This window comes from Malania oleifera, chromosome 10, assembly GCF_029873635.1.
Source record: "Malania oleifera isolate guangnan ecotype guangnan chromosome 10, ASM2987363v1, whole genome shotgun sequence".
NCBI classification, from domain to species: Eukaryota; Viridiplantae; Streptophyta; class Magnoliopsida; order Santalales; family Ximeniaceae; genus Malania; species Malania oleifera.
In genome coordinates, this window is record NC_080426.1 from 59,811,115 (window position 1) to 59,955,293 (window position 144,179).

Genomic DNA, 144,179 nt, shown 5'->3' on the forward strand with positions numbered 1-144,179 from the left:
GTCAACTGAGGGTCCTCGGGAGAAATCCCAATTTTCTAGTCGACTGAACCAATCAGTTCAAAATGTCCTACTCGACCAAACCTTGGTAAAGTGGAAATCGCCCACTTTCAGTCGATCGAGCCCTTAGTTAAAAAATGTCTTGGTCAACCGAACCATATGAACTCTGGTCGATCGAAACTGTTCTGGTCGATCGGACCTCTCGGGTTGCCCTGTTTTTTACCGCGGTTAAACATTTTATAACAGGGTTAAAATATTTGAAAGGTCATTAAACTTTCCTAATAATTCCTAATAGGTCCCCAACGGTCATAATTCATGGGGTGTCTATATATACCCCTTCACTTGGGAAAATTAGCAAATTGATTAGCAAAACAAAAATCCAAAATTCTCTCTTAAGCAAAATATATATCCTACTGCTCATACTCTTTCTAAATCCACTCAAACTTGCCTTCTTCACTTATCTGTATCATTTGTAAGTGTATTGAGTGTTATTATTTAGAGGTTTGCTCTGTCATTTCGTGAGTGTTTGAATCGATTTTTACGAGAGCATAACCTAAGTATTCTTAGGAGGCTTTTCTAATAAGCCTACCCTAAGAAGACTTATGTTAAACTTCCGAATGTTGCATTCTCATTGCAATATTTTAGGAAGTTTGTATTTGTTTTTGGCTTGCAAAAATATTTTCAAACTTACTTAAATATCTTGTGGTATTCATATTGACATTTTTGTAGAAAGATATTTGTGTTTGTTATACTAATCTTTGTGGCAATATTTATTGAAGTTTATATCATTTGTTGAATACAAAGATTGCATATCCTTTACAAACCAAGCATATACACTATTTGAAGTGATTGACATATTCTTCTATTTGGAATATTTAAATCTTGCATGATATCTTTGTTTAAACATCTTGATTGAGAACATATTGAAATACAAAGATTGCTTGCTAACACTCTCATGTACGCATTACACTGATAGAAAATACCTTTGAGAGTTGAATTATTTAGACCACACTAAGCTTACATATTAAATCATCTGTGGTGTTTGTGATTGCGCGCATTTGGGTACAAATCTGCTTTACATGAAAGCACTCTCATATTGTACCATTTGATTGTAAATCTGAGTGATTCCAAGTGTGGCCTGAGGGTGTGGTAATCCAGCCCGGTAAGGATTGTTGTAAAGGTTGAGGTCAGCCCTGTGCTAATTGACCTGGTTTGTATAGGTGCCGCTCCACCCGTTTAAGTGAGCAAGTTATTGTGGTAATCCTCGTGCTAGTTAGCCAAGGCGGGGACGTAGGCAGTTGGCCGAATCTCGATAACATATCTGTGTGTCACCCTCTTTTTATTACTTTCTGGTGCTTATGTGATTGATTAAACTGCTTTATTTAATTTTTGATATATTTATATTACTTGCACTAGATTGACCATAGGGTTGTGAACATACTGCTAGTAGAAGGAATACCTAGGGGTTAAATTTTAAAAATACCAATTCACCCCCCCCCTCTCTTGGGATCACGGTAAAGCTAACATAGCTGTTATTGTATGCAAACTCTACCAGTAGCATATACTGGGTCCAACTACCCCTAAAATCTAGCATGCACGCCCGCAGCATATCTTGTAATATCATAATCACCCTCTCAATCTGACCATCCGCCTAAGGATGAAACGATGTGCTGAAAGATAACTGAGACCCTAGAGCCTCCTACAAGCTTCTCTAAAATCGTGACATGAACATGGGTCTTGGTCTAATACTATAGAGACTGGCACACCATGTGATCATACTACCTCCTGAATATATAACTCCACCAATTTGTCCATGGAATAGTTGACTTTAATAGGAATGAAGTGAGCAACTTTCGTCAATCTATCAACGACCACCTAAATAGCATTCTGAGCATGCAATGCCAATGGTAAACTCGTCATGAAGTCCATACATACATGATCCCACTTCCACTCTGGGATTTAAAGTGGCTGCAACTAGCCCACTAGCCTCTGGTGCTCAGTCTTTACCTGCTGGCACGTCAAACACTACTGCATAAATCGGCAGTTTCCCTCTTTATGCTGCTCCACCAATAAGACTCTCGCAGATCCCTGTACATTTAAGTACTACCAAGATGAACTGTGTAAAAGGACCTGTGAGCCTCCTATAAGATCTTCCTCTTGATGTCCATATATGCAAGCACGCACAACCTGGAATGCAACCTCAAAGCCCTGTCATAAAAAATACTGAATTCCTCTCCTTATCCATCTTGCTTCTTAGCTATCAACTCTGCTAATCCTGTGTCATCTCTCTGAGTAGTCTTAATCATTTCTTGTAGGGTAGGCTACAACACTAAATTGGCAATAAATGCCTGAGGATCACTTTCTCCCAACTTTACATTGAGTCTCTCCAGATCCATCTGGATCGGATGCTGAACCTCCATAGATGCCAGTGTTGGATTAATTGATTTCCTGCTCAGAGCATCAGCTACCACATTTGCTTTCCCTCGATGGTAACTGATAGTGCAGTCATAATCTTTAATGAGTTCCAAGCACCCCCTCTGTCTCATGTTCAGCTCCTTTTGAGTGAAAAAGTACTTCAAAATTTTGTGATCGGAGAATATCTCACGTCTCTCTCCATACAAGTAATGCCTCCAATTCTTTAACGCGTGTACCACTACAGCTAATTCCAGATCATGGGTAAGATAGTTCTTTTTATACTCTTTCAACTGTCAGGAGGCATAAGCTATAACCCTACAATGCTGCATTAATACACAACCAAGCACTTTCAAAGCCGCGTCACTATAAATAACTTAACCATCACCCCCTATCGAAATGATCAATATTGATGCAGTGACAAGTCTCTACTTCACTTCTTGGAAGCTCTACTCACAATCTTCATCCCATTCAAACTTGATATTCTTCTTGGTTAGATGTGTCAAAGGCCCTAATAATGTTGAGAATCTCTCAACAAACCAATGGTAATAACCCACCAGTCCCAAGAAACTCCTAATTTCCTGAACATTCTTCGGCCTGGCCCAATTCATTACTGCATCAATCTTACTAGGATCCACTGAAATTCCATCCCGTGATATAACATGCCCTAGAAATGCCACTTTATCCAACCAAAATTCACATTTACTAAACTTGGCATACAATCTCTTTTCCCTGAGTGTCTGAAGTATCAGCCGTAAGTGTGTCTCATGCTTCTCAAAACTCCTCAAGTAGACTAGTATGTCATCAATGAAAACTACAATGAACTGGTCTAAATACTGATGAAATACTCTATTCATGAAGTCCATGAACACAACAAGAGCATTTGTCAGCCCAAAAGGCATAACGAGGAATTCATAATGTCCATACCTGGTCCTGAAGGCCATCCTCGAGACCTCTTTTGCTTTAACTTTCACTTGGTGGTAGTCTGATCTAAGGTCAATCTTAGAATATACCCGCGTACCCTGAAGCTGGTCAAATAAATCATCTATACGGGGTAGAGGATACCTATTCTTTATTGTCACCTTATTAATTTCCCTATAATCTATACACATCCTCATAGACTCACCCTTCTTCTTTACAAATAACCTTGGCGCTCCCCACGGCGATACACTAGGTCTGATAAACCCTTTATTCAATAAACCTTGCAGTTGGTCCTTTAGTTCCCCTAATTCTGCTAGAGCCAACCGGTAAGGAGATTTAGAGATTGGTGCCATCTTGGGAAATAAATTGATGGTAAAATCTATCTCACATTTGGGAGGCAACCCTGGAAATTCTTCTAGGAAAACATCTGGAAGCTCCTTAACCACTGGTGTGCTTCCAAGCTTCAATTCATTTTCTGACACCTCCTTTACAAAAGCCATAAACCCCTAACATCCATCTAGGAGTAGACTTCTCGCTTGCATAGCTGACACTAACTGAGGTGGGGAACACACCTATGACCCCACAAACTTGAATTCTTGCTTGCCTGGTGGTTTGAAAATCACCTCTTTCAGATGACAATCAATATTAGCGTAGTTAGTTTCCAGCCAATCAATACCCAATATTACATCAAACCCATGCATGTCAAGTACAATTAGATCAGAAGGTAGTACTCTCCCCTAAATTTCTATTAGATAACCCCTGAGCACCCTACGACACTTTACCACTGAACCAGTCGGTGAAGCTACTGACAATTCTACATCTAATGATTGGGTCTCGCCTCCAGAAAATTTAATGAAATTCATGGACACAAAAGAATAAGTAGTACCTGAATCAAATAAAACAATAGCATGGCATGATAAAATAGTAAGGTTACCTATCATGACGTCTAGAGTGGTCTCAGCATTTCTTGGTGTCAGAGCATAAACCCTCGCTGCGGCTACACTCCTCTGCTGACCTCCCCAGGGTTCCTAGTAACCTCCTTTGAACTGCCTGGGATCAGGAGCGGTACCAATTGATATAGTACAATCTCATGCCAGATGCCCGGATCCTCCATAATGATAACATACACCTCTTCTTGCTCGGCACTCCCCCAGATGCCTCTTCTCACATATCTGACATATAGGGTAGGTCTGAGCACCCTGAACCTCATGGCCCCCATCCTCCTACCTCCGACCTCTACCATAGTTTCCTCTCCTCCACTAACCCCTACCAAAGCCCTTCTGGAAGCCTAAAGGTGTGGACCTTTTCTTCTGTCCCTACTCCTCTGCACCCATCCCCTCACCAACCTCAGCCAAAGCTACTCTATCAACCAACTCAAAAAAATCCTATATTTTCAACACCATAACTTCCCTATAAATCTCACGTCTCAAACCCCTTTCAAACTGTCTTGCCTTCTTTGCTTTTTTGGGTATGATAAACAAAGTGAAGCGGGACAACTCGATAAACCTCGGCACGTACTGCTTGACTGACTGTTGTCCCTACTTCAGATTCAGGAAATCCTCCACTTTGGCATCCCTAACAGTGGCTGGGAAGTATCTGTCAGAGAATAGATCCTTAAAATAGCACCAAGTCATTTCTATAGGCACCGTCCTCTGATTCTCCAGTAATTTTATCGCGGTCCACCATCTTTCAGCCTCCTCTATCAGTTTATAAGTGGGGTATAAAACTCTCTGCTCTTCAGTGTACTGCAACACCGCCAAAACCTTCTCTATTTCCTGCATCCAGTTTTCAGTGACTGCAAGATCAATTCCTCCCGAAAATGCCAGAGGATTCATTTTGGTGAACTTCTTTATCGTGCACCCATGGACTGCAAATGAGCCTCCCTCTTCTCTGGAGCTCTGTGCAATCTCAGCCATGACCTACTGAGCTACACTGCCTAATACGACGCCTGGATCACCTCTGCCTACACCCAAAGTTCCAGTTCCATCACTGCCACTCGCATGAGCACTACTACCTCCAGGGCCCATCTTGAAAAAACAGGAACATGGCTTAAAAATCCTGTCCTTATAATTTACGTATCTAACCTGAAACTCATATTATCTCTTTATCTTGACATCCTTATCTTAATTCAAGATTTAGTCCTACACTTAGAAACACAACCCGACAATAGTTTACTATGACTTTCTTGAAATCGTCACCCCAGGAAAGGCACAGAATCCATCACAGAATTCCTAGCTCTAAACTATAGCACAAAACCTCAAATCCTTTTCCTATACTCTAGCATTATTTCCGCTGCACTCTAAAGTCTATAGAACCTAGCAACCTAGGCTCTAATACCAAAATGTAACGACTTGCCTAATTTTCCACATATTTTATTTATTTATTTTATAGTAAATACTCATAGTAGCTCTAGCACCTACTAAATTGATGTAATCATGATCAACCTAGACCCGTGCGTACCGAGGATAAACCTGTCATATAACTTTGTTACCCAAGCAGCACAAAACATAATTTACAAGCATGTCACCCAACCAACCACAATACCAAAGTCCTACTAACTCTATTATATATATATATATATATATATATATATATATATATATATATACAATCATCCACCAAAAGATCAAAAAGTAACCTAGGGTCACTTCCCAAAAATAAATCTAACCCTAGCTCAACAACCTACCTTTCTGACAGGGTAGCTCGGTCGGACTCTACTGTCACGGAGCTCTATCTACTCCTCTGCCTGAATTTCCTAAAATGTTTGAAATGCTGGGGTGAGGCACCTCTTAGTAAGGGAAATAAACTAACATCAGTGTGTAGCATCATGAGCATTTTCGTGTCACACATATAAACAATATAATAGGCATATTTGGTAAAAATATGTCTGTAGCAAAATTGAGCGAAACATGATTTGTCAAATCATGATAAGGCATACTAGATTTTTATACATGAAAATCATCTTATATAACTGTATAATACCAAAATAACACCTAGGATGGATAGCTAGTTGATGTCATGTCTTACCCTCACATGACTAGGTTGTGCAGCCCGAAGGTGGGACCTAACAATGGCTAACTAACCATGTTAGATTAAACATAAGTCTGTAAGTATGATTAGCCTGCCTCTCCTGGCCCCGGACTACCAGGGGAACAACTCCACTCTACACTAAAGCCACGTCAATTATCATCTCCCATACTACTGGTCGTGTGGTAGCACTATCATAATTCTAAACATATAGCTATAGTACCGTGCTTCTGTAACTAAACTAAACCATACCATTTGGGTTTTGATAACATATAATATGTTTCATATATTGAACATTATTGTTTCATATTTCATAGTAATATCTGACATGATAATATTTCATGAATTTTCTTTTATCAAACATGATTATGGCATCTGCGGCAAGATGAATCATGACATCTGTGTTGGCATAACATAACATTTAATCTTGGCATCTATGCCGGCCTATCAGAATATACTAAACATGATTTCTCTGTACTATTAAACATTATATTCACAAAATCATGGTTCTTGTATTGTTTTGTAATTGCCATGAAAACAATCATATCATGCTTAATCTAGAAAAACATATTATTCTTGTATACATAATTACATTGAAATTTAAACTCATGCCATACAGAAATGGGTAACATTTTGAATGTAAAATCTGTTCTAAAATCATAATTTCTGATAAAACACATTTAAATCATATCCCTGTTTATAGCAGTATTTCCCAAACATAATTCCATAATATACATACTTTGCTAAAATTTAATGCTATAGAATAATAAATAATTTTATGAAAAATTTTAACTTAGTTTATCCCCTTACCTGGCTTACTGAGAAAGCCACAAAACACCCAATCTTATACTTGCAGTGTTCCTAGCACAACACCCTGAAATTAACATTTTCCCCAAATCAACTTCAGTATTATCTTACCTAACACATTCTCCTCAGTCCAGAAACACCAAATACCCAATAAAACTTACATTAACTAGCTTACCCATATTTTGGGATGATTCTCAAATTGCCCAAATCAAATTTCTACTCTAGCTATGCTATAGAGAATCTCCCTAGGATCACCATGGTTGCTTCTGATTGTTGAACCGGGGAGAATCGGAGTCGAATTTCTAGATAGAAGGCATAGAATTTGGGTACTAGAGAGAGAGACACTATGGCATGCATGTATTGTGTGCAGGAATTGAGTTTGGGATTATATATAGAGTGTTGTCCACGTGGCACTCGTTGATGAGCCTCGACTCCTCGTCGACGAGTCCAAGCAATAGTCTCATCGACGAATGCCTACCCCTTGTCGATGATATTCAGGCTTTGAAAATAGCACTCTCGGTAACTTCTCGTCGATGATACAAACATCCCCGTCGACGAGACCCTATTGAAATCCCTTTTGGAAAAATCCTTTTCTCTCATTTCTTTTATTATTTAATTACTATAATTCTTCAAATTTCTACATTTAAAGCCTTGTTGCATATGGTAAATGGAACTATGTCCATGAAAGAAGAGGTAGATAGGAATTGGTAGTTTTCTTAGTTTTTGCTTTGCTTGAGCACTAGCAAAGTGTAAGTGGGGGGTTTGGACGAGTCCCTAAAATGCACAATTTTAGACCCTCATTTATATTTGGTTATCCTTGTTTTATTATGTATTTACCTAGTGTTATCATCGTTCGAAGCTATGCAAGGTTTGTTGGTCTTTTCAGGAAAAACATGTTAAAATCGAGGAGTTATGCATACAAGAAGCTAAAGGAGAAGTTGGGGACACGTGAAGCTCAAATTGGATGCTCGGCCAAACTCCTGAAGCTCTGGATCATCAAAAGAAAGGAAGGTTTTGCTCGACCAAGTTGTGCAACCAGCAACACAAGGGGTGACCAAGTCCTCACCCATAGATTCCAAGGTTCAAACTGAGCAAGAATTGTTGCAAGGTTCGACCAAGTCCTTGACCAAGTGACTTTCTAGGGCGATCACGTCTAGACACCGAGGTAGGGTTGAAACCAGAACTATCAAGAGCCTCGACAGAGTGCTCGACCAGAGAAACCATGAAGGGCGACTATGTCGAGTTCCTAAGATTCCCTGAAGTTCAAGATTCTGCAAGCCTTGACCATCAACTCGACTTGTAAGACCTGATGACGTGACTGAGTCAAAGATGCTGAAAATTCAAATCCTTGTTTTCTTGGGAGAATCGGCAAAGGTGTGATCAAAAGAAGCATAGGGGCGACTTGGGTGACAGTGATGATATTCTATGCGAGATTTGCTACAGACTTTCCTTAACTGAAAAACAAACTTTGTAAAACCTAGAACCTATAAGTATTCGCTATGAACATGAGTTCTATGTTCCTTTTTTGCCTCACTAGGGTTAGTGAGAGACCTAAGACGTCATTGACAGCCAAATTAGAGTAGGACTATATTAGATTTCAATTCCTACTTTCAGTCTATGCATAAAGTGTTTGACGGCCTATGACAACTGGTGGCGTTTATGTGCTCTCCGTGTATATTACATGATCATTCTCTTGTACCTTCTAGCGTTAATGACAGACACTATAAATACTAAAGCGATGATCTTTTCACTTACTTTATCCTTTACTGCTTTCCATTTACTTGCTTTGATTTATTGCTATGTGTGTGATGAAAGGCTACATATAAGGATAAGCACTACTACGGCGCAATCAGAGGGAAATAGTCGACTACAGATCTGTGGTGGTGTTTATGATCATTGAGACAGGGTATACTCCACTTCCCGACCATGCTCCAGACGATTGGTGCACCCTTGCTACCATGTGCCCTTGAAAAACCCTCTCCCGCTTTGGCTTGAGATTCTTGGGTTAGTACTTATATCAAAGTCTAAAGGAGCATCATTTGAGGCATGGCATCTAGTGTCTTATTCGGACCTCAACACTGCTTTGTAGGAGTAGGGTAACATAGATTTTACTTGATGTCCAGCAGTTTTAATTTACATGCTTTCATTTAATTTTTTTCCTATAGTTGGTTAGATTTCACCCATTGCAAAATAACACCTTTTACTTCTCTTTAATACAAGGCTATAGTAAACTAACTTAGAAGTAGCTTAATGACTGCACTTTAAGTCTTCGTGGATCGACACCCGACTTGCCCCACTTTCTACTAAACTTGGGATTAGTTAGGTTTTATAAATTTTATCTTTGGTAGTTAAGGACCAAAGCCTTTAATCAGTTCTGGTGATATACTTCGAGCTTCAACTTTCATATTGTTTATTTGGAGTATTATTTTGAATCTAGTGTGTACTAATCTACGCATTTGAGGAGCTTTTCTTTGGTACAAGCAATTGTTTCTATTGTTGTATTGTTTGACGATTCAAGATTGTTGGATTGTTGCCTGGCGATGGGGGATTCTCGTTAGAGAGGCAAAGTCCACCTTTGAGGGAGAGAGGTTGTAACTTCACCTGCTAACGAAGTTGGTAAAGGAAATCCTCTTAGTGGATTTCAGGAGGCAAGGACAAAGGCTACGAACGAACCTTGTAAAAACAACCGTGTTCAGTTTCTTCTTCCCTATACTTTGACTTTCTGCAAGATATAATCTGCATGCTTGACTATATTTTCGTCATTATCTTTTTGAATATTAAATAGTGTTGAATATCTAATCTTGGTAAATATTAAATCTTGCTAAGTATTGGAACTCGCTGAATATCTAATCTTGTGAAATATTGTATTATGTTGAGAATATGATCTTGGTAAATATTGGATATTGTTGAATATTGGTTGATTGTGATTGAGCTTATATCCGTTATATGATTAAGTTGTTGAATTAAAATTGCAGATAAATTTATATAACTTTGATTTTATAAGTAAAGGAGAAACTAGTTGTAAATTGGTTTTCATATTAAAGCATAAGTGCTGGAGTTAAACAAGTGATTTACAAAAATCTGTTTTGAAAGAAACTATCACTTGTGGCGGAAATTCAGATTTTATTATTGATTATGTCATTAAAGTACAAATCAAATCATTGAATTTATTCTTGAATATATTGTTGTAAACCTTACTCATTCAAGCTGAAACCATATTCTGAATAAGGACTAAATTGAATGTATTAATTCTTTATTTCATAATTTAGATCGTATATTGAGTTTTATATTTATCTATGATACTCCTTGTTTGTAGAACCCCCAATGCCACACACCCTTTCGAGGTGGCCATAATAACTACTTGATTTAGCGAGATAGTTTGGAACAACATGGGTGATAACTCTCGAACAAACGAGACAACCCAGACAAAACTACTCGAGTTAACAAGATAGTCCACACAACTTGGTGACAATTTGGATGAATGGTAATTTAGTCAATTTGGATAAATGGTAATCATGACAATTTGGATGTGACCACTCAAATTATTGAGCTAGTCAGTACAAATTGGATGTGACCATTCAAATGAACGAGATGGTTAGGGCAATTTGGATGTGACCACTCAAATGAATGAGCTAGTTAGTACAATTTGGATATGACCACTCAAATTAATGAGATGGTTAGGGAAATTTGAATGTGGCCACTCACATGAACGAGATGGTTAGGATAATTTTGAAAGTGATTATTGAAATTTGGAGGCTTGATGCCCGAGTAAAAACTTTTTGCATGATTTGCTTAGATCCGAGGGCCAATGCCCCAGTATGTGAAACACTTCTTAAGAACTATTTGTATCTTAAGGGTTGATGACTCCTCATCCCAAAGTAGAACTTCCACTCATGAGGACCGGAACAAAATCAAAACAATACTTATGCAAGAAAATATGAGTGAATTCATGATATGATGTTTTGTATGCATGTTGTTTCAAGTTATTTTTTATGCTATGCACAAGGATGCATGAATTTTTTTTTTTCATATGGACCAAGGCTCTACTTCTCCAACTACTCACATGCTGGAGCCCCACTACTCATTTAATGAAATGTCAACCATGCTTTTTGGTGTGACTGTCCCCGAGTTATGCCTTTAAGTGGTATCCTTCCCTACTTGTGACTTCCATTATGAGTTTTCCTTGAATTTCATAATCCTGGTGGGATCGTGTTTTTATTTAACAAAAATCATTTCAAATAATCATGAGTTCATATGACACCTCCTCATTTAATCATGGGACAAAATGCACAAACTAGTTATTTTACTAGGTTTCCATGTCGTCTTTTTGGAAAATAACTTTACGAGTACTTTGATGCCATGTAGCTTCAATGTCAGCTTAGTAAACCAGTCAATAAGTAACCACCTCTAGTTTTTCCATTTGATGACCCAAACTTGCAAGAAAGTGCTCCTTTTCTATACTCTTTTGTTATAAATTGAATGCCCTTCTTAGATGAAGTTCTTCTCAATCCAAATATTACAATTCCATTTCCTCCCTTTACTCCCAAAGTGTAGTAAGTGCCTTACTTGGGTTATGATCTCAAAGTGATCTTTTAGACACGGGACAAAATGTTGGCTAGGGATATATGTTGCCCGAATAAAAGGGAAACTAAGGCTAAAAAATCCCATGATAACATCTTCTACACTAGTGACTGCAAAGCGTTGCAAACTATTTACCAAACTTGTTATTTGAGCAAGCTTCCTACGTACCTTATTAGGATCAGGTCATAACGTAGTTCAAACTCAACATTCAGTTTGATAATCCATTTAGGACAACAATGTGTACCAATTTGGTCAGAACTTTTATTTGGACTGTAGTATAGGTCGAGGATATGGATTTAAGAAAAGGATTTAATAAGACCCAAAATTATCAATTTTTTCAAAGGTAATATTTGAAAAAGGATAGTCTGTGAAAACATACCATTTTATTATTATTATTTTTTGTTTTTGTGCTTCCCCTTCTTTTTCCACTACATTGTATGATTTTCCTTATGAGGGGGCCTAACTCAATTATCCATTTTTAGATTTCCTCAATATTTCAAGTTAATCTTTCTGTTACTGCCCCAATGTGGAGGATGATTCTTGGATGGTGTTTTTGAAAAAGAAACTTTTCAAGCTCAACAGGTTTATCAAGGGATTTTTCTTTTATCCTTGGGTTGCATAAAAATGGTCTTCCATCCTTTTGACTAGTAATTGTCGCCTCAAATTAGTTATCAAACCCTAAAGGACCCACACCCTAGGTAATATTTTTTGGGAAAACTAACTTTAAGGAAGAATTGGTTTAAAGTCAAGCCCAAATGGGTTAACAAGCGGTAACTTACTATTAGGTTCTTTTGATCTGAATATGAGTGTAAGACAATAGTCACATTTTGGGAGTAAAAGGTATGAAAATTTTATTAAGTTCATCGAGAAGTACAACAATGGTAACACAAATGAACCGGTGTCTGTTGCTTGCTTTCATGGTCATTAGCCGAATTACATCCATGCCGCAAGCTAAGAAAGGCCAAGGTGTGGATAATACATGTGATGGGGATTGGCACACGTCGCCCATGTCATTTTCAGATATTATGACATGTGGACGGCCTCTAGATGTCCACATTTCTATTATAAATGTTACGACGGGTGGACGACCTCCGAAAGTCCACATTTCCTTCGCCGACATGCTAACACATGGAAGACCTCCGGATGCTCCTTTTGTTTGTTGCTATGCAGCAACTCATGGAGTATCTAGAAGATGTTCTAGTGCGAGAAAACCTTGAGTTGAGATGCCAAAGCAAAATCGAGATCAAGATCCCTCATGGGCCCCATGTGGTCTTGTGCGCCCCACACGATTTCATATTGGGCCCCACACAGTGGGCCTCCCCTTTGACTTATATTTTATTTAATAACTTAGCTTGCAAGTGTGAGTCTTTAATGTGTCTTGCAAGTTGAAGTATTTAATGTGTGTTGTAAGTTGTGATCTATTTATTGTGAGTCTAGTGTGTTGTGTTCATTAAGCGTGTCTAGTGAGTTGTGTGTGTTGAGAGTTGTAATTTGTCTTTATTATTTGTGTCTCCCATGCTTGTGTGGGAATTGTTAGTTTTTTAATGTCTTTGCCCCCCCCCCCCCCCCAATGCTAGCTAAGCTTATTAATGATTTGTCCCCCCATGATAGCTATATATATACCCCTTCATTGTAAACTATGTGTAGATAGAAAAGCATTGATATTGAAAGGAAATTCTTTTGTTGAAGCTTGTTAAGCTTTGTCAAATCCTTGTGATTGTGTAGTGAGAGGCTACATCGTTCTTCTCAAAGATCAGGTGGTGAGAGACCACTATTCTATCTAGTGACTCCATCCCCATCCCGCTCTCACAACCTCCAACCAAATACACCCACATGGCCAGCACCTTCATATCCCCACACGGCCACCATCACTCCATTGCATTGCTGAGTTTGTTAGTATTTCAAAGCCTGTACAAAGAACTTAAAGCGTGAACTAACTTGTTTAGAATATCATCAAGTCATCCATTGTATTATTGGTATATTCAACACTTATTTGAACCCTCATTTTATATTGAAGCCCTTGCTAGAAATCTGAAATTTCATATTTGTTAAGCCTTTGCATCCACAAACTTTAATATTTCAACTTACTAGCTTGAAATCAATTGTGGTTGTTGTGCTAAACTTAGAATTTAATTCTTGAAACATTGAAATTGCATCTTTCCGCATTTACTTAATATCTTTTTGAAAGAATCAATTGGGGCTTATTTCTAGATAGCATCATACACCTTTTAAAAATCCTGGAACATGTGAAATGTCCTCTAATTTAATGTGTTTATGTTGATTAACAAAATTCTTAATATGAAGTGTCTTGAGTGTGTATGCTTGCTTGTGAGGGTAGAAATTGGTAGGACTAGGTCACCCCACCCCGTCCTACATCATCCTGGTATCAGATCCTAGGTTAGAGCCTAGGTTTAGTTAGGCTGAACGCTTAAAGTCTCATTCCCTTAGCTCACAAGATTTTAGTTTTAAACTAAAATAGCCACAAGATTTTGCCCTAAATAGCCCACCTATATTATGAATTTTGGATATTTGGAGCATAGTTTGGTTAGGTTTACACTTGAACCTACTTTGTGTTACCAAACACCATTCCAAGGGCTTCCCTAGTGTATCTGAATCCTTCCCCAACCCCTAGGATTTCCACTCAAGGCAGGAATCCTTATTGAGGTCGTAGGATTAATGATGAAAGAGAACCACCTATGCCTCCTAGAGAAAGACCTCCCCTCCTTCCACAAAGGCGACTAAATCATCAAGATGACTTTGCTAGGAGACCCCCATGTCATAAGCCCTATGCCCAACATTAGAATGATGAGGACTATGACATTGATGACCTTTATGTTAAGAGATCTTGCTGAAGGGACCATCATGATCCTTATAAGGATGTAATGAGGATAGAAGCTCCAACCTATGATGGGTAGATGGATCTTAAAGTCTTTCAAGATTGGTTAACTAGGATGGATTCCTATTTTGATTGGTGTAAGATGACTGACCCTCATCGGGTTATGTGTGCAAAAATGAAGTTAACGGGGCAAGCCAAACTCCATTGGACAAATGTCGAGAGGCGTGAAGCAAGGTTAGATTATAGATCCATTAAGTTTTGGGATCTAATGAAGGATAGATTAAGGGAGAAGTATGAACCCCTTAGTTATAGAGAACACCTTATAGATCAACTTTACAGTTTGCATCAAGGTAGCATGACTGTTTCAGAATACATGAGTCAATTCGATGAGTTGTCTATAAGATGTGATGTCTATGTGACTGTTAGTCAACAGATCTCCCGATTCTGCCTAGGATTAAAGTCTGAACTGACGAGTAAACTGTTTCCATATCACATTGAGTCCCTTGAACAGACCTATAATTTAGCAAATGACTTTGAGCAAATGACTAAAGGGCCCATGAGAAAATGGTTTGATACCTTTTCCAATATTTCATACTCTCGCAATATTCGGAGTTATGATAAGTCCTAACCATTGTAATCAAGTCTAGTCATCTCCCGAGAAAGCAATTCCCCATTCCAAGAGCCTAAGGACAAAGGAAAAGCACCTATGGACTTGGCACTTGATAGGGAACATGGTGAGAAAAATAAATGGAAAAGAAAGAAAAAGTGGTGAATCCTTGAATGCAATAAGTAAAAAGTTATGTGAGCAGGAAAGTCAAGATACCAAGATAGTGTCAGTGGATGTTTCTAAGGAGACTGAAATACCCCTTCCAGATAAAGAAACACCCCTAGAAGTATCATCCCTACCTTATGAGTTTAAGGATGTCATCTCTGAGACGTCTAGTGAGTCATTTCCCATGAGAGACAATCAACATGTCATGGATCTTATTCCTAGTTCATCTTTGCCTCATTTATCACATCATAGAGTGAACTCGATAGAAAATAAAGAGTTGAATAAACAAGTAAATGAACTGAAGGAACACGACTTTGTTTAGAAGAGTTTAGGTCCACTTGTCTGCGCTACTTTCCCTAATCCCAAGGAAGCTAACATTTTGAGCACATGCATCAATGATAAAGCAACCAGCAAGATTGTCATTCAGACTAGGTTTTTGAAAACCAATGTTTCCATTAGGGATATGAAGTTCATTGGCTACTTCTTGAAAGCCTTGTGGACTATGCTAGGCTTGTATTTTAGTGCCAATCTATCTTTTAGTGCTTATCACTTGCAAACCAATTGGCAAGTTGAAGTAGTGAATAGGAAGCCTATAAATCTTATTCCTCTACCATTTAAGTCTAGAGTGAGTGAGTTGACTGATGTTTTTGCAAAGCATACACACAATCTACACTCTGAAATAAAAATGAAGGTTAATTTGAATCATGAACATTGTAAATCTACTGCTGATATATATTGCATGTTGAAAGAATTTTCAAAAGGTGACATGGTGATAGTCTATATTCATCCTAAGCAAATTCTTGAAGGAACGGTGAGGAAGTTACATGCTAACAAGATGGATCATTTCAAAATTTTAAAGAATACTGATTTTGATGCTAACATGCTTAATATTCCTTTTGATTTTAGCATAAGTAATGTTTTCAATGTTGAAACCATCTCTTGTAGCTTCTTCTTTTATGGAGCCCTCAAATTCTAACCCTGCAGGTGACCCCACTCCATTTCCCACTCCTCTTGTTCCTGAAAACTTGAAATTGTTTTGCCTCTACCCTTACCCTTACCCTTACTCTTACCCTTACCCTTACCCAAGACCCTTTGATGTAATATTGGATGACAAGGCAAAGTTCACACAATCAGGATTAGGAATTAAAATTTAAATTGCATGTTCGTTTAATTTATCAAGTGGAGAGGTGAGCCACTTACCAATGGAAGCTGGAATTTTAATGAAGACCTCCTTCATCTTAGCCTGGAATGTTACTCCCAGCACTTTGCCTTTAATTCTTCGGAGAAGAATTCTTTTTGGCCCAGGAGAGACGATGGGGATCCACATACGTTACCCATGTCATTTTCACATATTATGACACGTGGACAACCTCTAGATGTCAACATTTCTTTTACAAATGTTACGACGCGTGGACAACCACTGGAAGTCCACATTTCCTTCACCGACATGCTAACACATGGAAGACCTCGGGATGCCCCTTTTGTTCATTGCAATGCAACAACTCATGGAGTATATAGAAGATGTTCCAGTGTGATAAAACCCCGAGTTGAGATGCCAAAGCAAAATTGAGATCAAGACCCCTTGTGGGCCCCACACCCCTTGTGGGCCCCACACGATTTCATATTGGGCCCCACAAAGTCAGGCTTCCCCTTTTATTTATATTTTATTTTTATAACTTAGCTTGCAAGTGTGAGTCTTTAATGTGTCTTGTAAGTTGAAGTATTTAATGTGTGTTGTAAGTTGTGATCTATTTATTGTGAGTCTAGTGAGTTGTGTTTATTACGTGTGTCCAGTGAGTTGTGTGTGTTGAGAGTTGTAATTTGTCTTTATTATTTGTGTCTCCCATGCTTGTGTGGGAATTGTTAGTTGTTTAATGTCTTTGTCACCCCCCCCCCCCCCATGCTAGCTAAGCTTATTAATGATTTGTCCCTCCCATGCTAGCTATATATATATACCCCTTCATTGTAAGAACTATGTAGAGAGAAAAGCATTGATATTGAAAGGAGATTCCTTTGATGAAGCTTGTTAAGCTTTGTCCAATCCTTGTGATTGTGTAGTGAGAGGCTACGTTGTTCTCCTCAGAGATCAGGTGGTGAGAGACCACTATTCTATCTGGTGACTCCATCCCTGTCCCACTCTCACAACCTCCACCCAAATACGCCCACACGGCCAGCACCTTCATATCCCCACACGGCCACCATCACTCCATTGCATTGCTGCGTTTGTTGGTATTTCAAAGCTTGTACGAAGAACTTAAGGCATAAACTAACATGTGTAGAATATCGTCAAGTCATCCATTGTATTATTGGTAAATTCAGCACTTATTTGAACCCTCATTTTATATTGAAGCCTTTTCTAGAAATATGAAATTTCATATTTGTTAAGCCTTTGCATCTATAGACTTTAATTTTCAGCTCGCTAACTTGAAATCAATTGTGGAATATTGATGTGCTAAGCTTAGAATTTAATTCTTGAAACATTGAAATTGCATCTTTCTGCACTTAACTTAATATCTTTTTGAAAGAATCAATTGGGACTTATTTTTGGACAGCATCATACACCTTTTAAAAATCCTAGAACATGTGAAATGTCCTCTAATTTAATGTGTTTATGTGGATTAACAGAATTCTTAATTTGAAGTGTCTTGAGTGTGTATGTTTGCTTGTGAGGGTTGAAATTGGTAGGACTAGGTCACCCCACCCCGTCCTACATCAACATGGAGTTGGAAAGGTGGAGACTGTATACGATCTCCGTAAATCTAGAATTTATGGCATTTCCTTGCATTGTTTATGTAGTACTTTTCAATGGTCATCTAGCAATATATGCACCTAAAAATTTTTCGAGCCAAGGAATAACCACCAGCATGTGTACCACAAACCCCTTCATGGACCTCCTGCATAATTTGTTCTACATCCTGAGACTCCACACACCATAGAAGTGTCATGTCGTGGTTCTATTTAAAAAGTACTTCTCCATCCAGAAAGAATCTCATAATTGACCTCCTGATGGTTCGTCGGTCATTATTGGAGGCTCCTATGGGATATTCCTGTTTTTAGATAAACTTCTTTATGTTAGAGTACCACAGTTTCTCATTAAATTCTTCAGTTACTACACAATATGCTAGCTCTCTCTATATCCTTAGGTAAATAGGTTTGATTTCAGCGTCTGGTTCTACTTTGAACAGTGCTACTAGTGTTGCCAAAGCGTCAGGAATTAGATTGTTTTCTCGGGGCCAATGGAGAAACTTGATACTAACAAATTCTTCTACCATATTTTGAATAAATTGTTGGTAATGGATTAATTTGGCATCTCGAGTTTCCCATTCACCTGTTAATTTATGTATTACTAGATCGGAATCTCCTTTAACGACTAACTCCTTAATTCCTCCATCAAGAGTGGCTTGTAGACCTAGCACACATGCCTCGTACTCTACTACATTGTTGGTACAAGGAAACATGAGTTTGGTTGTAATAGGAAAATATCCTCTAGTGATATCAATACTCCCCCTATTACATGTCCCCAAATGTTGGATGCTCCATCAAACAACATTACCCATCCTACCTGGCTTTCTTCCACCTGGTTCACCAAACTAATGTCTTTTTCGGGAAAATCAAACTCCATGGGTTGGTAATCATTAATGGCCCTTTTGCCAAGTACTTAGCAACTGCGCTTCCTTTAATAGTCTTCTTGGTTACGTAGGTGATGTCATATTCTGTTAACAGTATTTTCCATTTGGCCACCCTACCAGTCATAGCTGGTTTTTCGAAAACATATTTGCCCGGATCCATCTTGGAAATTAATCAAGTGGTATAATATAGAGTGTGTTACCTTAATCTATTGACTACCTAAACAGAGACACAATAGGTTTTTTCAAAGTCTGAGTATTTGGCCTCATATTCTATGAATTTCTTACTCATATAGTAAATAGCTTGCATTTTCTTCCTATCTAATCATGTTGTCCCAATATACATCCCATTGAATTTTCTAAAACTACTAAGTATAATGAGTGGTTTTCTAGGTACCGGGGGAACTAATACTGGGGGATTCAACAAGATATTCTTTTATCTTTTCAAAGGCATTTTGACATTCCTCATTCCATTTTTTAGGATTATTTTTCAGCAGCAATTTGAATATAGGTTCACATGTAGCGGTCAATTGAGAAATGAAATGAACAATGTAGTTCAATTTGCCTAGGAAACTTTGAACCTCCTTTTTAGTCTTTGGGCTCGATATTTCTTGGATGACTTTTATCTTATCCAGGTCTACTTCAATCCCTTTCTTACTCACCACAAATCCTAGTAATTTCCTTGAAGTGAAACCAAAGGTGCATTTTTTCGAGTTTGATTTGGGTTGACATTTTCTTAACCTTTTGAATAGCTTCTCCAAATTTGCTGTGTGATTTTCCCTATTTTGAGATTTGACAATCATATCATCCATATATACCTCCATTTCCTTATGCATCATATCATGGAAAAAGGTGACCATGGCTCGTTTATAGGTGGCCCCGGCGTTCTTTAAATCGAATGGCATAACCATATAGTAGAAGGTTCCCTATAAGGTAATGAACGTTGTTTTTTCTTTATCTTCTAGTACAATTTTGATCTGTTTATACCCCAAGAATTCGTCCATGAAGAAAAATGCAAAGTGCCCGTAGTGTTATCCACTAGAACGTCTATATGGGGGAGTGGAAAATAATCTTAACTCACTCGAAAAATGAGAAGCTCGGAAGCTATCCCAAGTATAGGAGTTCTGTCGTATAATATTTAGCCCACAAGCCAAATCATCTCCTCAGGGAATGTAGTTTAATCTCAAATTTTATGTAATTCCAATCAGAAAATAGAAAACAAAAAGGGCACTGAACACAGTCCAAATTTAGGTTTTCTGGATTTTTAAGATTTCTTTTAATAAATTAAATGAACATTCAATTTAAATTCTAATTCCTAACACGCATTGAATTTAACAACGAGAAATAGAAAATCTATGTTAACAACCGAACAAGAATTGAAATACGCGTTAAACTTCATAATAAAACTAAAGATGATAACTTTTCCTACGTAATTAAAACATGCAATAATTAAATTTAAAAAAAAATCAATCAAACCCAAACGCGAACAAGAAAATATCGAACTTTTAACAAAATCAAGAACTTGAATCAAGATCAAAAATTAAACGCAAACAAGAACTTGAACAAAAATTAAAGCTTTAACAACTTAAACAATAACTAAACACGATAAAAATGGGAATTTTAATAAGATTTACTTAAACTTCGAACTTCAACCAAAAAAAAAATAAAAATTTAAGGAAAACTACTAATTTAACTTATATATATATATATATATATATTCTTTTTGTATTTTATTCTTTTTTTTTCAAGAATCAAACTGGACTTTAATATATATATATATATATATATATATATATATTCTTTTTGTATTTTATTCTTTTTTTTTTCAAGAATCAAACTGGACTTTAATCAATTAACTAAATAACTCAAGCAATAATTAAATCTAATGGTAAATTTAATTGAGAGGAAAAAAAATAAATAAGCTTTAATAATAATAATAATACCCAAACAAAGATTCACAAATTTAAAACTTTAACTAAACTCAATTTAAAAATAACAATACTCAATTAAATACTTAAAGCAAGCATAAAACAAAAACTAAATAAAAGGAAAGGAAAAAAAAAAAGGGAAAAGAGGGAGAGAGAGAGAGAGAGAGAGAACAGAGGAAGGGCTCGGGTGCTATAGCAGCAGCAAAGGTGTTATTGGTCCGGGTATGGCAGCAGTCAAAACAACAGCTATGGGCTGGGGAAGCTCATGTACAGCATCAAGAAAGGGAGCCTCGGCTAGCAACAGGTAGCAGGAACTTCAACAATAGATGAGGGAGGAGGAAGCAGGAGCAGCAAGGGAGACTAGCCGCAGGGGATATTGGAGCACCAACAACTCGGGTGGCTAGCCATGAGCTGAAGCCGGTAGAGTAAGAATAGGGGAAAGCAGTAGCAGTCATAGATGATGACTCCTAGCAGCACCACAGCAGGTCTCCAGCAAGGGTCTCAGTGGCTTCAGCAACTGTAGCAGCAGCAGTAACAACTGGCTGCTACACGAAGTAAAGGAAGAGAGAAGAGGGGAAAGGGAAAAGAAAAGAGATTGAGAGGGATGAGCCAAGAGAGGGGAGTTAGGGTTGTGTGGCTGAGAGAATAAGAAAAAACAGAGAGAAGGGAAAAGAAAAGAGAGAGCCGAGAGGAGAGCAAGAGAAAGGAAACTGGAACTGCCTCCAAAGAATAGGAAAAAAAATAATATATAGAGGGAGAGGGGGGAATGCCCTATGCCAACCCAGCAAGGGATCCGAACCTGGCTGCATGGCCAGGTCACATCAAGGTAAATTTTATATTTTTTTTTCTTTTTTTTTCTCCTTTTCTTCTTTATTTTTTTTCCCAAAGAACGAGAGCAATTTGACCATCTTAGAGCCAGTATCGCTCAAAATTTAAAACATTGAAATTCTAGATAATCTTCCCATATTTCTCTAAAATTTTGAATCATCTCGATTGGAGCTTGGATGAAAAAATTATGCATGAATTACGAAGCGGTGCCGGTTTTAGCTCCTAATAATTACCCTGCATAAAAAATTACCAAAAATTTGTAAATTATGCAATAAGACCCAAATATTATAAATAAGACACCATGTAAAATATTGAGAGTAAATTAGGTTTTTAATTATAAATAAGACACCATGTAAAATATTGAGAGTAAATTAGGTTTCTAATTACACAGTTTAAGCGCGTGATCACACCCCTCCAACTAATGCTTTGCTAGTCTTTAGCAAATAACGTGAATAAATTCCAGGGCGGTATCCACAAATACTAACACCAACAAACATGAAATGAATGCACATGCGACACAACCATACCTTTTTACATGCAAGAATATAACCAAATTTTAGACCAACTCATTTATATTTAATGCACACAACTCTGAAACACATCACTAATGCAAGTTTTATTATTATATAGCAATTAAGAACAGTATACTCATATGAAGTTAACCAGTGGTACAATTTTAGTTAATGCGGTCATATAAGTTCGAGTATAAACATGTGAAATCTCAAGGAATATGCAATGTGTGTGACTCGTTACACCTAGGATACCAGTGGAAACCTACAGAAAGTCATTTTGACTCAGCCTAACTGATATACCCTCAAAAGCACTCAAAAGGGATAGGTTCACTCATCATATGTGAGGTAGAGTGTCGTGATCAAACATCCCACATATTTCAAGGAACAAATGCTAAATGTATAGAGTGGACTAGTCTGAAAAGGATCTGGTCTATTTGTGAGGTGTCGGATCCTACACCCTAGCATCTTCTCACCTACTCACCATGTCCAACCAAGACCACCCTAAATCAACTTATTTACAAACTTGGTGTGAATACATCTAAGGCATTAAGCGGTTGAAGAATCTTCATATGTGGAGAGCATGTGTCATGTCCTTAACTTTTGTAGTATTTGTGTGGAGCAGACATTAGCATTTCATTTCATGTGAATTTCCATTTTTCTTATTCTTTCTTCGGCTTATTCTTCCATTTCTGTCTTTTTTTGGTCAATTAGGACAATCATTACACTTCTTTTATTGTCTTCATACCACCAATAGGAATTAAGCTCAAACAACAGTCCATGAATTAAGTCTATTTCTAGGGGTGTCTCAGCTTTCACATCTTGAGTAGGCTACAAGACCTAGGTTTCTATCTCCCCACTAGATGTCACATCTAGGCTAGCAAGTCAAAAACAAAGACTAGTGTACAAATAATATAAAAAAAAAAAAAAAAAGGAAAGTTGCATTTCATAAACCTTGAACTGACGTCAAAAACTCAAAATAACGATAAATGGCTCAACAGTACCTCACAAGGTGTCATAGTTGCCACAGGCGCTCTCTCAGTGCTCACAAGGAACCCTAAGTGCTACAAGTTACTTGAACGTGTATTTTCAACCTCATGAGATACCATGTAAATACAAGAGTTTATATAGCCAAATTAACACGAGTGTACTACCAATCAATTCTTCATAGAGTTACAAAATCATATAAAGAGAAACTACACATAGATGACTCAAGTGTGTAATTTTTAGGTTATATGCAAATATGCGAAGGGTATAAGTCAGTGTTCATCATGGCATAAGTCATCTTTCTTTCTTTCTTTATTTCATTTTTTTTAATTAATATAAAACCCAACAAGTATACGTGCACAATGTCACATGCAAATTCTCACCCCCCCCCCCTCCAACTAAAGTGGAACATTGTCCTCAATGTGAAAGCATAGGGGAAATAGAAAAATTGTGCTCGGGTGAACAAACTAATAGAAAATCACTACCAACTAATGCAATAGAAAAAGAATATAAAGATGCAATTAAAAACAAATAAAACGAAAAGTGAAGACTCCCCTAGGGTCTTGCAGAAGCAAGACCTATTTATTTGGATCGAATGGAGTCATGAAGAGCTTTAAATGCTGTCCATTGACTGTGAAGCAGTTGCCACTCTTTAGATCTACATTCTCTACCGCACCATGAGAATTAACTTTTTCAACGATGTACAAGCCACCCCATTGGGACTTCAGTTTCACAGGAAACACATACAATCTGGAGTCATAGAGAAGCACTTGCTGAGAAGGGAAAAGTTGTTTGTCTTTGATTTTCTTGTCATGCAACAACTTCATCTGCTCCTTGGCTAAGTGGACATTGTCATAAGCTTCCCTCCTAGATTCTTCAAGCTCACATACCTGCAATTTCCTTAAACTTTTGGCATCATCAAGTGAAAAGTTAATCTATTTTATAGCCCATAAAGCACGATGCTGAATTTTAACAGGTAAATGACATTTCTTACCGTAAACTAACCTATAGGGAGACATCCCTAAGTTTGTCTTGAAAGCAGTTCGGTAGGCCCAGAGTGCATCAAGAAGTTTTTCGCACCAGTCTAGTAAAAGGAATTACCAGCTACTTTTTCAAGTATCTGATTTAGGAAGGGTAACGGGAAGTGATCTTTTTGGCTAACCAAATTCAATTTACGATAGTCAATGCACATTCTCCAACTAGTGACTTTCCTAGATGGGATCAACTCTCCATTAGCATTTTCACCGACAGTCAAACCAAATTTTTTTAGAACTACCTATGTTGGGCTTACCCATTTGCTGTCGGAGATCGGGTAAATGACATCAGCGGCTAATAATTTCAGCACTTCGTTCTTTACCACCTCCTTCATGGTTGGATTTAGCCTCCATTGTGCACATCAAAATGGTTTAGCATCTCCTTCAAGGAAGATGTTGTCAGTGCAAATCGAAGGGTTGATACCCTTGATGTCTGCAATGGTCCATCATATCACTCCGCGATGCTTCCTCAATATTTACAATAACTCAATTTATTGTTTAAAATTAAGGTGAGAAGAAATTACCACAGGGAGTGCGCCTTCTGCTAGACCTAGGAAAATGTATTTTAGCTCTTCAAGCAATGGTTTTAACCCAAGTGTTCGAATTTCTTTTTCTGATGACTTTATAATTTCGGGTAGGTCATTAGCCTCAAATTTTAGCTTACGCCAACTACTCGTGTAACTTGCATCCAACAAGTGAGGGGAACCATCTATCTCTAGAAACTGCCCCTCTGATCGTAGCAATTTTTCATCAAATACCTCAACCTATTCAGAAGAGTCATTTTCAAACGCGCCATCAACATCAAGTACTGACAATAGCTCTAAAATATCCAAATTATCTATTACATCAACTGCATGTGTTTCTGTGTCATCGCACCCACTTGACATCTTGTGAGCATTGAACACGTTCATTTCCAATGTCATGTTTCCAAACGTGAGCTTAAGCACTTCGCTTCGACAATTAATCAAGGAATTAGAAGTAGCAAGGAATGGCCGCCTAAGAATAACTGGGGCCTGATATATGGTGGAGGCAGGCTGCTGTATGTCCAGAATAATGAAGTCCATAAGGTAGTAAAATTTGTCATCTTAAACCAATACATCCTCAACAACACCTCGCGGAGCTTTTATAGATCTGTCTTCCAACTATAGCATCATAGTAGTTTGCTTCAACTCACCTAAACCCAACTACTCATATATAGAATATGGAAGCAAATTCAACTAGTCCCCAAATCAAGTAAAGCTCTCCCGATACGAGATTACCCAATTATAATAGAAATAGTGAGAGAACTAGAATCTCTGAGTTTTTGTGGAGTCTAACTCAATATCAACACGCTAACTTGCTTAGTCAAGAAAGCCTTTTCTTCACGTTCTGTTTCCTTTTAACTGTGCATAGGTCTTTCATAAATTTTACATATGCAAGGACTTGCGGTATGGCATCCAAAAGTGGAATGTTGATCTTCACCTGTTTGAATATATCTTGGATCTCAGTGTGATACTTATTTTTCTGACCAGATGTCAACCTCTGAGGAAAGGGTACCACAGGTTGATACTCCTTAACAGTCTTATCCTCCTTATTATCTGACTTCTTTGAACTTGAGCTTGCTTCATCTAATTTTTCTTTTCCTTTATATGTCTCAGATGTCACTTCAGGTGTTGGAGTAACTTTTTTCGATCAGTAGGCATTTCAGGACAGAAAACTTCATTTCTGCTTCTCATGGTAATAACTGCCTTAGCTGACTCAAAAGCATTCCCTGAAACATTGTGCACCGATTGCTGTTGTTGTCAATATGCCTGGGGATTAGGCTGAGGGTGTGCTAGAAATTTCCCTTTTTCTAAGGTATTCAGCTGTGTACTTATCTTATTCATGGTGTCTCTTAGTTCACTGAAGACTTCATTACTCTGATTGTTGGTCGTGACGTGAAGCTATATGAATTGCTGAAACATATTTGCCATTTATGCCATGCTATCATCAGGAGATTTCTTTGCTGGAATAGGAGCTAAATTTGGTTGGAATCCCAATGGTACGTAACTTTAAGAAATTTTTTGCGGCTGATATTGCGATTGACGAGCTACAACTATATGATATATCGGTTGTGGAGGCGATACATAAGATTGAGGAATTTTTTGATACTGTGATGATGATGGATTGGACTAATCATTCCTCCATGAGAGGTTCGGGTGATTCCTCCATCCAGGATAATAAGTGTTCGAGAATGGCTGATTCTGAGATCTGTTGACCCAATTCGCTGATTGTACCCGATCAGATCTACTCTCCTTCCAAACTGGTAGTAAACAACAATCCTAAATTTTGTGGTCTGAGGTCTCACAGATAGAGCAATCCTCAGCTTTCACTTTTTCTAATTCCATAACCTCTAGTTTCTTAGGCAACGCAGTAACAAGAGCCTGTAGACTAGTTTCCTCTTTGACCTCATATCTGCCTCCACCACTGATCGCTCTGAGAGGTTGTGCTGCTATTGGTGTTCTTTCATGTCGTGTGTTCCATTATTGAGCACTCTCAGCTTAATAATCAAAGAATAATAGATCCTCATCCAATTCCTTATTGAAGAACTCCCTGTTTCACATAGCCTGGACAAATTGTTTACATACAGGGGTCAAAGCAGTATAAAAATAATTCACTAACCTCCATGATTCGAATCTGTCATGTGGACATATATTCATCAGGTCCTTGATTCTCTCCCAGCAAGCTTGGAACGTCTCATCCCCTCTCTGCATGAGCTGACTGATCTACTTCTACAAATACTGAGTTCTCTTAAAAGGAAAGAACTTATGTAAGAACTCACACTACATTTCAGGCCAGTTAGTAATAGAGTTAGGTCATAGAGAATTAAACCAAATTTTTGCCTTATCTTTCAAAGAAAAGGGAAACGTGGAAAGTTTGATATACTCATCAGTTCCAACCCTATTAATAAAAGTGGTGTAGACCAACTCAAAATTTGACAAGTATTGGTATGGACTCTCAAAATCCATTCCGTGAAACCTTGTTATCACAGATAACATGTCATGCTTAATGTTGAAGTTTGGTGCATCTTGTGGTAACACAATACAGGAAGGTGTGGATGTGCGTGTAGGCTATATAAAATCCTAAAGTGTACGTGGTGCGGGTGCAGCCATAACTTCCTCAAAGAATTCTTCAAACAGATTACTAAAATCAATTTTAGAATCACTCGTAAAACTAACAGAAGGACAGTCAGATTCTATACTCTGTGTGTTACTACTGGTGTTAAGTGAAATTTTGGACAGTCTATTCGACTTATCTCAAACCCAGGGCATCAAACATCAATGATAATAGCAGAAATTCACCAACACAGCAACAAACAAGCATGATAAAATTTTGTTCAATTTTTTTAATTATTATTTTTAAATGAAAAATAAAAAATAATTGGAAAAACACAAATTTTGAAATTAAAACTAGCACTCCCCTGCAATGGCGTCAAAAACTTGACTCACTCCAAAAATAAGCAGCTCGAAAGCTATCCCAAGTATAGGAGTTTTGTTGTGTAATATTTAGCTCAAAGGCCAGATCGTCTCAGGGAATGTAGTTTAATCTAAAATTTTACATAATCTCAATCAAAAAATAAGAAACAAAAAGAACACTAAACATAGTTCAGATTCAGGTTTTTTGGATTTTTTAGATTTCTTTTGATAAATTAAACAAACAAGCAATTTAAATTTTAATTCCTAACACGTACTAAATTTAACAACGAGAAATGGAAAACCTATGTTAACAACCGAACAAGAATTGAAACACACGTTGAACTTCATAATAAAACTAAAGATAATAACTTTTCCTACGTAACTAAAACATGCAATAATAATAAATAAATAAATAAAACTCAATCAAACAAAAACGCAAACAAGAAAAAACCAAACTTTTAACAAAATCAAGAACTTGAATCAAGATAAAAAATTAAACGCAAACAAGAACTTGAACAAAAATTAAAGCTTTAACAACTTAAACAAAACTAAACATGATAAAAATGGAAACTTTAATAAGATTAACTTAAACTAAATTGAACTCCAGCAAACAAAATTTAAAATTTAAGGAAAACTACTAATTTAACTCATAAATATATATATATATATATATATATTTTTTTTTCTTTTTGTATTTTATTCCTTTTTTTTTTTCAAGAACCAAATCAAACTTTAATCAATTAACTAAATAACTCAATCAATAATTAAATCCAATGCTAAATTTAGTTGAGAGAAAAAAAATAAATAAGCTTTAGTAATAATAATAATACCCAAACAAAGATTCACAAATTTAAAACTTTAACTAAACTCAATTTAAAAACAACAATACTCAATTAAATATTTAAAGAAAGAATAAAATAAAAACTAAATAAAAGGAAAGGAAAAAAAGGGAAAGAAAGGGAAAAGAGAGAGAAAGAGATAGAGAACAAAGGAAGGGCTCGAGTGCTATGGCAGCAGCAAAGCTGCTACTAGTTCAAGTATGGCAGCAGCCGGAACAGCGGCTATGGGCTGGGGAAGCTCATGTACAGCATCAAGAAAGGGAGCCTTGGCCAGCAACACGTAGTAGGAACTTCAGCAGCAGATGAGGGAAGAGGAAGTAAGAGCAACAAGGGAGATTGGCTATAGGGGAGTCTGGAGCACCAACAACTCGGGTGGCTATCCGTGAACTGAAGCTAGTAGAGCAAGAACAGGGGAAGGAAGCAGTAGCCATAGATGGTGACTCCTAGCAGCACTGCAGCAGGTTTCCAACAAGGGTCTCGGTGGCTTCAACAACCGCAGCAGCAGCAGCAACTGGCTGCCACACGAAGCAGAGGGACAGAGAATAGGGGAAAAGGAAAAGAAAAGAGATTGAGAGGGATGAGCCGAGAGAGTAGAGTTGGGGCTATGTGGCTGAGAGAATGAGAAAAAACATAGAGAAGAGAAGAGAAAGGAGAGAGTCGAGAGGAGAGGAAGAGAAGGGAAGAGAGAAAGGAAATAGGGGCTACCTCTAAAGAAGAGAAAAATAATAATAAATAGAGGGAGAGGGGGGAATGCCCTTCGCCAACCCAGCAAAGGATCCAGACCCGGCTGCATGGCCGGGTCACATCAAGGTAAATTTTATATATTTTTTTATTTTTTTCTCCTTTTATTATTTATTTTTTTTCCCAACGAATGAGGGCGATTTTGACAATTTTAGAGCCTGTATCGCTTAAAATTTAAAACATGGAAGTTGTAGATAATCTTCTCATCTTTCTCCAGAATTTTGAATTGTCTTAATCTGAATTCAGACAAAAAGGTTATGTGAGAATTACGAAGCGGTGCCGATTTTAGCTCCCAATAATTGCCCTACGATAAAAAATACCAAAAAATCATAAATTACTCAATAAGACCCAAATATTATAAATAGGACACCGTCACACACTCTGACTTTTTCATTTTTCTTTATTATAGGCACTACATTGGCCATCGATTCAGGATATTTAGCTACTTCAAGAAACCCCGCCTCAAACTGCTTTTGGACCTCCTCTTTTATGTTTAGCAACATTTATGGCCTCGTTCTCCTTATATTTTTTTTTATAGGCCTACTATTTGGATAAGTACGTGCCTTATGTGTTACCAAGTTTGTGTTCGTTGCTAACATATCCTGATATGACCATGTGAAAACATCCAAGTACTCTTGCAAGAGGTTAATTATTTGATCCCTTTCCCTATTATTCAACAATGCCCCAATTTTTACTTGTTTTGGTTCTATTTTAGTTCCCAAGTTTATTGTAATAGTGGGGTCTTCACTAGATGTGACTTTTTTTTCATCAATTTCCATTATTCTTTGCATCTCAGGTGGTATGTTCAATTCCTCTTCTTTTATTTCTACCCTATTGATCAAGTTTTCGAAGCTAATTTCTATTTCCAATTCATTGATACTGGTAAAATTATTTCTCATATTCTTGCATGAAACACAAGCAAACAAGGTTCAGCAAAGGTACCCAAAGAATGCAAACGAGATGTGAAAATGCAAATTTTAGTTCATTTATTTATTCAAAAGGGATTCTTGCAAAATTGTTTGTTCATTCCATAAAGAAAAAGCAAAAGAAAAATAAAGGGAAAACTCATAATGGTCGCCACATTACATTAAGTCAGCTGTTATGGGATACTCGAGTTCCTACCAGTTATGGAGCTCTACCCCTGCGGCCATAGGATAAATCCAATCATTCAAATTGTCTTCAGCATCTATTGGAACTACCACTGATATGATGATTTGTTCCATCTTCACACTAGCAAGTTCTTTAGCCTTGGTGCCAATTGTCCCCCCACTTCAAAATACCTCCCTCAAGGCAGGAACCTCCATTTTTTGTGTGTTGCCTACCTGTTCAGCAAACCTTGCCGTCCTTTGCACTTTCTATTCCTCGAGTTTTTTTTCTTATAATCAGCAAAGGTGGGCACATACTCAAGTCTAAAATGATCCCTTATCCCTGGTAACTGTATCGGGGTCCGAACTCCCTGCAGATTTGCCTATACCCTACAACTACATAAGTTGCATTTACAATATCGAACGCCTGAAAGGAATCATTGGGTATTTCTTTTGCAGCTTCCATATACGGGGTGGCAAAGGGTTTAGTAACCATCAGATCCGTTTCCCCATACACACATATCATTTTCTCTTCAATCGCGAATTTTACCCTTTTTTGAAGCGAAGAAGAGACTGCCCCAACAGTGTGGATCCATGGTCGTCCCAAGAGGTAACTCTATGAAGGTACTATGACCATTACCTAAAATGTGATATCAAAAGTTACTGGCTCGATCAACATAGGTATTTCAATAGTTCCCACAGACTCTCTACAAGTTCCATCAAAGGCTCCCACAATCAAATTATTTTGCTGCATATAAGAGATGTTAACAGCCAACTTATGGAGGGTGGTCATGGGCAGGATGTTCAGAGAGGATCCGTTGTCAATTAGGACCCTGGCTACCATATGGTCCCAGCATTTTGTGGAAATGTGAAGTGCCTTGATGTGCCCATGACCTTCTGGTGGAATCTCTTCATTAGTAAATGTTATTGGTAGTTGTGAGGCTTCCAATTTTTTCGTTGAAGTTGTCCACATTGATGTTTTGTGGGATATAAGCTTGATTGAGAATTTTCAAGGGAGCTTCCTAATGTGTCTCTGAGTTTAAGAGTAGAGAAAATACTGATATATATGCCTAAAGTTTACTAAGCTAGTCCACTACATTGTATTCACTTTATTTGATTATTTTCAAAAACTCCTCCGCATCTTTGTAGGAAATTGGTTCTTTGACTACTTTATTGGCCTCTCCTGATTTTTTCCTTTTTTTTTTTTCCAAATACTCGAGTGTATATATTATTCCACTACAAGTGGAATAAAGAAAGTAAATTAAATTAAGATAAATTAAATAATTAAATAATTAGTTATTAAATTAAACATTATTACATTGGATTTAAAAAAAAAAACTAATTGAAATAAGATATGTATATATATATACACCCTGTGAAAGAAGAAGAAGCCTGAGACGTTAACCCCCACCCCCTATGAAATTTCCTGCGCCAGCCACCTCCACCTCTGCCTCTGTCTCTCCTTCTCTCAATTTCTTGACAAGTTTATGGCGGATTGGAAAACGGAAGCTGCTATTGGATTCCTAACTCCGCCACCGACATTTCTACTAGAGCATATTTGTCGTGGGAACGGCTTAAGCACTGCTCCTAGGGAAAGGTAATTTTTTCTCATTTTCTCAATTTTGCTTTAAATCTGTTGTGAAATTGACGATCAGGCACCACCACCAGGTCTTAGTCATCGATATCGTCATTATGGCGTAGGTAATTTTTCAATTGAGATTTTTTAAGCCCCACTCCAAAGCAAAAGTGGGATTTGGGAAATTTGGTAATTTGGTTATATTTAAGGATATATTTATTTATTGGGTATTTAAGGGCCTACGAAGTATTAAAATAATATTTTATTTAGGATTAATTTAATGGAATTAGGATTTTTGATTCAGGGTCCGGGTGAGCGCCGCAAGTATTTTTCGGAGTTCCTATTGGCGTAGTTCAAGAAACCAGGTAAGGGAAAAAATATATATTAAATCAGAATTTTTATGAATTAAATGAAAAATAAATTTTGTTATATGTACGTGTAATTTTTCAATACGGGTAAAATGCCAGTCATTTAAATTATATATATTTTTTTTTTAAGTTTAGGGTTGTTTATTAGATATGTATATGCGAAAATGAACGGATGAAAGTGAAAAAATATTTTCAGTGTAATTATGTAAGGAATGAAAGGTATTTTCAGTTTATAAATGTTAAATGTTGGTTGGCTTATTTTACAGTCAATGTATGAATTTTACTGCTAAATTGTATGGCATGAGATTATGTGCAAATATATGTTAAATGTACAAGATGCAGGTTAAGTAAATAATGCAATGAGAATAAAATGTAATATGGACAATATTGCCTGTGTATGTTGAATGCAACCATGTAAATGTAAGATAGCTGAAAGACAGTCATGTTAGCAGATCTAGTTCATTTCTATGTGGACTAACTGATGACAGTTAAAAGGAGCTGTGTTAGATTCTAGCGCATTTCTATGCGGACTAACTGATGATGGCTAAAGAGCAGCTGTAATACGAAGGAATGAAAAAAAAAATGTTATGCAATGAAATGATAATGGAATGACAATGCAATGAAATGAAATGTGAAATGTGAATGATACAAATGGGAAAGAGTCACTTAAAGTGAAACCCAAGGAAATGTTAAGTTATGAACATGAAAGAATGTGAATGATTGAATAACGATGGAAAGAGTGATATATTATGATATTAGAAGTATATATATATGTAAGACATGTTACGTTTGGGTGGGGCGCACTCTTCGCCTGAGGGCTTGCTGAGTAAGGCGAGTGCACTAGTAGCTACAGATGTGGCAGTAGCCGCATATTGTACTAAGGTAGAGGGAACCTACTTGTATGGGCGGATAGATTTCCCTATCCTTAGGGGCTTTGCCGATAAACTTTTGTATGAACTGTGTGAGTACGAGATCAATTTATCACTTGAGGGCTTTCTGAGTAAGGTGAGTGCCCTAGTATGCTTTAGCTGCGACCTTTGGGTTGCCTAAATATCAGAGTAGAGGGGTGCTACTTGTATGGGCGGGTAATCACCCCTATCCTCAAGTAATCTCGTCGGTTAAACATTTGCATGTGTTTGATTAGGTTCAGGGAATGATTTTAGAAATTATGCTAACAATTTTCAGAAGTTAAATAATATGTCATATATAAACTCATGTTGGTCACACACTATTTTAATATATTGTTTCTTCCTATACTGAGATGTGTCTCACCATAATATGAAATTATCTTTTTCGGGAGTTCCTTGAGATTGAGCTTAGAGAGCTCGAGATTTTATAGCATTTTTGGTAAATAAAAAGAGAAAATGGTATATTTTTATGTTAATTTTGATATGTATATTTTATGTTTTATGATTTATGTTTTAAATTTTATAAGATATGGATGATTGTGAAACATATTGGTATTAGTGGATAATGTTTTGGAGACATGTATATATTTGAATACTGGTGGATGATTAATTTATTATGGTTGGTAGTTAGAATTAGTAAACTCTGGTATTATATTATATGGAGATTATGATGTTTGTTTTCCGCTGCGTATGTTATAGATTATAATCTATCAAGATATTATCAGGTATAACGCGTCGGACCCGGGTTTAAGGGTTCGGGGCGTTACACATTACCAGTTCCATCATTTTGTTCATATGATCTCAGATCTCCCTAACATCATTGCCCATCTCCTCTTGGCCTTGTTCTCAAGGCCCATGACACAGATTTCCAAATGTTCACTCATGATTATAGTTTTTCTTCAAGTATGGTAAGGATACGCAATGGACTCAATGTTGAATTTTGTTAGCTAGGACTCTTCTTTATTTCTGAAAACAACCCATTTTTCATGAGTATGTATGCATGAATATGTGCACAATGCATGAATACTTATGTTTTTCAAATTAAATGGCCATTTTGCCAAACATTATTGAGACAACTCTTGTTACTTCAAAGGAAACAAACATGCATATGGCAAACTCATTACACAATTCATCATTTGTTGCTCCAAAGATAATATCCTTAACATATATTTGGACAAGGAGCATATGATCATTTTTAGATTTAATGAAAGGTGTAGTATCAATTTTTCCTCTAGTAAAACCATTTTCTAGAAGAAAGCCACTAAGCCTCTTATGCCAAGCTCTAGAAGCTTGTTTCAATCCATACAGGGCTTTAGAAAACCTATACACATGATTAGGATATTTATGATTTTCAAATCCTGGTGGTTGTTCTACATAGACTTCCTCATTTATATAACCATTTAAAAAGGCACTTTTGACATCCATTTGATACAATTTAAAGTTCTTAAAAGCGGCATATGCAAGTTGCATGCGAATGGCTTCCATCCTAGCCATGGGAGCATAGGTTTCCTCAAAGTCTATTCCTTCTTCCTGATTATACCCTTGGGCTACTAGCCTACCTTTGTTTCTAGTCACTACACCATTTTCATCCTTTTTGTTTTTATAAACCAATTTGGTTCCAATAGTAGTGTGATCGTTGGGCCAAGGAACTAGGGTCCAAACTTTGCTTCTTTCAAATTAATTTAGCTCTTCCTGCATAGACATTACCCATGATTCATCCTCTATGGCTTTCTTAATATTTTTGGGCTCTTCCTAAAATAAGAATGCAAAATGACTAACTAAGTTTCTTAAGGAAGACCGTGCGGCAACACCACGAGAGGGTTCACCTATGATTTGATCCAAGGGATGGTTCCTAATAAATTTCCAATCTCTAGGAAGTTCCTGAACCTCATTTTCAACTTTATTATCTTTAATGGATTTATCATTAATCTCTGAATCTTTATCTACATTATTTTCAATGGAGAGCTTATCTAATCCTTTTCTAATTTCAATATCATCTTCATCATCTCTTTTTGAAAAAGGATTAGATTCATCAAAGACAACATGAATGAATTCAATAACAGTTAATGTTCTTTTATTAAATACCCTATATGCTTTACTGTTAAGAGAATAACCAAGAAAAATTCCTTCATAAGATTTAGAGTCAAACTTTCTTAGGTGCTCATTATCCCCAAGTACAAAGCATTTACAGCCAAATACATGAAAATAAGATATGTTTGGTCTATGGCTATTACATAACTCATAGGGAGTCTTATTTAGAGAGGGTCTGATTAATACTCTATTCATTACATAACAAGCAGTGTTTACTGCTTCACCTTAGAAATATTTGGGTAATTTATCTTCATTAAGCATTGTTATACCCATTTCTTGCAATGACCTATTCTTTCTTTCTACAACACCATTTTGCTGTGGGATTCTAGGTGTAGAGAAATTATGAGATATACCCTCTAGGTCATAGTAGTTCTCTATGCCATCATTTTTTAATTCAGTTCCCCTATCACTTCTAATGTGTGTTATTTTGTAGCCCTTTTCATTTTGAATTCTTCTATAAAGTCTAGTAAATTGATCACATGATTCATCTTTATGTGTAAGAAATAGTACCCATGTGAACCTAGAAAAATCATTTACAATTACAAATGCATAGAATTTCCCTCCTAGACTCTGAACCTGATTAGGACCAAACAAGTCTAAGTGTTGCATTTCAAGTGGTATATGATTTTCTTTTTCTTAAAACTTGATCTTATTTTCTTACCCATTTGACATGCATCACAAATTTTATTTTTCACAAAAGGTTTTTTTGGTAAGCCTTTAACTAAGTCCTTTTTCACAAGTTTTGACAAGAGATCCATGCTAGCATGCCCTAGACATCTATGCCACAACCAACTTGCTTCATTTATAGCAGAAAAACATGTTACATGCTGTGAGGCTAAGTTATCAAAACTAGTGGTATACACATTTTAATGATGATCAGTAGTAAATAGAACTTTGTTATCAGATTTATTCTCAACAATGCATTTGTCATTTTCAAAGGGTACTTTATAACCTTTGTCACACATTTGACTAATACTCGGTAGATTATGGTTTAAGCCATCAACAAGTAAGACGCTATCAATAACGAGGGAAGGTTCTTTACAAACCTTACCTACGTCGATGATTCTGCCCATTGCATTGTCTCCGAATGTCACGAACCCTCCTTCCTTGGGAGTAATGGATGCGAACTTGGCCTTATCACCAGTCATGTGTCGTAAACAGCCGCTATCTATATACCACTTTCCCTTAGATGAGGACAATCTTAAGCACACCTGCAAAAGTATCTAAGTGACTGATGCTAGTCCCCAAATTATGTTGGCTTCAAAGGGGTTAGTGCTTGATTCACCTTTGACTCTCCACACTTTCTTAATTTTCACATGTTTATTTCTAAAAGAACAGTCAAATTGAATATGACCCATCTGTTTGCATTTATAACATGTTATTTGCCTGACTAATTCTTTAAATGGAATGTAGGATTTTGATTTATGAGTAACCCATGTAAAGATCATTTCGCCTAACATTCCCAATCCCATTAAATCCAAGACCTTCTTTACTAAGAGAATTTCTTTGGGCCCCGAGAAGTTTTTCAAAATTGTTTTAGCCCTCTGTAAATTTGTTGATAATTTTGTAGCTATCCTCCAATTTTCTTTCAAGTTTTGCAATTTTCAAATTCTTTTCTTCTTAAAGTGAACAGATTTTCCCATTTCAAAAAGCTTTGACCAATTTTCATATTTCTTTTTCAAAACATCATTTTCTTGGGTCATCTTATTTAGGAATTTTGACACATGAATGTATTCATACTGCAATTTTTTATATGTTGGCATGCTATCAGAATCACAATCATCATCATCAAAATAATAAGAGGATAAGGAGCAAGATGATAATACCTCATCATTGTGTGCCATCAAGCACAGGTTAGCAACCTCAGAGTCACTACCATTAGTGTCTGAATCAATGTTATTTTGTTTGTCCCACGATGTGCCGACTTTCATTGCTTTCTTTTTTTTCTTTGATTCTTTTTTCGACAACGGGCAGTCTGGTTTGATATGTCTGACTTTGTTGCAATTGTAGCATGTGGGAGCATTTGATTTTTCTTTTCTTTTGCTTGGTTCTCCCTTTTCAAATACTAAATCTCTGAACCTTCTATATGGCCTCCTATTCTTTCTGAAGAACCTATTGAATTTTCTGGTAAGCATAGCCATGTCATCTCCTGATTCTGGTTTGCTACAATCACTAGACATGTTAGTTGATGTTTTCAAAGCAATCACCTTTTTTATTCTATTTTACTCATTTACTCTCTCATTAATGGCCAACTCATATGTGATGAGTGACCCTATTAGTTCATCTAGGAACATTACTTTTAAGTCTCTACCCTCAGCTATAGCAGTAGCCTTTACTTCCAAAATAAGAGGCAACCCCCTAAAAATTTCCTAATCATCTCATATGTGGCATAAGTCTTACCTAATGCATGTAGTGCGTTAATGATATAAGTGAAACGAGTGTACATGCTCTGAATAGATTCACCAGTGTTCATCCTAAATGCTTCATATTTACTAGTCAACATATCAATTCTACTATCTTTAACATCTCCAGTACCTTCATAAGTAACCTCTAACTTATTCCAGATTTCCTTGGCAGTAGAACATGTCATAACCCTGTTAAATTCATTTACATCAAGTCCACAGTATAAAATATTCATTGCAATTGCATTTATACTTATAGCTTTCATATCATCATCAATGTACTCTTCCTCAGTCTTAGGTACTCTAACCTCATCTTCAGTTTTTATAGGAACAAAATTTTCTTTAGAGACAACTCTCCACACCTTCCAATCAACAGTTTGAAGGTAAATGCACATCCTTTGTTTCCATAAGGTGTAATTCACACCGCTAAAAATAGGAGGACGTGTGGACAAGGGTCCCTCAGGAAAAGGGGTTACAGTATGATGAGCCATTTTGATCTTTATGCAGAAAAACGGTTAATTCTAAACAACTAGGTTTTGATACTAATTGTTGACTTTACTGTAATCCCAAGAGGGGAGTGAATTGGTTTTTTAAAGTTTTTATCTCCTAGGTCAAATAGCCAGCAGCAGTATTTCACAACCCTAGGGTCAATCTAGAGCATATATAAAATAAACCGATAAATACAACTAAATTAAATTTGCCCAAGTAAATTAACCAAGCATGCACAAAATAGTAAAGCAAGTAAAGTAGAGATAACATCATATATGTTATTGAGGTTTGGCAAATGTGCCTACGTCCCTGTCTCGGCTCGCAAGCTCGAGAATTCCACTACGGCTCACTTAACGGGTGGAGCGGCACCGGTTACAACTAGGTCAAATTATCAGGGCTTAACTCAACCTTTACATACAATCCTTTTGAGTTTGATTATCACCCCTTCAGGCACGTTTGGAATACAACAAATAATCAATAAAAATGTTGTGTACAAAAATACGTGCTTCTCTAATAAGCAAATTTGTACAAGTATAACCAATGCACTTCACAATGATAAAATCTATAAGCTCAGTGAAGACAGTATTACAACTCTCAAGATAACATCAGTGTGGCAATCAAAGTATGAGAGTGTGATATGATAATATCTTTGAAACAATATGTATAAGTATATCAACCACAAATAGGGTTTCAAAGATTTCAATAGTATAATCAAATATCTCAAAAAGATTTCTAGAAAATCAAGCACAATAGATATTTAGAACACAAGTTTGTCAAAAATATTTTCTTCAAAGCAAACACAAGACAAGCTCAAGAGTCTTGCAATAAAAATGCAAAGACTCGCAAGCTAATAAAAGTTTCCCCACAAAATGGATTTATGAATTAAATCAATGGGGAAAATTTTTGGGCTTAACACTGTTTGAAAAATCAGTAAATAATCACAAACAAGAGAGTATAAGCTTGCAATAGAAATGTAGGTAATCTCAAGATACTCTCAATCAATATGATTTTGCAATGGAATGAGTAAAAGGTAAGGAATATAAACTTGTATAGGAATGTGTTCAAAGAAAAATTTTCTTAATCAAGGTGTTAATCAATCCTTAATCTTTGCAAATGAGGGTATATATATAGACTCTATAAAAAAAAAAAATGATCATTGGGACATAGAGGGAATTATTAAATTTGTTAATAAGTTTTTAATCCAATTTACCCTTGACTAACCTTAGTTACCGTGGCCAAAAATTATGGCAACCGGAGAGTTTCGATCGACTATATTTTAAGTTCAGTCGATCTAACTGCCAAGTTCGGTCGACTGAGGCACTTTTGAACTACAGATATAGTCGACTAAATTAAGGCGATTTTGAAAGCGTTCGAGGTTCGGTCGACTATATTTTAAGTTTGTTCTACTATTCATATGATTCGGTCAACCCAATCAAAAATGAATTAAAGGTTCGGTTGTTTGAATAGTTGGGTATCAGATACAAGCCAGTTTGGTTGACTGTGGAAGAAGTGTTCAAAATCGTTTGATCAGTTGAACCTTAGTCAAACTGCTGACCCCTGAGTGGTTCGGTCGACTGAGCTGAATATGTACAGCTGGGTTCGGTCAACCGAGACCCTTTCAAATTTTATTTTAATATGCACAGCTGGGTTCGGTCAACCGAGACCCTTTCAAATTTTATTTTAATATGCACAGCTGGGTTCGGTCGACCGAGACCCTTTCAAATTTTATTTTAAGTCCTGATTCATGCTAGAGTTTACCCCTGATACACATGGTATGATTTGTAAGATAGAGGGGATTTGTGCAAGTGATTGTGTAGGGACCTAGAGTCAATCTAAGCTCTTTGAGCTTATAGTTCCTACCATGCATGTAATGTATTAATTATTACAGACCTTTGATTATTATTACAGACTCGAATGATTAAAAATATAAAATACAAATGTAAACAATTTGTCTTCATTTTTCTTTGAGCCTTTCCATACACCACCAAGTGATATGATCCTTTTCCATTTCATACGTAGAGAGATCCTGCACACAAACTCAAGGCAAAGATAAGACATGCAGATATTTATCATTATCAAAATAAGATATGACCTATAAGGTCAACAAACCTATGCTTTGATACCAATTGTAAGTTAAGGTGTAATCCCAATAGGAGGTGAATTGGGTATTTTAAAATTTAAGTGCATAAGTTTGATCAATTTTAAAACTTATTTAACACGTGCTCTAAATATTTTAATCACCACAAAACTATTTCCAGCAACACTAAGGTTTATACTAGAGCTTGAGTGAGTAATGAATCAATACAATACAATATCAATAGATTTAATGAAACTTAAATATTTAAATCATTCACAGCATTCACAAATCTAAATGAACCATTCATAGCATCAACAACAAATATACTTAATATAAATATGCTTAAAAAGTAAAAAGATAAGGGAAAAAGTAACACTGAAATTTTTTACAAGGTTCGGCAACCGTGCCTACGTCCTTACCTCAAGTAATTCACTATGAGGATTTCACTAATCCCTCCTTTCAATACGTGAAGCACATCTCTCCTTCAATAGGTGAAGAAACCTCTCAAGTGAGAACAACCCTCTTGCTTTCTCAACGGTTCACACCCTATTGAACAGAGGGATTAGTGAAATCCTCATAGTGAATTGCTCTCGAGCGAGAACAACCCTCTTGCTTTCTCAACGGTACACACCCGAACCATCAATTCACAAATAAATCAATAGCAGCTTTTGCACAAGAAGAAAACTTTCTTAACAAAGCAGATTTGTACACGTTAAAATCACTATGATACTCTCAAAAATATTTGCTATGAAGCTCAAGAGTTTTGCTGGGTTTTTTAGATTGAAAGCTTTGAACATTGAAGTATAAAACCAGAAAAAATATTTTTAAAGAAAGGAAACGGCGCACAACAGTTTTTCAAATGTAAAGTTAATATGTTTGTGTGCTATATGGTTTCCCTAATACGATTAAGGTTAGCATGTTATAGCTAGTATTGAAATCTAATCGTTTGTGCAAGTTTTGGTAACAATATATTTCAAAATGGGAAAGATATCGCGTTGTGCGCTGAACATATCATGCGCTTCAATCGACTGAATTGGTAGTTCGGTTGCCCAAACCAATTAAAATTATGAATTTCGAAGCAGGAATTAGCCTGTCGGTGGACTAAACTCTACATTCAGTCGCCTAAACCCGTTCAACCGATTGAACCCTTGGGTCGGTCGCTCGAACCAACATTGTCTGGACTTTAACAATGACAATAGTCATTCAATCGACTAAACCATAGGTTCAGTCACCCAAATTCTCTTATGCCAAACCAGTTAGTTCATATTCTTGCATTCAGTCAACTGAGTATAAACCTCAGTCGCCCGAACACCCTAAATTCATCATTTTTTTATTTTTATTTTTTTCAATCCCAAAACTCAATTGTATCCTTTTGAAAAGATATTTAAACTTTGTAAATATATTTTCCAAGTTGTTAAACAGATCTCTAGGTCTAATAGTTAATCCTAAGAGCTTCACAACAAGTATAAGTTTAAGAAGTACTTACATAAGACTTATTTTACAATAACAAATGGAATACTATATAAGTTTTCATGTCTTTAAACTTGATCATCATCCAAGCTCTTCTTCAATAGCCAATCTTCATTTTACTTGTGTTCTTCATGGCTTTATATTTAAAAAATCATTCATTGTGCTTGTAAGTTATAACACCTATAAATACACTTGAAAGCACAATCAATGCCTTGGTTTCTCTTCATTTGTACTCATATTTTTTCAACACGAGGTGCATTTCATGTCATTGCGGCTCTTCGTTGTACTTCTATTTTTCTAGATGATCCAAGTGGGTTTAAGTGCCTGAAGAGCATATTTATCGAAATAAATACGATTACCTTGATAAGATATTCCCTTCATTCTTCCTCTATGTTGTTTACGGAATATGGTTCTTTTGGGGTTATAATGGATGGTTGTTTCTCACAATTCCAACTCCACTATAGAGTCGGGCATGAGAGTTTCTTCTCATTCAGTTCCTTGTGAATGAAAGAATTTGCAAATCAAAAATTAAATTTTTATTTATTTATTCTTTTATGATTCTTTAAAATGCTGAAATTATAGACCAAAATGAGAATCTCCAACCAAATTTAAAACAGATTTTTTTTTTTTTTTATTTGCAATCGTTAATCTATTACAAATGAAAATTTCTATTATGATGTGTGTGGTGTAAAGATGGAGGAGATGGCCCCCAGATTTTTATTTATTTATTTTCCATGTATTTATTATTGTTATTATTTTTTAAAAAAATTGAATTAATGAATATTTACAAAAAGGCTATAGATAAAATGGGTCAAATTAAATGACTAAACATATCTTTTAAAAAAATAAAACATAGCTTAAAATATCATTTTACTAAACATAAAATTCATTTTTTCATATATATTTAATGACTAACAATCAAATAATGGAAGATTTGTTTTATTAATAAAAAATAAATCTTAAGGTTTTTTTTTTTTTTTTAATAGTTTTTGAAAACTTAAAGAGTAGGAGCGCCATATTCAGAAAACTCAAGGATGTTGTTAGATTCTACTCAAAATAATTGAGGTTCCTATCCCTCATTTTTAATATGGATCCCGTATCAAAATTTTTAATTGAGAAAAGGAAAGATAAGAAAAATAAGAAGAAATTTTTTTTATTATATTCTCTCTATATCATATAGTACTAAAAATAAGAATTTATTTTAATATAATAAAATTTTAAAAATAAAATATTTTAATTGTGCATAAGGTAAAATTTTTGCTTATTAATTATATATATATATATATATATATTGTATTTTTTTCTTTTTTTCTTTTTTTTTTTTTGATAACGAAATGCAAAAGAGCGACAGATCCATCTATTTCAAGTTCACTCACTTTTCATTCCATTCCTTACCTGATGCGACTCCCTCGCCTAATTTCTCCTCCGGAAAGTAAAAGCCCCTCCTGGCCTCTGCATTTGCATCGCTGTAGTAATTGCCAAACGATATCCAGTAGATAATTTATGTATAATTCATGTGTAGCAAGAAAATATTTTGTGTCATGGGTTTGTCACTGGCCTACCTGACAGCAGATGAGTGGAAAAAGGGGACAGACAGAGTCCATAGATGCACCCGTCCCTTACTGTCACATAGACTGGGCCTTTTGACGGACAACATTACCCCGTGAAACAAGCTTCATATAATAAAATTGATCCCTCTATCTGTACATATTTACTATGCAACGCTTTATTCCAATCCATTTAATTTAATCCCTTTCATTCCAACGATTTATTATTATTATTATTATTTTTTTCCTGTTTTGACAATACACAATTTAGAGAAGTCAGCCTTCATTTCGTCATTATTCTCAATTATACAGGCACACAATTTGCAAAAATGAAATTAGACACCACAAATCAACAACCATCTTCTTCAGGTTTCAATCTTTGAGCAAAAAAAAATTATGTTTAGTAGCAATTATCAGATAATTTTTAAAATATGACAACTATTGTCCTTTTTGCTTCCAAACATCTATGCAGAAAGCTTAAAAAAAGAAATAATGGGGGATGTTTTCCAAGTTTTCTTACGCACAAATGCTGAAAAGTATAGGCAAGACTTGTAACTTTTTGGGATAAAAATGAATCAGAAGTAAAATCCACAACTTTCCCTTCGTTTAGGACCCTGTCTGCAACGAAAGAGATCACTAAGCACATCACAAAAACACATGATATTGTTACAAGATAGGAATTGAATATGCTATTGTTCTCTGGGTTGTAATTGATTTGAAAAACAAGTTTCAGAGAACCTTATAAATAGATATTCGTTTAGGCAAAATACTGTCGCATTTCAAAAGCACGCAACAGGCAGGGTACTAGCCAGCTACAACAAAGACAACAAGTCTTGACAGTAGTCAGAAGCCAGAAAGAAATTAAAAAAAAATACGAAAAAGAAAAACTAAAGTCATGTACAATTAAATTGAATTAATAATTAATTATCTATCTAGCTCATTTCGAATCCAAAATCGATATTCAGCATCCGAATGATGCGAAATGAAGCATCAAAATTTTCCAAGAATCAGTGTTGTCACCCGAGAAACACCTTTTCCTTTGAAGCCCCAAAATTAGGTTTCCAATTGTAAACCTGCACATCAAGCAAGACAATTGATAAGCCCATGGTAATGAACAAGCCTTCTAGAAAAGAAAAAGCAGAAAATTTCCCATTTTCATACATTTTATTTTTTATAATGTAAAATTAGGGAGACACTGTCAATGCTCCTACTTCGGCCATTGGCGCTCAACACCTCTCTTCTCCTAAAGTGAAATCACAATTTTATCATTAACCTCCACTTCTCATTTAGCAACGTAACCATCCTTTCAGCTTTCCTCTTCGGCTCTTCAAATTGAACATAATCCAGTTCACAGATTCATGGGACAGGGACAATCATCAACTCCAAGAATTAACTTGGTAGCCGGCTAAAGTTTGATATCAGGAAAACATAATAATAGCATATTTGAGTTGCAAAATGGAATGAGGTAAGAATGGAAATAAAATGAAATTTTGAATCAAGAACATAATAAAATCAAATTAAAATTTTAATTTCATCCCTCCTGATTCCATTTCATTCTTACATATCAAACGTGACATATATCTAAGTCGATGGTCACATAACTTGCACTGCAATATAATGAGATGATTGGCGAAGTTTCAGTACCTAGCTTTTGTCTCCTTTCATTCACGTGTAAGAACAAAGCTATTGGACATAAGATTGACATCTGACGATTATTTACAAATGAAAATAGAAAGCGTAGTAAAGCATTGGGGAAAGACACAACTGGATCACATTGGAAGGCTTGGATCACGTTAATAAAGCTAAACATAGAATATATAACAATTTATATAACACATTAAATACAAAAGAAGACAAAAAAAAAAAAAAAAGATAAAAATGCTTTAATAAGTTATTCAATGAACACCAAATAAAAGGCTTAAAACTTAAAATTGACAAATGAGGAAAAAGCTAAAACTTGATATTTATTTGCAAAATTAGAGTTTAAGAATTTAAGTTGGCATTAAAAAAAATATGGAAAATGGAAAAGTTATATAGCCGAATAACATCTAAATAAAAGTTTGGAAATGCATAGGTATATGGTTAACTAATTTATTTAACACAATGATGAAAAGTGAGAAAAAATGTCAAACGAATGGAAGAAAAGTGCTTTAAATATACAAAAATAAGATATATTTAAATTTAATAACTATCATGAAATTAAACTTTTGAGTCATACAATGAATATGTGGGAAAGGACAATTGAATAAAGAATACTAAGGTTAGGAACGAGAAACTCATAAAATCAATTTGATTTTATGCTTAGAAGATCAAACATAAAAAATGTCAGACGAATAGAGGAAACACACTTTAATACTTATATACAAAAATAAGAGATATTCAAAATTGTAATAACTATCACGCAATTAAACTTATAAGTCGTACAATGAATCCGTGGGGAAGGGTAATTGAACAAAAACTAAGGTTGGAAATGAGAATCTTGGAAAATCAATAGTTTTATGTTTGAGAGATCGATTACAACAAATACCAAGCGAATGGAGGAAAAATACGTTAATACCTATATATAAAAATAGGTGATATTCAAAATGATAATAACTATCATGGAATAAAACATATGAGTCTGTTTGATCAAAAATCAAGTACCTTATAAGGGATGACGATGATGAGATTGAGATAGGGTGAAATGGACTCATTATGCTAACCAACGTCAACAGTGCAAGGATAGAGATAGAATCATAAAATTCATAGAAATCGTATGAAGGAGAAGGATAAGTAGAGGAAAGGAATTAGATTAGAAGAGGGAGAAAAAGAGAAGATTAGAAAGGATAGATTAAAGTTTGGAAGAGGCCAAGAGATAAAAGGATAAGGAGATAAAAGGCACTAAGACCTGCTGTAGCACTGGGCTATTGCATGTGTTGAATTGATTGAGAGATCCCTTACAAGATACTATGCAACCTATTCATACCCCTTTGAGATCAAACCTACATTAATTCTAAGGTTACAAATATTATATTCAAGTCATAAATCCTAACCATTAATTTGGTCCGTTTCTAAACATTAAAAGCTTACTCATAAATTAGGACCATTTTTAAACATTAAACATCCAATTATTATAGTTGACATTCATGTTTGCCCAATATTAATCTTCGTTGTAACTTGATCACTAGGCGATCCTAGATGACTGGATGAAATTTGTCGCCCGATGACTAGGTGATCTCCAATACCAATGTGGCCACTTATGGTCTCCTCACCTCACCTTGTGACTAGGCAATCAACCTTGCTTGATGGTCACCTGACCTTTGCCGCTTGGATGACTACTTGATATTTGTGGGTCGCCTAAGCGACAAGTAACTCGCCTTGCCCAAGTAATTTTTTCCATTATGACTCTTCGAGCGATTTCCCTAGTTGCAAGACTGTCACTGTTCTATAAGTGCGAAAATACAATAAAACAGTGGCCCCCACGACTGCTCCATTTAGTTGCACTTAAATTTTTATAAATGAGTAGTTGTAATACTTTTAGCATAAAATATGTATTACATTTTCTATATTACTAAGTTGAATAGTTTCCTAATCAGCCAATTTACTTATAGGTAATGCCCTTTACGCCTATTGGAACGCATTTGACTAATCGATTATGAGGATTAAGAGAAGATCACTCGATACTAGATTTAGGCCAAACATAGGATGGTCGTCACTTAAATTCAATATTTTTTCTAATACGTTTACCAATAACCAATCTCCAAATCAAGCTTGAGATCATCACTCTTTTCCAAAATCTCCTGGACCTTTGGTGAGCTTTGAGTCCTTGGTCGAATAGGAATTCTTAAACTCTTAATGCTTGGTCAAGTTAAATTCGTCCTCAAGATATTCAATTATATGGAGTCTTCATGATGTTAACCAATGGTAGAATCGGTTTCTCAATCTTCTTATATATAATGAGTCAATAAATCATTCTCATTATCTTTATGGTTGATATTATTTCTAACCAAAGCTTATTGCCTCATTCTCATTATCTTTATGGTTGAAATTATTTCTAACCAAAGCCTATTGCCTCCCATGTTGTTAGGTCTGGTCAAAAACATCATCGGCGATGCTTCGGCGAAAAGGAGATTTTGAGGCAAATGTCGTTGTCCCCTAAGCATCCACCTACAAAAAGCAAGTTGGCCAAATCCATCACAGCAGTCTTTGGCAATATTTCAGCCACTTCCATGGGATAAATGTGGGTGATCTATGATAGAGGCTTTCATGGGTGTTCCTATTCTGAGCCCTAAACCACCAAACATGTTCTTTCGCAAGTTTTCCATCCAAGATCTCATCTCGCTTTTCAAATTGCCCACAATCGTCTTCATTGCGGTTGCTACCTGGTGAGATATGTGAATGACCGCATGAACTTTTTTCATTAAAATGTTTTCGAATCAAATCAGCATTGGTGAGTCTGATTGGTCTTGGCAACGTTGTGTTTTTATTTTACACCTCTTCTAATTGGTAGCATAAGGGGTTCTATATAGGTGTGCCAAAAAGATGTTTGATAAAAAAATATTAAAAAAAAAAAATCAAGCATCTTTCAAAGAATGCTTATAATGAGATTGAGTTGGGGTGAAATGGAAATGGACTTGTTATGCTAACTAAAGTCAAAGGTGCTAGGGTAGGGATAGAATCGTAAAAATCATAGAAAGATGGAGAAGGATAGGAAGGTGAAAGGATTTACATTAAAAGAGGGGAAAAAGGAGCTAAAGGATAGATTAAAGATAGGAGGAGATAAGAGATAAAAAGATAACGGAATAAAAGACATTGGGGCTTGCTTTAACACCAAGCTATTGCATTATGTGTTGAATTAATTGAGAGATCCCTTACAAGATAGTTTGTACTCCTATTTATACACCTTTGAGGTCAAACCTATATCAATTCTAAGGTTACAAATCATAAATTTAATTCATATATCCTAATTATAAATTCATTCCGTTTCTAAACACTAAAAATCTACTCATAAATTAGGACCATTTTTATACAATAAACATCCAATTATTATAGTGACCTTCATGGTTGCCCAATGCTTTTATGTCTTGTTGCTTGATAATTAGTCAACCCCAAATGATGAGCGAAATTTGTTGCCAAATGACTTGGCAATCTCTATCACCTGGGTAATCACTTATGATCTCCTCGCCTTATCTAGTGACTAAGCAATCAATGTCGCCTGATGGCTGCGTGACCTTTATCACTTGGGTGACTACTTGACATTCCTAGGTCATTTAAGTGGCAAGTGACTCGCCTTGCCCAAACAATTTTTCCATTGTGGCTCTTCAAATGATTTCCCTAACTAGGAAATTGTCACCATTCTACAAGTGCGAAAAGACAACACAAACAGAGTCGTACAATAAATCTATGAGAGAGGGCAACTAAACAAAAACTAAAGTTAGGAACAAAACTATTATAAAACAAATTTAGTTTTATGCTTGGAAGATCGATTACAGAAGCTATATATATTAAATAAGATCAATGAAAAAGTTAAGGAAAAGAAGAGATTTGCATATGATTTTTATTAACTTAGTGAAAACCTACAATAGTACATCAAGGATATGCTTTGAGAATTTTCTTTTTAAACTAGTGATGGATGAACTTACTAGGAGTATCCAAAATGAGATTCCATGGCGTATGTTATTTGAAGATGATATTATCTTATTTGATGAAACTAGGAATGCAGTAGAATCTAAATTAAAATTATGGGGCGAGGCTTTAGAATTTAGAGGTTTTAGGTTAAGCACAAATAAAATAGAAAATATGAAATGTAATTTTGGTGACAATAAGAGGAATATTGAAGAAAAGTTTAAACTTGATGGTTGCGAAATTAATAGCACTACTAAGTTTCGACACCTTGGATTTATTATGCAAGTTTAAGGAAAAATTGAAGAAGATGTGATACATAGAGTTAAAGCAGGATAGGTAAAATGGATAAATGCTCTACGCGTGTTGTGTGATCATACCCTTGAGATTAAAAGAAAAATTTTATAAAACAACTATAAGACTAGCTGTGCTATGGATCGAAATGTTGGGCAACCAAGGAAAATTATATCCAAGAAGTAAAAGATTGTTGAAATGAGAATGCTAAAGGAAATGAGTAGTATAATGTTCAAAGATAAATTAAAAAATGAATATATTTCCTCTAAGGTAGGCATGACACTTGAAGAAAAGATAAAGGAACACCAAGTCAATTGATTTGGGTGAGCTAGTTATTGTGAGTGGTAGTAAAAAGAGGTGTGGACCAAAATTAAATTGGAATGAAATTGGTAAATAAAGATTTAGTAGTCCTTAAATTGTCAAAGGAAATTGTTCATGATCATGTAAACTAGTCAACTCCACCTAGTGAGAATTGAGCCTTGGTTGTTGTTTTTGTTTGTCATCAAAGTTCTGAACCATCTATGTCAAGAATATAGGCTAATTATCCAATTTTGATTTTTTTCCAGCACATTATTCTGGTATTGGGGGACGATTGTTCAGGGAGTGCAGTATAGTTAAATTTGGTGAACGTGTGGGAGAGAAATATTGCTGATATCCTTAAATTACTACGTTAAGATGATCCCTAGAACTAAGAGGAAACTGATGGCCATATAATGTTTAATTCAAATAATATGTAAGAACTGCCAAATGTATGTTAGTGGTTTGGGTAGCTACAAAGGAGTAAAGACTTAAGAGCTTGGTGTTGTGAATGGATTCACCAAAATAATGGGGGGTGTGGGAGATGGGCAGGGCAGTTTGGACGGGTATTGTGAACGAAGATGAAGATAGTGGGCAGTACAGCGTGGTTGATTGTGGGCTTGAGAAGAAGGATAATAATAACTGCCAACAGACAAAGGTGCTAGTTGGTAGTTGACACTATGGATGCCTTCTGCTATAGTTTTAAAACCTTGACCGAACTGGAGATCCATGTCTCTACTTTAACAAAATTGAAGGATCAACTGAGAACCAGAACATGAGACCAGTAGCATAGTTAGTGAGAATCTTAACATACTAGCCGGCTATCCTCTTTTGATACAAAACCAAAGATAGAATATATATATATATATATATATATATATATACACACATATTTATACTATCTTTTCTTTTGCATATATATGTATATATTACTCCTATAAATTAATCATACACTTTAATTCTTTTTACTCTTAAAACAATGCTTAAATGAACCAACTCTCCCCACAATTTATTTGACCTCTACAAACATAATAACCATTGTAAGTCTCAAGAATATTCGAAAATAATAAAGGGTTACAAAAATTATCCTAATCGTTGTTATTAATTGTTTTCGACTATGATTAGTTAATAGGTGATTATGACCGTTAATATATATATATATATATATATATATATATCACCAATTAGACCATCAATTTCACCGACCAATTCAGTGACTTTAGTGCATTTGTCATCGCTTAGAGTTTAAAATATTTGGCTTTCACATTCATATTTTTCTTTGAATTTGATTTTTCTATCACCCAAACCAAGAATTATAGTAATACTTGTTAAAAATAACCATAAGAGTAGAAGGAATGGATGGAGTCATTTTGAGTGCTTCAAAAGTGCATTATGGTTTGAAGACGGGGGAAAAAAAAAAACTATTAACTCCACATTTGGTACGTAGGAATGGAATGAAATCGAAAAGAAAAGAAATCAAAATTTTTAATTAATATGATCACACTTTTCGTTTTAAATTTTAATCCATTCCTTTCTTACCTCCTTTCATTCCATAAATCAAAATATGCCCTAAGAGTTGCCAAGTAAAAGAAAGGATGCCTGAGCAGTGTCATTATGGAAATGCAAAATGAAACAAGGATGTCAGGGATAGAACTGTCATTATATCTAAAGAGAAAAAAGGGCAGACCACCAGCACCCAAAATTGGACACAAGCTGCACTACCGTTAAATTATAGGTTCGATCCAAAGATCAGTTTTTTTAAACTAGAACAATTGATCAGATCAAGAATAACAAGATTCTAAGCAGCAGGAGGGATAAAAAATAACAAAATATCTACAACTTAAATCTTATATAATAGCTAGGAAGTGCCCAAAAGTTTTTCCAGGAGATGACATATTCATGGTTTTAAATCGCAGTAGCGGGTAGCGTAACGTAACGGTAACGGGTGTAACGGGAAGCAAGAGTAGCGGATGTTACATAACAGGAAGCGGGTGTAACGGCCGTGAATTTTTTTGAAGCACGCACAACCTTGTGCATATTAGCGTACTTGCATGTTTTAAACTTTTAGCCATTCTTAGAAAGGGTTTTAGTGTATTTTGGACCCTTTAGTTCGAGTAACTAAGTTATTTGGTAAGGGCAACAAGTTTACATTTGTTTTAAACCATCATTGATAGAAAATTACATGTGTGCGCGTATTTATACTTCTCATTGTTCTTATCTATGATAAACTCTTATGTGTGCTAAATGAATTAATAAAATAAAATACATTATACACTCCATTAATCTATTAGACACATAAGACATTCGAATAATATAAATATAAAATAGCTAGAAAAGAAAGAAGGTTGAAGTTGAAAAATAAAGAACATAAATATCACATTACTAATACTATTAAAAAAAAATTTCCTAACAAGTTAGTATTTTGAAATTGTTAATTAATGCATCTATTGTGAGTATTTAAAGAAATAGTAAATTTTGCATCATTGTCATCCTCATTATAATCTTTTCCCCCTCTTGCAACTTGGTATATTGAGAATAATATATTAAAGAGAGAGAAAAAGTGAGAAGAAAAAGTAAAAAATAAAATATTTTTTTGGTGTAACAGTCCTGTAGCGGTTACGTAATGGCTATAGCGGCCTTTACGTAACGGTCGCGGTCTGTAACGGCCGCTACGGCCGTGATTTTTCTTCCCACCGATTTCGTGGTGTGTAATGGTATCGGTAACCCAAAAAACCTTTAAGTAACGGAGTTACGTAACGGTCGCAGCATTTATTTAAAACCATGGACATATTAATGAATACTTAAGCAGTATTTTTGGTCTGTCCTAGTTTTTCTCGGCAGATGTCTCATTCTTCCTCTTGCAAATTCTTTCACTATTAATGAAATCTTCTTTCGTAATTTTTTTTTTTTTAAAAAAAAAGGAAAAAATCTCAAGCAGTATGTTTACCTCGTCATTTTACTATACAGACTCCAAACATGTTCAAAAAATATTAAGTTGCATTTAAAAAGACTAAAAAATTTACCCTTTTAATCTGAAAATAACTTCACGAATAACTAAACTAAATGAAGTATTTGTCACTATCTGAACTGTTTTTTATTAAAGTATTGTTCTCCTCCTTCTGTGCATACACCTTTCTTCAAATAACATCTTTCCTTTTTTATCTGCAAAAATAATGAAAAACTATTTGTTGTTCATAGTTTTATTACCTTTATAGACTGTTCTTATTTCAGGATCATGTGATATACAATATATCATTTGTAATATGGATTTATTCATTAACTTTAATTTTGCAAATAAATCTAAAAATTTCAGCCCTTTCCTCATTTGTCAATTCTAAGTTTAAGCCTTCAACTAGGTTTTCATTGTATAGCTTTTTAAAGTATTTCACCATCTTTCGTTACATCTTTATCTTTAACCAAATACTATCATTCTCAATTTGTATACATTTGATATTACCTATGTCCTTTCTTTCTCTACCTCTACCAAGTTTAAATGTCTTTTTCTCCTTTCATATCTATTAAGGCTTAAAATACATTATTAGCCCACAACCTAACAGTTTAAACTTTTAGGTAAAGTGGTAATCTAACATGGCATCAGAGCCATGGTTGCTAGAAGGTCCAAGGTTCTATCTTATTGCCTGCATTTATTGTTTATTTGTTAAGAATTATCTTATTCCTTGTAACAAGTGTTGTTTATCAGTTGTTTATCTCTCAATATGTTGTTGGGCTACACGTGCAGGGGAGTGTTAAAGCTTGATATACATTGTTGACCCACAACCTAACAGCTTAACCTTTTAGTTAAAGTGGTAATCTAGCAGTATCTAGTCTAATATACAAATTATTAAATTTAACTTCACTATTGGATTGTTTTTTCATCTTTTCTTACCTCTTTATAATATATAAATTATAATGAACTCAATGTTTAATGGATTTTTGTATGTCTTGATCCTACACCAACTCACTCTAAAACCTCTTTTACATTCACCTAAAACCTCTTGTGCTTTCTATCCTACTCCACATTATCTCTTATTAGTCATCATCTTTTATCATTTTTATCTTTAAATTTGAATGCATTTTTTCCCTTTAGATTCCACCACTTAATTCGCTTACACTGATTTATCTTAACCTTTCTTTCCATTCTTTATGCATATATCTAACACTAATACTGTACGTTTTGTAATTAAACTTTTACTAAGATAATTTTACAATCCACACCTAATAAACAATCTGCCCTCTTAGTTCCAAAAAAAAAAAAAAATCTATTTGACTTAAATTATTGCAATATTTTAATTTTGTATCTTTAAAAAGGAAAAAAGAGAACATTTATAAGCAAGAGTAGAACATCTGTTAAGATATCTCACAGAAAAGCATTTGTAGAAAAGTAAGAAGAATAACTACAAAAACAGGGAAGTATATTTATTCTTATTTATAATAAAATTTGAAGACATATTATCACATAGGAAATATATTACATAATATTGGTAATAAATAATTACATCTAATTGTCCAATGCACAAGGTCCGCACTTTTATATATGAGTTTAAACCTTTTTACATTTTTTTATTTTTTTTTATGTTGCTAATATGCTAAGAATTATAAGACTGGAGCATAGCTGGGATATGGAGTAGCATATTATAAAATCCAAAAACTAGAACAAAAGAATAACAAAGAAAAGCTGAGAAAATGAAATTAGATAATCACACAAAAAATAGTTATTTTATTCATCCACTCAAACTTTTAGATCCAACTGAAAAGGTTAACCAAAATTTTGATATTCATTCACAGGTCGAGGACTGAAAAATTAAAGCTCAAATTCCCTAATGCTGCATTTTGGAGAAAGGTTACAGACCTAAGATTTGGATTTGAGTGAATTTGGGCTTCAATACAATTTTATGTTACATTTTATCCAAATCCAAGACCTCTCCAATCATAGGGTAACTTATATTTCAGAGCTTGAAGTTCAGAAAATTTTGGATTTTTGAGGATTTAGACAATTTGTTGAGTTTCAACCAAATCTACATAAGTCCAAATTCAAGTTTCAAAATTATGCACCCAAACACAGCCTTAGCTCCATTTGGACCAAAAAAAAAAACAACAGCAGCAGCAAGCTAACATATTAAGAACCAGTAACACGAGGGGCAAAAGCATGTTGTGTGTTTTTATACACTTCATGAACAACTCTAGCTACGAAGCAATGTTAAGCCAAAATATAGAATAAGAAAAAATACTAAGTGGATCATCTCCCAAGTCCCAACTAATCGAGTTAGATTTTTATTTTTTTAAAGAAACACGAGATATTTTCCACTACCAGGAGCCAGGCTTGTATGTTTATCATTTCATTGAAATATTGAAATAACTGCAGCAATAATTAGACCAAAAAATAAAGAGATGAGAAGAATGAGACAGTACCTAGACTGGAAAAGAATATTCTTCAATTCATCCATCAACACTTGTGTGCGGACTGAGGGACCAAATCGAATAAAAAGCATCTGCAATATTTTCAGTCTATCATTATAGTTGCTTAAGAGATTAAATTAATGAACTATGCACCAAGGTTACACAAGCACATTATAGCTACTAGCCTGGTATATAGTTACAATGCTTTACCAATTTACCAAATATATTATTTGTCCAACGATTAATGAGAGGACAATGATCAACCAATTTGACATAGTGGAACTAACCTGCACTCTTCAGGAAGTAATGAAAAAATTGAGAGAAAATCCAAGGCTCTGGTTTCCATGGTACATGACAGAACTAGATATTATCTTCTGCCTCTTTCTCAGTCATCCTGCTATATTTGATATGCAACAACACTACCAAAGCTTGAGCTTAGTCAGCAATAGCTGTTTCTTCTACACTTGAAGAAAAGCCAGTAGATTTGGAAGCTTCGCCCCCTCTGACCACCCTGCTATATATCAATTTGAAAGATTGTGAACCATACGGTTTGCTAAGCAAACTTATTGGCATTCTCAGAGTCTGCTTTCGGTTTCTTCTCCCCCTTATCAAAATGTTGAAGGTTTTCTCACCATCAGTCTTCCAAGGTTTCCTTGAATTCTCACCACTACTACCAGTGTGCTCATTCTCATTTGAACCATTACTGTGATTCAGTTCATTTTCAGCACTTTCAAGCCTGCATGGATTTGAATGACCATTTTCCTTCTCATTTTCCAACACTACACCACCAACTTTATTCACATTATCTGCTGTCTCTGATGCTAAATTCACTTCTGTCTTGGCTTCTTCCCCAGTGTCAATGTTCACTGGCTGAACGGGAGCTGAGCTCAGGCTTTCAGAGCTATCAGATTGCATGGCCGGTTCTAATGCGGGATCAGCAATTGGATCAACGACACTTGGCAACACAGATAACTCCATTGGATGGCAGCCAGGCCAAGCATTATTAGGAATAAATTCTGCTGCGTTCGGGCTAATATTGCAGGACCATGCAAAATGATTGGGATGAAATTGTCTACTTGTCACAGGAAAGGTACTAGTTGCTACTGCCTGGGGTTGAGGATAAGGAGGGTATATAAATGGCACTGGATGCATCATATTTGGTGTTGAGGGAGGCGATGGGTATGGGTGGTGAGGCGAGCAAATTGCATTTACCGTGGGTAAGACGGTAGAAGAGCCTGGGTGAATACTCATGTTTAGTGACCAAGGGGCAACAGCTGGAACAGCACCGTGACCAGAAGGGATAGCTAGGTTCATGGGCACAGATGCAGCACGAGCAATTTCTGATGATGGATTGAATGGAACTGCTGACGCAGACAACTTCCTGTTTGGAATTTCTTGAGTATCACCTAAATTTTGAACTGAATTTTCAACTGAGAATTTTTCCTTCAAATCCTCTACTCCTCGTAAATTGAAGTTCAAATTATTTTTGGGTGGCTCAAAACTTTCAGACAAATCCTTCTTACATAGCTCAGTTTTTGGCAAGTCAACCAAATTTGGCAAGCCATTCAATTGGATGCTTTCATCTACCACTCCATTAACCTCATTACTGGCGGATTTGAAATCTTCCTGGTTTTCAGACATAATCACAGAAGAGTCATCACCCACTGCATTATTTGACTCCATTTTCTCTTTACTCTCAACAACTTCAACTTCGTGTTTTAAGAGATCCATAGAATTCAAAATAGAATTATCATTGTTCTCTACATTGACATTTTCTGCCTCCGGTGTTGCTAATTCATCATTTTCTTCAGCATCATTTTTTACCTCTTTATATTTTTCAACAAGTTCCTTGTTCCCTGGTACATCATTTTGGGATACCACGACCTCTAGCTTAGCAATAGTACCTGGGGCAGCCAGCGCTACTTCCTTATAGGAGGGAGACTTTCCAAGACTAACTATTGATCGTTTTTGTGAGTTTGAATCAGCTTTGCTTGGTGAAGAAATTGGCCTCTGATCTAATGGAGAACTGATGACACGAGATTCACTTTTAGACGTCTCAGCAGTAGGAATTTGGGTAGATGAAGGCACAGATTTGACCCTGTATGTGATACCTTTCACTATCTTCCGCCCAAATTTAGTACCTGGGGAGGGACTCTTCAATGCATGGTGATCTGTATAACTTCCAGGTGTGGATGATCGCTTCTTTAACATGTAGTACCTACTATTCTGATAAGCATTCTTCACTTGAGCATAGTCCAGTTCAGCATCCACATCTTTTTTCAAATAATTATAGACCTTTCCAAATGTTGCTCGTCTTTGCTTTAGTCGGCGCCCATATGAGCCAGCTGATCTGGGCCTTTGAACAGGTTGCCAACCATCTTCTCCTTCAGCATCAGTTTCAGATATGATTTCATTTGCAATATTTGGCTTTTCCGCTGCTGATTCATTAATGACAGGATGTTCAGACTCTACCAGTGGATAGCTAGTTTCAAGATCAACACTTGTGTTGACTCCAGATGCAGGAACTTTTTTCTCTTCATCCGAAGCCCCATTAGAGTTCACTGTTAAAGACTCTTCTGAACTCCCCGAGCACACATTTTGGTAGGATTTTCTCTTAACCTAAAATGATAAATTTCAAATAATTTTGTAAGGTTCAGAAAAACAGGATATAGAAGTGAACACATAGGAGGGCATGTGACAGGTATTCTACAAAAGAGGCTTTTAAAAAATTTTAAAAAAAAAATCAGGATACACTCGTTACTTGGAAAACATCAGGGGAATGAAGCGCAAGTCTAAAGTTGGGAGGAATGACCTGAGAGTTCCAGCACAGTAGACCTCATTCACTTCAATGATGGGTTAAATCAATGAATAGAATATGAAGCTAACAAGCATACCTTTGCTATACAGCTTTTCCTTTTCACTGCTACAGAATTTCTTCCTTTGACATCAGGACTTGGATTAATGTAGTCTAGCAAATCTGATACACTGCAAAGTACTTTTAATATTAATCACAAGAACTTGTGCACACATGCATCTAATGTGAGTATATAAAAAAAAAATAAACTGTGCCCCACTCTAAGTCGCAACCTCCAGCAGAGAACATGCATATAGACATGTAGGACTGGTGAACATTCAACAACATCCTATTGGCAGATATTCCAAAAAGGAATGCCTCAGCCATCCCATTTATGCCAGACATCCATTTATAAATTAGTGATTCATTCATTAAGATAGCTCAAAAGATCTGTGGGCAGCATTATTATTAGTCATTTCATAAGGTTGTTTGTACCCAGATAATCTTGTAAACTCATAGAATCTAAGATCCAAAGTTCAAAGCCTACCAAAAAGCAAAGGCACTTTTCTACTGTACATTTACGTTCCTTCCATATAATAATTTAGGAGCGTAAACACTGTTCAAACATTGATTGAGGAAAATAAGTACAACAAAACCTAGAGTGATGCTTACCTTTAATATAACAAGCCAACAAATTAAATTAACAGCAGAGACTGCAGCATAAAATAATAGGCATAAACGTCCATATCATCGAGAAAAAGATACCTTAGGTGTCCTTTGCTGGCTATGGATGCATCAGGCTTTCGAGCCCCATTCCGCGCAGCTTCTTGCTGCTCAATAGCCTTGGATTCGAAGTACTCAAGCCAAGCAGCAGCATCCTGCAGTATTCAGTAACAAAATACAGAGCCATTACCATGAGTAGTTGAAAAATAAATGCATGATTACTTCAAAAATATTCTATAAAATCCTTTATGATATTGTACTGCATGGATTTGCGTATTAAAATAATACTTTTGATTGAACCTTAAGCCAAAGTTCATCGAAATGCTAATGATGCCAACTCCCAAATTAATCAAAATCTTATACAGGAAAGGAAAGGTAGACTAGGAGAAAGAATGCAGAGAAATAGATGATAATAGAGAGAATAATAATAAAAGGAAGAGAAGAGAGATACACAGGAGATGAGAAAAGGAGGAGGAGAAGAACAAGAACAAGAAACTTGAGAATCAGAGAGAGATGCAGAGGGGGGGGGGGGGTGTTTGTGTGTGTGTGTGTGTGAGAGAGAGAGAGAGAGAGGAGAGATGACATAGGGATTAAAGTAATTAATCATTCAACATTGAATCATCCATTACATCTCTAGGCCTATATTTATATGAAATTAAGAATTGTCATAGATAAATAATAAAAAATAACAAAATAAAACAATCAGAAATTACAAAATAAGCTCAAGGTAACAGAAAAGTATAAAACATATGAGTACCAAAATAGAACCCCAAAATAGCTCAAATACCCAAAGAAACCTTAAATTAACTAAAATTCCTAAAGACCCCAAACAAAGATGAATCCCTTAATGCTAAATCATTGAGTAGAATACAATTTCCTAGAATTATCTGTAGGGGATACCCTTATCACAATCTTTTGAACGGCTATTCCTGAGTTGTTTGATCAACAACTAAGATAATGTCCAAATATTATATGATTTCCTAGTCTCATAAATTAGTCATGATCATAGAAGCACTGCTAGTAACACGTGAGACGAACGCAACATGACACTAGTATGGCACAGAAGCTTTCTCAGAAACAAGGATATGACAGGGTGGGGATACATCAATTGATTAATTTTAAAAATTACATAGCCATTTTAGTATTTGTTTTCCTTTTTTTTTTTTCCCCCTAGATGTAAAATATTGCAGTAAACCAAATTTTCAATGAATTATGGGCATTGATAATGTACATTCTACAAATAAATTTCACATACATTCTTTTCCAAAATTCATATTTCATAATTTAACAAATCACATATGTAAAAGCACTATCAGATTATAACATGGTCATAAAAGTATAGTCAATAATGTAAAATCACCTAACAGCAAAAAACAAGTAGCAACTGGCAATAAGCATGAAAAAAAAAACATTTCTCCAACAAGAAGAGATTCAGCAATATATATATATACATATATATATATATGTGAGAGAGAGAGAGAGAGAGAGAGAGAGAGAGAGAGAGAGAGAGATTAAAGACGTGTCAGGCCATCTCATAAGAAAGTGTTGAGGCTCCAAAAACGAGTCGGGCTGTTTCAAGCATTAAATTAGTTAATTTAATTTTTTGACGTGTTAGTTAGGCCTTATAAATGTGTGTTGGACACTGTTTTTCTTCCTTAGTCATGATTTGCAGCCAAGAGACATCTACCACATGATCAGGAGTAAGAACAATCTATAACAGGATCTGAAAAGGAAGGAAATCAGTATTGCCCAGAGGAAAAGCCATCACTAATGTGTAATTCTGTTAGTTCCAAGCAGTTACCTGTGTACGTAGATCATCAGGGCCCAGCTTTGCTCGGAGAATTTGCAAGGTTGTTTGCTCATGCTGAACACTCAAAGGGTAAGCTTCCATCAACGAGAGTGCAATTGCTATTGCATGATAACTTGCTGCCGTCTGGATAGAGCATATTAAACAGAAAAGGATTATTAGTTACAAACAAAGTTAAATGATTTAACTCCAAGGGTGGAAGCCCCCAGTCAAGCTGAATCCTGCAATGCAGTTGTGCACAGCTTAAGAGATTACGTCTTGTGTTAGGAAGACTTAAGCAATGAATGCATACACTAGTAACCCATAGTACTCAATAATATTGTAAAAATTGCTTACCTATATCTACATCAAGGGTGGAAATGCAGTTTAGGTCACTTAAAATCTGTTCAAAGTCAACTTTTGAAAACAAAGCTTTAACAGAGGATATACATTTTCTGAGGACAAGGGTTGTACCACTTGTACTTGGAATTGGTTCTGTACAGCCACAACACATATATCAATTGCTGTGGTACACTGAATAAACCTAATTAATTACATGGTACCGTAGCCAAAATCATCCAAGGATTGCAGTTTTATGGGACAAAAAGTGCAAACCTGATGACAACAAAAACATCATGTAGCATTCTATTTCTAAGGATGATTGATGATATATCCTATCAATTAACTCCAAGCTAAAAGATTGCAAGTTGGGATCTTTCGATCCAATGGTTAATACCAATTACCAAGGTCGCACTGAAGTACTACTATGGTGTTGACCAACTTTACTTGCTACTATTTTATTTAGCTATTCTCTGAAACACAAGATCTAGGAAGTCATTCAGGAATGTAAAAACTAGGTATACATGAAATAAAATTCCTTGTTTCTTCCCATTGCCCCTAGAAAGGCAAATTGTTGAAATCTAACTGGACTGAGATTTTATGGAGCAAAGGCAAAGACTAGAACAGTCAATGCCTCAAATTTACAACTTGGGGCTCTTATACTAAGTAAGCTAATTTGTAGGGGCCAGACACATTCTTAATCTGCATACTCACAGGAATTGGACAAGAGCATAAAAATTTTATAAATTATATTTTTATAGAAAGCAAATTTTATTTTTTTATTGTGCAAAACACTGTTTGTACCATGAAGTAGAACTTGGTTACTTGTCAGCATTCTATCTGAATAGGGCCTAATGCCAGGTCAGCTGGCCAAGCAAAGAACTCCCTACTATTGAATAGCCTTCACCTAGTGCACAGCATAGGACTAAGTGACTAACCAAGGGTTCAGCCTTAACTTAAACAGGTTACCAGGCTATGTTTAGCCACTATAGTCTTTGAGATGATTGACCAGGATAAAGGAGCAGTGAATATGCTTGCCTGTAATTCATAAAAATAATACTAGAACCAAAAAGCAAAAAGCTCTCTAAGGTCCATAAAAAATACATAACGGAACAGCAAACAGCAAAGCAAAAGATTTCTTTACTTACTTCAGCCCACAATTATTTCCTTATTTTTCAATTCATTATTTTGTACAGTTAGCATATATTTAGTTTACATGTACAGGGCTTGACAGATTATAGTTTACATATAAAGGGCTAGAATCATGCTAGAACTTATTTACTTTCCATGTATAGCATTCTTGTAAAGTCTACATATAATATACAGAACTCAAGGCAAAACCATTCGGCCATTCACACAATACTTTGACATGGTATCAGAGCCAGCCGACTGCTAAGTTTTTTTTTTCCCTTCGATTTTTTTTGTCTTCTTGGTTTTGGAGGTGTCTCGTGTTTCTGTGGCTGTTGTGGTTTTTTTTTTTCTCTTCTGGAATTTTTTTGTTCTCTGTTCTTTCGGTACTTCTGTGGCTGTCGGCACAGCAGGTTTTCTGGTTTGCCATTTATTTCAGTGCAGGCAACAGCTTTCTGTTTCTGTTCCTGGTGCTTCTCTGTCTCGGCACAGCAGATTTATGTCCTTGTGCTTCTCGGCAAGCAGGGAACAGCTTTCTGTTGCTGTTTCTGGTACTTCTCTGTCTCGGCACAGCAGGTTTCTGCCCTTGTGATTCTCGGCAAGCAGGCAACAGCTTTCTGTTGCTGTTTCCAGTACTTCTCTGTCTTGAACCATAAACAAACCACTACTGTAGCTAGCTACATTGATCAATTTGAGAAACTGATGGTTAGAAGTGATGTTGCAGAGGCCATACGTCACACTCTAGCGAGGTTTGTGAATGGTCTTAAGGAAGATGTCAAGCAAGAGGTTGAGTTGTTCTCTCCAGAGTCCTTAGAGGCAGCCAATCGAAAAGCACTTGCCATCGAAAGGTACCTCAAGAGCTCTCATAGGTCTTTATCCCAGGTGATTGAGTCACGTCAGTCCAAATCCTTTCCTCACCCTAGGCCAACCATCCCTCAATCAACCCCTAGAGAGAGTTCTGTAAAGCAAATAGAGTCGCATCATGTTGTCCGCTCTAGTGGACCCAATATTCCTCAAGCTAGTAGCTCATTTGTGCAGTGTCATTGTTGCCATGCTAGAGGTCATATTGTTGCCCATTGTCCCCAACGAGCTTTAGCTTTAGAGCATGAGACTAATGATTTGCCGATCGTGAGGATCAGGTTGTAGATGCTATTGAGTACACATGAGAAGAGGGGGAGCTTGTGGATGATTTTGACGAGGATGACCACCATGTTAGTGTGGTTAGGCGTGTCTTATCCACTACCATGGATAGTGAGAAGTGGGTATGAACCACTATTTTCCACACTTGCATTCATAGTGGAGAGAGGGAATGTAAGCTTGTTATTGATAGGGGTAGTAGCATGAATGTGATCTCCAAGGCTGCTTGAGGAAGATTAAACCTTAAAGGAGAGCCACACCCTCAGCCTTTAAGGTGAATTGGGTAAACAAGACAAATATACCCGTTATCAAGAGGTGTCTTATACCCATCCAAATGGGCGATTATAAGGATAAGGTCTATTGTGATGTACTCCTGATGGATGTGGCCCATGTCCTGTTAGGGCAACCGTGGTTATTTGATCATGAAGTCACTAATCATGGTAGGGAAAACACTTATGTGTTTAGGCACAACAATATGAACATCATTTTGACCCCTACCAAGCCCACCTCCAAAGATCCTAAGTTAAGGAACAAGATAGTCCATCAAGCTCCAATTCAAAGAAATGTTCACTTGCTTGATCATAGGACTACTGGGTGGGACATCTTAGAAAACAGGTGCATTTTAGTTGTCCTAGCTCAAGAGGTTCCTTCTGAGGAGCAAGAGTCTTCATGTGAGTGCCACCTGAGATAGGAGAGTTGCTAGCTAAGTTCCCTGATGTTGTTCCTACTGAGTTACCTAGTGAGCTACCACCTATGCGAGACATTCAGCATGCCATAGATCTCATTCCAGGTTCATAACTACCTAACTTGCCGATTATAGGATGAACCCTATAGAGTGTGTTGAATTGAATAGGCAGGTAGGAGAGCTCCTTGACAAGGGCTTTGTGAGACATAGCCTTGGTCCATGTGTTGTACTAGCTCTCCTAACTCCAAAAAAAAAGGATGGATCTTAAAGGATGTGTGTGGATAGTAGAGCCATCAACAAAATCACCATCAAGTATGGGTTCCCTATCCCTAGACTTGAGGATATGCTTGACATGCTAGTTTGCTCTAGTTGGTACTCCAAGATTGACCTGCGTAGTGGGTATCACCAAATTAAAATTAGATCGGGAGATGAGTGGAAAACGGCCTTGAAGACCCAGGATGGTTTATTTAAGTGGTTGGTCCTGCCATTTGGATTGATGCACCTAGCACTTTCATGAGGGTTATGACACATATTCTACAGCCATTCATAGGAAAGTTCCTAGTGGTCAACTTTGATGATATAATGGTCTATAGTAAATCTAGGGAAGAGCATTTGATACACCTTCATAAGGTTTTTGCCACCTTGAGGGAAACGAAGTTGTTTTCTAACCTCAAGAAGTGCAACTTCCTACAATCTAGTGTGCTCTTTCTTGGTTTTGTGATTTCTGCACAGGGAAAAGCCACTGATTCAGAAAAGCATATAGCCATTAGAGAGTGGCCTAAGCCTCGAACTATTTTTGAAATTCGTAGTTTTCATGACCTCGCTACTTTTTATAGGTGATTCATAGAGCATTTTGGCACCATCATGGCTCCTATCATTGAGTGTTTGAAGAAAGGAGAGTTTCGTTGGACCCCATCAGCTACTAAAGCTTTTAGAGAGGTAAAACAGAAGATAACCGAAGAACTTGTACCTAGGCATCTGGACTTTAATAGAGTTTTTGAGGTGGCTTGTGATGCCTCTAGGATAGGTCTAGGTGGGGTCTTGAGTCAGGAAGGACATCCTATAGCATTTTTCAGTGAAAAACTCTCATATGCCAAAAAGAGATACGACACATATGATTAAGAGTTTTATGCTATAGTGAGATCCCTCCAACATTGGAGATGCTACTTGTTACCCGAAGAGTTTGTACTCTTCTCTGACCACCTTGCTTTGCGATATCTGAGTTTGCAGAAGAAGTTGAATGCGAAGCGTGCTAGTTGGGTGAAGTTCCTTAATGAATACACTTTTGTTCTTAAGCATCGTTCTGATGTTGAGAAAATAAAGTGGCTGATGGCCTTAGTAAGGTAGCAGTTATTCTCCATATCTTGAAAGCTGAGGTCATTGTGTTTGATCATCTAAAGGACGAGCACTCCACTTGCCCTAATTTTGGGATTATCTTTCAGGAGGTGAGTGAGGGCCCCTGTAGGGATTTTTTAGATTTCATCATCCAAGAGGGATACCAATTTAAAGGTACTAGGTTATGCATTCCCTGTACTTCCTTTAGAGATCTTTTAGTTTCAGAATTGCATGTCGGGAGGTAGGTGGCCACCTAAGGAGGGATAAAACCATTGTCTTAGTTGAGGATAGGTTTTATTAGCCTTCCTTAAAGAGGGATGTTGCTAGGATAGTGTCTTAGTGTCACACCTGTCAATTAGCCAAAGTTAAAAGAGACAACACTGGCCTTTATAGCCCTCTGCCATTGCCATATATGCCTTGGAGAGACCTAAGTATGGATTTTGTTCTTGGACTCCCCAAAATAGCTGGGGGCATGATTCCATATCTGTTGTTGTTGATCGATTCTCCAAGATGGCAAAATTCATTCCATGTAATAAGACTTCCGATGCATCTCATGTAGCTAAATTGTTCTTTAGAGAGGTTGTCAAATTGCATGGGTTGCCAACCTCTATAGTGTCTAATAGGGATATCAAGTTCCCCAACTAATTTTGGAAGACACTTCGGAAAATGTGTGGAACTCACTTGTTTTCTTCTACATGCCACCCTTAAACTAATGGCCAGACTAAGGTTGTGAATCATAGTCTTGGTGACCTATTTAACTGTGTCGTGGTAGAAAAACAGGGCAATTGGGAATTGGTGCTGCCTACTGTTGAGTTTGCATATAATAATTCTATGAATAGGTTCACAAGTAAGAGTCCTTTTGAGTGTGTATTCGATTACAAACCCCATGCATCCATTGATCTTGTTCCTTTGCCACTGGATGCCCGTATTTCTGAGCCTGCTGATTCTTTTGTCCAACACATTCATGAGCTGCAAGCTGAGGTTAGGCGAAAATTTGCTGAGTAATATGGATTATAAGCTTTGCTACAAATCTACATCGTAGAGCTAGAGACCGTAATGCAGGTGATAGTGTCATGGTTCACATAAACCCTGAGCACTACCGTAGAAATTCATTTAAAAAGCTCCATGCTCATGCCATTAGCCCTTTCTTCATCATTAAGAAACCTGGACCTAATGCATATTTATTTTATTTACCTACTCATTTGACCATTAGTCCAATTTTTAGTGTAGAGGATTTGACACCTTACCGAGACACTTTTGAGCCTCTTGGTTTTCCATTTGATGCTCATGCAGGTTCAGCCGCTCCTCAGCCTCCCTCTATTTCTCAACCAAAGGAAACTTATGGACACCATGGTGGACCGAGTCTTAAAGATCCCTTGCAAGTTCTAGATGGACCAATCATAAGGTCAAGAGCTAAGAAAATCAAGGAAGCAATGCAAGGACTGGTGCAATCCCCTTGGGCCGAGTTTGCAAATTTATCAAGCAAGACCCCAACATTCAAGATGGACTTGAAAGGAGAAGAACCAGCTTTAATCCATGTGATACAAGCTACAAAGGGGGCCAGCATAGCCTAGTGGTTTAGTGCAGACTCTTTATTTCATTAACTATAGGCGTGTGGGCCTATTTTATGTTTCTATGGTTGTAGGCATTTGGGCCTATTTTATGTTTCTATGATTGTAGGCATTTGGGCCTATTTAATTCATTAAGTGGACTTCTTTTATTAGCTAAAGGCGTGTAGTTTAGGGTGTTTTGGGCTTGAGATTTTCAGCCCATGTCTTTTAATTGATGTAGGCCTCAGTCGGCCCTAGGCTTTCATGGAGGGGTGTAAAAACAGACTTGTAGCCGCATTCTCCATAAGTTGAACGTGAATGAAGTTTTCTTCATAGAGAATTTTTAGCTTTCTCTACTTGCTCTTGATTGAACTAAGAACTTATCAAAGGCAAACCTTTTGTGGTGTTTTCACCAAATCTAGGTTCTTGAAACAAGATTTCAACAGGTCTAGATCATCTTGACTTGATTCTTGGCTTTCTTGGGAAAGTTTTCAATTTGTTTGTGGGTTCAAGGGATTTCGATTCCACAGGTTCACATCAGAAACAGTGGAGTCTATTTTGGATTATGAGTTTGTGATGTCTCCTCATGGTGGTTCATCGCTACTCAGTTCAGTGGAGGGGTCAGCCCAAGTAAGACGCTACATGGCTTGCCGAGAATGATGTTCATGACAGCACTCCTGACTTGCTGGAGTCATATTTGCAGTCCCACTCTGCGGAGCAGAGTTCCTTTCAGCCAGGGCAGAATGATGGAAGACCACCTGTACCCCCTAGGCCGCCTATTTGGCACACGTATTTTAGGCATAGGTTCCTTCCTTTTCTTCTTCCTCCTCCTCTCTTCTCCTTTTTCCTTCTCTTATCTCTCTTCTAATTCGGTCTCTCACCCCTGTTCTGTTCTGTATTCCTCCTGATGCTGCTGCTTCTCTTTTTCTTCTTCTCCCTCCTCTTCTATTTCTTACAATTATATATATATATATATATATATATATATATATATATATATACATCTGTCCTACATCAGATTGAGTTATTGGGAAAAAAAAAATCTGTAAACAATTTGAAAGCAATAATGTAAAGGGCTTTTTTTTTTTTTTTTTTGCCAAATTCCTCTCTATCTCTCTCTCTCTCTAGCATACCAGGAGCAAGAACAAGGATGTGATTCCAGGAATAATCCTGACTTCCCTGCCAAACAGTACTGGCTGCCGGCACAGCCGCAAACAACTGACTACTGAGCACCTCCTCTTAGTGGCTAAGAAGTGACAAACCACTTAATGTTACTAACTTACTCCAACACATTCTAGGATGCAAGTTATGGTCATGGTCAGAACTAAAGACTTGCTGGCGATTCAGCAGCACCTTTCCGAAGAGAAGGAAGCATAGGTCCTGCACATGGTCTGAGATAAGGCCAACATTTTGCACTACAACATTCTACACAATAGCAAAGCATGCAATCAACGTGTCAGCAGTGTGTTGGATTGATTGTCAAACTTGATGGAAGGGAAGCTGAATGAAGAAAAGACTAAGGAAAGAAATCAGGAAAAAGGCAAGGTGATTGTGGACTCTACACTGACTCTTCCTTGTCCAGAGTTACATTGTGGGCAGGTTAAGTAGCAAAGCCCTTTGCTGCCGAAGCCTGTCATCCATTCATAGCCGAGCACCACATGCGAGCATGAGACTCAAGGATGCAAACTAGCAAAAACCATTTAGTCTATCCTCTATGACAGGTCAAATGTCTTTCCTAACGAGTGACTGAGCACCTGAAGCCAACTAGTGCCCCAACTCTTCACTAGGGGAATCAGCCCCCCTCAACAGCCTCTGAGGCAACCCACAGATCCCTTTACAAACTACCTGCATCACCAGTTCTATAAGCACCCACCACAACAACAGATGGCCAATCTCCATAGGTGCTGAGGCTTCTACTACAATCAGCCATGAGCCAGCTCAAACAGTCTGCCTGGAAAAGGATAGAATGTAAAAGGCCTTGCAATTTGGGAATAGATGCACATCACCTTACTCGCCCATCTATGGAAAGTCATACCCAAACCAGCTTGATAGAGTTAGCCTTCCCCCAAGGCATGGTCTTAAATTTCGGAAAATTTTCCGACCAGTTGAAAATTCAAATTTCAGGAGGGTAAATAAGGTTTCAATTTCTTTTATGCAAAATTTTGGGAGTCGTGCATTAAATTCCCCAAACTTTCAGAAATTTATAAAGAAACTAGAAAAAAGAGCAAATTTTGGCGCTTTTCACATAGGTTGGTGATTTTGATTATCGGTCAGATTCTACTGATTCATTGGGTATTTCCTATCAGCCTCCATCTCCAATGGATGGTTTAGAGAGCATTCCTATTCTTGAGGATGATGGACTAGGCAAGGAAGTAGAGAAGATTTGAGCAAACTGAGGCTAGCATTTTCCCACCTCTGGGTCTTGTGTTCAAAATTTTCTGGATGAAATGGGTTTGTGGTTATTTAACACGGTGGGCATGGAAGCTCGGTAGGATGGCAGTAAAAATAAGGCTAAGAAGGGACGGCAGGAATTGGAGAGTTCACAGAGTGCCATTAACTATGATGGAAATGGATTCAAAAGAAATTTTCTTAGGTACGCTTGTCAAGTCTCTTTTAATTTGGATAGCAGGCAGTACCATTTGGGTTTGAGTTCTCCTTTTCATTTTTCATTTTTCATTTTTAGCTTTCTCAATACATATTTTTCATCTGAAAAATAAAAAGATCACGGTTTCAAATGAACCAAAAGCATCATTCTTAGAGGAAGCAAAATTGCAATTTTGGAAAAACCAGAGTCACAATTTGAAATGAATCAGAATTACAAGTTGAAAGGAAAGAAAAAAGAATCAAGAATGGTATTGCAACAATTCCAATAGTTGCAAAGTGGCTTCCAAGTCCCAACATGGAGTTTCATCCCAAATTCCCAAATCAAGGTCATGGTGGGACAACATTCTAACAGTTCAAGTAGTTATTCATGATAGAAAAAATCAAAGTTTAAGACAAGTATGAAACTCAATCAATAGTTTGTGGATCATTTGTGCAATATATCATTGACTATTATTGTTATTACACTTTTTGGTCAGGATAAAATACATTTTATAAAACATGAAACTCAATCAATAGTTTGTGGATCATTTGTGCAATATATCATTGACTATTATTGTTATTACACTTTTTGGTCAGGATAAAATACATTTTATAAAACATATCAATTATACGAATATAATACTCAAAAAAAAAAAAAAACATACTATAGACTATGCACTCCCAGCATCAAGTACTCTGGAAACAGGCGTTTTGCACGCTGAGTCGCAGTCCAAAAACCACTTGCCAAGCTTGTACAGGGTTATGTATATTGATAGACAGGAATTGGTTGAAATACAGATACAAAACTCATGTATCCTGCATTCCTGCTTGATAGGTAAAACAGAAAATCCACCCAGCTTGAAAAACTAATTTATGCCACCAACCTACATCAACATACTATATTATTGCCATTCTACACATGTCAAGCAATCTATGTCCAGCTACCATCAAGTGATATTATGAGAGGCCAATCCTACTGCAAGTCCCATTTTATGTATATTTGCAATCAATGAAAGGTAACATTAAGCAAAAAAGTGGTATGAAATTATCCTATGTAATATCTCGTGCCAACTTCCACTAGAAACCACAATCATATTGTAAAGAAAAAGTAGAGTAATATCAATGAATGATATCAAGAAATTTCAAGTAAAATGGAAGCAACCTGAATATGATCTGGCCCAAGTAATCTTTGGTTGCACTTCAGAGCCTTCTGCAGATATCTAAGAGCAACATGGACATTTCCCAGGCCTTCCTCCATCATAGCCACATTGATGTATGTTGCAGCAGTGTTAGGATGAGATGCGCCACATGTAAGATGTAAGAGATACAACGCTCGTTTTACATACCTAATAGATAACCAAATTTAGCCTCACCAAGGTAGGAAAAAATCAAAAACAATAAGCATAAAGGAGGAAAAAACAAGGGATTAAAAAAAAAAAGAAATAAGAGGTCCCACTGAATAAGGGCAAGTAGACAGGCCATAATAGATAAAGATATATATCTCCTGGATACTGAATGGCAATAAACTTGAACAATCTAGATATGAACTCATAATTTTGCTGAAACTCATTAGAATGGCCACTGGCCAGGTTAATTTCCATGTCCAAACTTCTGCTTAATATCAAAGAAGGCAATATGAAGTCACTGCACTCACACTCAATCGTCAATACCCAAGTACTTCCAATGGAGAATTCATATTTTGTTAGCAGAAAAAAGAAACTTAAGACATTCTCCGATAGACCATAAAAGGTAGTTCATTTCTTTGTTATCATGTGTGTGTGTGTGTGGTAGTCCATCAACAATATTCAATTGGTTACCAGTATAATCCTAGAAAAGAAGTCCCTAATATAGGAAGATGGCCAAGGGGTTAGGATGAGGAAGTGGAGAAGATAAAATGAGTACAAGAACCAAACTATTCATAATAAGCTTCAGAAGAAGTCTCTCATATAGAAACAAGGCCAAAGGGTGGGATGTGGAGATGAGCTGATTACAGGAAAAACGCCAAGCTATTCATGATAAGTTTCAGACAATGAGTAGAGATATGATAGTCATTAAGAAGGGTAAAGTCACAAAGAAGGCCAGCTGACTGGGTGCGTCCGACTTCAGCTTGGGAGCCTACAATCTATCAACTTTATAATGGATGCACATCATATCAATCCAATAGAACACCAAATTCTTAATTGGCAGAACAGCATGACTTTTCTTAAGAGTCCAAAAGACTGGTTATTCAATCTCATGGCATAAGAGTTTTTTTCTTTTTTAAACAAAAGAAAAGAAGATGAATTCATTAGATTAAAAAGAATGTACGAAAAGGAGAATAAGAAATTCCCCCCTCCTCCCCCCCCCCCCCCCCCCCCAAAACAAAAAAAAAAAAGGCAATAAGAGAGAAACCAATCATTAAACTAACAAAGCTAGCCAATCCCCTTGGATATCAAAGAACCTCACTCCTATAAAGCAGCCAGCAACAACACACCAAGTGATACTAAGATCATGGATCTTACCCCTAACAAAGGAAAATTCAAATTTGTCCCTATAAATATATTCATCCCTATTAGAGAAATATCTACACTTTCCATTTTTCAATTATTGTATAATTATTATAGAGCAGATATTTAGGAGTAATTTAGGATCTTGTTCCCTGACTCATGTATATATATATACACCCTTGTAATGTTGAATAATAGGAGAGAAAATGTCTTTATTCAAATTTAACATGGTATCAAAGCCTAATAACGCCGCTGCCGCAACCCTAATTTCCTGCAACCCGTGCCGACTGCACTTCCACTGATCCGACCCTACCTCCCACGACTCCAGCCCTACCATACCATCCGGCTGGGTCTCTTGTCTACAACCCACCGTTCTCTTCATCATAAACAACCCTGAACCTCTGTTTCCATCAGTGACCTCTCTGCCTCCCGACGGCCATCACCACCCCGAACTCCATCGCCGTCAGTTCTCGTCACCCAACCCCGACGACATCTATCGCCGGCTGCTCTCTTCTCTTCGGCAGCCCTCCAACATTTCGTCAGTTTCAGTTGCCTCTCCGGCATCACGCAGCGGTGGTTTCTTCCGAATTATTCGAAGCTCTTCCATCCTCTCCAGCTGTCTCCCGTGGTCTCTCTCCTTTCTGGCATCGCTGCTCATCAGGTTCTCAGTTTTCCCTGTCGTCTCGGCTGGTATCTTCCGTCGTCTTGGGTTGCAGGTCTCTCCCGTCGCCCCAGCTTCATCTTCTCCAGCATCCGTCTCTCTCGGCTAGTTTTCTCCAGTATCGCCCGTGCTCACAGCAGTTTCTCCGAAGCTCTGTTATCCTCTCCGGCGTGCTTTCTATCTCTCCAGTGACCTCTGGATAGTCTCGGGCCAGACCTGCCTTCTCCGGCCTTATCTCAGTGCACCGTTCAATCTCCGGCGTCATTTCAGTAGGTTCTTGATTTTGCGGCGTCGTCTCTCTCCCCTTTTGATTGTCGTCTTCGCAGTGCTCGTTGTCTCCGGTGAGAGTAGCAGCAACTGTTCCTCACAGAGATCAGATCTAGCCTGATTCGGCGGTTTGGTTCATCTGAACTGATCTAACATTATGTCTAACATCACATCAGTGGAGGTCTCCTCCTCCAATCCAACATCCTCATCAAGTATGGATGTGTCATCTCCATATTTTCTCCATTCTGCTGATCACTCAGGTGCCATCCTCGTCTCCACTCTTCTCAATGGTGACAATTATCCTACCTGGAAGAGGGTTATGAAAACGGCCTTGAATGCCAAATATAAATTTAGTTTTGTTAATGGTACCCTTCCCAAACCAACGTCCTCCTCAGCAAAAACTCAATTGTGGGAACGTTGTAGTGATATGGTCTTATCATGGATCCTCAACTCCATTGATAAATCTATTGTTCATAGTCTGATCTATCATGAATGTCCCCGTGATGTATGGCTAGATCTTGAGACTCATTTCTCTCAAAGCAAAAATCCTAGAATTTTCAAGTTGAAGCGTGACATTGCTACTCTTACCCAAGGATCCATGACCATCTCTGTGTATTTTACAATGCTTAAAGGTTATTGGGATGAACTCGCCATGCTTGCCTCCACACCACAATGCACTTGTGATGTCTTAAAAGAATTAATCCGAATGCAAGACACCGAGCAAGTTTTTCAGTTTTTGATGGGGTTACATGACTCATATGCTTCCATCCGCAGCCAAATTTTGGCCATGGATCCTTTACCTTTCGTCACCAAAGTCTATTCAATTTTGCATCAAGAAGAGAAGCAACGCCTTGTTCATATCTCTAGTGTTCCAACAGAATCTGCTGCCATGTCGGTTCCTCGTAATTTTTCTCATTCTTCTGATAGCAAGGGGCGAAGGCGTGGTCGTCCAAAGTGTGACCATTGTGGTCGTGATGGTCATTGGAAAGCACAATGTTATAAGTTGCATGGTTATCCCAACAACAAGTCTCAATCTCGTGGAACACCTGATAAAAAATCTGGATCTTCAATGGCTGCAAATATTGTCACACGTTCAACTTCTTCTAAGATTGCTGTCTCTGGTCTCACCGGAGAACAATAACGTCAACTCTTGGATCTCATATCACCCTCGAACACCAACTCTGCCAGTTTTGCTGGTAACCTTGCCTCTTGTCATTCTGTTTCTTTTTCTAATACTGAATAGATTATTGATTCAGGTGCCTCAGATCATATGATTTCCAATTTATCTTCTTTTGATAATATTCAACTCCTTAATCAGTCATACCCCATTAAGCTTCCAAATGGTGACATTATTCCTATAACTCATACTAGCACTATGCGTTTTTCTCCTAATCTCTCTCTTTCTAATGTTCTTTATGTGCCTTCATTTAAATTTAATTTTTTGTCCATCAGCTAACTCACCACTGATCTCAATTGTGCTGCTATTTTTTTTCCTACCTTTTGTATTTTTCAGGACCTATCAACGAGGAAGCTGATTGGAACGGGTGAAGTACGGGATGAACTTTACCATTATAAACCTCTCCCCGCCTCAGCTTTCCACTCTCATCATGTTTCTGACACTACTCTTTGGTATCAACGTCTTGGTCACCCTTCTATTTCATGTATTCCAAAAACTTTAAATATTTCTTGTTCTCATTTGGCTTGTGATGTTTGTGCTAGAGCAAAGCACACTCGCTTACCTTTTTCTTTGAATACAAATAAGAACACATTTTGTTTTAATCGGATTTATTGTGACATATAGGGTGGTTATCCTACAGCTTCACTTTCTGGTGCACATTATTTTTTAATAATCGTGGATGACTACTCACGTGCTACATGGGTCTATCTTATGCACATGAAATCTGATACTTTTACTTGCCTTAAAATTTTTGTGCCATGATTAAAAATCAATTCAAATGCACTACTAAGCACGTGCGCACTGATAATGGTAAAGAATTTCTATCCAATCCACTCCAAACTTTTTTTCACGATCACGGAATTTTTCATGAGCACAACTGTGTGGATACACCTCAACCAAAATGGTGTTGTCGAGCGTAAACATCGTCATCTTCTTAATATGGCTCGATGTTTACGTTTTCAAGCCAATCTTCCCCTCTCTTTTTGGGGTCAATGCATTCTCACAACCACTTATTTAATTAACTGCACTCCTTCACCCGACCTCAATCATAAGTCCCCTTATGAACTTCTTTTTCAGAAACCACTATCGTATACGCACTTGCGAGTGTTTGGGTGCTTGTGCTATGCCCAAACCACTCACTAACATCGCGATAAATTCTCTCCTCCTGCTTATCAATGTATTTTCTTAGGCTATCCTGCTCATCATAAGGCTTATCGTGTATACGATCTTGAAAACAAAAAACTTTTCATCTCCCGTAATGTCACTTTTGAAAAAAATGTTTTTCCCTATCATCTCATATCTCCAAATCCTACATCTTCTCCAGTCCTTCCACTCCCTATTCCCGATATCCTCCCTTCCTACACTTTACCTACCCAACCAAACAACCCTACCCCTAACCCCTCATCTCTCCCTCCTCCCTTGGCATCCTCACCGACACCCTCACCCTCACCCCCTTCCCCACCACCCCCTCCACCCATCTCTTCATGGCCAAAACGAACTGTCACACATCCCTCTTACTTGGACGATTATATCTGCCCTCTTTTACCAAAGTCCTTCACGGCTTCACAAGTTTCAAGATCTTCCTCAGGTACGGTTCATTGTCTCTTCTTTTTTATCTTATCATCGTTTTTCTAATCAACATTTGGCTTTTCTTTCTATTATGTCCCCACCATCCCGAACCCACCTCATATTCTCAAGCTGTGCTACACCCACATTGGCGTGATGTCATGACTTCTGAAATCCAAGCTTTAGAAGCCAATCATACGTGGGTTCTTCAACACCTTCCACTTAGGAAAAAACCAATTGGCTGTAAATAGGTGATCAAAACAAAAATTCGGGCCGATGGATCCATAGAGCAACACAAAGCTCGCTTGGTGGCCAAGGGTTACACTCAGGTAGAAGGTTTGGATTATCATGACACTTTTGCGCCTGTTGCTAAACTCATTACTGTTAGGTCTATTCTTGCAGTGGCTGCAGCTCGGAATTGGCATCTCCTTCAATTGGACGTCAACAATGCTTTTCTCCATGATGACCTTGATGAGGAGGTTTATATGACCCCTCCACCCAGTTATTGCAAACAAGGGGAGACTCGTGTTTGTCATCCTCAGAAATCACTTTATGGCCTTAAACAAGGCTCTCGCAATTGGCTCTCTAAATTATCTTCTGTTTTACTTGCCGAGGGTTTCACCCAATCTCAGGCCGATCACTCTCTCTTCACCCGCTCTCGAGGTCAGTCTTTTACTCTCATACTTGTTTATGTTGATGACATTTTCATGGCCGGCAATGATCTCTCCAATATTAGCACTTTCAAAATCATGCTTGCTCAAAAATTCAAACTAAAGGATCTTGGCAAACTAAAATATTTCCTTGGCCTCAAAGTTGCTCGCTCTCCCACTGGCATATTTCTTAATCAACGAAAATATGCTCTTGACATCCTCACTGATAGCGGTCATCTTAGTGCTCGTCCTACCAACTTTTCCATGGAACAAAATCTCAAGCTCAATAATACTGATGGTGATCTTCTCTCCGATCCAAGCTCGTTTCGGCGCCTCGTTGGATTTTTGATATATCTCACCATCACTCGTCCCGACATTGTATTTCCAATCAACATTCTCAGTAAATTTATGCACCAGCCCAGAAAACCACATTATGATGTTGTTTTACGTGTTCTTCGATACATTAAGGCATCTCTAGGCCACAGTTTATTTTTTCCTACTGCCAACACTCTTTAAGTCTCAGCCTATTCTGATTCAGATTGGGCTAGTTGTCCCCTCACTCGCCGCTCCACCACTGGTTTTTTCATACAGCTGGGCACTAGTCCGATTTCCTGGCGCACTAAGAAACAAACTACAGTCTCTCGCTCCTCCACTAAAACTGAGTACCGGGCACTTGCTTCCACTACCTGTGAACTTACATGGCTCAAAACTCTTTTAAATGATCTTGGTGTACCGCATTCCTAGCCTATGCTCTTATATTGTGACAACCAAACGGCTCTTCACATTGCCCAGAATCCTGTTTTCCACGAACATACAAAACATATAAAAATCGATTGTCATATTGATCGTGAAAAGTTACGGGCTGGCCTCTTCTTCACTAAGCATATTCCTACCCACAGTCAGCTTGCCGATATCTTCACCAAAGCTTTGGATCGTGAACATTTCCAAGACTTATCACGCAAGTTGGGCATTACGGATCTCTATGCTCCAACTTGACGGGGAGTGTTAGAGAAATATCTATACTTTCCATTTTTCAATTATTGTATAATTATTATAGAGCATATATTTAGAAGTAATTTAGGATCTTGTTCCTCGACTCATGTATATATATACACCCTTGTAATGTTGAATGATAAGAGAGAAACTGTCTTTATTCAAATTTAACAATCCCAAACATAAGCCTCAGAGCTTTGCAAAAACCGCACATCTCCGCAAAGCATCTGCATTCTTGCTTCTACCAAAATTGAATATGAATGACCAATGAGTCCACCAACTCTGGAAAAACGCAATTTTCTCCCAATAGACCAAAATTCTTATTCCAAATATTCCAAGCAATGGCATAGTTCAAAAACATATGAGAAATTGTTTGTAAAGTATCAAAACATAAAGAACACATATCAGGAAAAAGAACCTTCAAATGTCCTCTACTCTGGAACAAAATTGTTGGTGACTTTATTAAGAGCAAGCAATAAAATAAAAGCCTTGATTTTTTTTAGGAACTTTGGCCTTCCAAAATACTTTTACGGAGCAGAAAGGAGATATTAACACTAGTCAAAATATCAAAGAAAAATTGGCAAGAATATTCCCCCCAAGAATCTAAGGACCATGAACAACTATCCCTGCTATAGAATGATAATTCTACAACAACAAAGAAGAAAGCTCTTCAACCTCCCTATCATTTAGAGTTTTAGGGAAGTGGAAATCCCAAGAAGACTTATGACCATCAGAAATCCAAAAAGAGGAATAACATCATTATGCCCAAAAGTCAAACAATAAAGACAAGGAAAAGATATGGGCAATGTAGCACCATCAATCCAAATATCTTCCCAAATATGAATTTGAGAACCATTATCAAAGACAATTAGTATAAGGAATCAAGAGAGGTAAAATCAAAGAAATACACCCCCACAGGCTTCCTAAAGAACATCTAGTTATGAAACTAACATCATACTCATTCACATGCAAGCCCAATTTAGTTCTAATGACCATACCAAAGAGTATATTCCTCTAAAGGAAACCATCATAGCCATTTAACCATAGGACTAGTGTTTTCAGACACCAATTTTCCATGGTCTAAACCGCCCCAACCCCCACCCCCCCCAACCACCCAAAAAAAAAACAAATCTAGCCTTGAGCTGCACACAATCTCTTAACTAAATGACTAACCAAGTAGTCCCTCTTCTGCCCAAAACCCCAGACCAAAGGAAATCACTCATAATTTTCTTAAGCTTACTAGCTATCCCCACCGCAATATTAAAAAGTAGAAAAATAATAAAGAGGGATACTATCAAGACAAGCCTAAATAAGAGTCATGTGGGCCCTAGAGAAAATAACGTACCTTCCCAACCATTCGAACGCTTAGATTCCCTCTCCACCACTAGATCCCAAAAACCCACCGATTTATCACTAGCACCCAACGGTTCTTGTAAATAACGCAAGGAGCAACCTAGAATACCACAACCCACTAATGAAGCAACCTCTCTATATCGGAGCTCATATTCATAGCAGCAAGGTCACTCTTCCCCAATTTAATTTTTGGCCCAAAGATCAGCTCAAATATTTGAAGGATTCAGAATATTTAAAAAAGAATCTCTATGATCACCTAAGAAAAATGTAGTAGCGTTGCAAATTGAAGTTGGGACATAACAACCCCTTATCTACCTACTTCCAACCCTTTCACAAACCAACTGCCATGTCTACCATTCTACTTAAGACACCAACCAATAGCACAAACAAGGAAGGAGATAACAGATCCCCTTACCTAAGACACCTCCACGCTCTAAACAATGATTTAGGTTCACCATTCAATATAATAAAGAAAGCATTAGACAAGCAACCCCTCATCCAGTACCACCACCTCAAACCAAACCCCTTCCTAGCAAAAATCCTATCTAAGAAATTCCAATTTACCTTGTCATAAGCTTTTTTGAAAATCAAATTTAAAGGCGATCCCCTTCTTATTCCATCAACGAACCTCCTCCGCTGCCTCATAAGCAACCAAAATAGCATCTTCTACCTAGCTACCCCCCTTCCCCCCAAAATTCACCTTGAGCTGTAGAAATAGTATCATCTAAAACAGCACTCAAACTTTTTGCTAATAATTTAGAAACAATCTTATATGCACTAGTCAGTAAGCTAATAGGTCTAAAATCAACAATCTCAATACATTTACTCCTCATAAGCACCAAAGTGGAATTAAAGCTCAAGCTCACAATCCCATTCCAATAAAATCCATGAAGACCTTCAACAAATCCACCCTACACACATCCCAAAAATCTGAGAAAAAGACATATCAAACCCATTTAGATCCAAAGCCTTATCCCTCTCCATCCAAACACAGTTGTCCTCTTTTTCTCCTCAAAAGGTCTTTCCATCCATATCACCTGATCTCTCGAAATGTGGTTCTAATCTAATCCCTCAATCATAGGCCTAAAAGCATCCTCCTCAGTGTAAAGATTCAAGAAAAAATCAGGATCCCACTCGCAATGAATCAAGGATCAGAAATAATCTGCTCCCCCCCCCCCCCCCTTCTCCTGATTCCATTTCCTTAATCAGGTTTTCTCTCATCTTTACATTAGCCAACCTGTGGAAAGTTTTTGAATTACAATCTCCCTCTTTCTTTAAAAAAATATTTGGACCATTTCCCGATTTGTGAGTGTCATGCTTGTGCAGGGGTATAGAAACTAGTATAAAACAGCACAAAGTTGTAAAAATGTAGAAAATCTTGAAAAATATAAAGAGTTAAGGAGAAAAGAAAAGGCTATTAGTGAAGCTAAGCATAGAGTATATGATACTTTGTATAATAGACTAGATACAAAAGGAGAACGAAACATTTATAAACTTGCTAGAGCTAGAGAAAGAAAATGCTAAGATTTAGGTAATATAAAATGTACAAAGGAAAAGGATGATAATATCTTAATCAAAGAAGAAGATATAAAAGAGAGGTGGTAAAGATACTTTAGTAAGTCATTTAATGAAAATCAAACTAAAATATTGAGCTAGGAAATGACAAATGAGGAAAAGGCTAAAAATAAGAGATTTATTTGCAAAATTAGAATCCTTGAAGTTAAAATAGCTTTAAAAAAGATGCAAAGTTGGAAATCTATAGGACCAGATAACATACCAATTGAATTATGGATATGTTAGGAGATAAAAGGAAGTATATGGTTAACTAATTTATTCAACACTATTATAAAAACCAAGATAATGCTGGAGGAATGGAGGAAAAGCATGCTAATACCTTTATACAAAAACAAAGGAGATATTCAAAATTGTAATAACTATTGCAAAATTAAAATTTTGAGTCATACGATGAAACTATAGGAAAGGGAAGTTAGACAAAGAATAAGACTAGAAATGAAGATTTCAGAGATTAATTTGGTTTTGTGCTTGAGAAATTGAATTTGGTTTTATGCCTAGGAAATCGACAGTAGAAGTTAATATCTTTTAAGAAGATTAATGGAAAAGCTTAGGAAAAAGGACTTGCATATAATTTTTATTGACCTTAAGAAAGCCTATGATAGAGTACCTAGGAAATTTCTTTGGTGGGTTTTAGAAAAGAAGGTAGTCTACAATAGATATACTAAGGTCATTAAGGATATATATGATAGAGTAACAACTAACATTAGGATTGTAGGAGAGGAATCTAGAGAATTTTCAATTACAATAGGTATACATCAAGGTTCTACTATGAGTCTTTATCTTTTTGCTTTAGTGATTGATGAACTCAATAGGAATATCGAAAACAAGATCCCTTGGTGTATGTTTTTTGTAGATGATATTGTCTTGATTGATGAAAGTAGGAGTGGTGTAGAATCTAAGTTAGAACTTTGAAAAATTCTTGTAGAGTCTAAAGGTTTTAGGATAAGTAGGAATAAGACTAAATATATGAAAATTAATTTCAATAGTGTAAAGGAGAGTATTGGAGAGAAGATTAAACTTGATAATCAAGAAATTAATAACATTAGTACATTTCAATGTCTTGAATCTATTATGCAAACGAAGGGGGTAATTGAAGAAGATGTAATACATAGAGTTATAGTAGGTTGCGTAAAATGGAGGAGTACATCAAGCATGTTGTGTGATTATAGAATACTCTTAAAATTAAATAGAAAGTTCTACATGATAGCAACAAGGCCAGCCATGCTCTATGGATTAGAATGTTGCACAACTAAGAAACATGTACAAAAAGTAAATGTTTCCAAAATGCGAATGCTAAGGTGGATGAGTAGTGTGGCATTAAAAGATAAATTAAGGAACGAACATATACACAATAAACTAGACATAGTGTTGGTCGATGACAAGATAAGGGAGGGGCAGCTTAAATGGTTTGGGCATTTGAAACACAGGCCTAATAGCAGACCTGTGAGGAGTGAGTTAGTTTTTTTTTTTTTTTTTAAAAGGGTATGAGTAGACTTAAAATAACTTGAAATGAGGTTGTAACGAAGGATTTAATAGCTCTTAATCTAAAGGATGAAAATGCTCTCGATCGGGTGAATGGGTGGAAAAGGATTCATGTAGTTGACCCCACCTAGCAGGACTTTGTTGTTGTTGTTGTATCCTTGCGTAGGGGCCATGCTTATCTTCTTTGTATCCTTTCAATTTTATTGGATGTCTCCAATGAGACAATCTGGCTCTTTTGCCCATTTAAATTTGTTGTGAAAAACAAATGCACAGCGGAATAAAACGATCATACAAAGCAGCATTCAACGGTAAAATATACAGAACAATAACCACGCAGATTATAATGAAAGCAATAAAAATAACACAAGGAATTACGTGGTTCAGCAATGCCTACATCCACGGGAGCAATCGGCAATGTTTTTCTTACTATCTTGTCTCCAAAGATATGAACATTACAGAGTTACAATATATACAACGTATATATAACCCTCTTAGAAGTTTCCCCCGAAACCCAACCTATCCAACGTCCCAAAATTCAAAACTCAAAAACCAGCATTGGGAACTCGAGCCAAACCGTCGACGATTTAATACTGAGAGCAAAATAGTCACAAAAACAGACTCAGAACCATCGACTGTTTCACTGAACTGGGCCAAACCGTCGACAGTTCCTATAACCGTCAATGGTTTCCTCCTGCAAGCAACAGCTGCAGTTTTCTTCCATGTTTTCTCAGTATACATGCATTCCACTCAATATATGAGCCACATATCACAACAATCTCCACCTTGGAGAATATACGCCCCTTAGGAGAAAATCGAAAACATAATCCCGCTGCTCCACCTGAGACAAATTCATATAGGTTGGGACTGCCTCTGGTTTAGCAACTGGAGACAAAAACCAAGTCCAAGGCAGTTTCGGCTTCTGCCATGAACCCCGACTCAGTTTTAAATAGTGCAACCTGAGACTGTACCCTGGACTTTCAAAAAATAGGCCTTCCCACAATAGCAAACACAAACCCTGTTGTAAACCTTATGTCATCAAAGCCCCCTACATAGTCTGCATACACAAATCTCATAGTTGACAGATCACTCTGCTGCCTCTTGAAACGCCCCATTGCACTGGCATAGGGGACCTTTGACATATCCCGAATATCATCGTACGTCCTTGGGTACCGAGCGGTAGACAATTTACATCAATTCTCCACAAAGGCACCCAGAGACAACCACAATCTCCCTGCAATTTTGTCCACAAAGCCACCCTGAGATAACCCTAATCTCCCTGCAGCTCTGTCCTTGCGAATCTCCAAACCGAGATTCTCCTTGGTCGTACCCAAAATCTTCATGCAAAACTTTTTCTCTACAAAGTTCCCAACTGATTAGCCTCAGTCAAAGTATTCCCAGTAAATAACATGTTATCCACAAAAAACAGAAACATCAACCCCTTGCATCCTATCACTCTCTTCCCTTCTGGAAGTTCCACCAACTCCCACATATGATTCTTATATAATAACTCCATTTCCTTCACCATAACACTCATCCATCTATTTTTCCCTTTGCTGTGCACCGCAACTTAAAAAATAATAAGAACCTTGCTGGTAGTAATGAACGCATAACACACCAGAATATCAAATTTATACTTGAGTGGTGACTTAATAGTGCATCTATATCCTTTGTGATCATGCTGGTCTCCTGAGTTAAAACTCCCTGCATAATGAACAACGTCATCGCTTCCCTGAGTCTATAACTCCTCCTGCATCACATGTTCATTGTTGCTACAATTTTTTGGCATCTGTTTCTCTTCCTTTACCTGAGTACACTGCACCATGGCTTTCTCACCAAAAATCATGTCTCCACTGATCACCACCTTGTTTGCCATTAGATCACTCAGCTTGAACCCACTTTTCTTATACCCTCAAATAGATGTACCGTCCAAACATTACACCAAGCTTAGATCTCACCTCACTAGAAACGTGCACGGCTAGACATCCAAACACTCTCACATCGGAGTGCTCGTACCACATAACCTATCCAAACCTCCCCTATAACTCTCCTATCTAGTGATACCCTTGGCGATCAGTTAAACGAGAAACGCGTCATACACACTAACTTCACTAAGAAGTTCCTTGCAAGCCCTGCATGTAACTCGCCATGCTGCTCACAAAACTCCTTGAACAAAACCAGCATACTCAGTCCCAATGTCTTATTTGAGGATCTCTCTTCCGGTCTAGTTTTCCACCTCAGCCACAAGTTAAACCTGGAAAACAACTCTGACTTGTGCCGCATGAAGTACACCAAGACCTTTCGTGATAAACCCACAAAATACATATGTCAAACCCGTGATGATATCATCACCAGTCCCAAAATATCTGCATACATGTAGTTAAGAATACCCTCCGTCTTGTGTGTGGTTTTTTTACACAAAACAGCATCACCTGACTCAAAACCTCTAGTAGCAACTCCACCTACAACAATGGTACCCTACGGTGCATAGATATTTCCCGCTAACTTCTGTCCCTTCATCACCATCAAGTCGCCTTCACACACCTTCATTATCCCATTTTCAAACTTGTAAATATACTCGTTACAATCTAAAGTGCCCAATGAAATCACATTCTTCTGTAGATCAGGTACATGTCTTACATCACGTTAATTTCTAACAAAACCATCATACATTTAAATTCTAACATTTCCTATTCCAATACTTTTGCAAGAAGCATCATTTCCCATTAGAACATAATTAGAATTAACTAACCTATAAGTGTTGAGCCAATTTCTATTTGGTGTCATGTGATAAGAACATTCCGAATCTAAGATCCAAGAATCCGTGAGGCGTTCTGAACCTGATGAAATAGAAAGCATATCATCATCACTGCTCCCTGAGTATCCTTCTTCCACTACATTTGCAGATTTTGAAGAACCCTCTTGATTTTCAGCATTACAATTCTTCTACTCTAAACAGTCCGATTTTATGTGCCCAATTTTCCCGCACTTAAAACACTTTACGTCCTTCTTCTCTCCAAACTGCAACCAAGATTTATCACCACTCGATCCGCTCCAAAACTTGCTTCTCCCGCGTTCCTGGTTACCCTTTATCACAAGCCCTTCACCATGTGAAATTTCAGCGCTGGCCATCTTTCTTTGATGAAAACTCAGCAATGGGTTTGTTACCTCTTCAAAATTCAGGGTTTCTTTACCCCATGTTAGAGTAGTAACCAAATTCTCATACGTGTGAGACGTAGGTAAGAAATTCAATAGCATCAACGCCATGTCATCTTCCTTGAATTTCACATCAACCCGCACTAAATCACTAATAATTTGATTGAATGCATTGATGTATTGGTTCAAATCCAACCTTCCACCATCTTAAATCAATACAACTTTTGCTTAAGAAATAATTTATTCGTAAGAGACTTACACATGTATCGGCTTTCAAGTTTTTGCCAATTAGCCACAGGAGATTCCTCTTCCATAACATGATACAACACATCATCGGCCAAACAAAGTCTGACAGTTGCCAAAACCTTTGCTTCCAATTCGTTCCAATTTTCTTCATCCATGCCTTCTAGTTGAACTCTGTATAAAGTCTTCACCATACCTTACTGCATTAACAGATCCTTCACCCTTCTCTACCATAAACCGAAGTTTCCCGTTCCATCAAACTTGACAAAATCAAACTTTGCAGTAGAAGTTCCAGAGGCTATTACAACAATGCTCTGATACCAATTCATTGTGAAAAACAAATGCACAACGGCATAAAACAATCATACAATGCAACACTCAATGGTGAAATATACAAAACAACAACATAGATTATAATGAAAGCAATAACAATAACACAAGGAATTACGTGGTTTGGCAATGCCTACATCCACGGGAGCAATCGGCAGTGTTTTTCTTACTATCTCGTGTCTAAAGATATGAACATTACAAAGTTACAAAATATACAACGTATATACAACTCTCTCGGAAGTTTCCTCCCGAAACCTAACCTATCCAACGTCCCAAATTCAAAATTCAAAAACCAGTGCTAGGAACCCAAGCCAAACCGTCGACGGTTTCAGACATACCGTCGACGATTTAATACCGAGAGCAAATAGTCGCAGAAACAGACTCAAAACTGTCGACTGTTTCACTGAACTGGGCCAAACCGTTGACAGTTACAAGGAAACCGTTGACGGCTTCCTCTTGCAAGCATCAACTGCTGTTTTCTTCCATGTTATCTCATTGTACATGCATTCCACTCAATATATGAGCCACATATCACCACAAAATTTAGTCTTTTGCCACCAATGTCTCATTTCCTTAAAAATCAAATCCTCCAACTCATTCATCAATGAAACTCATTTAACCCCCTCACTCTCCCAAAGACTTTTACCTTCTTCTTTACTATCTAGATAATCCAACTCACCAAAGTGCTAGCCTTTTTAATCCTAATTCCACTTTTTCTTAAACCCATCCGAACCCGTCAGAAAATCCTCACTCCAAGAATCCATAAACAAAGAGGGAAAAGAATCACGATCAAGCCATATATTTTCATATCGAAGAGATGGACCCCACTTGACCTTACTAGATTCCAACCACAGGTCTAGCCAAAACAATTTAAGAAAGATTAGAAAAACTCATCCTTCCAATTGCTACAAAAATAAAAAAAATTAAAAAATAAAAAAACCCTTGTCTAAAAGACTGGCAACAACACTTTCAACACCTAGAATCCACGTAGGGAACCATGGGAGCACAAGCCAAAAACAGCATATAATACATTCCAGAAAGAAGACCAAAAAATGGGTCTAAACAGACCATAAACATAAGTGAACCACCATTGACCCTACCTTTCAAATCTACCAACGCAAATTGAAGCATCAAAACTAAGAAAACTCAAAAAAAAAAAATGACGTAACTGTAACTAGTAAGGAAATCTTGAGGGATAACTTTCATATAGTTACTGCCCCATGGGATAAGCCATAGTAGATTCATATGGGCAAAAATCAAAATTATAATCTAGGGGAATGACTTTAAGTTCACAACAGAAATATATTGTTCAATGGAGGTTAATGATTTCATCACAAGAATATTATTTTTGGGATTAGTCTCAAAAGATCACCATGAGTTTTGCAACAGTTATTTAATCATTCAATTGCTAGTAACCAGGAAAACCGGTTGGGAGAGGAGAAGGAAAGAAAAGAAAAGAACTCAATAGTTTCAGACATATAAACCATGAAAAATTTTAGAGAATTAAGGAAATAAAAAAAGTTAAAATCACATTGAACAAGCAAGAGCAAAACATACTTAAGAGCCAGTTCTGTATGCTGAAGTCTGTAATAGAACACAGCCAAATCCCCATAACTCTTCATTGTATCTGGGTGATCGAGTCCTAGTTCTCTCTCATTAATATCCAATGCTTTTTGTTGGTAAATTGTGGCCTGTACAGTCAGAACTTCTTCAATTAACTAAACATTGTTGTGCTTTATTAAGAAGAAAGCCAAACATTAAATGCCTCTGAATTATTGATGACTCCGCTGTGCAGGAGCAAACCCATTTGGTGCAATTATCAAAATTGGCTTACTGAAATTTCAAGAAAATGCCAACAATCTTATCTGATTTGTCAAGAATATTTTTCCAACAATGTGAATAAGGCATAGACAGCCGCCAAACCTGATTAAAATCCCCAGTGTGATATAAAACAACAGCAAGAAGGCTGTAAGCTCCAGCTGTCATGCGATGGTAGGGGCCACAAACAGCAATCAGCTTAGCAAGAGCCTGCAGACACAACAAGTTCAGCAGGTGGCATGCAACTATACCATAAGGTGTATGAACAGATTTACTGATCTACCGAATTACTAAATTATTCATGTTAAGAGTACCACTTTACCTAAAAGCTTAAGCTATTAGGTTGTGGGCCAATAATGTATATCAAGCTTTAACACTCCCCCGCACAGAGAGATGAAAACACAATAAATAACAACCGTGATAGAGAACACAATAATTTTTTAAACGCACATAACAAACGCGGGCAACAAGACTAGAACCCAAGACCTCTTGGAAACCAGCTCTAATACTATGCTAGAGTACCATTTTATCTAAAAACTTAAGCAATCAGGTTGTGGGCCAACAATGTATATCAAGCTTTTACAATTCACACCAAGGTGCATGCCCTTAAAATTCACATACCTTTGTCCCATAGCTGACTGCATCTTCAAGTTTTCCCTTATCTAGGGCTGTTTTGGATGATTCTAGCAATTGCCTTCCATCCGCAGATGAGCAAGCAGCTTGCTGCAACAAAAAAGAAAATGCCATTAGATATGACCAATTCAATCATAAGTGGAACAAAATAGTAGAAGTAGATACTTCATTAATCAAGCAAACAATATTCTGAGGTCAATCACCTTATGCACTGGTACCAAGCTGACAACATCAACCTTTCGGAATGGCTTTGGAGAATCCAAATCAAAATCCCTCGGAACCAACTCAATACCCACCTGAGAAAGAAAAATGGCATGAGTTTCCACACACATGAGTCAGAGGATATGACAAGGTTAAGAATATATGAATAATATCATGCTAGGATGTCGGGGAAGGCAATTTCAGAGTATCTGACTTAAGCAGTCATATAGGAAAGGGTAATAAAGTTGATGAAAGAGGATATGAATATAGAGATGGTGGTCCTTAACAGATTTAACACCAACAATCTGCTGCATAGTAGGGGACCTTCTAAAGCTGGGTAGTCAGATGTGTATAATTCATAGAAATAGTTCAGCAGATGTGTTGCACTTGTTTGTTCATTTCTTTTGCGTGGAACTTGTCGAACTCTCTTTTGGGGTGCTTGGAGAATGCTGGCTCTGTCCTAGTTCAGTAGAAGATATGTTGACTATTCCTTTGCTGGTTCTGGGAGAGGTAAGGATGCTAAAAAGCTGTGGAGATGTGCTTTTGGGGCTGTGTTCTGGGAATTTGGCTGGAAAGAAATGTTAGAATTTTTACTAGAAGAGATTATCAGTGGTATTTATATTGAACAGGATTCAGTACTTGGATTCTCTTTGGGTTTATAGGACAGGCTGCTTTAAAAGGCTGCTGTTTCCAAGATGTCAAAGACTAGAGTTCTTTATGAAGATGGTGCAGCTTTATTTTCGTTTGTTCTTTTGATGGAGGACTACTTATTCTCCTTTTCGGTATTTTTCTTCTTTTTCAATAAAGTTTTTTTTTCTATTAAAAAATTTTATATAATTTCATAACAAAGAATATGAGCAGAGAAGAACACCTAATACATTAAAGACTGGACAAATAAAAAATCAAATAAGTTTTTTCTTTAACTAAGAGGGTAGATCGTCTATTCTCTAATGACTACACCAAGTGTAACAGCTAGATATATGCATTAGAAAAGGAAAAATAATGGGTAACATTTATCAAGGTAAGAGAACTATGTGGTAGAGCATAAAGGGAGAAAATATAATAAAATTTAAAGATACAATGACAAGAGAAGGCAACTAGACAATCAAAGGTAATGAAAACACAAACACCCTTTGGTGGCCAGTTCTATTATGATTAAGGCAGATGTGGTTTTAGGTAAATCTAGGAAGAAGCATAAGCTGCATAACTAGCAAAAGGAGTTGATGGTGGAATGAAAATTTCCAAAGAGAAATTAAAACAAATTTAGGAAATGGCAACAATGTAGTAACTTCGAGAATTTGGAAAATCAAGAAGTAAAACAAAAATGCAAGGAGGTTTTAGCAGAGGTCAACTTAGAGCATATCATAATTAATAAACTAGACTAAGTGCTAAAGATAGGGAAAAGATAGTCAAAAGTGCTAAAGCTAGAGAAAGAAAGTGCAGAAGTGTAAACAATATCAAATGTATAAAAATTGAGGATGATAACATTTTAATTAGAAAAGACTAGATAAAAAAAAATGGAAAATTTAATTTAATAAGCTAATTAACGAAAATGAAGTAGAGGACCTAAACATAGAATTAGCAAATGAGGAAACAAGCGAATGTTAGATATTTATCCGCAAAATTATAGAAAATAAAGGTAATTTGCATTGAAGGGGGTGAGAATTAGGAAAAGTGTTAGGACCAAAGAAAATCCCAATTGAAGTTAGGAAACGCATAGGAGATAATAGTGGTATCATAAAGTAGTTTATCTAACAAAATTACAAGGACTAAGAAATACCATATGAAGGGGGTTAAAACACTTGAATACCTATATAGAAAAAATAATAATAATTCAAAATTGTCTATTGTGGAACTAAACATGTGAATCATACAATGAAACTTTGGGAGACAATAACTAAACAAAAATTAAGGTTAGAAACGAACTTTAGAATATTAGTTTGATTTTATGCACGGGGGATCAACCACAGAAGCATTACATCTATATTGAGGATTAATGAAAAATATTTAGGGAAGGGGAGCCTTGGTGCAATGGGTAAAGTTTTTGCCGTGTGACTTGAACGTCAGGGTTTTGAGTTGTGGAATAACCTCTTGCAGAAATGCAAGGTAAGGCTAAGTACAATAGACCCATCGTGGTCCACCCCTTACCTAGACACCCATATGCAGGAGCTTTGTGCATCGGGCTGCCCCTCATTTAGAAAAAAGAAGAGGGACTTGTACATGATTTATATTGCCCAAGAAATATCTTATGATAAGGTACCCTATGATGGGTTCTAGGGGGAAAAAGTAGGTAGTAGTTCTGTAGAAGCCATTAAGGTATCTATAATGAGGTTATGACTAGTGTTAGGACTACATGTAACAGTCTATGGAATTTCCAATAAAAATAAGAGCACATCAAGGGTTTTTCTTGAGTCCTTTATCCCCCCCACCCCCCCCCCCCCCCACCCCCTCTAGTTATTGATTCATTTACTAGACACCTTTAAAAAGAGGTTCCACATTTTATGTTATTTGTAAATCACATTGTATTGACCAATGAAACTGCAGGTGGAGTAGAATCTTAGTTGGACTCATGTAGAGGAGCTTTACAATCTAGAGGTATCAAGAAGAGTAAAAGCATGACAGCATACTTGAAATGCAATTTTAGTCATTCTACGAGGAATAGTCAAGAAAATATTAAATTTGGTGGTCAAGAAATTCTCAGTGGCAGTAGATTTTGGTGCCCTGGATCTATTATGCAAAAAAATAAAAATTTGAAGATGTAATACATAGAGTTAAAGCAAGCTGGGTAAATGCAGAAGCACTTTGTGTGTGTTGTGTAATCCTGAAATACCTTTAAAATTAAAAGAAAAACTCCATGGAATTGCCATAATACCACCTTACTATATGGATCTGAATTTTGGGGAACTAAAGAAACAACATATACTAAAAGTAAAGGTAGCAAAAATGAGAATGCTAAGATGGACGAATTGCATAACTCTAAAATAGAATACAGGAATGAACACAGCCGTGATAAGCTAAGCACAGAAACTATAGGAGATAAGATAAGGGAAAGACTATAAGATGGTTCGGACAATTGCAATGTGGACCAACTAACAATCTAGTGAGGATGGGAGATTTAGTTGTTATAAGCAGTAGGTGGAGGACGAGGTAGATCTACAATAGCATAGACCAAGATACCAAGGATTGGATAGTACTTCAATTGACAATAATGCCCTACATAGTGCAGAATGGTTTGGGAGGCAGTTCATCTAATCAACCCCAACCAGACGACTTAAGGCTATTACATGACCGTTGATAATGAAAAGTGGGGTCTATTATCTACCAGCTTTGCTAAATCTGTAGAACAATGCTAATAGTGTGAAAATGCCCCAGGCAAAGATGACAAATTTTACATTTACTTACATGCTTCCTTATTCCAATATATATATATACGCACGCGCGCACAATGTTTTAAAAGGCAAAGGCATGAGGCGAGCGGTTTTTAACCTTTAAGAGGCAAGGTAAGATGATGAAGGGTAAGCCTTTCAAGAATTTCATTTTTAGATCAAATATGTAAAGAAATTACATATATTTTTAAAAATAAAGAAAAACATAATAAAATTACAAACAAAATATTAAAAAAAGAAAATCAAATATGTTTTGTAAACTACTTGTTGACCATTCAAAAAAATACTAACTTGAACTTATTTAGTCAATCATGCCAAGAGATAGCTGTAACATTACAGAGTTCAAATCATTTTCAAAATCTAAGATGCAATGATCAATTATTTAGGAAAGGTTGAGGTTTAAGAGTTCAAGAAATCAACACATATTACAAGTTTTCGACATTCCTTTCATAAAACATGCAGTTAAAATTTTCTAGCCTAATCTAACTGGAGATTCACACACCCAAAATGAATAAACCTCAACTGAAAAGGCACAAAAAGTTTGCCTTCTGTACATAATATATGTAGGCCTCAGGGTGTAATGCATTGACCTTTGTAGGATTTGGTATTTTAGACCGAGCCTCAAGGAAGTTTAGGTATGTCTTGTCTTGAGGCGAGCCTCAATTGAGCATTTTACAACATTGCGCAAATATATGTATGCATAAAAACGTGTGCATGCATATATATATATATATATATATATATATTGTCTAATTGTAACTACATATCTAAATGAAACACTATATATATATATGTAGTTACAATTAGACAGTGTTCAACTGCCCATCATATGGCTCAGAAAAAAGGAGGAAAAACTATTATTTTTTAACTCTTTTATGGCATCCTCCATTGTACAAAACTCCAGCACACCTAAATGTATTTCTAATTCTTTTCAATCTTCTATTTATGGTTAAAATAAGCTTTGAACATTTATTATTTACAAAATTTACCACAATGTGCGAGCCATGTCTATTTAGCAACAACCAAAAATGGGTGGTTATATAATGTTTTAGATTACAAACCTGCAAACCCAAAACTTAATGCAATGAAATGTGCATAACTCTAGCGTCAAATACCTTATGACACAATCCACGTAGAATTGCAACTTTCCTCGTGTCTTTGTAGTTGAAGCTGCTAAGATCGTATTCATATCGCTTCATCAAGAATATCTCCAACCATCGCCAGATTAGAGGATGGAAATTGCAAGATTGATCTAATTCTCCATTTTCAAGAACCCCAAGCATTAGATTTAATGCAGCAGCTATTGATGAAGCCATTTCCTCCATATTAGCAACAGCAGCAATCACAGCCTGCAGAATGTGCTTAAAAGCACGTGCTATCATCTCATGTATGCAGAGTGACTGCACATGTGATAGCTTTTCTGAAAGCTTAACCTGATCATAAAATTTTGAAAAAATAAATGCCATCCAAGATGGAATAAACCTACATACAGTAACATCACATAATTTTGATATAAAATTCACTCCCATCTACATCTAGGATCTAACTCTTTCAACAGAACCAGAATGATACGCAACAAGAGAGAGAGAGAGAGAGACATTTGTTCCAAGAAAAGTTTATAACTTTAAAAAGCAGGTAAGCTAATGTAATGTCCATAATCCTTCTAATCTTTTCAACTGAATTTTATTTTCTTGGAATATTACTATCTATGAAAAGAATAATCAAGCTTTAATATTAGGTCAAATTATGACAAGGAAGATGCCTCACACACCACCCCTTAACACTTAAAAAGATGCAATAAGAAAAGAACGATAAAAGGTACAATGATAGAGAACAATAAAATTTACCTAGATCTTTAGATTCTTTATAAAATTGTCACTGTTATACACAGCTAACAGATATGGAGAATTTGCCAGCACCATGTGTTTAAACGGGAAAAAGAATATAACAACGTACATGCTTATAATGTGCCTTTGTTACAAAATTACTCAGACGGATGTTGCCATCCAACATGAGTACAAGATGCTGAACAAATGTACCAAAGGAATTATATTTACTGCCAACAATAAGGCACTTACAACATGTCCTAGAGAACGCATCCGTAGACCTCTAGTATGCATAAAATCAGTGAGAGTCCGACCATCAACTGGTGAGAGTTCCAAGGATCCAAAATCAGCCACCTGTATTGCAGAATGGTATATACTAGAAATGGGAATCAGAACAACTATAGTTACAGGCATGAGGATTAGAAAAATTTTAGCCAGAAATTATTCAGTAATTACCAGTTTTGGAAGAGCAATTTCATTGTAATATTTCTGAGACAAATCAATTAGTTCTTGCAAAGGCTGTCAATAACAGTTGGTAGCTTAGCACAAACCATATCATACAAAGAACAAGGTATCATAGCCACGAATGATAAATAAAGTAATACCTTGCAATGAAGTCCAGTGTCTGAGTCTTTTAACCGCGTAAATGCAGCATCTGACAACATCCTCTTTAACACAAGTCCATTCTCGCTAGCATTAGTTGCGAGCTCGCATTCTACAGAATGCAGTGAAGTATTCTTGGTTTCCCCAATATCACCGTTGGCAGGGGATTTCAAAATCTCAGACTGCATTTTCGGATTACTTATATCCAACTTCTTCTTATTGTTTAGGGACTTAAGAGGCTTCCCAAGTCCCTCAACCTTCATCTCACTCTTTGCCATGTCACTTGATGGTTTCTTATCCTTCTCAGTAGTCTTATGATCCTGCAAATGCTGTATCCAACAGGCTCCAAGTTCCCACCTCACAAAAGCATCCTGTTCAACCTCCTCTACCTCAAGCTTAGCAAGACTCTCTTCCAACAGTCTCTTCACAAAATCTTCACAAGCACTAAGCTCATCGCGCTCTGAAGTCTGTAAATGAGGCAGAGACTTATGGTGTTCTGAAGCTCTTCTTTTGTGAAGAAGCAATCTCAAACTGCAGTAGATATGGTTATGGAAAGAAGTATAAAAAATTAAATCCAATAACAAAAGCAGAACCATGAATTAAAGAAGTTTTACTGGCCATGACAAACTTTTGGTTGAATTTAAGACATCATTAGCTGTGAACGGACCAAATGAGCATTTTCAGGCAGCAAAAATAAATTCAGACATTAAATCGGCTGGAAGCACACACTGGGCCTGGATTGCACACAGTGGGCAGTAGCCAAACTCCCATACCATACCCTTTCTCATCCCTCCCATGATTTGAATCTAAGACCTTGCAATAAGGAAGTTACAAGCTTAAACCATTGAAATATCACCTAGGAATGAAAATATTAATTAAAAAACAACAAAATATAAAATCTCCAGAGTATTGACAACTGTCATAAACATGCAGAACACGTCCATGATTATAAACTCTCCCTAAAAGAACAGTGAGAATGAAGAAATAGCCCAATGTTTGGTCCTCTGTTCACATTAGCCACACTAACAAATAACCCCAGAAGTATAGAATTAGTTAGACAATGAGGATTAGAGAACACTTATCCTAGGAATGCACCCACTCCTTTTGCTCACCTGGCGTGTGTTCCATTTCCAATTTTAGCACAAAAGTCTAGTGGAAATTGAGAAAATTCAATCAGATTCCCTAAAAAAAAAAAAATTCTCTTTTTTTTTTTTTTTTTTTTTTGCTAGAAAGAGGAGATATATTCATCGGAGAGGAAAGAATGTACAAATAGGAGAAAAAAATCCTCCTATAAAAGGAAGAAACCAACATAGACTAGAAAACAATCAAAATAAAACTGTCATCCTTTGAGAAAGGCACCCATTAAAAACCAGCAGCTGCAAAAGACCAGAGAGAAGACAAGTATTGAGTCCTATCCCGAAACAAATTACCAGAATTCCTATTTCCAGAAAAGATACAAGCATTCCTTCAATCCAAGTTCCCCATTAAACTGCAAAGATGCCACAAGTCCACAAGACTAAACCATCACTACTCTTCCCAAAACCTGTAAAAAGGAATATGTAATAATTTCTCCAATGAATCCAGGCAAACTCAATTCTCCCCATTCCCCAAAAACAGAAAATAGCTTATTCTAGATTCCTCGATAAAAATGGCAATGAAAAAAATAGATGCGAAGCAGATTCTGAGCTATCAAAACCCAAGAAAAAAAGATCCAGAGATAATGCCTTCAACCTCCTACCCTGCAGCAGCTTGTTGGTGTTGACTATATTAACAACAACCAACCAAGCAAACCACAGTATCCCACCTATTTGAATGTAAGCCAAATTTACTTTAATAACTTTATGCCAAAGCGAATTCTCCTATAAAGGAAGACACCACAGTCATTTACTCAATAAGGCAGTGTTTTTAGACACTAAATTTTTAAGACCCAAAACCACCCTAGGCCTTGCATCTGCACACATCAACATTACCGAACAACCAATCTTTCTTCTGCCCTAACCCCTAACCATAGGAAATCTCTCATTACTTTCTCAATCTTCCTAGCTACTCCTACTGGAATTTTAAAAATGGACAAAAAAATAAAGGATACAGAGAGACAAGCCTGGATAACAGTGATACTACCACAGAGAAAATAAAGCACCTTTCCACCCATCTAAATACCTAGAGACCCTCTCCACTGCTGGATCCAATATTGTCTTATTTAGGCATTCCTATATCCACAGCCCTATTAATCAATCTACTCGAAGTATCGACAACTAGAAACCCAAAAGGTGATAAATTTAAAATGGTAAAAAATTTAAAACCTCAAAATTAAAGCTAACGATCAGAACTCAAGAGTTCACAGCAGTATTGACATTAGAACAATATAATTATGCAATGAGATTGAGGTTATAATTTACTACTAACCCCAGCAAATTCCCATCCATGAATGTCATCATAGCATTAAAGAGTTCCAAAAAATAAAATCTAAATAGTTGCACAATCATCAGTAACTAAGAACTCCACAAAATGAAAGGAGTCGACTCACAAGTTGAAAACTAAAACCTGAAACCACCAACTCTATTGCAGTTATGTAATTAAGTCCTCATAAATTTCTTTATTTATAAATACATGCGAACAAATACGCAAAAGAACATAAGGGTGACTTGACACATTGTCAGGGTTCATTAAAACCTGTTAATACCTGTTAATATTAAGGGCGTTGGCACCGCCTTCAGGCTGACTAAGAAGTTCAGTGCTCTGAAATGAGGGATCCACTTTACAGTTCTCTCTCCCCTCAACTTTCACAACAGCAATGTAACCACAATATCTTACATTGACGATGCCTAGAGTAGCAGTATCCTGCACCCAAAATGAACAGTTTTATGAATTATTATTTTCACCACAATAAAATGTACTCAATCAAAACTGGGTGTGGAGGACCAGGGGGAGGGGGGTTCCAAGTTCTAATGTTCGTAAATTTTATATTTTATCATACATGGGCAGCAGTATTTTCATCAGCAGTAATCCCTTTCAGCAGGTTTCTCTCCACTAGATTCTTTTGATCCATACCAGTGGCCAGAAATCCATCAATCCTTGTATCTAGCTTACAGCTTGCATTGGAAGCATCTTTCATGACAGTAATGCTCAAATCCCCTAGTCTCTCAGAATAAAGAATTTCTCTATTAGCAACAGAATGGGTTAAATCCAGTTTTTCCATTGCATGCTGCGTTGCTGAAATGGCTCTGAAAATGGCAACATCTACAAATAAACTGTGGAGAAGAAAAGCTTTCCTATCTCGAACCTGCCTCTCCTCTGCAGTCTTGCAGGGCACGGATGCAAGAAACAAAAACTCACTAGCCCAAGGAATCAAATCACTGTTTCCATCTCTACCCAAACCACCACCATTTCCTCCCCATGTTTCATCCTCCACAGGGAGAGGAGGGAAAATTGACGGTAACTGTAGTGCAACAGGAGGAATGAGCCATGTGTTGGCTCTGAAGCCATAAGGCAGATTCCCAAACTGCAGGGTTGAAAAATAAAATAAAATAAAACAGAAATGCTGGTTATATGATGCAAGATCCAGATCACCAATAAAAGAATAAATTAAACAGTTATACAAGTGTTCAGGAATCTAAATTTGAAAGCAAGTGCAAACAGCAAATACATGAGTAGCAATGGTTGTTTACCTTGTTGCGATCTGAAAAGGCATTCATGAGATCATCATAGGCCTGAAAGACAAGAAATGAGATGTCATGGAACTTCAATTAGCTAGGTAACAAGTGCTTATAAGAGATTGAGCACAGTTGTCAAGGACATTATTCCTCTTAGCCAGAGTGCATTTACAGGTGGTAGACAGATCCTAGATGCAGCCTTGATAGAAAATGAGGTGGTTGGAGATGCTGTTCAAAGAAAAATGAGGGGTTTAGTGTTGGTCTAGTGCTGAAATTGTATTTTAAGAAGATTATGAGAGGGTGAACTGGACCTTTTCGGACAAGGTTATGGCTAGAAAAGGTTTTGGCTCGACGTTGATGAAATTGATTACGAGGTGCTTATCTATATCTTCTCTAATCTTTTTCTGTCTTGCAGCGAGGCTATGTCTTAGTTTCATGCGTCCAAGGGTCTAAGATAGGGAGATCCTCTTTCTCCCGCCCCTTTTCCTACAAGTGTTTGAGAAAGTATATGGGTTGAAAGTTAATTTCTCTGGGAGTGGCTTGTTGGGTCTTGGCTTAAATGTGGACCCTTTCGTTTGGTTGGCTGGTTGTTCCACTTTTTGACTTGGACTATTACATATTTAGGTGCCCCTAGGTGGTAATCCAAATGCTCACTCTTTTTCAGGTCCTGTTTTTAAGAAAGTGGCTTGGAGACTGGATGGGTAGAAAAAAGAGTTCTTCACTTCAGAGGGTCTATTACTCTTATCCATGCATGTCCATCCTCCATCCCTTCATATTATCTTCCTCTTTTTAGAATTCCAATGAGAATGGCACAAAGGCTTCAGAAATTAACGAGGGATTTCTTGTGGTCAAGTGAAGACGGGGTAGTAGAGACCATCTTGCAGGTTGGGAGACTGTAAATCTAAAAGGGAGGGAAGCTTGGGTCATGGTAATTTGGTCTCCAAAAAAATTTCTTTGGAACCTAATTCTTTTTGGCATAAGGGAATTGGCAGTAAATTTGGTCTACACATAACCGGTGGGATGTTAAAGTCGGGGTTAATGATTATTCCGAATCCTTGGGAGTTTGTTCTCAGATTTATGATTATTTCCTTTCAAAAGTCTAGTACATGGTGGGTAATGTGGAGTAAATCAGTTTCGGGGAGGACCATTGGGTGGAGAGAATCAAGAGATCCTTTGGCTATTATTTCTCCTTGGTTTTTTCGGCTATCTAACCTTATGATACCCCTGTTTCTGCTTTTTTTCTTTTGCAGGGGGATGGCATTCTTGAAATTTTCATTTTGGGTGAAATTTTAATGACATAGATTAATCAATTGGCTCTCTTAACAAGCTTGCTCGACTCTTTTCATGTTCATTTGGAGCGTGATACAAGGGATTGGAGTATAGATTCTTCTCGAGAATTCTCTAGTAATTTTTTTTCCTCCAACTTGATTTGTTACTATAATGTTGATCCTTTTGCTTTGTGTTATTTGATCTAGAAAGCTAAAGCTCACCAAAAATAAAAGCTTTTAACTTGGAATTGTCAAATGAGGAAAAGACTAAAAATATGAGATTTATTTGCAAAATTAGAGTTAACGAAGTTAAATTTGCACTAAAAAAGATGAAAAATGGGAAAGCTATGAAAACAGATAACATCCCAATTGAAGTTTGGAAATGCTTAGGTGATAACGGAATTGTATGGTTAACTAATTTATCTAATACAATAGTAAAAACTACGAAAATGTCAGATAAATGGAGGAAAAGCACTTGAATACCTATATACAAAAATAAAGGAGAAATTCAAATTGTAATAACTATCGTGGAATTAAACTTATGAGTCATACAATGAAATTATGGGAAAGGGTAGTTGAACAAAGATTAAGATTAGAAATGAAGGTCTCAAAAAATCAATTTGGTTTTATGCCTGAGAGTTCTACCACAGAAGCTATTTATCTTTTAAGAAGATTAATGGAAAAGTTTAGGAAAAAGAAAAGGGACTTACATATGATATTTATTGACCTTGAGAAAGCATATGATAGGATACGTAGGGAAGTTCTATGGTGAGTTTTAGAAAAAAAAAAAAAAAAAGGTGTATGTAATAGGTATACTAATGTCATTAAGGACATGTATGATGGAGTTAATGACTAGTGTAAGGACTATAGATGGAGAAACTAGAGAATTTTCAATCATCATAAGTATACATCAAGGATCTGCTTTGAGTCCTTATCTTTTTGCTTTAATGATGGACCAATTGACTAAGAGTATTCAAAAGGAGGTTTCATGGTGTATATTGTTTGCAAATGATATTGTATTAATTGACGAAACTAGGGATGGAGTAGAGGCTAAGTTAGAATTATGGAGAGAAACTTTGGAATTTAAAGGCTTTAGGATAAGTAGAAATAAGACAGAATATATGAAATGTAATTTTAGTAATGATAGGAGGAATATTGCAGACAAAGTTAAACTTGATGATGAAGAAATAAATAGCACTTGTAGATTTCGATACCTTGGATCTATTATGCAAGCTGAATGAGAAATTGAAGATGATGTAATACATAGAGTTAAAGCAGGTTGGGTAAAATGGAGAAGTGCTTCAAGTGTGCTCTGTGATTGTAGAATACCCCTAAAATTGAAAGGGAAGTTTTATAGGGCAGCTATAAGACCAGTTATGCTATATGGATCGGAATGTTGGGTGACGAAGAAACATAATATCCAAAAAGTAAAAGTTGCCGAGATGAGAATGCTTAGATGGATGAGTGGTATAACATTGAAAGATAAATTAAGGAATAAACATATTTGTGGTAAGTTAAGTGTAACTCCTATAGAAGATAATATAAGGGAGGGACGACACAGATGGTATGGACACTTGCAACGTAAGCCACATAGTGCACCTGTGAGGAAAAGTGACTTAATTACTCTGGGGGCCAGTAGAAGGGGTAGGGGTAGACCTAAAATAACTTGGGAAGAGATAGTGAGTAAGGATTTAATATCCTTGAATCTATCAAAAGAAATGGTCCATGATCGCATAAATTGACGGAAAAGGATTCATATAACCGACCTCACCTAGTGGGACTAAGACTTGGTTTTGTTGTTGTTGTTGTTGTTATTTGGACTACAATACTAGAAAGAATCAACACCAATGATTTGCTTCAAAAGAGAGCCTAATATGACTCTGTCACCTGATTTTTGAATCCTTTTGAGGAGTGGAGAGACTTGCTCACATTTCTTCACTACCGTTTCATTTTCGCTATTTAGAATAATTTGGTATATTTGGAAAAAGATGGGAAGCCCACCACTTTGAAGGCTTTTTGTACTATCAATTTTAGGGGTTTGGCAAGGGAAAGGTGATGGGGATCAGCATGCCCTAGCTATGTCATTTTCAGATGTTGTGACACGTGGACGGCTTCCCGATGTCCACATTTCCTTTGCCGATATGATTACACGTGAACTACCTCCCGATGTCCACATCGGTTCATAATTGTTTGTAAATTTTGAATGGATTATTTGAAGACTTTTCAGTGTGAGAAAGACCCGAGTAGAGATGCCGAAGCAAGTTTGAGTTCAAGACCCATATGGGCCCCACTCGGTCTTGTGGGCCTCACACGGCTCCACTGGGCCCACATGAATTGGGCCTCCCTTTGACTTTTGTTTGTATTTAATTTGTAAACATGCAAGACAACTTGCTTGCATGTATATATTAGGAAATTGTGTGAGTACGTCTAGCGAGTTGGAGTGTTAGTAAGTTGTGCTTATTATTTATTGTGTCTAGAAAGTTGGAGCATTTATTTTGTTAGTAACTTGTAAGAGTAATTAATGTGTCTAGTAAGTTGGTGTCTTTATTATTTGTCTCTCATGCTTAGGTGGGAATTGTTAGTTGTTTAATGTCTTTGTCCCCCCATGCTAGCTAAGCTTATTAATGTTTTGTCCCCCCATGCTAGCTATATATATACCCCTTCATTGTAAGAACTATGTAAAGAGAAAATGTATTGATATTGAATTAAAGGGTATTTCCCTTGTGAAGCTTGCTAGCTTTATCCAATCCTTGTGATTGTGTAGTGTGAGGTTACATCGTTCTCTCCGGAGATCAAGTAGTGAGAGGCCACTATTCTATCCAGCGACTCCATCCCTATCCCACCTTCACGACTTCCCTTTATCACTTACACGGCCATCACCAAGTTACACCCCAAGGCCACCAATCCATCATTTCATTTGCTGCATACATATCCATATTTCAAAGTGTGCACGAAGAACTTCAGACGAGTTCTAACTATCCTCCAACGCATCCACACGACCACAGCAAAATACCCCCCCACATGGCCACTTCCCCTCCATTACATTGCTGCGTTCGTCTTGGTGTTTCAAAGCTTATCCTAAGGAATTTTCTGGCGTGGTCTAAGACTTGTGTTGAACAACATCAAGTCATCCAAACAATTCTCTTGGTAATCTCAGCACTTATTTGAACCCTTATTTTATATTGTAAGCCTTTGCTGGAAATCTAAAATTCCATATTTGATAAGCCCTTTGAATCCATAGATTACAATATTGATACTTGCTAGCCTTAAATCAATTCTAGGAATATTGTTGTGCTAATCATAGGACTTTAATTCTTGAAATATTGAAGTAACATATTTCGCATTTTAACTTTATACCTTTGTGAAAGAACTCTTGGAACTTATTTCAGAACAGCATCATACACCCTTTCAAAATTCCAAAACATGTGAAATGTTCTCTGGTTTATTGTGTTTATGTTTGGATATCTGAATTCTCAATTTAAGGTGTTTGAGTGCATATGCTTGCTTGTGAGGGTTGAATAAGTAGGACTAGGTCCCCCTTTCCCATCCTACAAAAGGATAGGAAAGCCTTGTGGCGACGCACTGCTATGGCTATTATTTAGTGCATCTTGGTCGGGGAATGACAGTAGAATTTTAAAGGTGCGGCTACTGCTAACAACTTGCTTTGGAGTAGAGTGGTCTATATTGCGTCACTATGGGTGTCAGCTAATGGATATTTTCACCATGTTTCTTTCGAAGACCTACAACAGGGTTGGCTCTGCTTCACTGAGTTGGTTTTCAATTTAAATTGTGTTCTTTGTAACTAGTTGCTACTAATGTAAAGGGAGGACTTCTTATTCTCCTTTTTTTCTTTATTTTTTATTTTCTCTTCTTCTAGTGTACATTCTTCTCCCTTCTAATAACATTCTTTGATTATCCAAAAAAAAAATCACTGGGGTCAACTAACCCCAAACATAGCTCCACAAAGTGTGTGCTAATGGCTTGTAGATATTGTACATACACATGCCCTAAAGCAGCTATATATAGGAAGTCAAAGTATTCTTCAAAAGAGAGTCCCAAACTTTCAACTTCATTCATAACAATTTTTTAAATAATATAAGTTCCCATCAGCTTGACCCTAAAAAGAAAAACTAGAGTAGCACATTGCAGCCCCAAAACACCGCAAATTATTATCAACATATTAAGCAAACAGTACATTTTCATGTTAAGAGAGGCCCCATCATTTGCAGATGAAGTAAATACTAGCTCCAAAAAGATATGTACAGAAGATCACAGGTGGCACATAGTTGCTGCAACTGTCTTTAAATGAACGCACAAAACCTGGAAAAATTTCTCTTTTTCCACTTCAACAAATATGGAGTGAAAAGTATTTGCTAAAATTGCTGATGAAGTACAATCATTTGTTTCTCAACTCCAAATTATCATGATCTCCCCCACACTACTTAATACTAGAACAAGTTCAATCATTTTATGTTTTGAAATCACATCATCGGAAATGGAATATACGGTTTTGCACATAATCAAAAAATAAATTAAAATTAAAATAATAACTTAAAAATAAAAGGAAACAGAAGTAAACTAGAAAGAACTCCAGTTTGGAAAATTAGCAATACTAACATTATCAAAGGCCCTACTAAGTTGTCGTAACAAATCAACCAGGTGGTGACTTAGAATTTGCTGCTTTCCAACACTATAGAATCCTTTCCTGCAAGCTTCAACAAGGACCAGCTTCCCATTGCAAAGCTTCACCTGCACATTCGCAAAGCAGCTAATCAGGCCTTTAAAAGGAAATTATAGAAGCATACACACTACACCATCATAATAACAGAACATTCATGGGTTTAGGAACTAGAAAGGACTTACTTCAAGGAAGAAAAGATGATCATCTGCCAACATCTGATAGTCCTGCTGCCTGGTCGTCCTTCTTATAACTGCAAAACACACAATGCATCCACCAAGTACACCCGATTGTAGCGCTAATTTCTTCATGAATTTGGATGTTCACGAAACTAAAGCAACTGGTTAACCACTTTAAACAAGAGACAGAGAGACAGAGAGAGCAAAAGGGGCTTACATTGCAAAGGAGCTGAGAGATGCGCGAGAGAGAAGAACTCGTAGAAGTTGCCTAGTTTAGGGCAGGAGCCGCTCATTTCTCCTTCTCCCTCCAGAGATGCATCCTTAGGTGATGAAGATGAAGTTGATGATTTCAACGCCGGCGGTTGCTTGGCCGTAGTAGGAGGTTTGACGGTGGTGGTGGTGATGGTGGTCTTATCATGCGCACCACGCGCATTTTTAGTGGCTTCGGGCTTGGAATCCTTGCTGGCTGAGGCTGCAGCGTCGGCATTGGTCGCCGAGGGACCGAAGCAGGTCGTGCAGGCCACTAGGTCCAGCAACCTCCTAACGTGCGCCGCTGCGCTTTCCTCGTCGTAGTCCTCTGCTCCAAGCAGGAAACACAGTCGAGTAAGGTGAAGGCGCACACAAACTCCCTCGAGCAAAGAATGAAGGAGGAGGAAAAGGAATGAAAAGACGGGGACGATGATGATGAGTCGACATAACGGCGTCGTACTGCCTGTTCTGGGAACAAAGATATGACCAGAACTGACGACGTCGTGATACCAACGAACGAGCCTGGCAGATTAGCCCGAACGGCGTCGTTTTTGTTTGATTACCTTCTACAAGCGTCAAGACGCAAGGCTTCAGCGCTGAAACGTCGACCGTGTCCTTCAATCGGGGCCCCCTCACCTGCAAAGTGCGAACTCATAGGGCTCAAGTTGTCCCATTTTTAATGTCAAATGTCAAAATTACCCCTATTTGACCGACCGTTTTCCAACAATTATTTACATCAATCTTAAATTTTCATGAAATGATACTGTTCATAATTACTATGAATTTCCAACATTTTCATATATTTTAATAATACCCTTACACAAAATGAAAGACCATGCAAAAGACTGAGCAAGAAAAATGAAAACTCAAAATAAAAAGGTAATAATGGAGATGAAGCTCATGCAGAGTATAATGGCAATTTCAATTTTACTCAAACTATTATTTGGTATACAAAAATGGAACCAACCTTTATATTTTTACACAATCATCATATGATTTATGAATAATTTGGAATCAACCATTATATTTTTACATAATCATTATATTATTTTCATTTTATTATGATCCCCAATCTATTTCAACTCAGCTCACCAAACCCATATGTTGATGCCATGCTCACCTAAATTTGGTGTCGTCTTGATTACTTTCGAGACATGCTTTTCAAAAATGTACACTTTATCTATTTTTTATGGACAAGAAATTAAGTTGTTTTTTCCAAAAAAACATAAGCAAGAAAAAAGAGGGGAAGTTTAGTTCCTCTTTTGTTGGAACTTCTAAAGATATTTCTCCTTTTTTGGTCCGAAATCTTTCTCAATACTAATTTGTGTGTTTGGAACAAATTTTGTGCAGATTTAAATAAAAGATAATATAGAATTATATTAAATTTTGCTCAAATCTAATTAAAATCAAATCTAAAACTCACAATTTATACTTTTAAAACTAAAATAAAATATTCCTTTAGCGCAGACCATTCATTGACAACTCATTTCCATGACTTGCTAGTGGCATCTCCAATTTGCTCAACAATTTATGGGTTCAGCTAACTTTGCAACCCAACAAAAGTCAATAAATAAATTGTCAACCACAAAATGTTAAAAATATCATAATCATAATTGTACTAACAAAATAGGTCACCCAAATGAAGTATAAAATATTGAAGAATAAAGTATGTATCCATGTACCTCGTGGGATAACGAAAAATTGGTGATGCTACAAGTTAGAGTGTTGACGGATAGAAGCCTACGAACATCTATAATTTTATCGGTCGATATTCCCTGCACAAGATGCACTCATTAAAAAATAAACATACAAAAAATCAATAATACTATAATTAATATTTATTATAGTGTTAAATTTCCTCTGAAGGTATGGAAACTAACGACAACTATTATTAGATGTGTGTGAAGCGTGGCCCAACAAAAAAAAAAAAATAGTGTACATTTAATTAGAAAAAAAAATTTTAAAATTTTTTATAATTTTTCAAAAAATTATAAAAATTTTATCTTATGCTTTAGTTTTTCAAAATTCGTGTTAAAAAGTAGAAAATAAAAAACTTGTTTATATGTACAAAATATTTTTTTTTTATTATTGATTCCAAAATAATCACAAAAAAAGGACAGCTAGCTTCCTAATGTTCTGAAATTCATGTGAGGTAATATTTAGAAAGATTTTGGAATTTGAATTTGAACTTGTGAGAAAAAAAAAATTATACATAATTCATATAAATTAAAGTTTAAAATCTGAATTTTATGTTCGCATATTGTACTTTTCTAAAAGCACAAAACACTTTTTCTTAGTAGTCCATTGTGACAAATTTCACAATTTTCGTTTTGCCCTCTCTATTTAAGAGATTTTTAATTTTCATTAAAAATACACACCTTCTCTGTTGTCTTTTTTCTCTTCTTCAAATATTTTTTTTCCCAACCTTTTTATTTTCTACCATTTATTCTTCTCCAAATAATTCATCTCCCCACCCTTTCATCTTCTCATACAAAAAAAAAAGGTATAAAGGTTATAATAAGAAGTAAAACTCAAAATTTTGAAGAAGAGAGACAAAATCAAGCATAGGTACAAGCGAATTATTGAAAAAAGAAGGTCATAGTAATAGTTTCACCAATTCGGTAACTATCTCAAGTTAAGGAAAGTTATAAGAAGAAAGCTCTCGAAGTATAGAATCCTAATTTAGAGACATATAAGAACCTATACTTAAATCTCAATTAAATGATTATGAAACTCCAAAAATATATTTATGAAGAAAGCTCTCTCTCTCTCTCTTTATATGTGTATATATATACACACATATATATTCAAATGGTTTAAGGGCTTCTCAACTTATCTATGGAGATAACGAGCTGCTTTTCTATCCTTCTTCCCTTTAATACAAACATCTTATTGAATTTATTTTTTAAATCAATGAGATTATTTTTATAAAAAAAAAAAATCACTACATTTAAGAATATAATTGCAAATGTGGATGGTAAAATTAATATTTTAAATAAAATTTCATTTCAAATAAATGTATTCACATGCAATGCTTAAAAAGTAAAAGTTAAAACTTTAAAAAAGGAAAAAATAATAAATGTTTTCAACTTTTCTACATAAATTTGAAAAATTAAGAAATAAGTTATCATTTTTGCAGTTATATGAAAAATTGGAAATGAAAAATAAAACTATTTCCACAAACAATTATTACAAAAAATTTTATTGTTGTTCGTCATTGTGGTAGGACTCTATTTTGGATTTCAAAACAAAAAGTTAGATTTTTATAATTTTTTGAAAAACTAAAATATAAAACAAAAACAGTTTTGAACATTTTTAGCCACGATAATGAATTCCTTTAACATTATTTTGAATTGTTGGTTTGATGCAAGAAAAAATATTTTAGTTAGCAAAAAAGAAAAGCCAAAAGAAAAAAGAAAAAAGAAAAAAAAGAGAGCGAGAGAGGAGCAAGAACAAAATTATAATACAAAAACAAAGCTCAAGTTAAAAACAAGACCGTGTGCTGATAAACTTCATTGGAAGCTCCGCTAAAATCAGACATAGGCGGTGGGACAGGGATGCCAACTAGAAAATGTTGGGGCTCGGTGGGTGGGAAGTGGGAACAACTGTGGTCAAATTTAACTCTCACAACTTACAGATTAATTCTTTAAGAGATCCGCAATGAAGGAATTCGAGACCACCTACCTTTAAAATAACTTGAGTTTCATCGGGAAGATTCACAGTGATGTCCACAACCACCGGAAGAACTGCAGCATGAACAAAAAATAGTTATATATACAAAAGGTGTTATTATATTTATCATGATAAACATTTAAGCGAAGTAGCTTGCTGGTTCTAAGTTCGAAGCTCGGCACAGATTTATGTTATCGATGTCGGTAACAGAAAAAATCAATACCCTTTTCTTCTTTCTTCTTCTTCTCCCCTTTTGGCTTTCCTCGGCTGTTCCTTGGTGCCATTTTGAATCTCCGCTCCAACAATTAATCAGCAAAACTGATGAAAGATGAAGTTGTTGAGTGTAGCGATATGTATTATATATGTACGTACCATGAGAAAAAAAAAAAAAAAAGTGAACCAAACCGATAAGTTCTTATTATTTAATTACAGCCATCCAAGTTAGCATAGAATAGATGGTCATCTTTCGACCTTATTATTACAAAAATTAAGAAGGTTAGCTCCGAGCAAAATCCACCATGTCATATTCCAAATCCGAGTGATCAACAGACGAAACTCAAAAGGGAAGAATGAATTAACCCAATACCCACCACAAAATAATTGCCGAAACTCTATTGAATTAATCAAAAAGAAGACAGATTTCAAGCGAAAGCCAAAACCAAGACCAAAAATAGAAGAGCAGAAAACAAGAACTCTAATTTTAAAAAAAAAAATTAAAAAATTAATAGGCAGCAATAAGCAAGAAGGCGGAGCTTCAGAAAAAAATTACCAGACAGCGGAGCAGGAAAAAAGTTGCAGAACTTTAAATATTGACAAAGATCTTCAATCCAGCATTACAGGTACAAGCTATGAGAAGAGAAGCAGCGAAAACAGTAAGAACAAAACACACTCATGCGAAAAAACCCATTACAGAGATTAGCATAAAGCTGAAGATGAGGAGGAGGCTGCGGGAGGAATTCAGAGGTTGGATAATGAAGAAGAGTACAGTGTTCACCATGAAAGAGGTGGATTTGAAGGTCTCGTAACGAGAAAAATGGCGAGGGGAGAACAGATATATAGAAGGGGGTGATAAGGAAGGAAGGGCGGAGATTTAACAGTCAGATATTGGCATTTTATGGCAGCTTCTGCCCTATGCAGAAATAATTATCATTTTCTGGGACTTCTTTTAAATTTTTTTATACAATTTTTTAATGGGTAATTAATTAATCTTATTTTTCTGTGAGATGGGATGGCCCTATGGGAGGCGATAGCTCCGCTGTCCCCTGCATAGGAGAGAGTGTTGAAAAGAGTAGGGCCATTGCTACAGGGCTATACCCTAATTGGAGGGTCATTAATGATTAATTACAGCCTGTAATGGGAGCCCGTCACCTAGCTCACAATAGTTACCACAACCCCAATTTCTGCATGTACCTGTTTGGGCCCCTGAGTACTCCAGATTTTGAGCCGAAGTACAAATAGATTGCTTTGTCCTGTTTGTTTTTCGAGGTAATTGTAGAAGTGAATTTGTCAATGCCCATCGCAAGTAGAAAAGGGTTTCTTCCTCTCTCACCCTTGATGTTGTCCAATGCCTTCATTGTGTTCACTGCTATTTGCCTCTCAAAAATATCATTTGGGGTTGAATGATCTCAGCCATATATTCAATGATTCTCAGCAGGAGAAGATATAAATGAGATAAGCTTTTAACATTGAACATATTTAAAAATACAGCTAATAGCTCCATCTTAATAATAAAGCCCTTATAATTCTTTGGAAGGATAGTCATCATCTTCCCATCTTCTCGCATTCCAATAGTTGTTCAATTAATTTAATGAATTTGAAGAAGATCATGCCGTTTTTCATGACATAAAACTTTTAATTTTGATGATGCAACAACTTATACGATGATAAACTTTATTTTAGTGATTTGTTTGTGCTACTAGCTCCGAGGCCTCAAGAGAGATGTACAATCCATGACACAATTAACAATTGAGTAATTTTAAGTTATCTAAACTTTTATTCTTATTTTTTTATCGTAATACTTGGAATGGTTATGCAAATTTCTTTAAATACATTTTTAAAAAATAAAATATGCATTAACGTACATCACAAATATCATAACAAAGTAGAAATATAAAATAAGTGTTTTTTATAATCCATAGTAAGAGGTGAAAAGTAAAAGGTAAGAAAAAGTGTTTGAACACTTGAAAAAACTTTTTAGAATGACGTTTCCATGTTTGAAGGATCTAAGAGGCATTGACTAGCTTTTTTGAATAAATGTTTCAATAATTAATCAAGGCATATAGTAGCCCGCTAGCTTCACACATGGCTTGAAATCACTATAGTACGATTACACCACCATATGATACAAGATTTACAATGCACTTATCAAACATCCAAAATAATCTCTAGTGTAATGCATCTTTTATGGTCAACTTAACCAATGTCAATCAAAAAAAAAAATATAAGTGAAAGAAAAAGAGCTAAGAGCCTAAGATTTGCTTTTATGAAGGCTTTGTCTAGTATAAATTTCTTTTTCCCTCAACATGTAAAAACGCCAAGCTTAATTTATTACCACATCCTATTTTTTTTCTTCAACCCGTTGATCCATGGTGTGGTACTCACATGACCATATTAATGGTTTTAAAGCACTGACTAGTAAAGAATTGTATTGTGCACATGATATGATTTTATATATTAGATCACTAAATTTAAATAAATAACAATTTCTACAATTAACTAGATTTTTTTCCAAATCTAACACTATTGAATTACATCGTTAGTATTATTTTTAAAACATATAATAATAAGCAGCTTGTAAAATTAAAAATTTTAGCCAATAAAAAAATTAATCTATATAAATTTGTAAATATAAACAATTCACAGTTTGAGAAAGATCATGGTCCATGGCTGCCTTTAATTTTAGAAATTTACTTGATTTTTGAATTGTGAAATGTTTAAAATTGACTTAATCCTCACCTAATTTAGCATTACGCAGTTCAAGTTAAAATATTATTATTATTATTATTAAAAATGCATACATGAAGTCAATAGAATAAAAAATTTATAATGAATAAAAATAATTTAAAATTTTAGATATATTCAACATCCCTTATTTGCAAAAGTTCATTGTTGCATTTGGTTTTTTGAGATTAAGTTTTATTTCTAGATAAATCAATTTTCTAAATTAACTTTGTTTTTGGACCCAGCAGGTAAACTTCAAGAATCAAGTTAAAATAGTTTTGAAACAAACTTCAACTTTTAAACTCAAACTCAGAACTTATTTTTTTACTTCAATCAATGAATACAATTTTCAAAGATTTGATTATGTAAAGCTTTTAGTTCAAATTACCTTTTAGTTGTTTTTTTTCAAAAATCAAACTTTTATTGAAAATATCCAACCAACCAATAATTTATAGTATGCTAATTTCAAATAATGATCAAAACCAAGATTTCAACAATCTCCAAAGTTCAGCAAGATATAAAAATCATACATATATATAATATTCTTGCATAAAATTAAAGAGAGTAAGGAGAAGAGCTAAGAACCAGATTTTTTATAAGGTTCACCCCTGCAGCCTATGTCCCTGCCCCAAGCAACCGTTCTGAGGATTCCAACTTTTTTACTTAGGCAAAGTTACAACCTCTCTCCTTCTTAGGTGGAGATCTCTCTCAAACAAGAATATTCCTTCTTGTTAGGTAACGATCCAACAATCCTAAATCATCAAAAAGAACAATACAAAGAAGCAAACTTTGTTTCGTACAATAAACACTCTCAGTTAAAGCAGATTTGTACAAGTTAAAGATCAAAATACTTCAGCAAAATAACAATATAATGAAAGAAGTTCAAGAAGATATCACCAGGGTTTTATCTTAGATTTGAAAATCTCAGTAAAAAAAAAAAAAGCAAGAACCGTGAACTTTTTATTCAGCAAAAACTTTCAGCAAAAGTATTCAGCAAGATAACTTTGAAGAGTAGAAAGAATTTTCTTGAATGCTGATAGTTGTTGTATTTAATTCTTGATATTAATACGTATTTATAGATATAAAAAGTAAATTTTTGTATTCCCCAACTTACGTGCAGTGTTTCCCAAGTTTTGACAAAAGTTTGGAAGCCAAGATATTAATTTTGGAAACTTTCCCTCGCTGTTTAGAATTTAAAATCCTGAAGGTCAGTCGACTATGACCTGAGGTCAGTCACTTGATCCTTTACAGTTCAGTGTATTTTTCAAACACGAATTGGGGTCAGTCAACTGATCTTGAAGGGTTAGTCGTCTGTCTCGGTTCTATTTGTTGTTCTTAAAAACATGAAAAATGTCGCCTGATGATGTTTCTTCGGTCACCTGTCCTTCATTCAGCTTACGTGTTTTTGAAATTTTGATTTCAAAACTTTACTTGGATCTTGGAAAAACATAAGCAAGGCTTTAAAAACTTTTTCCATGATTTTAAAATAAGGTCTATAGGTCAGAGATAATTCCTAAGAGTTTCATATGTCAATATTGAATTGTTTAAAGTACTTACATGAGACTTGTATATGATAGAACTTTCTTAAACACTAAGTCTTCATGCTTCAACTTCCATGCTATGTCCAATCTTGAACTTCTTCCTTCAGTATGCTTTAATGTCCTTCATAGCTCATTGACTTAAGTACATACTTCATCAAGCTCTTCAAGCACATAATCTTGATCTCATAAGCTCTTTTTGAGGTCCTGAAATATGCTTTAACAAACATATTAAATATCCTTAATTTGCTATCATCAAAATGAGATTAAGCCTTGTATTTGCTATCATCAAAATGAGATTAAGCCTTGTAAGGCCAACAATCTCCTCCTTTTTTATGATGATAAATAAGAAGCAAAAATGAGTAAGTCTTAATAAGGCTCCTCTTACAATAAGCATCATTTTAACAAGATTTGAAGAACAGTAAGCTTGCATATCAAAATTTTCAATAATTTTTAGTAATAGACATAAATCATGATATCATCACTTAACAAGTCTAGCTCCCCCTGAATGAAATAAATTCCATATTCAATAAATTTAGAACTTCATTCATGAAGTATAAACTATGTATTCATGTATAGTATGAGTGTAAATATCATGTGGAGCTATCATCATTATAATCATGCTTTTATCATGCCATAAACTGAAATGAATATTATGCAGAGATACTAAGGACCCAAAAAAAAATTCGCATTTACAATAACAAAGTCCATAAGCCAGCATATAATTCATTCATAACATAGTCATCCATCAATCAACATGCAAAAGATATATAACATAATCCAACATCAACATGTGAACTAAGATTGGTCAAAAGAAACAGAAAACAAATAAAAGAGCTAGGCAAAACAAAATAGTAGTGTCAAATGTTACAACCCATATTAGTGTTTGGTTTAAGAAAATATTCATGTATACATATTGTGAAGACCAAAATCAAGAAAATAAGGAAATTAAATAAGAAGAAAAAAGGGGATTTTCAGCAAGCTTCATCGACGAACTCCATGTTCTCGTCGAAGAAGGCATTACTGAGGTTCGTTGCCAAAGTTCAAAGCTTCATTGACGAAGAGATCTAGAATGTTTGAAAAATATCAGACTTAGGATTCGTCGACGAGGCCCTTCCTATGTCAACGAACAACCTTGCGTGGCTCATCGACAAAGGCGTCATTTCGTCAATGAATTTGACTGGGTCATGGGGTCTATAAATAGATTTTCAATTGCTTCATGGTTAAGAAATCAAAATATCTCTCCCTCTCTCTCTAGAACCTACGCCTACACTCCCTCTCTCTTCAATCCTTCACCGTTCGTTGCCTATTTCAACGATCGGAAGTTACCATGAGGATCAGGGAGCAAATATCTACAAGTCTACCAAAGTGGATTCTTGATTCCGGGAAAAAGTTAGGGTTCAGTTTTTGAGTGTCTTGGGTGTTTTTTAGGACATAGGTAAGGGGATTATATTATGTCAGTTATGTTTATGAGTTTTAACGGATTGAAATGTTAAAACGAATTTTAGATCAATAGTTATGACTTTTTCTAGGGTTTTCGGGCCTAGGATTCGACTAACACACTTTATTTTCAAAACCAACCATTTAAATTTAAGTATGATATTTTTAAAGTATAGTATGGATCTACATGAACGTTTTCACTAGTTGGAAAGTTGTTATTTCAAACCATAGATTAGTTTGAAAATCAACCAAAGACGGTAGGGTTGATTATCTTCATTTTTCTTGTATTTATCTATGTATCTATATTCAGTAAAATAACAACCTGGAGATATTCATACCCCATTTTAGTAGCAATATATATGTTCTCAAGTAGTTGAGTTATGTATGAGTTACCAGAAGAAAATTGTGTGGCATGAGTATATTTTAATTGACATTAAATGAGTAGATTTTGTGAAATACTAAACTGTAATGACAATAAGTCGAGATGAGAAATATAATGGCTATATGCCAAGAGATGAGATGAGATGAGATAAGATGAGATGTGACGGCTAAATGTCGAGGTTATGATACACCAGTTTTTACTGAATCAGTATCTGACAGATATATTTTACAAAGATATGTACAGAGTATGTTAAATTACATTTTTATGAAATGAATGATGATTAAAGTTTTATATGATGTAAATTGTCATATATGATAGTAGAGCCCTGTTAGGATGTTCTCATGGTTAAGCACGGTACCATATATATGTAGGGCTGCAACCACACTACAAAGTTAGAGTGTGGATGGGAAAGGCGACTGGTGGCCTGGGTAAAGTACTCCCTGAGGGAGTGATTTCGGGACCCCGTTCGATGGAGTATTTCGGATGACTCAGCCTTCGAGCACAGAGAGAGAGTAAGCACCATCATACTACTTTATGTTTGACTTGGCATTAGTCAGCCGGCTATTTGTTAAGTCCAAGTTTCGGACCGCACAACCTATCATGGGAGGAAGCATGTTGCACGTGTATGTGATGGCGTGACAACGTTAGTCCTATAGACCAGGTTGTATCTTCTAGGCACATATGAGCATATTTAGTGTAGAAAAGGCTATATTGAGTCAGAATATGTATTTTCAGATTTACAGAGTAGTACAATTTTATAATGTCAATTAAATGTATTTAAATGTTAGCAGTATATGTACATACGAAATCTCATGCTAGCCACACACTGATAATAATATAATTCATCTTACTGAGAGGTGTCTCACCCCAGCATACAAATGTTGTTTTAGGTCCTTCGAGGGATTGAGCCTAGCGTGTTGCCAGGCAGAGTTAGATAGTAGATAGTCCTTGTCAGAGCTGGTGAGATTTTATGCAGTGTCTTTCTTTTGGGGATTGTATTTATATAGCAGATTATGTTTCCAGTTATGTATGGATGTATATGGGAAACAGTTAGAAACTGTGGTAAATTTTATTAGAAGATGCATGTTTTCCACTGTGTATGTTTATACAGTTCAGTATGGAACACCTGATTTCCTTTATTTATGCGTGTTGTTTATGTATGGTATTAGAGAGATGTATGCATGTATGTATGTTTAGTAGCACTCCAAGCCCACCGAGAGGGTCAGGGCAGTATAGTTGGTATCAGAGCTAACCATGTTGTTTGGTCTTGTAGACTTGGTTAGACGAGATTAAGAGATCTTACTAGAGTATAGAAGACTGAGAAGACAAAGATAGGAATGGGTATGATAGAACTTTTGGGTTTAGCTTCGTAAGCCTAGAGACAAAAATTCATTGGTAGACTTCTGTATTTTTTGGATTAGTTGACAGGTTTAGAAAATCATGACAATCCATCGACGATTTTGTTTCCAAGTGGAGGGGTGAAACTTGAGTTAGACTAAGAGTATCAAGTTAGCAAAGTATGTCGTTATTAGGAATGTTAAGTTATTGAAATGAGACTTATAGTATTGTAGTAGTAGCAGATATATAGGGTACCAAGATTTTAAACAATTTTCTCAATTATCTCTTCAAGATGGAGTCATGGGATAATACTGTGAACACTGTTGGTAGTAGCAGTGAAGGGGTTGGCAATGAGGCTAGAAGTGATACTACGGTGGTATTCGTGACTTCGCCCAATAGTTTGTGGCGAAGGTCATGCGAAGTTCTAGGGGGCAAGATCATCCCACGGCTAAGTTGGAAGGTTCCATTAATCAGTTCACCAAATTGAAGCCTCCTACCTACATGGGAAGTACGGACCCGATCCAAGTAGAGAATTGGATTTGAAAGATCGAGAAGATATTAGCTGTTTTGTATTGCACGAATGAGCAAAAGGTGCTCTATGTGACGTTCAAGTTAACTGGAGAAGCCGAGAGGTGGTGGGAGTTGGTGAGGATGTTGGAGGAATAGAGGCCGGTACAAGTGGCGATGACTTGGGGTTGTTTCAAAGAGGTGTTCTTTGAGCTGTACTTTCCAGCCATGATCAGGAATGCGAAGATGGAGGAGTTCATGGTTCTAGCATAGGGGCAACTATCAGTTCAGTAGTACATCGCCAGATTCATGTAGTTATCTCGCTTTGCTCCGTTTATGGTACCAGATGAGGCGAGGAAAGCTTGGAAGTTTGAGAGGGGTCTGAAGAAGGAGATACGAAAGTAGACGACGATATTGCAGATTCATGACTTTGCTACTCTGGTGGATAAGGCCACCGTGACAGAAAAGAGTGTTGACTTTTTAAGTCTGATCCCTAGTTTCGAATATGACAAACTACATATTACTAATGTGTGTGCCTAGTACTTGAACAAGTCATTAATTTAGTACACACACATGAGAAAGTTTTTTTGGAAGCCTGAATAAATTAAAGATCATACTCTTGGCATACTCCATGGAGAATCTGAAGAGCAAAAGAAAGAAGAAGAAGATTCTTATTGTAAATGCATTTATGTTTTAAATTTGGTCTGTCATAATCTATATTGGTCTGTAATAATCTTTGCATGTCATGCATGTAGGTAATTGTAAGCTCAACAAGACCGTAGTTTGACCATAGGGGACCAAAGGACCTTAGGGTTTGGTCGATTGATGCCAGATTTTTGGGACTATCTCAAAACGGCCTTAGAAAAGACCTTAGGTCCCTAAACAAATGCACAAACAGTCCCCATATCACTTACATAATCAGGAGAATCAATTGGTTTAAAATTGGACTTAAAGGATCAAAATCATGAGTATTTGGGCAACCGAACCCTTGGTGTTCAAAAAACCTTCGACGCCCAAACCGCTGGGAAGTCAGTGGGTTCACTTGGTTTCGCGCGACCGAACTAGTAATGAACGTACCGTCCTTGGGCGACCGAACCTGTTTCAGGGTACTTTTTACCAACCCAAGCAATCAAACTTTATAGTTCAATATGACCTCGGGAAACCGAACTTGTGAGTTCGGTTAACCGAATATTTGACCGGGCACCCAAACCACGGATAGTAGGAAAATCTCCTTGGTTCAACCAATCGAACATAGACTCGGGCTACCAAACTTTTTAAAATGCCTTCTTAAGCTGAGTCTATTTGGGCAACCGAACTAAAGTTCAGTCACCTGAAACTTCTTGGGTTGCAAAATACTTACCGAGGTTAAAATGTTTTAAACAGGGTTAATTTTTCTAATGTGTTTTAAAACAATGCTAATAATACCCTACATGTCCTAAATGGTTATATTTTGGCATTTGTCTATAAATTTGGGTTCATTTGTGAGGATTAGTATTAAATTAGGAAAAGTCATTAACAAGAAATCCTATCAAACTCAAAATCCTATTCTGTCAAAATACTCTTACTTCTTCATTCCATTGATACATCTTAGCATTGTGAGAGCTTATCGATTGTGTTAATGCTTATTAGATATTACTAATACTCCCTTTGCTTTGGTTGATTATTAATACTGATTTTGGGGAGTTTAGTTAAGTTTATCCCACATAGTTGAAATATTTGAATATTGTAAATCTTGTATTGGGATAAACTAACAAGCTTAAGGATCTTTGCATTGTCATTACAAGATTTCTATAGCTTTGATTTTGTTGTGCAAATATTTTTCCAAGCTATAGTATTTTCAAACTACTCTTATGCTTATTTCATTAAAGGAAAATATTTTGAGTTAGTTTGGATATTTGATTAGCATCTTTGAAACTCTAATTTGTTATTGAGATTTGATATAACTTGTTTCAAAGATATAGCTTGATCAGAACACTCTTGAGCATACTTATTATCACATCTTGTTGAGTGTTGCTTGCACAAAGATACACATCACTGAGCTTACATAACCTATATTATTGATGTGCATTGATTGATTTGCATTAGTACATATCTACTTATCGGAGAAGCATAATATTGTACACATCTTGTATTGTAATTCAGTTGTATTCTAGGTGAGGCCCGAGGGGGCGGTAATCCAGCTTGTAAGTATTGTTAGGGTCTTCTCCACCCTATAAGGAGAATTTATAAAGGTTGAGGTCAGTCTTGTGCTAATTGACCTGATTGTATTAGGTGTCACTCCACCTGTTAAGCGAGCTTATAGTATAATCCTTGTGCAGGTGTGCCCAGGTGGGGACATAGTCAGGATTGGCCGAACCCCAATATTTAATTTTAGTGTCACATTTACATTTCTTGCATTATATTTTGCTTTGTTCTTGATTTATTTTCCCTGCTGAATATATTGCGTATTTGATTGACACGATATTATATCTTGTTGAGAAATACTAAAATTGTAGTGCATGTACTGAATTTGGTTAATATATTATATCTACAATTTCATACACACTTAGATTGCCCTTAGGTTGCGTAATATTGTTACTAGATTAGTGGATTGACCTATCGAACAAATTTTTAAAATACCAATTCACCCCCCGCTCTTGGGATTGCACCAAAGCTAACAAAGAGCCTACAAAGGGGTTTAGAGGTCTAGAATCCGAAGAAGTGGCCGACGTTTTCCAGTTCTTATTCAGGAGTGAAGTAAGGCACTTGGAAGAAATATAGTAGTGGCGGAGGCCAACGGCGATAGACTAGGGGTGGTACATCTCTTGGTACCACACCTTCCTTTACTTGTCCTACTTATGGAAAGCAATATGTGGGGAAGTGCATGTGGGGATTAGGTGTTTGCTACCAGTGTGAGAAGCCAGGGCATATGGAGCATGAGTGCGGCACATCGGGGAGTAATGCACCCCCATAGTAGCCATCTAAAAGAGGTGCTCAGACACCACGTGGCGGATACCAGAGGGGTACAACACAAGCGAGGGTGTATTCCTTAACTTCTGGCGACGCAAAGAACGTAGGAGACGTGGTGACAGGTAATATTCATACACTTTCAAATAAAGTCGTGGTATTATTTGATTCAGGACTAGCACATTCTTTTATTTCCCGGGGATTAGTTAAATTATATGGGTTAGAGGCACAACTATTAGATGCAGAATTAGCAGTGGCTACACCATCAGGGCCAGTAGTCGTACGTAGTAGGGTGATTCGAAATTTTCTAGTAGAGATTCAGGGGAGAGTACTACTAGTTAGTTTAATTATGTTTGATATGCACGACTTTGATATCATTCTAGGGATGGACTAACTAGCATCCAGTTATGTCAGCATCGATTTCCGCAGGAGACAGATAATATTCAGGCCTCTCGGGAAGCAAGAATTCAGGTTTGTAGGGTCGTGCGTGTGTTCTGCACCACCTACCCTTTCAGCTATATAGGCTAGAAGGTTACTTTTAAAGAGATGCCGAAGTTATCTAGCATTTTAAAAGAAACGCCAAGCAGAGAACTTAAGCTGGAGGCGATTCCCATAGTAAATGAGTTCGTAGATGTGTTTCACTTGTCGAGACTGCCTCTTGATTGTGAAGTGGAGTTCGCTATAGAGTTGACTCCAGGCATGACACTGATTTCAAAAGTTCCATATTGTATGGCTCCAGCAAAACTGAGGGAATTGAAGGAGCATCTACAGGAGCTACTAGATAAGGGTTACATCCGATCGAATGTTTTACCCTAGGGAGCACCAATGCTGTTTGTAAAGAAAAAGGATGGGTCAATGAGGATGTGCATCGACTACAGAGGGATTAACAAGGTGGTAGTGAAGAATAGATATTTGTTACCCAAAATTGATGATCTGTTTGACCAGCTACAGGGCACACAGGTCTTCTCTAAGATCGATTTGCGATTTGGGTATCATCAACTAAAGGTGCAATCGGAGGATGTACAGAAGACTACATTCAGGACTAGGTATGGCCACTATGAATTTCTCATTATACCTTTCGGATTGATCAATGCTTTTGCAACATTTATGGACTTGATAAATAGGGTTTTCCATGAGTATCTAGATCAATTCGTGGTTGTTTTCATTGACAACATCCTGGTTTATTCAAGGAGTTTCGAGGAGTATGCAGTTCATTATAGGTTGCTACTTTAGGTACTAAAGGAGAAGAAGCTATTTGTGAAATTTAAGAAGTGCGAGTTCTAGTTAGAGCAAGTGGCATTCCTGGGGCATGTAGTGTATAGAGAAGGGGTATCAGTGGATCCAAGTAAGATTGAAGTGGTAGTGGACTGGACGAGACCAAAGAATATGTAGGAGGCCAGGATTTTTCTAGGTCTTACAGCGGCTGGTTACTACTACTATAGATGGTTCATAGCAGGGTTCTCTAGGCTATTAGGTCCATTGACACGACTCACAAGGAAGAATGTAAAGTTTGAATGGATTGATGAGTGCAAATAGAGTTTTCAGGAACTGAAGCAGCGGCTAGTTACTGCTCCAGTTCTAACCATTTCGTCAGGGGATAGTGGATTTGTTATTTACAGTTACGCCTCTAAGAAGGGTCTCGGGTGTGTTCTAATGCAATAGGGAAAGGTAATTGCTTATGCTTCTTGTCAACTCAAGGAGTACGAAAAGAACTACCTGACACACAATATGGAATTAGCAACGGTAGTGTATGCATTGAAGATTTGGAGGCACTACCTATACGGTGAAAGGTGCGAGATTTTTACCGATCATAAAAGTCTTAAGTACTTTTTCACCTATAAGGAGCTGAACATGAGGCAGAGGAGATGTTTGGAGCTGACAAAGGACTACGACTATATCATTAGCTACCACCCAAGAAAAGCTAATGTGGTAGCTGATGCTTTGAGTCAAAAGTAAGTAGACGCATCAGTTTCAGCAGTTGTTGTACAACATCAGATTGGTATGGACCTGAAAAGTTTAGGCTTAGAGTTAGTGGAAGGAAGTCACCAGGCATTCATTTCTAGCTTGGTGGTATAGCCGACCTTACGGGAGAGGATTAGAACAGCTCAGACAAGAGATGCCGAGTTAGTAGAGGTTATGGAAGGGGTTCAGAATGGATTGAAACTGGATTTCAACATCTCTGATGATGGGGTGTTTACATTCCATACCAGGATCTACATATTGAATGACATCGATACTAAGCGGGTCATTCTAGAGGAGGCACATCATTCGCTCTACACAGTACATCCAGGGAGTTCGAAGATAAACAGGGTTCTGCAAGAATCTTTTTGGTGGTCTAACATGAAAGAGAGATCGACCATTTCATAGAGCAATGCTTAACTTGTCAGCATGTGAAGACCGAACATCAAAGGCCAGTGGGAGTGTTGCAACCATTTCTCATTCCTAAGTGGAAGAAGGAGCACATTTCCATGGATTTTATCACGGGATTGTCATTAGCACTTCACAGACAGAATGTAATTTGTGTTGTAGTTGACAGGTTGACGAAGATAGCCCATTTCATCCTAGTTAAAGTTTGTTACTCCATGGATAAGCTAGCAGAGCTTTATGTTTAGAAGATAGATAGATTGCACGGAGTACCAGCGTCGACTGTTTTAGATAGAGATCCACAGTTTACTTCGTGAATCTCGAAGAGTCTTTCGGAAGCGTTGGGATCTCAACTTACGTTCAGTACTACATTCCACCCATAGATCGATGGTCATTCAGAGAGGACTCCAGATTTTAGAAGATATGTTGAGGGCATGTGTAATGGATTTTTGGGGGAGATTGGATCAGATATCTACCATTAGTTGAGTTCGCCTATAACAATAGTTATCAGGCTAGTATCGGTATGAGGCGTTGTATGGTTGGAGGTGTCGATCTTCGTTGTACTGGGATAAGGTTGGTGAGCGTCAGAATTTGGGGCTAGAGCTAGTCCAGTAGACCTTATAGAAGGTCAAGCTCATTAGGTAACAGATTAAAACACCTCAGAGTCAACAGAAGAGCTACATAGATACACGTTGATATGAGTTAGAGTTCGAGGTGGGTGATGTTGTGTTCTTGAGGATTGCTCCGATGAAAGGAGTAATGAGGTTTGGTAGGAAAGGCAAGCTGGACCCTAGGTACGTCAAACCGTTTGAGATTCTGGAGAGAGTCGGTTCAGTGGCATACAGGATTACATTACCACCCGCATTGTCTAGGATTCACTACGTGTTCCACGTATCCATGCTTAGAAGGTATGTTCCAAATCCTTCTCATGTGATCAGTTATGAGTCGTTGGAGCTCAAGGACACGATAGCATATGAGGAGATACCAGTTCGGATCCTAGACTATAAAAAGCAGGAACTACATACGAAGAGAATTCCGTTAGTAAAGGTACTGTGGCATAATCACGTAGTAGAGGAGGCTTCATGGGTGCTAAAGTAAAAGATACGTCAAAAGTATCCTCATCTTTCCAGAGACACTTAGAGTTATATAGGTAAACCAGAATGGTAAGTAAGTGGTATGTATGTATTATAGTTAAAGTAAGTTTGTTTATGGTTTGGAGTATAGTTGGTCTTTGGGAGAGATTCTTTGCATATTGCAATCTCCTGAGATGTAAAGTGTAACCATGGTATTCGTCAACCATAAGTGAGCGTAGGTAATAAACTTGGGACAGGGCTGCCATGTGGGTGGTCGTTGACACTTCCTAGAGTCAGAGCAGTGATGGTTTAGATGATGTGATAGGAAGTAGTTAGCAAATTTCAAGGACAAAATTTTTATCAGGAGGGGAGATTGTAAAGACCCGAACCAGGAAAATAAGGAAATTAAATAAGAAGGAAAAAGGGGATTTTTTAGCAGACTTCGTCAAGGAACTCCATGTTCTTGTCAACGAAGGCCCCTCTGAGGTTCGTCACCGAAATTCAAAGCTTCATTGACGAAGTGATCTAGAACATCCCAAAAATATCAGGCTTAGGGTTCATTGATAGAGCCCTTCCTTTGTCGACGAATGACCTTGTGTGGCTCGTCGACGAAGGCGTCATTTCGTCGATGAATTTGACTAGGTCAAGGGATCTATAAATAGATTTTCAATTACTTCATGGTTAAGAAATCAAAATATCTCTTCCTTTCTCTCTAGAACCTGCACCTACACCCCCTCTCTCTTCGATCCTTCACCATTCGTTGCCCCATTTCAACGATCGGAAGTTACCACGAGGATTAGGGAGTGAATATCTACAAGTCTACCAGAGTGGATTCTTGATTCTGGGAAAAAAGTTAGGGTTCGTTTTTCGAGCGTCTTGACTGTTTTTTAGAAAATTGGTAAGGGGATTATATTATGTTAGTTATGTTTATGAGTTCTAACGGATTGAAATGTTAAAATGGATTTTAGATAAGTAGTTAAAGCTTTTTCTAGGCTTTCCGGGCCTAGGGTTCGATTAACCAACTTTATTTAAAAACCAACTGTTTAAATTTAAGTATGATATTTTTAAAGTATAGTATGGATTTTTATGTACGTTTTCACTGGTTGGAAAGTTATTATTTCAAACCATAGACTAGTTTGAAAATTAACCAAATACGGTAGGGTTAATTATCTCCATTTTTCCTGTATTTATTTATATATCTATATTCAATAAAATAATAACTTGGACATATACCCCGTTTTAGTAGCAGTATGTATGTTCTCAAGCAGTTGAGTTATGTATGAGTTACGAGAAGAAAATTTTGTGGCATGAGTAATTTTAATTGACATTAAATGAGCAGGTTTTGTGAAATACTAAATTGTAATGGCAATAAGCCGAGATGAGAAATATGATGGCTATATGCCAAGAGAAGAGAAGAGATGAGATGAGACGTGATGGCTAAATGTTGAGGTTATGATATGCTAATTTTTACCGAATTAATATCTGATAGATACATTTTTTAGAGATATGTACAAAGTATGTTTTATTACATTGTTATGAAATGAATGATGATTACAGTTTTATATGATGTTAGTTGCCATATATGATAGTAGAGCACTCTTAGTATATTCTCATGGTTAAGCACGGTACCGTAGCTATATGTATGTAGGGGTGCAACCAAACTACTTAGTTAGAGTGTGGATGGGAAAGGCGATTGGTGACTTGGGTAAAGTACTCCTTGAAGGAGTGATTCTAGGGCCCCATCTGACAGAGTATTCCGAATGACTCAGCCTTTAGGCAGACTTCAGGCACACAGAGAGAGTAGGTACCATCATACAACTTTATGTTTGACTTGGCATTAGTCGACCGACTATTTGTTAAGTCCATCCTTCGGGCCACACAACCCGTCATGGGTGGAAGCATGTCCCATGTGTATGTGATGGCGTGACAACGCTAGTCCTACAGATTAGGTTGTATCTTCTAGGCATATATGGGCATATTTACAATAGAAAGGGCTATATTGTGCCAAAATATGTATTTTTAGATTTAAAAAGTAGTACAATTTTATAATGTCAATTAAATGTATTTAAATGTTAGTAGTATATGTACACACGAAATCTCATGCTAACCACACACTGATAATAATACAATCTGCCTTATTGAGATGTGTCTCACCCTAGCATACAAATGTTGTTTCAAGTCCTTCGAGGGGTCGAGCCTAGCGTGTTACCAGGCAGAGTTAGATAGTAGACAGTCTTTGTCAAAGCTAGTGAGATTTTATGCAATGTCTATCTTTTGGGGGTTGTATTTATATAGAATTTATGTTTCTAGTTATGTATGGATGTATATGGGAAACAGTTAGGAACTCTGGTAAGTTTTATTAGAAGATGTATGTTTTCCCTTGTGTATGTGTATGCAGTTCAATATGGAACACCAGATTTCCCTTATTTGGGCGGGGGTTGCTTATGTATGGTATTAGAGAGATGTATGAATGTATGTATGTTTAGTGGCACTCCGGGCCCACTGAGAGGGTCGGGGCAGTACAAGTTGTATCAGAGCTAACCAAGTTGTTAGGTCTTGTAGACTTGGTTAGACAAGATTAAGAGATCTTACCAGAGTATAAGAGATAGAGTAAGACAAAGATAGGAATGGATATGATAGGACTTTCGAGTTTAGCTTCGTAATCCTTGAGACAGAAATCCATTGGCGGACTTCTATGGTTTTCTGGATCATTCAACGGGTTCAGAAAATCACGACAATCCATCGACGGTTTTGTTTTCGAGTGGAGGGGCAGAACTTGAGCTAGAATGAGAGTATCAAGTTAGCAGAGTATGTCATTATTAGGAATGTTAAGTTATTGAAATGAGTCTTATAGTATTGTAGTAGTAGAAAATATGTAGGGTACCAAGATTCTAAACAATTTTCTCAATTGTCTCTTCAGGATGGGATCTAAGGATAATACTACGAACGATGGTGGTGGTAGGTGTCTAGCCATGAGGCTAGCAGTGATACTATGGTGGTACTTCATGATTTTGTCTAGCAGTTTATGGTGGAGGTCGAGAAGATCTTAGCTGTTCTACATTGCACGGATGAGCAAAAGGTGCTCTATGCGACATTCAAGTTGACTGGAGAGACCAAGAGGTGGTGGGAGTCGGTGAGGATGTTGGAGAAACAAAGGCTGGTACAGGTGGCTATGACATGGGGCCGTCTCAGAGAGCTGTTCTTTGAGCACTACTTTCTTGCCATGATTAGGAATGCGAAGATGAAGGAGTTCATGGTTTTGACATAGGGGGCAGCTATCAGTTCAGCAGTACGCCTCCATATTCATGGAGCTATCTCGCTTTGCTCCGTTTATGGTACTGGATGAGGCAAGGAAAGCTTGGAAGTTTGGGAGGGGTCTGAAGAAGGAGATACAGAAGCAGACGACAATACTGCAAATTTAGGACTTTACTACTCTGGTGGGCAAGACCACCGTGGTAGCGGAGAGCCTGCAGGGGGATTCAGAGGTCTATAATCCGAAGAAGAGGTCGACACCTTCTAGTTCTTATTCAGGTCTGAAGCAGGGCACTTGGAAGAAATATGGTGGTGGTGCAGGCCAGCGACGAGAGACTAAGGGTGGTGCATCTTAGGGTACCACACCTTCCTTTGCTTGTGCTACTTGTGGCAAGTAGCATGTGGGGAATAGGTGTTTACTACCTTTTTGGGAAGCCATGGCATACGACGCATGAGTGTGGCATGCCAAGGAGCAATGCACCCCCACAACAGCCATCTCGAGGAGGTGCTCAGACACCATGTGGCGGATACCAGAGGGGTACAGCCCAGGCGAGGGTGTATTCCCTAACTCTTGGCAACTTAGAGAACGCAGGAGACATGGTGACAGGTAATATTTATACGCTTTCAAATAAAGTTTTGGTATTATTTGATTTAGGAGCAACACATTCTTTTAGTTCCCAAGGATTCATAAAATTATATGGGTTTGGGGCACAACTATTAGATGCAGAATTAGTAATGGCTACACTGTCAGGATCAGTAGTTATGTGTAGTAGGGTGATTCGAAATTTTCCAGTAGAGATTCAGGGGACAATATTACCAGTCTGTTTAATTATGTTTGATATGCATGACTTCGATATCATTTTGGGAACAGACTAGCTAGCAGCTAGTTATGCCAGCATCGATTGCCGCATGAGAGAGGTAGTATTCAGGCCACCCGAAGTGCGTTCTGCACCATATATCCTTTCAGCTATTCTAGCTAGGAGGTTACTATTAGAATAAGGATGGGTCGATGAGGATGTGCATCAATTACAGAGGGATTAACAAGGTGACAGTGAATAATAGATACCTGTTACCTAAAATTGATGATCTCTTTGACCAGCTATAGGGCACACAAGTCTGCTTTAAGATCGATCTACGGTCTGGGTATCATTAGCTGAAGGTGAAATCAGAGGATGTACTGAAGACTGCATTCAGAACTAGGTATGGCCACTATGAATTTCTGGTTATGCCTTTCGGATTGACCAATGCTTTTGCAGCATTTATGGACTTGATGAACAAGGTGTTCCACGAACATCTAGATAATTTTTTGGTTGTTTTCGTTGACGACATTCTGGTTTATTCAAGGAGTCTGAAGGAGCAAGCAGTTCATTTTAGGTTGGTACTCCAGGTGATCAAGGAGAAGAAGTTGTTTGCAAAATTTAAGAAGTGAGAGTTTTGGTTAGAGCAAGTGGCATTCTTGAGGCATGTAGTGTCCAGAGAAGGGGTATCAGTGGATCTGAGTAAGATTGAAGTAGTAGTGGACTTGACAAGATCGAAGAATGTGCAAGAGGTTAGAAGTTTTCTAGGTCTGGCAGAATACTACAGATGTTTCGTAGCTGGGTTCTCTAGGCTATCAGGTCCATTGACACGACTAATGAGTATGAATAGAGTTTTGAGGAATTGAAGTAATGACTGGTTACAGCTCCAATTCTGACCATTCCGTCAGGGGATGATGGATTTGTTATTTATAGCGACACCTCTTAGAAGGGTCTCAAGTGTGTTCTAATGCAATAGGGAAAGGTAATTGCTTATGCTTCTCGTAAATTCAAGGAGTGCGAAAAGAACTACCCGACACACGATATGGAATTAGTAACGGTAGCGTATGCACTAAAGATTTGGAGGCATTACCTATACGGTGTAAGGTGCGATATTTTTACTGATCATAAGAGTTTTAAGTACTTTTTCACCCAAAAGGAGCTGAACATGAGGTAGAGGAGATGGTTGGAGTTGATAAAGGACTACGACTGTATCATTAGTTACCACCCTGGAAAAGCTAATGTGGTAGCTAATGCTTTGAGTTAGAAGTCAATAGATGCATAAGTTTCAATAGTGGTTGTACATCATCAGATTGGTATGGACCTGGAAAGGTTAGGCGTAGAGTTAGTGGAAGGAAGTCACCAAGTGTTCATTTCTAGCTTGGTAGTATGGTTGACCTTACGGGAGAGGATTAGAACAGCTCAGACGAGCGATGTTGAGTTAGTAAAGGTTATGGAAGGGGTTCAAAATGGGTTGAAACCAAATTTTAACATCTCTAAAGATGGGCTGTTGACATTCCGTACCAAGATCTGTGTACCAAATGACGTCGATACTAAGCAGGTCATTCTAAAGGAAATACATCGTTCGCTCAACAAAGTACATCCAGCGAGTACGAAGATGTATAGGGATCTACGAGAATCTTTCTGGTGGTCTAACAGAAAAGAGAGATTGACCATTTCATAAAGCAGTGCCTAACTTGTCAGTAGGGGAAGGCCGAACACTAGAGGTCAGCGGTATCGTTGCAACCACTTCTCATTCCTAAGTGAAAGTGGGAGCACATTTCCATGAATTTTATCACGCGATTGCCATCAGGACTTCATGGACAGAATGCGATTTGGGTTGTAGTTGATAGGTTGAAGAAGAGAGCCCTGATTATGTCCTTAAATTGCATAATTAGGAGTTTTAATTCATACATTAAGAACTATATTTTTTATTGAATGCCTAATTATTCTCAATATTTTAACATTGTGTTCTATTTTATAATATTTCAGTTTTATTGAGTAATTTATTAATTTTTGGTATTTTTTTATTGCATAACAACTATTGGAAACTAAAACCGATACTACTTTATAATCTGAGCGTAACTTTCTCATCCGAGCTCTGATCGAGGCGATTCAAAATGCTGTGGTAATTCGAGAAATTGCTCTACAGTTTTTGTGTTTTGAGCTTTGAGAAATATTAGCTTTAGAATGGTCAAAATTGGACTTGTTCGTTGGGAAACAGAAAAATTGAAAAAAGAAAAAACAAATAAGAAATGAAATATATATATATATATGTGTGTGTGTGTGTGTGTGTGTGTGTGTTTAATGTAGGTTTGATTTGACCCAGCCATGCAACCGGGTCCTGATTCCTTGTGCGCTGGGCGTAGGTCTTAGGGGCTTTCTTTATATATTTCTTTTTTTTTCTTCTTCTCTTGGGGGGGGGGGGAGCACACTTCAGCACCGTTTCCTTTCTTCGCAGCCCTTCTCCAATTCTCCTCTCTTACCTAAACTCTCTCTTTCTCCTTCTCTCTTCTCTCTTCCTCTCTGTCTCCCTCTCTTCTCCTCTCTCTCTCTCTCTCTCTCTCTCTCTCTCTCTCTCTCTCTCTCCCTTACTTCTCTCCCCCTACGGCTTGCTGCACCCAAGCCTCTTTGTTGTTGTGTAGCTGAACTCGAGACCCTTCTCCCTACTGTGTAGTTGTGTGTTGCTATTGCCTTGCCACCCCCCACGGCTGCCCCTGCTCCTTTACTGCTGCCATGAACACCCAATCGAAACCACTTGCTATTATGCAACTGTTGCCCAGCCGAGAGCTTCCCCTACTACTCTGCTGTTGTGCTCCTTTGCCGCTACCCTCAACTCACGACTTGCTCTTATCTCTGCTATCTCTTTTTCTCTCTTTACTTTCTCTTTTTATTTCTTCTCTTTTCCTTTAGTTTTTTTTTTATTCTTGCTTTTAAATATTTGAATAAATGTTATATTTTTTTAGTAGAATTTAAATTAAAGTTTTAAACTTTCAATTCTTGTTTGGGTATTCTTATTAAAGTTTATTATTTACTGTTTTTTCTTATTTAATATTATTGTTAGAAGTTAATCTTTGCTTGGTTTATTTTTTTGTTGTTAGAATTTGATTTGGTCTCTTAAAAAAAATCTTCTTTAAGAATAAAATTTTGGTTGGTTCTTTCTAAATTAAGTTTAGTTTAATTAAAGTCCGAATTTTTATTGTGTTTTCGTTTATTGTTTAAATTGTTAAAGAGTTAAATTTGCATTCTTGATTGCGTTAAAAATTTGGTCCTTGTTGAATTAGTGTTTGATTGAGTTTTTTTTTTTTTTATTTAATTGCATGCTTAAATTAAGTAGTGAAGTTATCATCTTTAGTTTTTTTTTTTCCCGAACTTCAACGTGGGATTTAATTTTTTCCTGGCCAGTTAAACTAGGATTGTTTCTTGTTGTTAATTTAGTATGTGATTAGGATTCATAATTTAAATTTCACATTCTTTTAATTCGTCAAAAAAAAAGAATCTAAAACATCCCAGAAAACTTGAATATGAACTGTGTTCAATAACCCTTTTGTTTCTTATTTTCTGTTGGAATTACGTAAAATTTGAAATTAAACTACATTCCCTGAGGAGACAATCTGGCCTTCGAGCTAAGTATTACATGGCTGAACTCCTATACTTGGGATAGCTTCCAAGCTGCTCATTTTTAGAATGAGTCAAGTTTTTGGCACCGTTGTTGGGGAATGTCAGTTTTAGTTTCAAACTAGTGTTTTTCTTGTTATTTTAATTTTTATCATGAAAAAGAAAAGAGAAAAAAAATTGTTTTCTTTTTGAAGAAAATATGGCTGCACCTGCACCACACATGCTTATGGATTTTTTACAATCCACACGAACCACACAACCATCTTGCATCATATTGCCTGTGAATGTACTGAACTTTAACATTAGGCCTGGAATGATATCTATGATACCTCAATTTTATGGGACGGAGTGTGAAAATTTGTATCAATATTTAACTGATTTTGAGCTTGCATGTGTTACATTCATAAATGGGGTTGCTACTAATCTAACAATTAGATTGCGTCTATTTCCTTTTTCATTGAAAGACAAGGTTAAGACGTGGTTTAATTCTCTTAGGCCTAATTCTATTTCTAGTTGGGTTGATATGCAAAACGAATTTTTGCATAAATTTTTTCCCTTACAGAGAACTCAATTGTTGTAGGAACAGATCAGTCGATTCATGTAAGGAGTTGATGAGACATTTCATGAAAGTTGGGAGAAATTTAGAGTTCTGGTTAACATGTGTCCCCACCATGGATTTGAATCATGGTGTCTAGTCAACTATTTCTACACTGTGTTGACTCCTGAATTGAAACAGTTTGTTCATACTATGTGTTCAAGATATTTTTTCGACAAGGAGCCTGATGAGGCATTGGATTTTCTAAATCATTTAGCTGACTATGCTCAGTAGTGGAACACTATGACTAACAGAAGACCGATTGTAACTTAACCATTGAGAGCAATTCATGGTGGAGAGTGGAATGAACTCAAAGGTGATTTTTGTGTTGAAGCATGTCTGGCTAAACTCACCAGAAGGGTGGAAGCTATGGAGATGGAAAAGGAAAATAGTACAGAGCAACTTTGGAATTAACCTTTCCAGTCCTATGCACCCCCTTATCAGCCGTCATATCGTCAAGCTGCCCTTCAGCATCAATATGAGCCACAACAGATCTCTCAAAGCTATGCACCTTCAGAATTTCAATCTAATGCAGCACTGCTCCACTGGAGAATTCTTTTAAGGATGCTCTTTAGCAGTTCATGCAGATTCAAGTCACAACAAACAATAAGTACACTCATGCCATACATGAATGGAGGGACACCATTAATGAGATGACCACGCTGTTGAATATCTTAGAAAAAAGGAAATTTCTCATAGAACCTCAACCTAATCCTTAAGAATACCAACGCCAAGAGAAACAAATGCATAATGTTTCTCTTGAGACAGTGGAGGCCGTTATTACTTCAAGAAGTGGAAAAGAAGTTTCCAAACCTGAGATACTCATCGACAAACAAACAATTGTCTCGACACTTGACGTTACAACTGAGATAGATGAGGCCAAAGAAAAATCAAAGGAAGCGAGTCTAGAATTGAAGAAGTCAGTTAACGTGGAGATCGAGACCAGTGAGGAGTACCAACATGTGGTACTTTACCCTCAATGATTGATAGTCGTGGAACCATCACTCCCTACTGGAGTAAATGTCAAGGAGTGCAATGCTGAAACAAATCCCTGTAGTAATAAGGTGATGGGTACACCTGATAAAGAGGGTGAGCAGACTGGTGAGAATTTAACCTTTAAGGATCTAGGTAAAATTTTTAATGTTGATGCTTCTAAAGAACCAAAGGTAACTACTCTGACAACTTTGTCTCAAAGATCGGTTCTTAAAGAAGTGAAATTCCTGGAAAATATACTAAATAAAGATTCTTTCTTGTTAAAACAAGAAAGGTAGTCTACACATGTTTTGTCTAGTACCTTAGAATGTATTGATTTATTTGAGACTAACTTTTGTTCAGGTAATAAGACTAATTCATTATAGTGACTCAAATTTGGAGACTCGCTAGTTCAATTTATAGACCTGCACCCATCAAATGAAATTCCTCTAGAGCCTCCGTTAGACACACTGTAATGTTTTTTTTTTCCCTTCTTTTTATTTTTTTTTACCTTGCTTTATTTTTAGTTTATTTTCAAGTACATTTTTTCTATAGTTTCAGCTTTTTGTTTTCCCTTACTTCTCCACTCAGGTACGCTTTACTTTCCCTGTGCACATCTTTTGTATTTACCCTATGCTTTCACATTGAAGACAATGTTCCACTTTAATTGGGGGGATGAGAAAGTACATGAAAAAAAAAAAAATTGAATGAATAGGCTATGATTAACACTGACTTATACCCTTTACATACTTGCATATAACTTAGGAGTTACACACTTAAGCTGTATAGTGGGTTATTTATGTGTAGTTTCTCTTTATATGGTTAATCTAGGAATTGTAACTCTATGAAGGTTGACTGGTAATCCATTCATGTTAATCTGGCTATATAAACTCTTGTGTTTACATGGTATCTCATGAGGCTAAATAGTCATATTCACATGATTCATTGCACTTAGGGTTCCTTGTGAGAACTAAGAGAACACCGATGGCGATTATGACACCTTGTGAGGTATCCTTAAGCTATTTATCGTCCTTTTGAGTGTTTACATCAAATCAGTTCATGAAACTTAGTTCTCTTTTCTTCTGAATGATTCTTGTACACTAGTCTCTATTTTTGACTTGCTAGCCTGGAGGTGACATCTAGTGGGGAGATAGAAACTCAGGTCATGTAGCCTACTCAAGATGTGAAGGCTAAGCCACCCCTTGAGATAGACTTAGTTCATGGACTACTATTCGAGTTTAATTCTCATTGGTGGTATGAAGACAATAAAAGAAGTGTAATGATTATCCTAATTGACAATGAAAAGACAGAAATTGAAGAATAAGGAGAAGGAAGAATAAGAAAAATAGAAATGCACATGAAATGAAAAGTTAATACCTGCTCCATACAAATACCACAAAGAGTCAGGGACACGACACATGTTCTCCACATATGAAGACTCTTCAACCGCTTAATGCTTCAGATGTATTCACTCCTGGTTTATGAATAAGTTGATCTAGGGTGGCCTTAGTTGGACATGGCGAGTAAGATAGAAGATGCTAGGGTGAAGGACCCGACATCTCACAAATAGGCTGTATCCTTTTTAGACTAATCCACTTAATACATTTAATGTGTGTTCCTTACAATATGTGGGATATTTGATCGCGACACTCCTCCTCACATATGACAAGCGAATCCATTCTTTTTGAGTGTGTTTGAAAGTATACCAGTTAGGCCGAATCAAAACGACCTTTCTATAGGTGTTCACTGGTATCCTGGGTGTAACAAGTCGTATACATTACACATACCTCGTGATGTCGCCTGTTTGTATTCGAATTTACATGACTACATTAACTCTAAATTGTATTGCTGGTTAACTTCATGTGCGTATATTGTTCTTAACAGCTATATAACGATGAGACTTGCATGAATGACTTACTTCGAAGTTGCGTGCATTGTATATGATGAGCTTGTGTAAAATTTGGTTATATTCTTGTATGTGAAATAGTATGGTTGTGTTGCATGTGCATTCATTTCATGTTTGTTGGAATTAGTAATTGTGTGTACCGCCCTGGAATTTATTCACGTTATTTGCAAGAGACTAGAAAAACGTTAGTTGGAGGGGAGGTGTGGTTACCCGCTTAAATTGCATAATTAGGCATTTTAGTTCATGCATTAAGAATTATCTTTTTAATTAAATACCTAATTATTCTCAATATTTTAACATTGTGTTCTATTTATAATATTTGGGTTTTATTGAGTAATTTATGAATTTTTGGAATTTTTTTATTGTAGGGCAACTATTGGAAGCTAAAACCGACACTATTTCGTAATCTGAGTGTAACTTTCTCGTCCAAACTCCAATCGAGGCGATTCAAAATGCTATGGAAAGTCGAGAAATTGCTCTCCAATTTTTGTGTTTTGAACTTTGAGAGATATAAGCTTTAGGATGGACAAAATTGGGTTTGTTCACTGGGAAATAGAAAAAAGGAAAATAGAAGAAACAAATAAGAAAAGAATATATATGAAAACTAAGATGTAGTCCTAAGAGGAGGGGGTGAATTGGATTTAAAAATTTCTTTTACTTCTTTTTAATGTATTCTTGAATTCTTGTTAATTTACCAAATACACAACCAATACTTTAATAATATCCAATCCACAACCATATATCAATAAAGTATTTAAACAGTCAAGTAATCAATCAATCAACCGAACCAATCAATTTTTCCAATCAACCACAATATCCAATCAAGATGGTTATTTTGTTTACAGCCCTGCGTATACGAATTTGTAAGGCCAGTAGAAAATGTAATTTGTTTCTCACTTTAATATTCAATAAAACATTCACACTCTTCCCAAAATTCAGAAATCAAATAAACTCTTAGTAAATTTATCTTTGGGTGTTAACCAAGTAATGTACTCCCTTATGGTTTCCGCAAAGTATGACCAACGTACTCTCTTTCAGTTTCTGCAATCCCAAATCAAAATTAGACTTTAAGTTTACTTGATTTCCAAATATACGTAGTATATATAATTATGAAATTAAATCATCCACGCAATTTATATGTGCTAAAAATAAACAGTAAGGGAAAGAGAGAGTAAGATCGGGATTTTTACGAGGTTCAGCTTATACTCAGCCTACGTCCTCGCCTTTGGAAAACCACCAAAGGATTCACTAAAACCAGTTCCTTTTCTTGGTATAACAACACCATTTACACACTCCTTCAATAGGCCAGAGCTCTCCTCTCCAAACGATGTACCCTCGTTCGGTCACTCCTTTAATTAGGTTAGAGCCCGCCTCTCTAAGCGATATCCCCACACTTAGCCAACGATCCAAATAACATTGAACTATCAATATATACAAGATATAAATCAAATAAATGTGTACATAGAATGCTCACACAAAGAGCTGATTAGTACAAGTTAAAATCTATATACTTCAATCAAATTCACAATATGGAAATATGAAGCTCAAGAAGATATCACCGTAAGCCTTCTTTCTAGGTTGAAAGAATTAAGAGTAGATTCAAAATTTTCTTGATAAATTCACAACAAATCTCAATAGTGAAACTCAGAAATTGATTGCACAAGTGAGCTTTGAAAGAATTAGGAGATTTGAGAGCAAGAAATCTTGTTTGCTGTATTTTCTTGGTGTAATTAATCCTTAGCCTTGGGGGGTTATTTATAGATGATAAATCAAGTCTATTTTGTATTCCCCAAGTTTCTTGGAGTGTTTTCCAAGTTTATAGAAAGTTTGGAGCACAAGAAATACAAATTTAAATTTAAATTTTTTTTAAAAATATGACCGTTAACAGTGTTCAGGCACCTGAAGTCTCGAGGTCAGTTGCCTGAAGTTTCAGAAAACTATAATTTTCAAAGTGAGTACAGGTTCAGGCACCTTAACTCACAAGGTCAGTCACCTGATGTTGTTCTGTCTGCTATTTAGGCGTCTGAACAAACAAGGTCAATCACTTGACAATTTCGAGCCCTCTTCAATATTTTGGTCATAAATTTTTCTATACAACTCCAAATTAGGTGTTCTTCGTGCCAAAATAAAGGTAAGAGAAAATAATACAACGTTTATGTTGAATATAGTTTAAAATAAGGAGTGGTAGATAAAGAAAAATGCACCTCAATGCATATGTAGAAAAAATGACAGCATTTGGAAAAACCTCTTTTTGGTGTTTTTCATTCCAAAAATAATTTTAACCTTTTTGAAATATCTTTTGACCTTATAAAAATATTTTTCAAGTATTTTAAAAGGTATCTAGGTCCAAGAAGTTAACCTAAGAGTTTCATGTATCCATATTGAAATTATTTGAAGTACTTACATAAAACTTCCTTGAGATTCCTTCAACTCTTGAAGTCTTCATGTATGCCCTTACTTTGAGTCCATCTTTTGTTCAAGCTTTAAATGTACTTTAGGCTTTTATCAAGTTCACTTTAATATGCATGCTCTCATAATCTTCAAACTTTATTAAAATCATCTTTAAATCCATGCTTTGACTCTTTTAAGCTTCATTTGATCCTTGTGAGCACTTTGACCTTACTTTCACATATGTGATCCTTGTGAGTTCTGAAATATCACCACTCAACAAAAAAAGTTAAGTTCCACTTGTTTGTTAGCATCAGAACAAGATTTTAAGCCTTGTAAGGCCAACAATATATATATATATATATATATATATATATATATATATATATATAATATAGGGTTGATTTAACCCAGCCATGCAGCTGGATCCTGATTCCTTGTGCGCTGGGCGTAGGTCTTGGGGGCTTTCTCTATATATTTCTTTTTTTTTTTGTTCTTCTCTTGGGGAGGCCGGGGGGGGGGGGGGGGGGCGCACACTACAGCACCCTCTCCTCTCTTCATAGCTCCTCTTTTCCCTAAACTCTCTCTTTCTCCTTCTTTATTCTCTCTTCCTCTCAATATCCCTTTCTTTTCCTCTCTCTTTCCCTTACTTCTCTCCCCTTACATCTTGCTGCACCCACGCCTCCTTGCTGCTATGTAGCTGAACCCGAGACCCTCCTCCCTGCTGTGTAGCGAAGTGCTGTTGCTGCCTTGCCACTGCCCACAACTGCCCCTTCTCCTTTGCTACTGCTGTGAACACCCAACCAAAGTCCCTTGCTGTTGTGCAGTTGCTGCCCAGCCGAGAGCTTCCCCTGCTGCTCTGCTGTTGTGCTGCTTTGCCGCTGCCCTCAACTCACGGCTTGCTTTTATCTCTATTTTATCTCTTTTTCTCTTTACTTTCTCTTTTTCTTTCTTCTCTTTTCCTTTAGTTTTTTTTTTATTTTTTTCGAAGTTCAACGTGGGATTTAATTTATTCCTGGCTAATTAAACTAGGATTGTTTCTCGTTGTTAATTTCATTGTTAATTTAGTGCGTTATTAGGATTCATAATTTAAATTTCACGTTCTTTTAATTTTTCAAAAAAAGAATCTCAAACATCCTAGAAAACCCAAATCTGAACTATGTTTGGTAACCCTTTTGTTTCTTATTTTATGTTGGAATTAAGTAAAATTTGGAATTAAACTGCATTTCCTAAGAAGATGATTTGGCCCTTGGGCTAAGTATTATATGACTGAACTCCAATACTTGGGATAGCTTTCGAGCTGCTCATTTTTAGAGTGAGTCAAGCCCATTTCATCACGGTTAAAGTCAGTTATTCCATGGATAAGCTGGTAGAGCTTTTTGTTCAGGAGATAGTAAGATTGCATGGGGTATCAGTGTCGATTGTCTCAAATAAAGATCCATGGTTTACTTCCTGATTCTAGAAGAGTTTTCAGGAAGTGTTGGGATCTCAACTAACGTTTAGTACTGCGTTCGACTCACAGTTCGATGGTCAGTCAAAGAGGACCATCCATAGTTTAGAAGATATGCTGAGGGCGTGCGTACTGCATTTTGGGGGCAGTTGGATAAGATATCTGTCATTATTTGAGTTCGCCTACAACAATAGTTATCAGTTCAGTATCGGGATAGCACCGTATGAGGCGTTGCATGGTTAGAGGTGTTGATCTCCGTTATACTGGGATGAGGTTGGTGAGCATCAAGTTTTGGGGCCAGAGCTGGTCCGGTAGACCTTAAGGAAGATCAAGATCATAAGGGAACGGATTAAAATAGCTCAGAGTCGGAAGAAGAGCTACGTAGATACACGCCGACGGGAGTTAGAGTTCGAGGTGGGTGATGTTGTTTTCTTGAGGATTGCTTCGATGAAAGGAGTAATGAGGTTTGGTAAGAAGGGTAAGCTGAGCCCTAGGTACGCCGAACCATTCAAGATTTTGGAGAGAGTCGATTCAGTGGCATACAAGATAGCATTACCACCCGCATTCTCTAGGGGTGACTTGGGTTTTAAAAGTTTCTTTTAACTCCCTTTATTGATTCTTAACTTATTGTAAGTTTAGTACTCAAACAAGGATAATTTGAATTGCAATATCATCTAGAAATCAATATTCACTTTTAAAACTTTAAGAATGAGTAAATCAACTTGATTTTGTAGTGATGTCAATTAACACCCAACCAATAAATTGATTCAATCAACACAAACCAATGATTCACAACGTAATGCTTTCATCTTTTGAATAATTCAATCTGGTCAACAACGTGTCAGGGTCTACACCACCCATACTGGAAGGTCCTACTCTATCACCTCCCGCATTCGTGTTACTATTGCCCGGATCCATCCTGCAAAGATAGTAACTAATCTCAGCATACAATTACTTCCACTTAACCAATACACTGCTATAATTCATAAATTACTCTTCTATGACCATTTATCTCCACATCCCTAATCTCCATTTAACATTCAGTCCTACCACTTAGAAACAAGACCCGGCGATAGTATCCATGGTTTTCCTGAAATCGTCACCCCAGGAAAAACACAAAAACAACCCCAGTACTCCTGTCTCTAGGCCACAAGATAGAATCCTAAATTCTCACCTCATCCTCTAACAACCACTAACTCAAATTTCAATCTACCCATCTCATATTTCCCTCGAAATCCCCTCCTATACTCTGGTATTGTATTCCGCTGTCTACTAAAGTCTACAAAACCTAGCAACCTAGGCTCTGATACCAAACTGAGATGCCCCGATTTTCGTACATTTTTTTAATCAATAATAAATATATATTCACACATCATCAGCAATATCCATAAATCGGTCACATCAACAATCCTACTATCATTCATACGACTCGACCCGCATTGGGTACCAGGTAAAAAGTTATTTTATTTATATAACCTAACAGCGGAAGTTAATACATACTTAACAACCAGAATACAATGCCTATAGTATCAACAATAATACAAATATATATGCTACCATCACAACCTCAAAAATAACATAACTCTAGGGGAATTACACCTCCCCTAGTCCACAAAACTCACCCTGTGTGTCAGGGTCCCAGCTCCCTATGATCACAGAACTCTATCATCTGGCTTATCCCTGTTCCCTGAAAAATTTAGATAATTTGGGCGAGACACATCTTAGTAAGAAGGAATAAATTATTTACAGTGTGTGGCCATATGAGTTCAGTTATAACATGCTTTACTTTTCAAAATAACATTTCACCTGAGAAAATACACTAGCAAATATATTCTCATGGTCATATAGATATACAACACAAGCTTTTATAAGCTTTAAAATCATTTCTCAAAATCAATCATTCCAACACATTTTTACCTGTGAAGTTCCTGAGAACAAGGAAGATTACCCACCCATACAGGTAGCTTCCCTCTGCCCTAACACGTTATGCAGTCGGGTATGACCACATCTGATACCTATCGGGGCACTCACCTTACTCAGTAAGCCCTCAGGCGGAGAGTTTCACTTCGCCTCAATTATTTATGTCATTAACTTACACGGTTCATTTCTCATATTTAACATTTTCATTTCTCATTTTAACCAATTTTATCATTCTTTCACTTTCCGTTTTCATTTTACTTTCCGAATCATGAGTATCCTTGGTATCAAATACCAACATCGCGTCCGTAACTCATGGCCACCCTGATGGTTCCACGCCATGATTTCCCCCCATGGTCAAGGTTGTGCGGCCCGAAGGTTGGATCTAATCGCAGTGGGCCGACCTGGTTAGATCAAAGTATCATATCACATATTACGTCTGTAGTACGATTGGCCAGCCTATAACCCTGGTCAATATGCGCTCATCTACCGACCATGCTTATAAATATTAAACTTAAAACCCCTAAAATATAGTTTAGCACAACTCTTGAACACTCTTGCCTACACTCTATTAGATTAAAACAGTTTTAGGGCATTCTCTACGTTGATTTTAAAGACTAAAGGGCATTCATTCATATTGTGGCAATCAAGATCGTGTTCTTGGAGGTTTGGTAGATAAAGTATTGTGTTTTGATATTCAATCTTATTTTCAAAGTTTTATTCACTCACAAAATGATTGTGAAATATTATTTGAGAGCTAAATCTTGATATATATATATATATATATATATATATGTATGTATGTATGTATATATATTTACATGAAGATTTTCTTTGAGAAAAGGATTTGCTAAAGTTTAAAATCTTTGAAAACTATCACATTTATTCTTATTTCAAAGATTTCATCTCAGCTTTGTTATTGTTAAATATATTTGATCTTCGGAGAAAACTTATTTGTTTAAATATTTTTATAAAGATCATATATTTAACAATAACAAAGCTGAGATGAAATCCTTGAACAAAGATTAAATGTGACAGTTTTCAAAGATTCAAAACTTCAACAAATCCCTTTCTCAAAGAAAATCTTCTCGTAACATACACACACACACACACACACACACACACACACACACACATATATATATATATATATATATATATATAAGAACTCAAGATCTGACTCTCAAATAATATTTCACAATCAGTTTGTGAGAGAATAAAACTTTGAGAATAAGATTGAATATCAAAACACAATACTTTATTTACCAAACCTCCAAGAACACAATCTTGATTGCAACAATATGAATGAATAACCTTTGGTCTTTAAAATCAACCTAGAGAATGTCCCAAAATAGTTTTAATCTAATAGAGTGTAGGCAAAAGTGTTCAAGAGTTGTGCTAAACTATATTTTAGGGTTTTTAGGTTTAATATTTATAAGCATGGTCAGCAGATAGGCGCATCTTGACCGTTGGACCAATTAAGATATATTTTAGTTAAGAAAATTCTGCCCGTTGCGCGTTGGAGCATCAATCTGCCCGACGGACTCGTTGATGAGGGCACATGTTCGTCCATGAGGGTTCAACACTCGCTCATCAACAAGAACATGGGTTCGTCAACAGATGGATTGTATGAGATTTTTGAGCTCTTGGTATTTTCTCGTCGATGAGAGCATAGCATTCATCGCCAAGTGGCCTTTATGAATTCGTCAATGAGGCCAGGATATTCTTCGACAAGGCCTCTATTTTTTAGAATTATTTTAAAATGTCCTTCCAACCTATAACTAATGTAAATATATTTTTCATGAAATGCATGAGTCCTAAGGTCAGACTAAGGTCTTTTTGAGCTTCCAACTACATCATATGAGATATGTAAATACAAGTAATACTAAATACCCATTACAATTGAAAACTTGAAGCTTCTTCATCATTTTTCTTTTCTAATTCTATGAAGTGTGCCAGGTTGTATATGCTTTAAGTTCCTCATGGCTTCCATGACATCCTTACCTTCCGTGCATGCTAAGTAATGATCTTGTTCGCAATCTCAATGCACAGGTAAGATACTATGTGATTTGTCATTATCAAAATGAGATTAGACTCATAGAGTCAACAATCTCCCCCTTTTTGATGATGACAAATACACGAGCAAAAAATAGGTTAAGCCAAACAAGACTCCCCTAAAGATAATGCATGATTTATAATATAGCAATGTAATATAGCAAAGTAATAAAAAAAATTTGCTCTAATAAATATTCTCTCCCCCGTTTGACATCAATCAAAAAGTATACCAAAATATACAAAGTTAAATATTTCTCCCCTTTGTTAAAAAAATTTATCTCTTCCCCTATGTTAAGCAATTTATCTCTCCCCTTTTCTAAAGATATAGCTGCTTTGTGAAATCAAATTTCATATTTAATATACAACAACATTTCAATCGACATTGATATAGGTTAGCAATTCAGTTCATTAAAGTTAAAAATTCATATGTGCATCAACATGTATCATATATCCATAAATTATTTAACATGCAATAGTCATTACCAAATTTTCATTTAAGTTGCTCCCCCTCAGTTATGTATTCTAATATATCTCTAGGCAACTTCTCTATTTTGCATTAGGCCTAATTCACGTATAATTTGGATAAACCTATCCTCCGGAAGTGGTTTCGTGAATATATCTGCTCATTGTTCATTTGTGCACACAAACTCAAGTGTCACATCCCCTTTTTGCACATGGTCACGTAGAAAATTATGTCTAATTTCTTTGTGCTTTGTTCGTGAATGTGATATGGGCTTCTTTAAGATGTTTATTGCACTCGTATTGTCACACTTTATAGGAACATATTCATAGTGCAATCCATGGTCCATTAGTTGTTGCTTTATGTATAGCATTTGAACACAACAACTTCCAACCGCTATGTATTCAACCTCGGCTGTGGATAATGCAATTGAATTCTATTTCTTGGAGAACCAAGAAACTAACGATTGTCCTAAAAAGTAACAAGTGTCGCTCGTGTTTTTTCTATCCACTTTACTACCGAAAAAGTCAGTGTCAGAATAACTGACAATCTCAAGAGAAGTGTACTTAGGATACCATAATCCAAGTTCAATAGTTCCAACAAGGTATCTAAGTATTCTTTTAACTACTAATAGATGTGACTCTTTAGGTGCATCTTGAAATATTGCTCACATGCATATGCTAAACATAATATCAGGCCTGCTAGCATCAAATATAACAAACTACCAATCATTCCACGATAGAGCTTAACATCCACCGATATACCTCGATTATCTTTATCCAATTTTGTGGAAGAACTCATAGGTCTTCTTAAAATTTTACCATCTTCCATGTTAAACTTTTTAAGCAAGTCTTTAAGGTACTTTGATTGATTTATAAAAATATCATGTTTTGCTTGTTTGATCTGAAGTCATAGAAAGAAGTTAAGTTCACCCATCATGCTCATTTCAAATTCACATTGCATGCAACTGGCAAACTCATTACACAACTCTTCGTTTATAGCTCCAAAAATAATATCATCTATGAATATTTGTACTAGGAGCAAGTTATCATTTTTAGTCTTTATGAAGAGTGTTGTGTCAATCTTCCCTCTAGTAAACCCATTATCTAGTAAAAAGCCACTAAGCCTTTCATACCAAGCTCTCGGAGCTTGTTTCAATTCATACAAGGTTTTAGTCAATTTATAGACATGATTTTGAAATTTGTGGTTTTCAAATCCTGGGGTTATTCAACATAAACTTTCTCATTAATATAACCATTTAGGAATGTGCTTTTAACATCCATTTGATATAATTTGAAATTCTTAAAAGTAGCATATGCTGCTAACATCCGAATGACTTCCATTCTAGCTACAGGAGCAAACGTTTCCTCAAAATCTATGTCTTCCTCCTAGTTATATCCTTGAGCTACTAATCTAACTTTGTTTCTGACTACTATTCCCTTTTCATCCTTCTTGTTCTTATATATCCATTTTTTTTCCAATGGTTGTATAATTATCAGGTCTAGGAACTAATGTCCAAACTTTATTTCTCTCAAATTGATTTGATTCCTCTTGCATAGATATCACCCACGATTCATCCTCAATCGCCTTACTCACATTCTTAGGTTCTTCTTGTGATAAGAATGCAAAATGACTATTCATATTTCTAAGTGAAGATCATGTAGCTACTCCACGTGATGGTTCACCTATGATTTGATCAATGGGGTGATTCCTTATATATTTCCATTCCCTAGGTAGCTTGTTAACCTCTTGTTGGCTTTACAAGGCTTAAAATATTGTTTTTATGATAACAAATTAGAGGAACTTAACATATTTGGTTAAGTGATGATATTTTAGGTTTCAAGTATGTGAATACAAGGTCAAGTACTCACAAGGATCATTGAAAGCTTATACTCCAACAAAAGATGATCAAATGAAGCTTAAAGAATATTAAGGTATGAATTCGAAGCAATCCAAAGATAGTTCAAGCAACATCAACATAAGTAAAGTGTGTAGAAATCTAAAGTTGACTCAAGCTCAAGCCAAAAGAGGACACAAAGCAATATACCATGGAAGACTTCAAGCTTAGAGTTTAAGGCTTTAAGAGCATGTTGTAAGTACTTCAAATTAAAATATCTTATGAAATATTTTGAAGCTCTTTAGGGGTTATTTATGGACATTGAGACTTTATTTGAAACCCCAAAAAATATTTTATGAGAAATCAAAGCAAGAGAGCAAAAAGGTCTTTTAAAAAAAAAATTGAAAAACCAAGATTTGGTCTGCCCAGACGAATGAAGTTTAACTTCAGTCTATTGAAGAATTTCTTCAGAAGACTGAAGAATAAGTTCAGTCTACTGAAGATTTTCTTGTTGGAATACAGAAGAGGCAGTACACCCTCAGAAGATTGAACCCTTCAGTTCAGTCATCTGACCCTGTATCCAGTTCAAATTTTTCAGTGTTTTAAAGTACTTTAGAAGACTGAACCCGACACTTCAGTCTACTGAACATTGTTAACGGCTAATTTTTTTTTAAAGTTTTAAAATTCAAATTAAGGTTTCTTGTACTCCAAATTTTATGAAAACTTGGGAAACACTCCAAGTAATCTTGGGCAACACGAAAATACTTTTAAGAGCTTATAAATACATGGTTTTAGCAAATCAAACATACCAAGAATTAAAAAATTAGCAATCAAGCTCTCTTTGGTTTCAATTTTCAAAGGCTCTTTTGCGCACATCCTTGCTGAAGTTTTGCTATTGTGTATTGCTGAGATTTAATCACCAAAGTTGAGCATAATTCTGAATCTTTCAATCAAAGAAAGAAGATCCCGATGAAAAATTCTCTTGAGCTTCAATCTATTTTAATTCGATATTTCAATATTGATGTATATAATGCTTTAAATTGCACTAATCTGCTCTTATGAAAGTGTTATTGCACATAAGGATTGTTTCTTGTTTCCTTGTAATGAATTGATGGTCCAAGTTGTTGTATCGTTGTGCCAAGCATGGGGTATTACTTGGAGAGGCGTTGCTCTAGCCTATTGAAGGAGTGACCGAGTGTAACGACCTCAAAATTCTTATCATTTTTATTTTATTTTTATATATACAGTAAACATTCCTACGCAGCGGAAACATATGTCATGAAACCATTTATATATAAACTGTACAATACCAGATTCTAGAACATACAGACCATACACAAAAGTGCCACTCCAGTATTATCTAT

At 36.6% G+C, this 144,179-nt stretch overlaps 1 protein-coding gene and 1 non-coding gene across 5 annotated transcripts; both read right to left on the reverse strand.

The window, feature by feature from the left end:
* Nucleotides 1-43,955: 43,955 nt before the first annotated feature.
* Nucleotides 43,956-108,182, reverse strand: LOC131166217 (protein REDUCED CHLOROPLAST COVERAGE 1). 4 transcript variants are annotated; one of them, XM_058124563.1, is made up of 28 exons: nucleotides 108,038-108,180; nucleotides 107,813-107,889; nucleotides 107,267-107,361; nucleotides 107,056-107,117; nucleotides 105,054-105,146; nucleotides 103,935-104,007; nucleotides 103,340-103,699; nucleotides 103,129-103,196; nucleotides 102,883-103,014; nucleotides 97,013-97,054; nucleotides 96,322-96,846; nucleotides 96,028-96,185; nucleotides 93,347-93,875; nucleotides 93,198-93,260; nucleotides 92,994-93,095; nucleotides 92,031-92,348; nucleotides 87,532-87,624; nucleotides 87,317-87,418; nucleotides 86,801-86,905; nucleotides 86,435-86,568; nucleotides 70,104-70,287; nucleotides 60,200-60,331; nucleotides 58,441-58,553; nucleotides 57,776-57,866; nucleotides 57,643-57,693; nucleotides 55,169-57,500; nucleotides 54,894-54,973; nucleotides 43,956-44,365 (listed from the first exon to the last, which is right to left on the reverse strand). In XM_058124563.1, exons 3-26 carry the CDS (start codon nucleotides 107,325-107,327, stop codon nucleotides 55,317-55,319), a joined length of 5,775 nt encoding a protein of 1,924 aa, XP_057980546.1. In that variant the 5' UTR covers nucleotides 107,328-107,361; nucleotides 107,813-107,889; nucleotides 108,038-108,180; the 3' UTR covers nucleotides 43,956-44,365; nucleotides 54,894-54,973; nucleotides 55,169-55,316. The 4 variants fall into 4 exon arrangements, with proteins under 4 accessions (XP_057980546.1, XP_057980548.1, XP_057980547.1 ...); XM_058124565.1 differs by lacking the exon at nucleotides 96,322-96,846 and having other exon boundaries at nucleotides 108,038-108,182; XM_058124564.1 differs by lacking the exon at nucleotides 57,643-57,693.
* Nucleotides 81,273-81,374, reverse strand: LOC131167195 (U6 spliceosomal RNA). The gene has a single exon (XR_009140051.1). It is a non-coding gene; the product is annotated as a U6 spliceosomal RNA (small nuclear RNA).
* Nucleotides 108,183-144,179: the final 35,997 nt, after the last annotated feature.

What these genes read in the sequence shown, in the direction of transcription:
- LOC131166217 (XM_058124563.1), bottom strand. Translation starts at nt 107,327, where the DNA reads ATGGCACCAAGGAACAGCCGAGGAAAGCCAAAAGGGGAGAAGAAGAAG. An exon ending in AAACTCAAGTTATTTTAAAG is followed by an intron (nt 105,147 to 107,055) that starts GTAGGTGGTCTC and finishes CATCTTGTGCAG; the next exon opens with GGAATATCGACCGATAAAAT. An exon ending in ATCATCTTTTCTTCCTTGAA is followed by an intron (nt 103,015 to 103,128) that starts GTAAGTCCTTTC and finishes GCGAATGTGCAG; the next exon opens with GTGAAGCTTTGCAATGGGAA.